General features: G+C 37.2%; 4 protein-coding genes and 3 long non-coding RNA genes across 9 annotated transcripts in view; 3 read left to right on the top strand and 4 right to left on the bottom strand.

Moving 5' to 3' along the window:
- The window catches only part of ano9b (anoctamin 9b), a 19,827-nt gene extending 168 nt beyond the window's left edge, over window positions 1–19,659 (top strand). The window contains exons 1-25 of the mRNA XM_046840802.1: window positions 1–108; window positions 2,099–2,170; window positions 2,297–2,365; window positions 2,658–2,792; window positions 2,878–3,017; window positions 3,150–3,199; window positions 3,614–3,672; window positions 3,741–3,826; window positions 3,943–4,077; window positions 6,430–6,523; window positions 6,617–6,677; window positions 6,761–6,843; window positions 7,289–7,393; window positions 8,059–8,223; window positions 10,238–10,274; window positions 12,595–12,706; window positions 12,865–12,922; window positions 13,840–13,937; window positions 14,017–14,213; window positions 14,906–15,058; window positions 15,179–15,326; window positions 16,581–16,703; window positions 17,418–17,511; window positions 17,798–17,910; window positions 17,991–19,659. The exon at window positions 1–108 is cut by the window's left edge and continues 168 nt beyond it. Coding sequence (XP_046696758.1) covers window positions 88–108; window positions 2,099–2,170; window positions 2,297–2,365; window positions 2,658–2,792; window positions 2,878–3,017; window positions 3,150–3,199; window positions 3,614–3,672; window positions 3,741–3,826; window positions 3,943–4,077; window positions 6,430–6,523; window positions 6,617–6,677; window positions 6,761–6,843; window positions 7,289–7,393; window positions 8,059–8,223; window positions 10,238–10,274; window positions 12,595–12,706; window positions 12,865–12,922; window positions 13,840–13,937; window positions 14,017–14,213; window positions 14,906–15,058; window positions 15,179–15,326; window positions 16,581–16,703; window positions 17,418–17,511; window positions 17,798–17,910; window positions 17,991–18,033 — 2,451 coding nt within the window. The 5' untranslated portion in view covers window positions 1–87 and the 3' untranslated portion in view covers window positions 18,034–19,659. The remainder of the gene's footprint in view (window positions 109–2,098; window positions 2,171–2,296; window positions 2,366–2,657; window positions 2,793–2,877; window positions 3,018–3,149; window positions 3,200–3,613; window positions 3,673–3,740; window positions 3,827–3,942; window positions 4,078–6,429; window positions 6,524–6,616; window positions 6,678–6,760; window positions 6,844–7,288; window positions 7,394–8,058; window positions 8,224–10,237; window positions 10,275–12,594; window positions 12,707–12,864; window positions 12,923–13,839; window positions 13,938–14,016; window positions 14,214–14,905; window positions 15,059–15,178; window positions 15,327–16,580; window positions 16,704–17,417; window positions 17,512–17,797; window positions 17,911–17,990) is intronic.
- Window positions 19,660–22,821: 3,162 nt separating this feature from the next.
- pkp3b (plakophilin 3b) lies at window positions 22,822–48,146 on the bottom strand. Its single transcript, XM_046840540.1, has 13 exons — window positions 47,755–48,146; window positions 39,863–39,939; window positions 37,625–38,250; window positions 37,229–37,352; window positions 35,453–35,657; window positions 33,258–33,432; window positions 32,485–32,602; window positions 32,159–32,323; window positions 31,828–32,010; window positions 30,374–30,527; window positions 29,173–29,368; window positions 27,661–27,748; window positions 22,822–24,643 (listed from the first exon to the last, which is right to left on the bottom strand). Exons 1-13 carry the CDS (start codon window positions 47,915–47,917, stop codon window positions 24,605–24,607), a joined length of 2,313 nt encoding a protein of 770 aa, XP_046696496.1. The 5' UTR covers window positions 47,918–48,146; the 3' UTR covers window positions 22,822–24,604.
- A 1,622-nt stretch (window positions 48,147–49,768) lies between these two features.
- LOC124380126 lies at window positions 49,769–54,889 on the bottom strand. The gene is made up of 3 exons (XR_006924613.1): window positions 54,759–54,889; window positions 53,812–53,893; window positions 49,769–49,875 (listed from the first exon to the last, which is right to left on the bottom strand). It is a non-coding gene; the product is annotated as an uncharacterized LOC124380126 (long non-coding RNA).
- A 197-nt stretch (window positions 54,890–55,086) lies between these two features.
- On the bottom strand, window positions 55,087–55,942 carry LOC124380124. The gene is made up of 3 exons (XR_006924612.1): window positions 55,886–55,942; window positions 55,621–55,732; window positions 55,087–55,227 (listed from the first exon to the last, which is right to left on the bottom strand). It is a non-coding gene; the product is annotated as an uncharacterized LOC124380124 (long non-coding RNA).
- Window positions 55,943–58,749: 2,807 nt separating this feature from the next.
- cd81a (CD81 molecule a) lies at window positions 58,750–88,108 on the bottom strand. Its single transcript, XM_046840221.1, has 8 exons — window positions 86,774–88,108; window positions 79,830–79,944; window positions 65,574–65,671; window positions 63,955–64,029; window positions 63,655–63,768; window positions 63,057–63,149; window positions 62,886–62,969; window positions 58,750–60,739 (listed from the first exon to the last, which is right to left on the bottom strand). The coding sequence occupies exons 1-8, from the start codon at window positions 86,837–86,839 to the stop codon at window positions 60,677–60,679; spliced, it is 708 nt and encodes a 235-aa protein (XP_046696177.1). The 5' UTR covers window positions 86,840–88,108; the 3' UTR covers window positions 58,750–60,676.
- LOC124379711 lies at window positions 76,186–86,672 on the top strand. The gene is made up of 3 exons (XR_006924485.1): window positions 76,186–76,283; window positions 83,402–83,527; window positions 83,669–86,672. It is a non-coding gene; the product is annotated as an uncharacterized LOC124379711 (long non-coding RNA).
- An 11,831-nt stretch (window positions 88,109–99,939) lies between the features above and the next one.
- Window positions 99,940–136,336, top strand: kcnc1a (potassium voltage-gated channel, Shaw-related subfamily, member 1a). Of its 3 annotated transcripts, none has more exons than XM_046840738.1 (4): window positions 99,940–101,377; window positions 122,665–123,598; window positions 129,612–129,797; window positions 135,751–136,336. In XM_046840738.1, the coding sequence occupies exons 1-4, from the start codon at window positions 100,808–100,810 to the stop codon at window positions 135,858–135,860; spliced, it is 1,800 nt and encodes a 599-aa protein (XP_046696694.1). In that variant the 5' UTR covers window positions 99,940–100,807; the 3' UTR covers window positions 135,861–136,336. The 3 variants fall into 3 exon arrangements, with proteins under 3 accessions (XP_046696694.1, XP_046696695.1, XP_046696693.1); XM_046840739.1 differs by lacking the exon at window positions 135,751–136,336 and adding an exon at window positions 133,957–135,273 and having other exon boundaries at window positions 99,942–101,377; XM_046840737.1 differs by lacking the exon at window positions 135,751–136,336 and adding an exon at window positions 130,697–135,273 and having other exon boundaries at window positions 99,943–101,377.
- Window positions 136,337–144,179: the final 7,843 nt, after the last annotated feature.

Below are 144,179 nucleotides of genomic sequence, written 5' to 3'. Positions count from 1 at the left end.
TGGACGGGTGGAGATACTGGCGGCCAGGGGCGCACATATGAGTTCATGGTCGTTGTACCTTAAATCCGTGTAAATATCAACTTCATCATGAAGTACGGAGCAGTTGAGGTAAGACAGGGCGTAAAAACCGGTTTGTTTGATTCATTGGGGGTTTAATAACACTGTCTATCATCTGAGGATGACATGGCACTGTATTTGTGTGGGGTACTTTCAAGGCTTACATTGTAATAGATCCAAAAATGTTTTTTTCTGAAGCTGAATAAAGTTGTCTTCCACACACATATTTATATAATAATCTTATTTAAATCATTCTAACATATAAAATGTATTCCTCGGTCTTTAATGAATCTATGGCAACCATAGGTACACTTATTTTAGTGTAAGTGTGTGTTTCTTACATGCATTTTTTTTTTGTTTTGACATTAAAACTGTTAAATCTGTGAAACACAGTTCACTTCCAAGGGAATGCTCTATCTCAATGTTTATAGTTCATGTTTCATGCACACAACTGAAACTGGTGAACTGATTTTGAGATCTCCAGTGAAGATGTTGTCCTACACTCAAAGAAGAAAATTCACATCCGTTTGATGCATTTGATGTGTGTTTTTTATATGTGACTAATATGTTTTAGGAAATAAAAGATAAAAAAAGTGATTTTATGTATTATGCTGCATCATGTGAAGATATATTTGTTGCATAAAAAAACATTAAAAATGGGCAAAACCTAAAGCATAATGTGGAAAAATAAAAAGGTGAAAAGTCCACATGGGTAGATGTGAATTGTTATCTTTAAATATAATGTGTGCACAAATGTTGTGTATTTGTTACCATTCACCTCCTGTGAAATATGTTATTAAAGAAGGGTATTTTTTGTTGAGATTCCTGGCTAGTGACCAGATGGCATTTAGGATCAGGTTACTAGTCATGCTGTCATGTTTTTACTGAAAACAGAACTGAAAGCAGGCATGTGCTGTCATTTTCAACTGGAACGTTGCTGAACTGCTTTGCACCTTATATTGTGATATTTAGAAGAGCCGGGCAGTTTTTACCTTATATGTTGTCTGGACAATTTATCCTTTACCATAGGTGGTAAATAGATTAAACTAACAGTCATCTGAGGTCCTGGGGTGTAACGAAAGAAGACCGCATGAATAGTATGTCAGTGCTTGTTATACTGGCTTTCTTTGCTTTGTTGCAGTATTTCTCTGTTTTGTTCTCAATCACACACATGCACATGCCTCAGAGTCATGTCTGGACGTAATTAAACATGTAGGAGTAGAGATTATGGTGTTGTTATGTATCTTTGCTGCTGTTACCGATCAAGCAAAAAAGCATCATCTTTTAGACAGACTTGTCTGAATCAATTGATTGGTCTTACATTTACTTTGGCCATTAACTTTAAAGGACTCTCTAAGAGCTGCACCTATTTATAAAACCCACAACACAACTAGTATCAGAATGCGATTAATATTAATGCTATTTAGGTAATTAGGCTTTATTCAGTATTTTTGTTCTTAGTCTTCTATTTTAATTAATCTATGAATATTTTGAGTGATGCCATGATTTTACAATTTGTTCAATATTTAGTATAATGATTTTAACACTTAGCATTCAGCCCTAGACAGCTTTACAATTATCTAGACATTAATTTAGACAACACAATGAATAAAATTTGAATACAATATAACTAGAAAGGGAACACATTCTCTTCTTGGTTCCATTGGATAACGGCATTTTAAAACATTACAGTGTAAAGTTATAGAATGTTAAACTGGACTTGTGTAATAAAGGTTGCAATGTGTGTAACATGTTAGAGCTGAAGGTAGAGTCAAATTACTGTTGCTTTGCAACATATCAGAAGGAAGTTAATCATTTGCATTACATTTATATATGGCATTATATCATAAAGTAGGCTTCAGAGTTAATGTAGGATACAGTGGTAAACATAATATAATTTATTGAGAATGAGTATGTATACAAATAGTGAAACTAGAAGCAGAAACTTGGCACACATTGCTGTTTCATTAAACCTTGTGTAGGAATTATATCTCATGATCTTCAGCAGTCAATATGTACTTTTTGTTTTGTTATTCTGTAGGATGACATGGAGCTGGATATGTTGACTTGTAGGGGAAATGATGAAAATGGCACAGAGACCTTAATACCAAATGTAAATGAAATTTAAACTACTCTGCATGTATATTTAATTGCATTATTTGCTAAATAATTGAACTCTATCAAATAGTTAGATCTTTGCTTTAAGCAGTCGTTACATATTCGTTGTGCTATGCTGTAGGACAAAATACAGCTCGAGATGAGAAGTATGGGAAACAGTGAAAATAACAGAGAGTCCCTAATACCAATGGTAAGACAAAACTCAATATGTCTACTCTTTATGTGCATGAAATTGCATTCTCATTGTGTACAAATTTTAACAATTGAATCATTGGATTCTCAAGACTCACGGATAGTCAATGCATCATGCAGTCATACAGAATGCATTACACATTCTAAACTTCCTCTCTAAAGTGAAATAAACACAAATAAGCCATACAGAAAATGATTGTCGGTAAACATTGAATGTCAATTAGTCAGGCGAATGAGCTTTTTTCTCGTCTGCATTGTTTTCTATGTCGATGTTGGGTTTTTCTTTTCAGCTAAACCTCTCTGATACGGCTGTACGATTTGACTGCATACTTGTAGCACATGAAGTTGAAGATCGCAGTGATCATAAATTCAAGAAACAGGAGGCCTATATCCGTGAGCTCATTGCAAAAAATCTGAACGTGACCGTGAGTTCTCAGTCACAGCCTCATAGAGTTCACAGTAATGTTTTGAGCACAACTTTATGCAATTGTTCTTACTTTGCATTAATAGAAAATCCCCCATGATAATAAGATATTCTACGGCATTCGTGCCCCTGAGGAAATATTCAACAAGTATAAGTACCTGCTGAAGGTGTCTGATGCCTGTAACTGGAGTGCTGAATATGGAGGTTATGTCCAAAACACCACAAGGTGAGTAAGAATCCTCATCTATGTCATTTGTTGTGTTCCAGTAGTTTACTTTCAAAAAGAAATTTTAAAATGCACAAAATATAAAAATTCTATATACTCGAACTTATGCTGCCTACTGATCTCACTGTCTAGGATCAGGATTGTCCATTTCATCCTGCACCATACATATATTTCAACCGGAGGTAAGTAAAGTGTCCAATTAAAAAGAAAATGTCTGGTTTAGATGCACAAATTATTATATGTTTCCAGGTTTATTTTTTATCTTTCAATCATTAAACAAGGGGATTTTATTGTTTTCAGAAATATTTTAGCACTTTTTTTAGAAATATTACTTACGCCATTAGAGGCCTGTTTCAAACCTACTGGGTGCCTTTCACTTTAATTGTTTAGCCACACTTACAGCATCTAACTTATGGCATAAAAATAAAGAAATAAATTACTAAGAACTTTACTACAAATCTAACTTCATATAGTCTAACACTACATACTGATGCTGCAGTTCATATTTGCTGTATATGCAAAACACAAAGAACTGATACCTTTTGAAGGCCTAGATGGTAATCAGTTATATTCTAATCCTTTCTGAACACACCCAGAGACCCTGAGGGATCTTACACGGCAAAATGTATTGGAGTCCTTGTTCTGCCTCCATGAGGTAAGACCTTATTTGTTTGCTTTTTGGTTTTGTGGTAGTTATTTGGTCTAACTTATTTGCATTTGTAGAGCACACAGCAGGAGTACCTCAAAAAGGAGTGGGCCAACTGGGGGGCCTTAAAACACCTAGTCAATCAACCTATTGATGATATCAGGTAAGGTGTACTCTTTTCCTGTCAGGGACCCATTTCTACCTCTGCTGTATTTTTTGTGACTTTACTAGTGCTTATTTCTCTGAGATTTAATACGGCCTTACATTGTGTTCTTGCAGGGAATACTTCGGTGAGAAGGTAGCATTGTATTTTCTATGGCTTGGCTGGTACACACGCATGTTGATCCCCGCTGCCATCATTGGAGTGGTTGTGTTCCTTTATGGCATAGCTTTCTTTGACTCAAACCCCCTCATGTGAGTCAAAATGTTTTTATAATGTGTGTTGTATGTTTGAGTGTGTTTGTGTATATGTAAAAGTGATTGGCTGTCAGGGCCAGCAAAGCGTTCTCTGCTAGCCTAAACACTATCAGAAACACTGACCTACATTTACAACCTAAATTCTAATATTTGTTCCATGTAATTTTATTATTCATTCCCAACAGTTTATTATTTTCATTTCGTAGCTTTTCTCTTGGCTGCACTGCTTACAATACGTGTATGTGGATGTTAGATTTTTTTTGTCCAATCAGATTTCAGCCTCTATGTGCTGCCATTTCAATCTGATCTGCCCAGAGCCTATAAAGTCTGTACTGCTGGCTTGTTTTTATATATATATATATATATATATATATATATATATATATATATATATATATATATATATATATATATATATATATATATATATATATATATATATATATATATGTATGTATATATATATATATATATATATATATATATATATATATATATATATATATATACACAGTGAGGAAAATAAGTATTTGAACACCCTGCTATTTTGCAAGTTCTCCCACTTAAAAATCATGGAGGGGTCTGAAATTGTCATCGTAGGTGCATGTCAGATCAAATCAAATCAAATAAAATTTTATTTGTCACATACACATGTCCACTGTGAGAGACATAATCTAAAAAAAAAAAATCCAGAAATCACAATGTATGATTTTTTTAACTATTTATTTGTATGATACAGCTGCAAATAAGTATTTGAACACCTGAGAAAGTCAATGTTAATATTTGGTACAGCAGCCTTTGTGTGCAATTACAGAGGTCAAACGTTTCCTGTAGTTATTCACCAGGTTTGCACACACTGCAGGAGGGATTTTGGCCCACTCCTCCACACAGATCTTCTCTAGATCAGTCAGGTTTCTGGCCTGTCGTTGAGAAACACGGAGTTTGAGCTCCCTCTAAAGATTCTCTATTGGGTTTAGGTCTGGAGACTGGCTAGGCCACGCCAGAACCTTGATATGCTTCTTACAGAGCCACTCCTTGGTTATCCTAGCTATGTGCTTCGGGTCATTGTCATGTTGGAAGACAGAGCCTCAACCCATCTTCAAAACTCTAACTGAGGGAAGGAGGTTGTTCCCCAAAATCTCGCAATACATGGCTCCGGTCATCCTCTCCTTAATACAGTGCAGTCGCTCTGTCCCATGTGCAGAAAAAGATCCCCAAAGCATGATGCTACCACCCCCATACTTCACAGTAGGGATGGTGTTCTTGAGATGGTACTCATCATTCTTCTTCCTCCAAACACGTTTAGTGGAATTATGACCCAAAAGTTCTATTTTGGTCACATCTGACCACATGACTTTCTCCCATGACTCCTCTGGATCATCCAAATAGCAGGGAACCTTCCCTGCTATGCATGATTTCAAACCATGACGTCTTAATGTATTACCAACAGTAACCTTGGAAACGGTGGTCCCAGCTCTTTTCAGGTCATTGACCAGCTCCTCACGTGTAGTTCTGGGCTGATTTCTCACCTTCCTTATGATCATTGAGACCCCACGAGGTGAGAGCTTGCATGGAGCCCCAGTCCGAGGGAGATTGACAGTCATGTTAAGCTTCTTCCATTTTCTAATGATTGCTCCAACAGTGGACCTTTTTTCACCAAGCTGCTTGGCAATTTCCCCATAGCCCTTTCCAGCCTTGTGGAGGTGTACAATTTTGTCTCTAGTGTCTTTGGACAGCTCTTTGGTCTTGGCCATGTTAGTAGTTGGATTCTTACTGATTGTATGGGGTGGACAGGTGTCTTTATGCAGCTAATGACCTCAAACAGGTGCATCTAATTTAGGATTATAAATGTAGTGGAGGTGGACATTTTAAAGGCAGACTAACAGGTCTTTGAGGGTCAGAATTCTAGCTAATAGACAGGTGTTCAAATACTTATTTGCAGCTGTATCATACAAATAAATAGTTTAAAAATCATATATTGTGATTTCTGGATTTTTTTTTTTAGATTATGTCTCTCACAGTGGACATGCACCTACGATGACAATTTCAGACCCCTCCATGATTTCTAAGTGGGAGAACTTGCAAAATAGCAGGGAGTTCAAATACTTATTTTCCTTACTGTGTATGTGTATATATATATATATATATATATATATATATATATATATATATATATATATATATATATATATATATATATATAAAATTATACTGAGCATGCACAATGTCAAGGTGGATGAACAACAATATGGTCTAGAATGAGTTATGTTTTTTTGTTGCTTATTGTGTGTCTGATTTGGTCAATGTTTTGGAATGATTTGTTTCTGTGGGTCCATGTGTGTGTTCTAGAGACGAGGTCTGTGAGTCAAATGTTACGATGTGCCCAATATGTGATAATAGGTGTAATGCGTGGAATCTGTCAGACACCTGTGTTTATGCTAAGGTAATAAAACATGAACTTAAAACATTTTCCTTGATTAATGTGTTAAAAACAATGTAACTAAAGGTCAGAATGTCATCTATTCAAAATTTTTAGTTGAGCCATCTGTTTGACAATGAAGGAACTGTGGCCTTTGCAATGTTTATGGCTCTTTGGGGTATGTATTATTCTACTGCTGTCTTTAAAACAAAACTCCAGACAATATATGCTTGATGATTTATTGTTATATGGTTGAATTAGCCACTCTGTTTCTGGAGTTGTGGAAAAGGCATCGATCTCTACATGTCTCCAAGTGGAAGGTCTTTGATTGGTGTGAAGATGAGGTGAAGAATTATTTAATATAATAATTAATATTTACCAGGCACCTGTCTACTTTTAAAAATGTATTTTTTATTTGGATATTCCCTGTAGAAGAATGTATTAGCATTACAGGTGCATCTCATATATTATATAATTATAATTATTATATATACTGTTACATTGGGAAGGACTAAGTTGCTTACAGTATTTGCCTAAAATCTGTGTATAAAATTACCAACATTCAAGAATGATCTCTTTTCTCACATGGTCTTCCCACTGTAATTCATATGGCCCCCTGATCTGTCTTGGTCTATCTATTTTAATTGGCTGATTTTTTAATAAGATCGATTATCTCACTCACGGATGAAAATAGTCATTTGGTTCTTAAGTTATTGAGATGCATCTGTATACCACAGTTAATTGATTTGTCAAAAAGCTGTTCTCCTGAATTTAATTTTGGGTCCACAGGAGGAACTGATCCTGGATATAATAAATGACCCACATTGTAAAGTCAAGGTGTATAAACACTCATACATACAGAGCATTCTCATTCTTCTGCTGTTTACAGCTGTGGTAAGACATACAATTTAGTCTCTTTGTAAATTTTGTTTCATGAGAGTAAATGGATGTGTGTCACTCATTAACAAGCCCCACCAATCAATGTTGCCCTAAACCCTGTAGTTGTTTTATCTTGGTATGCATTTAAAATATGAACCAATGGTGCAATAGTTTTTGACCCCTAGAGGTGCATGGGAGAAATAAAATATCATTTGTATTACAGCACCATTGCAAATTTGATATATTACAACCCAAATACAATGTGATTAAGGGTAAAGACATTTTTCATTCAAAGTTTAATAATCCTCAATGCAATTTTTGCAGTTTAATTGCAGTGACAGAAATCTTGCAATGATCATACCAATGAAATATTTGTTTTGAGTTGGAATTACAATGTTAAAAATTAAAGCAACTTGTATGTTCTCTTCTTTCAAAAATATTTGGGCACTGAATAGTCCAAGCTTATCACAAGACCTTTTAAAATTGCACTATTGTTGAGTTGCCAAACTAAATAATATTGTTGAGTGTATTTACTTTATAACTTATTGTTATTAAGTAAATAAAAACTTTTAGATATAAATATATAAGTAGACCAAGACTTTAAAGTGTGTCCTGGGATGTGGAGAAGGATAGTAACTGATTATCCAGCTTATGTATTGTCTTTTTCTCATTGTGTGTAGCTGGTGGTGATTATAGGCCTAACCCATGCTTTGGTGATATGCCGCGTGGTGACTGCGATGTTTTTATCTGAGACCAGTTTGAAGTTTCTGAACGATAAGGCCACTATGATTGCTGTGACTCTGGGAGCAGTACTGCACTACATCACTATACAGATTATGACCCGGGTAAGAATCGCCATGTGACACCACATTTACAAGTTTTAGAGGAAAGATTCGGATTAGAGCTGGTATTAACTTTGAAAGTGTTATGTTCAGGTGTGAATGCAATCAAATACATGGAGAGGGATATTTACACATAGTGAAACTATGCCATCCAAATAACTAATTGGAAGGCATCCAAGTGGTTCAGGTGTAAATGCAATTAAATACATGGAGAGGGATATTTACACATAGTGAAACTATGCCATCCTAATAACTAATTGGAAGGCATTCAAGTGGCATGCCACTAGAAACATTTATCAATTTAGCAGTTTAGCAATTTAATACGTATTTTGGTATTTTGGAAAAAGTAGGAAACACAGATAGCAAAAGCTCAAATTCAAATCAAATTCAAACCAAGAACTGTGTAGTTGTAATGCAGGCATAATCATTTTACATAATAAAATTTTTGTCAGGATCATAAGTCTTTGTCATTTACAGAAAAAATGCAAACCTAGCTGAAAGAAAAAAACTGAATCTATGAAAAAGTAGAATTAAAACTGTGTCTGTAATCGAAAAAATATATATAGGAAAATAAAAAATATAGTATGCTACTACTTGCATGTACCAGCAACACCGAAGTTGATCAATATTTTTTAAATCTGCTCAGGTGTTCATAGGACATGCATCGAAGGCATTGTCTGGTGTAAAGGACACTGTTTCCTGTGATCTACTAATCAGATCTCAATGCCCAATCTGAAAAGCATTTAAGAAATGGCAGATTTAAAATCAACTAGGTCCTAGATTAATTGGTGTTGCTGGTTTATAAACCTGCTTATAAATAATAAGATGGATAATAAAGACAGGAAACAGTAAGCTCATTATGGTGCAGTCTACCAGAGTAGTTTCACAACAGTTAATCAGTAGTGGACAAAAACCCTGTACTTGAGTTTAACTAGAAATACACTAGGTTACTTTAGTCAAAGTGCTCCCTTTAAACTTTCACTAGAGTAAAAGTACAAAAGTATTTGTCTTCAAATGTACTTAAGCATCCAAAGCACTATAATTTATTATGGCTATAATGTCTTATGATCATTTTTGTCACACGACTCTTTGCTTAATCAACTCAGTTTATGTGAAAAGACTGTCACTCTTCTATTAATCAATCTATTAATAGAATGATATTAATGAGTCAAACACTGATATTTATTAAAATTATCATGAACCAAAAACAACTACTTAAAAAGTAGTTAGGCCACAGGTGTGGCAAGTTTGATTCAGGAGTTTCTTCCATCATTTATTACTTTCAACATGTTATGCTTGCTGTTGAATTGACGCTGAACTGTATGTTTGTGCTCAAGTAGATACCATCAAGCGGTAATTAAAACAGGGCGTGTGCACTACCCTGATTGGTTGCTTGCTTTGTGCTTGACCAGTTAGGTTTTTATTTACTCATAAATAAAAAGGAACGCCCGATTTCGCAAAATATACTCGAGTAAAAGGTAAGATAATTTACCTAAATCTAGTGAAGTTAAAGTAAAAGTGGCCCCAATTAGAAATACTTCAGTAAAGTACAGAATAAGCTACTTAAGTACAGTTTTTTACATGTAATTTGCTTCTGTTCACCACTGCAGTTGTATGTGGACAGTAGTGACTGTCATTTGACTTATTAGTTTTACTAGTTTGAATCAGACAGAAAATAAAATGAGTTTTTAGTAAAATGTGAAATCCTACAGTACAATTGAGAAAGAAACAAGTTTTTATTTTCTCTCTAAATATCTAAATCATGCCATATGTTTGAACTCTAGAGACACTTACATTTAAAATATTTTGTTCTATGATCCTTAAATATTGTAAATCTGCTTTGAGACAAAGTACATTGTGAAAAGGACTATAGAAATAAAGTTGAAACTTGAATACTGCTATCACCTGTTGTTCCAGTTCATAGATTTTCTTATTAAATGCAGTTTTCGCATATTTTTTAAAACTATAACGAACGATTCACTGTATGGTGTTGCAACTTTTGTTTCTTTTGTTTCAGGTGAACAGATTTGTGTCATTTAAACTATGTGAACTAGGTAGGTATAAACAAAAAAAAGTAATTTCTAATAATTTGAATCTTCCACCAGTGTTCAGTAGTGCACTGATATAAATAGAGCCAAATGACTCACAGCCGGTGAGCAGGTTTCCTCAGTTAATTCTACATATAAACAATGCGCATTGTAGAGCATTTCTTTCCCTATCCTCTCTTTATGACCATATTGTCCACAGAATATGTTTTCTTTCTAGTATAGTTATTTCCTACAAATAATAATAATAATAATTTAATTATATATATACAGTTGTGGAGGCACTCTTCTGTGTTATCTCCCGGGAAGAGATCTTGACTGATCATGGCACCACCTTCACGTCACAAACACTTTACGGATTACTGGGGATTAAATCTATTATTACTAGCTCTAATTGAGCGATTTAATGAAACAATCAAAATACGGAATTTTTGAAAGAATTTTCACCTGGAGATAAAGTCCTCGTTTTACTTCCCATGTCGAGCTCTAAACCACTCGCGAAGACCCTTTAAGGTTACACTGCGAGTTGGACCGGAGACAAGGTCAAAATTTACCTCGGTCCCCTGTGGAGACCCCCTCTCGCCGTCGCAGAGAGCAAAGGCGGGAAGGTTGCAAAAATAATTTGCGGATGTGTTTTCCCCACTACCAGAACCCACTACACTCGCTCACCCCTGGCACATTATATATACAGGTACATCTCAATAAATTAGAATGTCGTAAAAGCTCATTTATTTCTGTAATTCAACTCAAATTGTGCACACAGGCTGAAGTAGTTTAAGTATTTGGTTCTTTTAATTGTAAAGATTGTGGCTCACATTTACGAAAAACCCACCAATTCTCAACAAATTAAAAAACTTCATAAGACCAATAAAATTTTTTTGTGAATTGTTGGCCTTCTGGAAAGTATGGCCATTTACTGTATATGTACTCAATACTTGGTAGGGGCTCTTTTTGCTTTAATTACTGCCTCAATTGGTGGTGATCAGTCTGTGGCACTGCTGAGGTGGTATGGTGGTATCTTTGACAGTGGTCTTCAGCTCATCAGCTCATGGTATCTTGTTTCTCATTTTCCTCTTGACAATATATTATAGATTCTCTATGGGGTTCAGGTCTGGTGAGTTTGCTGGCCATTCAAGCACACCAACACCATGGTCATTTAACCAATTTTTGGTACTTTTGGCAGTGTGGGCAGGTGCCAAATCTTGCTGGAAAATAAAAGTTGGTCAGTTGGTCAGCAGAAGAAAGCATGAAGTGCTCTAAAATTTCTTGGTAAATAAGTGCCGTGACTTTGGATTTCAAAAAACACAGTGGACCAACACCAGCATTGCACCCCAAATCATCAAAGACTGTGGAAACTTAACACTGGACTTCAAGCAACTTGGGCTATGAGCTTCTTCACCCTTCCCCAAGACTCTAGTCCAGTTCTTCTCTTTAGCCCAGGTAAGACGTATTTCAGAAGTGGCTTAACAAGAGGAATACGACAACTGTAGCCAAATACCTTGACACTTCTGTGTGTGGTGGCTTTCGATGCCTTGACCCAGCCTCCACAATTCCTTGTGAAGTTCACACAAATTCTTTAATCAAATTTACTTGACAAGCCTCTCAAGGCTGTGGTTCTCTTGGTTGGTTGTGCATCTTTTTCTTCCACACTTTTTCTTTCTACTCAACTCTCTGTTAACACTCTTGGATACAGCACTGTGAACAGCCAGCTTTTTTAATTAATGTTTGTGGCCTACTCTTTTGTGAAGGGTGTCAATGATTGTCTTGTGGACAAATGTCAGATAAGCAGTCTTCCCCATGATTGTGTAGCCTAGTGAACCAAACTTAAAGACCATTTTAAAGGCTTAAGAAACCATTGCAGGTGTTTTGAGTTGATAAGCTGATTGGCATGTCACCAAAATTTGAGTTGAATTACTAAAATGAATGAACTTTTCCATGACATGGATATATATGCTGTTATACATTGGGAAGGACTAAGTTGCTTGCAGTATTTGCCTAAAATCTGTGTATAAAAATACCAACATTCAAGAATGATCTCTTTTGAGCACATGGTCTTCCCACTGTAATTCATATGGCCCCCTGATCTCTCTTGGTCTTTGTATTTTAATTGCCTGATTTTTTTTAAATAAGATCAATTATCTCATTAATGGACGTAAATAGTCATTTGGTTCTTAAGGTTTGCTCCCCAAAATGTCTTTGTGCTAATTTATAGTTTGTTAGTTGCTATGTGGCTAAAAGTAATAATAAAGTTCCTTGACAATACAATAATAAAGGGTGCCAATAATTGTATTAAATAATATGAATTACTAATCCATCTGTTTGTTTGCAGAAAAGACTCGCTCATTTGCAGCCACAGAGAGGAGTTTTACTGTGAAAATGTTCACCCTCCAGTTCTTTACTCTCTTCTCCTCGCTAATATATGTGGCCTTTTTTCTGGGCAGGTAATGACAATCGGTGCAGGTTTGTCTCATGTCTGAATTTCATAATGATAACAGAACCTTTGCACTTATACAAAAATAGTCAGCCTGCAAAGTAAAGCCAGAACTGTTTTCTGTTAGCAGTATGTGTAGTACTAAATGGTCACTTGTACTTTGCACAGGATAAATGGCTATCCAGGCAACTATGTCCGAATAGCAGGAAAATGGAGACTGGAGGAGGTAAGGTTTATGCAGATTAACAGATTTCAGAATTTGACTTCAAAACATACCATTTAAGTTTGCCCAAACAGACATACCACCCAACTCCAAAAAAGTTGGGACAATGTGCAAAATGTAGATACAAAACAGAATGCATTGATTTGCAAATCTCATTAATCCATACTCTATGCACAATGAGAATATATAATTTTATTTTAAAAAATAGTCATTTTGAATTTGATGGCTGAAACAGGTTTAAAAATAGTTGGGACAGGGCCCTGTTTACCACTGTGTAGCATCACATCTTCTGTCTGTATACATTTGGAAACTGAGGAAACTGGTTGCTGAAATTTTTCCAGAAGAGGAATCTTGTCCCATATGTGTTTGATACATGATTCTAGCTTCTCAACAGTTTTGAGTGTCCTTTGTTGTATTTTTGCCAAATGTTTTCAAAGGTGAAAGGTCTAAAGTACATGCAGGCCAGGTCAGCAACAAGACTCTTTTACAATTAATTTTTATTTTAATAGATGCAGTGTTCAGTTAGAATTGTCTTGCTCAAATATGCAAGGCCTTCCCTGAAAAAGAAATTTTTTTGTATTTGTTGCACTGAAACCTCTACATACCATTCAGCATTGATGTACTGTAAACAATGAGATATTTAACTGTTTTGCAATTTGCCCAAAATTGACTCTGACTCTATATTTATACCCAATAATCTCACTGACCGTGTTACAGCCATCAATATGACCTTATTTTCTTACATAAATTGGTACCTTTCCTCAACATTTGATGTTTTCTATGTTCTATTGTAAATCAAAATTATTTTTTTTTATTTACATTTTACACAGTGTCCCAACTTTTTGAAATTGGGGTTGTACATGATTACGGTAGTTTGAATAGCTTTGTGCAGCTAATGACCTGCATCCTTTGTGTTTTAGTGCCACCCTAGCGGTTGTCTTACTGACCTCTTCATTCAAATGGCCATTATTCTTATCCTCAAACAAACCATCAGCAACATATTTGAGTTTACTGGGCCGTAAGTGTTTTTAAATGATTTACCAACTGCCTTACATTCATGAACCTGATTGTCTTAATAATTCTGTGTTTCCCTCTAGGTGGCTTAAGCTGTTGTTTAAAAAGCCAAAGATTATGAATGACATGGAGAAATGTGGTAAATGTGTAACATCATCATGTAAAGAAGATGGTCCTGGTATAGAGCTCTGTGACATCTGCCATCTAAAAAATTGGCTGAAGAACTACCATCTGAATACTGTCCATGCCTTCAGTTTGTTTAATGAGTTCTTAGAAATGGGTAGGTGTGTTTGAGGAGAAAACCCAGAAAAGCACTCATGATGGCATATGCACTAAATTGCCAGCTTTACAGGAGAGCTAGTCTGAGGGTGGGCACATACTAAAGCTAATTTTGGTAGTAGATGGAGCAAAGTTTCATGTGTCAATTCTGATGCACAAGTCAAAGGTAAAAGTTGGCCCTAGTGACCTTTGGCCATGCTATATATGAGAAGTGGGGAAATAAAGGTGGAAAATGCCATTGACGCATATCTTAATTTTTAAGAAAATACATTTTGAAATCATTAATAGTATCTAGCTTTGTAAGCAGACATTCAGTCTAATGAATGTTAAGTGTAAACTGAAAAGCAAACTAACTGACTTCAAACTCTCTCTATCTATCTATCTATCTATCTATCTATCTATCTATCTATCTATCTATCTATCTATCTATCTATCTATCTAACTAACTAACTAACTAACTAACTAACTAACTATCTAACTAATTAATAGGGAACCATTTAACTTGAATATAATACAGTTTGACATAATGCAACATTTTGGCCTAAAAGTTTTTTGGCTCTTTATAGGAAAAAGTTTGGGCACCTTTGGTCTATTATATCCTCTTTTATTTCCTTAGGTCTAATAGTGTCTGTTAGGTGTTTTATGTGCTATTTCAGTTTAGCACTGATTTTTTAAATTATTTTGTCTCTGTAGTTATCCAGTTCAGTTTCACAACAATCTTTGTAGCAGCATTTCCCTTGGCTCCACTTCTTGCCCTCATTAACAACATATTCGAGATCAGACTGGATGCAATTAAAATGTTGCTGATGGAACGTCGCCTTGTGCCAAAGAAAACAAATGATATTGGTGAGAAGTACTTATTGTGCATCTGTGCATGTAATCATTCTGAAATAATATTCAGAATATCAGCAAGGTGTACTAATTTTTACCCAACTTGGATCTTTCCTGTTTTCTGTGCACACACAGGTGTGTGGATTAATATTTTAGAGGTAATTGGGGTGGCAGCAGTCATTGCAAATGGACTGGTAATTGGAATATCATCTGAATTTGTTCCACGTCTGGTGTATCGATATCGTTTCGGACCATGTGCCAATGGGACAGCCACAGACTTGCAGTAAGTATAAGAAACCCGATGATTATTTGAGGATATGGTGCATCCCAAAAGTATTCAGTGCTTACATTTTTTCACATTTTGTTATGTTATAGCCTTGTTCTAAAATGGATTAAATTCATTATTTTCCTCAAAATTCTACAAACAATACCCCATAATGACAACGTGAAAGATGTTTGTTTGGAATCTGTGCTAATTGACTAAAAATAAAAAACTAAACAAAAATCACATGTACATAAATATTCATAGCCTTTGCTCAATACTTTTTTGAAGCTACTTTGGCACCATGTCTTTTTGAGATGGATGCTACAAGCTTGGTACACCTATTTTTGGGCAGTTTCTCCCATTGCAGAACCTCTCAAGCTCCACCAGGTTGGATGGTGAGTGTTGGTGTACAGCCATTTTCAGTTCTTTCCAGAGATGTTCAATCGGGTTCAAGTCTGGGCTCTGGCTGGGCCACTCAAGGACATTCACAGAGTTGTCCCATAGCCGCTGTGTGCTTAGGCTTGTTGTCCTGTTGGAAGATGAACCCCTTCACCCCAGATTGCGCAGTTTGGCCAGGTAGCCCGCTCTAGGAAGAGTCCTGGTAGTTCCAAACTTCTTCTATTTATAGATGATGAAGGCCATTGTGCTCATTGGGTTCTTCAATGCTGTAGAAATGTTTCTGTACCCTTTCCCAGATCTGTGCCTCAATACAATTCTGTCTCTGAGTTCTACAGACAATTCCTTGAACTTCATGGCTTGGTTTGTGCTTTGAAATTCACTGTTACTGTGCGACCTTATAAAGACCTTTCTTTGTGTGTGCCTTTCCAAATCATGTTCAATCAACTGAATTTGCCACAAATGGACTCCAATCAAGTTGTAGAAACATCTCAAGAATGATCAGTGAAAATAGGATGCACCTGAGCTCAATTTTGAGTGTCATGGCAAAGGCTGTGAATACTTAAGTACATTTTTATTATAAATTTGCAAAGTTTTCAAACAAACTTCTTTAACGTTGTCATTATGGGGTATTGTTTGTAGAATTGTGAGGAAAATAATGAATTTATTCATTTTGGAAGAAGGCTATAAATCAAAATGTGGTAAATGTGAAGTGCTGTGAATACATGCTGGATGCACTGTATGTGCAAAGCTTTACTACATTTGCAGCCTTAATGTGTAAAATTATATAATAATATACACTAAGATTATAAGCTTGATCGTTATAAGTGCCTGTAAACGTTGCCAAGCAGTAAGTAAATCATGTGTGTTTATCAGGTGTATGGCAGGCTACACTGACTACACACTCAGCACTGCATACATGTCTGATGCAAATGTACGTGAAGACTTTAGCCTTAAACAGATGATGCTGTCAACTGGGGAAAATATCACTGAGTGCAGGTAAGGTTCTGCAAGACATTTTCTTTATTTAGCACAGATTAGAACTTTCCAGAACCTAGCCAATGGCTGCATATACAGGTAAATGTAAAGCAGAAATAAGGCCCTCTAGTGGCTGGCTGCAATACAAATTTTAACCTCATTCTCTCACGTTATCAATATGCCGCACCTTAAAGTTGTGGTAGTTGTATGAACATTTACCTTTTCATAGTGTATATTTTCATCTAACTAAAAGAAATAAACGACAATTTCAGACCCCTATAAGAATATGCAGGGGACAGAACATGAATGGACATGCTGTTATAGCATACGAACCAATACTGGGGTTCCACCTCATGGTTGCATGGTTATTTTCTATAAAAATATGCTCTCATTTGATGTTTATTAATCAACATTAAAGAACATCAAACTTTTTCTCATATTTTTAATAGTGCTTGTAAATAAGTTTAGAAATAGTAATCATTATACAGTTGTGTTTTTGAACAGTTAGCACTATTAAGTTGCTTGACAAATTAGATTCACCAACAATGTGATTATTTATTATTTTCTTACGTACACTTAATGAGAAAATACAAAATTAATTCCTATAAATAAATATGTCAGGATTCAGTGATAATTGCCATGTATCTAATGGAATCAGCAATACATGAGGTGTATTGAGAAAAAGATTTATGTACTAAGAAAAGCTTTTAATAACAAGTATTTGTCATTCTCCAGCTACAAAGCCTACCGCAATGAAAATGACCAGAGTTTCACATCACACTACTGGCTCATACTAGCAGCCCGCTTTGCTTTTGTGATCTTGTTTGAGGTATGTTTTATTTTTTTATTTTTTTTTATTTTAAGAATTAAAGAAATATATTCAAACATTGAACATTAAAATGATTCGAGATCATGCTAACTGAGATGGACTAAGGAAGTGAAGCGAGATTTAAAATAGATCTTCTCTTAAATGTTATAATTAACTAGGGCTTGATTTGTTCTCATATTTAGAGAAACATATTACATACATCTACATCAGACTTTGTGCTCAAGCAAAGGAACACTTTTTTCCTGTTGTAATAGTTCACTATTATCTTCCTCTTCTTTCTGAACAGCATGTATTGGTGGTTTGTAAGTTCATCATTGCCTGGTTTGTGCCTGATAACCCAATAAAGGTGAAGAACAACAGGCTACAAGATAAACTGTGCCGGCTGAAACAGGAATTAAAGTGAGTAATGCAGACAGGCCTTTGGAATATTCTTTCTTGTTTTTCATTTTGTCACAGCTTTGCTCCTTTATTGTTTTTAGGGAATTTAGTGCACAATATGACAACAGGACCACTGATGTTTAATAAGCAAAGGTCTTTTAGCCGATGACTCTCTTGAAAAAGTTTCTACAAGGACTGTGTGTGCACAGAGAAAGCAAATATGTAGAAGCTGCCTGGGCTGTTAATAATGGAGAGAGGTGGAAGAAACGGATTTCAGCCACGATTTGTGATGTGACTGAAGGTTAAAACCATGTTAATGTTGTATATGAATTGCATCTCCATTTTATTTTGCTAGACTCACACATTTCACAGCACTATTAGACACAAAAAGGACTTTTTTTTTAAATATTTTTTATAAGAACATTTTAAGCATATTTTTTTTAGTAATAGATAAGTGCAGAATGGAAGTTTTGGCACACTTAAAACACTACTTTCTGGATTTGTGGATTTTTAAAAAGATTTAAGGTGCATTCACTACCTTGGAAAATAAATAAATAATGTATGTGTATAGCCCATAGCTTGTACAGTGATTGTATGCAGTTATGTTGTGAATGATAATTCTCATTACTTTTGTTATTGCTGTTGTATTGTTAATCATCTGACAGGAGCTAAAATGAATTGACTTAAAAACTGCACTAAAATACTCTTGTCTTTGTCAGTTATTACGGAATGTATGTGTATGTGCATATTCTCCCCACTTGATGGCAGTAGCGGCAAAGTTGACCTGAAGGCAACATGCATATTTTAAATACTATTAGTAAACACATTTACTTTGACTTTTTTTTTTTATACGTACAGTAAGCTACTACTGTGCCTTAATGGGTCTTCAAACATTTTACAGTTGTGTGTTGTTAATGTGTTTTTTTTTAACTACGTTCTGGTGTTATTATTTTGTACATGCAGTATGAAGAAATTTTGGATTATTTGAGTAAAACTAAATTGTGCTTATGTAATTGTAAGTTTAACCTGTGTTGCGAGGACAGTGAATGTATGAAGCCCCCACCCGATTCCGGCCATATGGAATTACATTCGGGTCTGAAATGTTTTAGACCTCAATGTACTATGAGGATACTAAATGTTTAAAGTTTTCCTTTATATGTTTTATACATGTGTAAGAATCAAGTGTACTTGTTTTGTGTAACATTTTTAGTTATGGGTAAAGATGGTAAATGATGTGGCAGTAAGCTGTTAAAAAGATTTTTCTATTTTTCATTTTACGTGAAACGGGGTGCAAAAAAATCTATTTTTTACATAGTAATATCAGTAGTCTTTAGGCTTTTACATCTTTGCAAGCTTCATAGTGGTTAAAGCTCAATGATCTTCTGCTGAATTTACACCCTTTGACCTAAGAAAGAAAGGGACAACATGTCATTGATTTAAATGGGCAAGCCAACAATCTTGCACATTTCCTTGTTTCATGTTTAAGCAGTTGTACTTTGTTTAAGTTGAGAAATATTCATTGACCCATGTACTCAGGTTAATTATGTAATAATGGGTCTGATTTGTCTGGTACTTTGCACAGTTTGACCACAAACCCATAATTCAATGACCATTTTTAGTTGTTTGTTTTTACCAACACCAACCTCTAAGATGTTTGTATTATAACATAAAAACACAAATAATCAAGTCTGAAAATGTATTCAAGAAGTGTTTTCTTTGCTATTACACATACATGCAGATGCAATAAAATATATCCATATTAAAACCTCATTTTTATCAGTGTGCCTTCATAATGTATAATAAATTTACCTGTCCTTTCATTCTACATTGTCCATTACCCATAGTGCATTTCATTCAAAAAAACATTAAGGTGTTGTGTTTGTCTTCCAATTTTTATAGTAACTACTGCATAAGTAGATTAGATCTAATCAATTAATTTATTTATGTGACATAAGATTTATCTTCTCACATTTATCCATAATGCATAGAATAATAATGTCTTCACCATTATGACTTACCAGAAGTGAACACAGATACTTGAAGTTATTTTAAATAGCCACTAATTTTTATAAGTTACTTTAAACCCTCCTTTACCTATATATACAGTTGTGTTCAAAATAATAGCAGTGTTTAAAATAAAAAAGTGAGTAAAGATCAAAATCCTTATTATAACTTTTATTTTAATACACGCAAATGCATTGGGAACACGACGCGTTCAATTCTAAATCAAAACATGAAGAAAAATGTATCAATTTTGTTATTAATTTAAAGAAAGGTAAGAGAAAAGAATATTAGGCTGTTCAAAAAAATAGCAGTTTCTGCATGTTTCTTTACAAAGTCAAACATTTACTGTAAAAACTAAAAAATGCTTAAAGATTTAGCTTTCTTGTGAATCACTAAACTAATATTTAGTTGTATAACCACGGTTTTTGAGAACTGCTTCACATCTGTGTTGCATGGAGTCGACCAACCTTTGGCACCTGTGAACAGGTATTCCAGGCCCCTCCATAACGCTATTCTTGTTGGTCTGGAATCAAGGTGCTTCTCGCTTACTGGTGTGTTGGGGGTCGTTGTCTTGATGAAACACCCATTTTATGGGCATTTCCTTCTCGGTATAAGGCAACATGACCTTTTTAAGTATTTCAATGTCCTAAAACTGATCCACGGTTCCTGAAATGCGATAACTAGGCCCAACACTGTAGTTTGAGAAGCATCATCATATCATATATATGTTGGATTTTAGTCATGTGAAAATAAAAGTTCTGCCGCTTTGAATTCTATGGTTTTACCTATCAGGACAATAATCTTGGTAAATGTGGTCAAATGAACACATGATATATTACACAGTCATTGTTTGCCAACATGGTAAAGCAGTATGTTAAAGTGGCTAAGTAGCAACCAGGTGCAGAAAAAGCCTGAACAAATATGGTGTGTTTGGAAGTGTTGTTTCCAAGGGTTCTCTTCTGTGTGCATATATATATATCAGTGGTCGGCCGTGTATTTGGTACCTGAGCCTCCAGTGGGGACTTACCCGATTTAATCCACCTCTTAATACCTCTATTATCATGTCGCAATTATAGAAACCATCAATACAATACAAAAACTCAATATAACAACGCATGCATTACAGAGCGAGAGGCATTTCACATATGGAAGGTAAATACCATTTTACTAAAGCAAGCTCCAAACCTCTACACTACAACCACAACTGTGTCACCTACATCATCTGGAGCAGTTCAGAATCAATAACATGACAAAAACATTTAAAATGTACACAAAAAACAACCTACTCACCAGAGATGCATACTCATAATTTGCACAACTCTAACTCTGATGTATTAATGTGTGCAGAGCTACACACGTGTTTTGCTAGTTGAAATTGTTTGTAACAGTTTCCCTCTAATTAACCAATCAGAGAATGGAAAAATGCTGACGCTATTCTGGGCCAGCTAGCTGGCTCTGTGAGGCGAATTTGAAATTTGATTGCTAATGTAGTCTAAGGTACAACGGCCAGCACAACTGATTCTGAAGGTCCCGGGCAGATTTGATTGACATGGCAGCACATAGAGGCTAAAATCTGATTGGAAAAAAATTCAACATGAACTGTTGGGAATAAATTAATAAAATTTCATGGAACAAATATTAAAATTTAGGTTGTAAATGTAGGTCAGTGCTTCTGATAGTGTCAAGGCCATTATATAATATATTTAATATTAGTGCATAAACCTTTTGCCACAATTAAAGAAGTAGATGCCAAACTCGCAAACATCCTGAACCATCTAGAGACGTACCAGTGCCAATTGGATCCCACTACATGTGTGGAGTTTGACATTGGACCTCCTAGGGTGTTTAAAGGCTCTGGCATGGAGAAGCTGATGCTGGATCTGTGATGATCACAAATTTTGAGCTCAGTAGCTCCTAGTTTTATACTAAAGACTGTAGAAAGAACATTACTTATAATCTTATACTCCAGTACTCATGTTAGTTCTTACTCTTCAGTGTTCTGTATTGTTGAAAGATTTATGATCAAACTCTTGATGTCACCCAAATGAGGATGGGTTCCCCTTTTGAGTCTGGTTCCTCTCAAGGTTTCTTCCTCATAACATCTAAGGGAGTTTTTCCTTGCCACAGTCGCCATGGCTTGCTCATCAGGGATAAATACACACCATTCAGCTTGACTGTTGATTTCTGTAAAGCTGCTTTGAGACAATGTCTGTTGTGAAAAGCGCTTTAAAAATAAACTTGACTTGACTTGACTTGAATTAAAACTATTTCTGCTGTGGTCTGAAAGAAAAAAATTATTATGCTTTTTAAGCTAATTTATAGCTGCTACAGGAAATGAAAAGAAGGACATAAATGGATGGCCCACTAATATCAAACTGGTCAAGAGCATGGCTTTTATGAGAACACTTAATAATTATTATTATTTTCAGTTTTTAAACAGTAAGAAAAACCAGTTTATTTTACCTTTACTTCCATAATTATTATTGGTATCTCTGTTCCTTTGCCCAGCATTAGGAATGCATCCCATTCCATTTAGCACAGCATGTTCCCATGATAAGTGCTGGAGTTGGACTTTTATCTTTTTTTTTCATAAACTGTTCCATGATCAGATATAATCCAGTTTCACTTGCGTATTTTACCACAAAGTTTTCTTAAATAGTGCAAATGGAAACAAACAAATTGTATGCATGTGCATGCTTTAAATTGAATAACTCTGTCTATAATCAATGGTGACCCATTGCATGAGGACCTCTAAGTGCTGATGTATCTTAATAACTGAATGTGCAAGTCTGAAACTGTTATTAAAGCACAGGGCAGCTATATTAAGGAACCCAAGACTCAGAGAGTTTTGTTAAACCCTGCTTTTTTCTTTTCTTTTTGGTATCTTTGCAGTTAACCCTTGAAAAACAAGCAGAACATAGTCAGGTCTAAAAAAGAATTAGTGTGTTTATTGAAATCAAGATTCATCATATTGCGCTCTCTGACACTCATTTATCTCAGTATTTTACACAATGTAACTCCCTTTTCTTTTTCTCTTTCCACCCTCACTGTTCCTCATTCCCTCTCAATGGCCTGCACAGTGAGAAGATAATAATAAGCATTTGAGATAAGGTCAAGCCAAACCCCAAGGTCAGCATTTCTGGCTGAAGACCATCAGCTTCCTGACATCTGTTTTTGATCTGTTCCTTTTACGTGTCTCAGTCTTCTGTTATTTCCCAAGTATTTTTCCAAAACACCCCTTTCATACAGTTATTACCATTTGCACCCGTACAACAGACAGACTGTGTAGAGGGCAATCTGTCTGGGCACTGCTTAGTGGGAGAAATGTGTATCCTGTCAACCTTTCAATCCACCCACGTGTTTGGGAAAAGAGAGAGAGAGAGAGAGAGAGAGAGAGAGAGAGAGAGAGAGAGAGAGAATAAGTTAAAATAAGAAAACAGTAAACATACAAACAGTTTTAGTAATCACTAGCAAAGGAAGACTGAACTGAACAAGTGAGTCTTCACTACATGTTTACTATCTTTATATGAGATGATCATAATGTTAGTTATAGACGTCTCAAAACAACAGATGAGTAACATTTAATTGGCGATGTGACGCCAACTTTTTGCTTGATGTGTAAAACATATTGTTGAGGTACCATAACAGTCTCTCACATAATACTTTCATTTAGGTATTTAAGTCAGTCTGCTACAAAAGCAATTTTAACAGTAATTTGTTAGTGAAATCTGAAATCCTTCTATGTCAAAAACAAACGAACAAACAAATCACTTAGATTAATAAAAATCAACCAGCAGATCTTTAAGAATGATACAGAGAAAGCGTCAAAAAATCAAACATTAGAAAATAATTATTATGATTTAAAAAGCCCTATGTTTTGTTTCAAATCTAAATTCAGATCTTTTTATGTGTATGACTGTACTAGGTACCACAACCTTTTTAAACTGTATATACAGCACTGTTTATGCATCAATGCTTGGATGTTGTGACTTTGTGGATGGCCAAAAGTACACCACTACATAATAGAGAGCTACAGTGCAAGTATAACATGTAATCCCAGCCTAAATTAGAAACAGACTCTTAATCTCAAGGGTAGCACTGAGATTCAGTCCCAGTTCAAAATGCTAAAATAATTCGATTATTAATTTGAGTGTCCAAGAAACCAATATGAATTTACAGTGTTTTTACTTATAAAACAACCCTAAATATTCTGAAATAATGTGGCAACCAAAACAAATAAAAAAATGTAATGATGCATATTTTTAACACTGTGAGTCATGTCTAATTCTACATACTGATAGATAAATGCATTAGTGTATACAGTACAAACACACGCACACGCACACACACGCAAACTCAACAGCACTAAGAGTTATTAGACATTGCATGACAATATTTTTTCCTGGTCAGTTTCAAGGTGAGCATACACTCATGGTGCGGAACTGAGTCAGAAAAACAGTCCACAATGTTCTTTATTCCTCAAATTAAATGAATGTTCCAACATATCCATCCAGTTTCATTCAACTCCACTGAAAAAAAAATGTCCTCCCAGAAATGCACAGCAATCAAATTGAAGAAAAAAGAAAAAAAAAAAGCCAAAGATTACAGGCATGTTCTCAGAAAGCCTCCCCTCATGTTGAGCTTGATAGATGATTGGGTTATTCCTGTTAATTTTAAGCTTCACACAGATCCATTTCTAAGTATGACTAAATCAGACCGTTTCAGTGAAGTCCCTCCTCGTGAACCCCTTCTGCAAAATGGAAAAAAAAACCCAGTAAAACATTGCTCAAAGACTACTACTGGAAAGACTACTTTAAATATTTAGTTGTACATATTAGACAATCTGCATGAGTGTACAAGTTTGCATATTTTTGCATTAAATATATAGAAAATCATTCAACATTTCCCTTCATTGTCATGAAAAATATTTATACTGATCATATAGCTATTATAATGAGATAGATATTGTGTGTGTGTGTGTGTGTGTGTGTGTGTGTGTGTGTGTGTGTGTGTGTGTGTGTGTGTAAGCATGGAGATTCTTTTTTTTAACCAAATTTCAGTTACTTTTGCTTTTTCTGATATTGTTTATTAGTCAAGTCAAGTCAATTATTATTATTATTATTATGTATTAAATTAACGTTTTTTGCCCTAAACACTCTAAAACCTCACATAATAAGAAAGTCCAGTATTAGACACTGTGGGTCCATGTTATAGCTGTTTGTGTGACCCCATTTGACACGATTGTGTGACCCTGCTGACATGTTTGACAACAACTGGTAACTGTTTTGTTTGAAGATTTCGTGGCTTAAATATGACCTGACACAGTCAATGTGCTGACATTTAGTTGCTTTAATAAGGCACATATAAATAAATAAATCGAAACGTCACGAGGTATGCAAACTCAACTTTATATTCTGGTGAATTTCAGCAGTATCCAATGTCAACTCTAATAAAAAGAAAAAACTTCAACGAATAAAGAAAATTCTTCAATCAGGAATAAAACGTAGAGGAGAAACAGGAGCAAGCTTATTTGTCCACACCCAATGAAGCCCCTATAGCACTGAAGGCAGATATTACACAATCCTGCACTGAAAGGTGTTGGCTATTGTTGAACCATGAAGATTACAACTGCCTTGGCACTAATAGATACTGTAGGCTGCAGAAACTGGGTGGAACAATACTTTGTGCATTCCTCTGTCACATTCCACACACTGCACTTATCTGACCAAAGCCATTATGAGTCAGAGTGCATCATGTGGGAGATGTGCTTAGCGTAGTGTTGACCTAAAACAGTGCCATTACAAACTGCAGAAATTTCTTATTTAAGCACAAATTTGTTTTTTTTAATGCTGTTTGAACACAGTTCATTTCATTCAGTATTCCCTACTCAAAACATTTAAAATAAAACACCTGGGATGTGCTGTTATAATCCATGTAATGCAATGTAAAGCAGTGTTATGATTTCTACCCCATAAATGTTATATTTTTCTATAACAAAACATTCCAGCATGTTTTATTTCATTTCTTTTTTTCTTTTTTTTTTATTAATAACGAATAACTTTTTTTTAGTTTAAAGATAATTTTCTAACTGTGGAACTTAAGGCTGTAGCTATGGATTATTTTAGTAATCGAGTAATCTGGCGATTATTTTTCTTTATCTAAGAGCAATACTAAACATACAGGAGAAAATAAGAGAGGTCTTTCAAAATGAACAAGTAATTAGTTTCCTTTTTAGAAAATCTTAAATTTTATTGCTGAAATTTGCCTACAAGAATATCTGTGAAAACTAAAATGATTTAGTGTATTTAACTGACATATTACATGAAAATGCATATACAAATATATAAAGAAAAATCGTAAATAAAAATATAAAAATAAATTATTTGTGTTTTAGTGTAGAATTTCTGCCAAAATATGGAGAAAATTAATTAAATGAAAAAACAATGCTACAATCAATAGAATCACATGGTATCAAACTAAGCCGCTGATACCAGGAGAGAACTTTTTCTAACACTAGCATGTGGAAAAGACAACATGGTTTCTGGTGGATGCACCAGAAATGTTGGCTTTTTACGAGAAATAAAGTCAGAATTGTAAGGAATTAAGTCGAAATTATGCAAACCTTTTTTTTTTTTTTATGTGGGAGAAACTGGCATGCATAGAATTCGGGCCAAAGAAAAGGATTGGCAAAAGTCGGAATTGAGAAAGAAAAAACCTCGAATACAACTCAAAATTGCAATAAATAAAGTCGCAATTGCGAAAAAAATAAAAACTCATAATTGCAAGAATAAAAAAGTTGAAATTAGGCAAACTTTTTTTTTATATGGTGAAAACAGGCTTCCCAATAAATCTTCTCCTCGCCCACAATGTTTTATATCCATTCCTCCATTTTTCAATCTGCAGCGTCTTTTGGGTTACCTGACCAGAACACTCCAGAGTTTAGCAGGTAGTGCATCAGAAATAATGGTCCATGGGGAAACATAGGGCTCCGTGTGTAATTAAATGGATTAAACGAAGCATCAAGGCAAATAATTAGCATCAATGATTTTTTTTTGTATTCGAATTTCTTGAGGAATCGTTTCAGCTCTAGTGGAATTATTACAAAACAAATCAGTCTGTCGTCATTAAATAAAATGATTAACGGTTTTCTCGCTCACAAAACCTCTCTTTTTCCCTTTAGAAAAAAGTAATATTTCAGAGAACTGCAAAAGTACAAAATCAGCACCTGGCACACAAATCTCTGTGTTGCTAAAGTTTCTACCATAGAAATTACAACAGAATTAACTTATTACTGTAACCCTGTGATTTCCCTCAAAACCAAGCTACTACCAGTATATTAATCTACTGATGAATCTGGAACAAGAACTTAACAAGGCAGAAGTATGATATGCATTCAATCATGTAAGGAAACAAAATTTGCCTTAGTAAAGTCAAATAAAAATGAACCAGTGAGTTGAATATAATTAAATATACAGTAATAAACTAATCTGAAACAATTGAATGTGCCAAGATTCATAAACGTATGTCTATAAAACTGCCTCTTATAGTTTGTTTTGTATGTTTTTAGAAAACATTATAAAACATTAATCATTAACAGGTTTCTAGTAAATTTATTTGGTTTATATAGCTATACAATGTCTAAATTAATATCTCTTAATGCACTTTCTGTTCCATGGTTTTGCAGTTTTCACTGACCTGCTGCATTTCTTTGTCTGAAGAAATTGTTTTTTTATATTCAGACACATAGACCTGTAATATCAATCTCACCTGCTTGAAATCTTTATGGAGCTTGCTGTATACAAACATGTTACACAGCACTGTGGAGGCGGCCTTAGCTGCCTTCACCTTTCCTGGACTGAGACACAGAAGGAAAGCAGAAACATGAGAACCAGCAACATGACAGTACACAGGACAATTTAGCTAAATAATGAATAAGTCATATAACATGATAGTGCAGGAGAAGGAGTGGGGGAAAAAGGCACAAACAGAGAGAAGCTGGAGAGTAAAGTGTACCGCAGTTCTAGAGAAACTAAAATTGTTGCATAGCAGTTGAGTGTTTTTATGTCCTGTTCATATTTTTGGGTCCTGAATTCATTTTCTTTATGGCTGATTGCACTGAAGTTTTATTGGACAAACCCATTTTCAAATTGAAATTTCGCAACCATGTCACACTCGGATGCAGTGCTGGAGTTGGTGTCTCTAAAGTCATAAGTGCTTCTTCATTAAAATAAATAAATGATCTTGACCAATGTTGTCTACCTGGTTTCATTGAAAGCCTCTCATTATAGTACTTAGAAAAAGAGACTCAAATTATAACAGGAGAGCAGATTGATATACATGCCATCATTAAATAAAAAAAAGAGCAGAAATGATTATGTTCACCCTCTGAAAATAAAATGTCTGAATCTGAATGACAATTCTACAGTCCAAATTTATTTTTAAAGCTTGTTTTGCTGCTTTCCTGCTTGTAACCAGTACACATTATGCTGGTCATGTTGACCAGCTATGCTATTTTAAGCATTTTTTTCCTGTTGTTTTCCTCGTCAGGTTTAGTAAGCACTATGTTTACATCTATGCGTTTTGTTAAATGCTATTTAAACCAAAAAGTAACCTTTCAGTATATATCATTGTATTTTAAAGTAGGGTTACTTCTATAGAAAAAGCAACAGTACTTTAGCATCATTTAGCTTAATACTTATTATGTCCAATACCAAAAGAAGCACACAAGTAAACCCGAAAGGCAAATATTTGAATTTTACATTTTAGCAAATGTATGAACTTAGCAATGAAATAGGTATTCATTATTAATGTTACATTTAAAACACCATGTATGTTGATTTGTGTCCCATTTTTAATCCTAAATAAGATAAACAGTTTCAATGTTTGATACAATCTGTTGTTGTGCTGGGTATAATCTATAACTTGTTTTTAACTGTTATGTTGTTTTGCCGATAAACAGGAAACTGACAAAACCTTGGCTCATTAGCTGGATCAGACAAACCGTTGAACACTTTGAACCGATGCATCTTTTTCCCTTTTTGTACTTCTGTATTTTACCTCTATCATTTTTTTAGATAAGCCACGTCATACCAGCTAAAGCCTACATCCTTAAATTTGGCCCAGCTGAGTTCCACTTCAAGCTACAAATAACTAGCAAATTGATTCCTGGAAATCTGTACATAAGTAAATATAAACCCATGCCCACAAGATAATATTTAATCTTAACCTTATTTGAACAGGAATATGCTCTGTAAGACGGATTAGTTTGCCTTCATCTACCTGTTGTCATGAGACATCTTGATTCCAACCAATTTGGGCAATCCATCAAAGTAAGTCACATCTCTTGCAGCCAGTGAACTCCCCATGACCAGATTGTTGAGAATGCCACAGATGTTGACCACCACTTCACTGGATGGCTCTTTCTGATGCCCATCACTTGGCAGTTTGGGCACCAGGATATTCACCACTTTCGTAGCTAAAGTAAGAGAAAAATAAATATAATGTTACGGCAGAGTTTGTAACAGATGAGGAAAGATTTTCAGTGCTAAACTAGATATTTATAACAGAATAAATGGAGAAACAATAACAGGGACAGCGCATGTAGGACGTTTTGCAGACAAAGTGAAGGAGGCGAGATTGAGATGGTTTGACATGTGCAGAGGAGGGACATGGGGTATATCGGTAGGCGAATGCTGATGATGTAGCCACAAGAAAGAAGGAAAAGAGGAAGGCCTTGGAGGAAGTTTATGGATGTGGTGAGGGAAGACATGCAGGTAGTTGGGTTGAAAGAGGCAGATGTAGAGGACAGGGGGGTATGGAGCCGGATGATACGCCTAATGGGAGAAGCCGAAAGAAGAAGCAGAAGAAGAAGAAGAAAAGAAAAACAATAAAATGGCAGCCAGTCAGAAAGTAGGGGACACTTGGTAAGAATGATCCAAGTGGGTTAAGACAGAGCATGCCATGGAATGGTGTTAAAGATGGAGTTCTATAGATTTACATTTTAAAAAGTACAGAATTTAACATTCCTAAATGGCTTTATCTGATGCAGTGGTTCTATGTTTGTGCAATTCAAACTTTCCAGCATATGGTTTTGAGTAAAAAGAAAAAGGAAAAAAACAAGAAAATGAAACAAAAAGAAAAAAAAGCCAGTTTGGCTGTTTAAAGCACAGGGTTGTGTAATAAGGAAATTACAGAGCTCTGAGTTAACACCCCCCACCCCAAAAAAAAAAAAAAACAGTAAATGAAAGTGTGAGATAATAGAGAAAGTGCAAGAACATTAACAAAATGAGACTGGTCTCTTTGTAATGATATGTAGTGTTGTACAACAAATGGATACAAAACAAGGAACTATATTTACAACGACAGACTTTATGATATTTTCTATTATCACTCTTTGTTGTAAGCAAGCAAAACTAAACCAACGAAAATCTAAGATAATCATCTGAGGAATCTAGCACGTCCACTGGTGCCTGGCACTAACCCATATCTGCCTTGTCCTTGCAGTGCCGGGACAGATTTCTCAACAGGCCGGTGAGAGAACGCAGCTCAGCATCGGTTGGAGTTCTTAACTGATCCATAATCACAGGCAGCATCCTCTCCTGCTCCAGGGCTACACGACTCAACACCGACGCCCACTGAGACACAAAGACAAAGAGTGACAATATCAGAAAAAGAGAAAACTTACGGTTATTAGGGTAATGTTCTCAGAAGGAAGAAGAAAAACGGATAATAGATAAATAACATAAAAGAAAATAAAAACTGAGATAAGGCATTAAAAAATGGAAGTAAATTCCAAGGAACAAGGAATGCCAAAAATGTGTTCTGGGGTGGTGGTGGGGGTGGGGCAGGTAATACTCACATTTTGTCCACTTTCCTGACATAGTTTACCTTGCAAAAAGCATGTCCTCAAGACATCGTTGAACATTCACAGAATGCTTCAAGAACGAATTTGTGCTACTGGCCACAGGAAAACATACATCCTATTTTGTACCTAATCAAATGCCTCTTGTTAGCAGAATACATGGTGCCCTGGAAACCACTCAGAGATTAAATTCTGTAATGCACAATGTAATTAACCTTTAATCTAAAGTGTACTCACAAATCTTCCACTAAATAAGTATACTAAACTAACTATTCCGGGACAACTAAAAACAACAGTGTACATTAAATGCTGCAAAAAACATCCAGTGAGTAGTAGATCTACTTTGATGAAACAGATCAGAGACAGTTTGAGCAGGAAGACAATAAGACATAAGATAAGATATCTCATATAACCACTTTTTTACAACTGTGGTAAGCAAAAAACCTCACAAGGGTTTTATTTTTATCATGCCCATCAGCAATGCTAGTGTGACAGAGAGTAGCATAGTAGGACTGGTGTTAAATACAAGAATCTCAAACCTTAGAGGAGCTAAAGGTCAGTTTTTGATGTTAGTGCTTAAAAAAAGAAGTTGTTTTATTTCTCACTCACTACTATCAAGTAAAACACAAAGACAACACAAAGAGCAAATGTTGGAATTAGAAATACCAAAACACAGGCTGCCTATACACAAGGCAGAATCTTGGCTTGGATTGTTATCAATCTACAAGATAGCAAGCCTGAGAGGAGTTTTAGAATGAAATTTGAAGCTTCGGAAGCTGATCTGTTTAAGCAGTGGGTAGACCAGGAGTTGAAATAGCTGAACAAACTAAAGGATTAAAGTGCTGCCGCAACACTCTCTTGTGCAAACAAGAGCTAATTCCCCTTGTACTAATATCAACAGGTATTTGTGCTTCAACTATGTGTGCAATGTAGAAAACAAACAAAACAAACAAAAAAAACTAACAAAAAAGTCAACTCAGGTGTTAAGCAGTAACAGGGAAGTGCAGAAGAGAATTCTTAGCACTCAAGAGATATTTTAGAGATTGTAGGGAAGCAGAGGAGTGATGTCTGACCCGGCCTTCTCCTGCTGTGATGTTCTGTAAGGCTCCAGCTGCAGCTTCGCGGGTAGCACTGCTGATCTCGTAGTTTTGCAGCACTTGATTATATAACCCGACTATCTGAGGATGCCAAAGCCACTCAGCTCCCTTTGGTACTCGAGCTACTTCAGACAATGTAGCCAACTCGTGGTTCCTCTTCTGCAAGACAAAAAACAACCATGAATTGTAAAAATCTGAGTTAAAGCATATAAGTACAAATAAATAAATGTATCAAATATTGAGTTAGATTCTGCAACATTAGTATTTTTCATTTGTTTTTTTTTTTATTCACACAGCTGTCACGCACATCCTTTGTCTTCTTGCTCTGTGGATTGAAGCAGCCGATGGTGTCTCTTCTATGTGTATCATGAGCTCTTGATGGACCCTCTAAACGCTGCAGTACTGATGTGGGGATCTCACAATACAGCTGGTAGGACAGGTTTCTCAGGACACACACACAGTTCTCTACACCCTGCATTATGTGAGAAACACAGAAATAGTATGTGAAATGGGTGGACTATTTTTGCAACTTTATTTTTTTTTGCATAGAATTATTTTTTTCTTTTCTCCTTTTTAATTATTTTTTTTCTTAAAATTAGGACACTAAGTCATACACTGACTCTCAGACCGAACCTTGTTCTCAACCTTGCCCTCCTGTAGAGAGTTCTGTATGTATCCTACAAGACATTCCACAAGGCCTCGAGTGTCTCTCATCTGCTGCCTGGTCCTCCCATTCACTGAGCTCAGGTTTCTACCAAGGGAATGGAAGAAGTCAGGATACGTAATATGGTTTGCATACATTAACTGTTTTGACTATGCAAAGTAAAGAGGTGGTTGTGGTTTACAGTGCAATGCAGATAACTGTCTATGTACTGAAATCATCAGCATGGTTTACTATTTATACACACATACACAGATTTTAATGGATCTTTTTAATATTGCTTAAATATACACATGTACAAACACACATACCAGAGCTTTATCAAAGTGCATTGAGACCTTTTGTTTGAGGTGTGGATGTCCTGTTTTTATGGAAACTTTGTGCAAAACACCTAAAATTATCACACAGCAGTTACTTTGTTGATTCCTCTTCAAATTTACACACAATGAAGCCTCAAAAGGCCAATTATTTTCCATTTTAACATTCTCTGCCTTAAAATCTCTTTTAAAAATCTGTTTTAAATGTTTCAAAACAATGCTTCCTTAAATTATCACAGATTTTGAGTGTGGTCTCAGACTTTTGAATATAATTATAATGTAAAATAATTGAATTAATTCCTGAGTCCTAATATCATATTATGCATTTTATGCCTTATATAATTAATCTTTGAATTGTAACATAGAGCTATACCATATACAGGGAGTTCAAATCTTTGCACTTCACAGTAGATTGTTTGTTGGTGTACCTAAGACAGCCTGTAGTGTTGTAGAATATATCCATTTCTGACTGGCTCTGCTGGATAACTGCAGAGTCTCCACTGCCAGACAGAGGAATAAGCACTCGTTCGGTCAACTCGGCTAGACTTTCCCTTGCCAGCTTCTCCTTCAGACTGTCCTTAGACGACAAATTCCACAAAATACCTATAGCAAAAAAAACAAAAAAAAACAAACAAACAAAAAAAACTATATTAAAAATGACATCAGCATTTTTCATTTCTGCAAAACAACATTAATGTACTCTACATATTCTGTATTCTTGCATTATCTATTTGACTCATGGTAACCTTTCTGGCAGTACATACATTTTTACATATAATAGATAACAGACCGGGCCATAAACATTGCTATATCACTTAGCAACCGAGAAAAGAATGGCAAAGAATTTCAAGTCCTATTTACTGGGTGAGGGGTTGGAAAAAGGGGGGGTCCCACAGACACAAAGGAGAACTATGGAAGGAAAATGGCCACAAAACCTTAAACGACTTACGAGCTGGAACGAGTCCAGAGAACACACCAACCATTTTCAATCTCTTCCATTCTTTCTCACTGGGTTTCTCTTACCTCTACCTTTCTCAGGATACACTCAGTGCTCACATTACAGCAAGTTCACCTGTGGTTACTGCCAAAACTAAAAAAACTAACAAAAAAAAACAACAACTCTACTCTACCTAGCTGTGTTTACCTTTTCAGAACACCATTTAAGTATTCCAGTTCATTCTAAATTTGAGAATCTTTAGACAAGCTACATAAGTACATATAGAATATATATATATATATATATATATATATATATATATATATATATATATATATATATATATATACATGCAATTAATATTAAGTATATTTCATCTTCATATTCTATGTTGATTATGGTTTCACTAATAATAAACATACATTTGCATAAAACATCCATAGTTGCCCATGCCCATGTTGATGAGAGTATGAAAAACTTAAAGTTTTATTAAACTCGTATTAATTTAAGGTACATTTAGCACAGATAATTGTGTAATTAAAATGCAATTAATCACAAGTTAACTCATGACAGTCATGTGATTATAACCAGCTGACAGCCCTAACACCGCTAGTGTTTTACGGTTAGCTTTAAGAATTTCTCTTAAAAAGAGAAAATCCTGACAATTCCGCATATCGAGGGAGTAAATAAATAACAGATGGAAGGAATGAAGACATTTGTTGTAGTATGCTGAAATAAGTTAAGTAGATCATATCTTTAGAAAATAAAATATTTAAATGTAAAACACACACACACACACACACACACACAGACACACAGACACACTTACATACACATCTGTATTACCAAAATGGGGTCAAACAAATGTAAACAATTTAATACAAAAAATTTCAATGTATTTAATATTATTTTAGCAATTTAATTTGTGCGAATTTAATTGATTACTAAATGAATCAATGTAATAAAAAATGTATTGCATTAATTTGATTCTATTTTTATAAAATAATATAAAAACCATAAATTTTGTGTATATATATATATATATATATATATATATATATATATATATATATATATATATATATATATATATATATATATACAGTAATCTGCCGCTTTACCGTGGGTCGAATCTGGCGCCCCGGTTTATCGAGGAATTGCATTTCCCATATAACTAATTTGTTTAGCTGATTTTCCCGGTCTCTTGCATGATAGAGCAAAAAACTTATAGGGAATTAGTTTTATAGAGTTTTATGTTAAAATAATAAAAATTTATAATAAAAATAGAATTATTAATTATAAAATAAAGTCAAATGTTAATACAGAACAGTACTGTATACATAAAATAGCATTTTTGGGTTGGCGTCCGTTTATCAACGTTTTGGAACGTAACACCTCGATAAATGGGGGATTACTGTATATATATATATATATATATATATATATATATATATATATATATATATATATATATATATATATATATATTTATATTTATATATTTATATTTTATTTATATATTTCAATCCCAAGCCCGGATAAATTGGGGAGGGTTGCGTTAGGAAGGGCATCCAGCGTAAAAACGTGCCAAATCAAACGTGCGGAGGATCCGCTGTGGCGACCCCTAACGGGAGAAGCCGAAAGAAAGTTTTTATATTTCAATCTATAATGTACGACACATTATACCTGTAACATTCTTGCAAAGCTCATCATCTGGCTCTTTTAATGCAGAAACCAATTTGCTGATACCCCCAGCCTCAATTAGAGCCGTCTTGTTTTCCATGCTCTCATAGATGAGATTGCGCGTGGCTCCTGTAGCATACCGCTGCACTTCCTGGTTCTCACTGCTGTATAGCTGCACCAGTGCTGGGATCCCCTTCAGGTTTCGTACCTTTGCATGTGCACAAGTGTAAAGAGGTGCTTTAAATTGAAACATAAAATCTTAAGCAAAAGCATGTTTTTTCTGCCAAACTACTGCACTAAAAGCTTCAAAATGGTGACTATGCTGGACACATGCAATGAAGCACATCTGAACATGGCAACCCTAGTGCCAAACATCTGCAAATTAAAAAAGATAAAAGGAAAAGTTTTGGCCTGTTTTTGATATCATGTGCTCTGACGCAGAATGTTTTCCACCCTTAGGGCTTCTGGATTACGATTATGGACACATGGAAAGCATTCCTTGAATTTGATTTCAGTCTGAAGCTAAAAACAAACCATGTTAAAATACTTTTTTTTTAAAGCATTGAAAATAATTACAAAGTTTTAATTTATGCCTCATTAAATTTTACATTAAATTTTACATTAAATTTTACATTAAAAGTCTATTTATAATAATTTTACATTAAAAGTGATAAATAGACATTAAATAAATTACTTATTATTAAAAAATAAATAGGATTTTTGCTATTAAGAGGTGTAGTTGTTAGTATATAAAAATTTTTAGTGGTACAAATAAGGTGGAAAATTATGTAAACAATATGATAAACAAAAAAGTGTAAGCCATCTCAGAACAAGTGCAATAGGTAGCTGAAATAAAAAAGTTTGGAAATCTGCCTTTTTGGAAAATATCTGAAATGTTTGTTTGTATTTGGATCTTGTCAGTCATTTTAAAACATGCCCCCCAACAGCTACTTCACACCCTCATAAACCATTAAACTAGTAGAGGTTGTATGTTTATAGAGTTGTAACTTAGCTTTAAAGCAGTTGGATGTAAAATCCACTAGAAAGTGGTGTCATAACAGCCTTTGCTAATAAAACTTTATGACAGAATGCTGACTCTATTTGAACCTCTGAGTTTGAGGGCAGAGATTTCTGAAACCGTACCGTGTACGTGGTTGTGCACCAAATAAAAAATGGTATATTATCCCACTCATTTAATTATTAGAGTTCTATTTATCACAAATCTTACAAAATGTTATCCTTACAGTATTGCTGCTTTTTGATTTGTTTTGAGAGAGTTGCAGTTGTAGCCAATTCAAACATTGATAACAGGCCAACAATGAGCACCAGTTTGTCTGTTATAGATCACTTTCTTTTACACAACTGGAGAAAGAGGTCATTTGTTTGGATGCCTGGTGCTTTCTGTACAGGTTTCTTAGTGATGTCTATCACTAAGAATCACTTTAACATACACTTTTGATAGAAAATACTGATGTAACTAACACTGTGTTCAAAATGTGGTAAATATTTCCAACTGTTTGAGTATTTATTGTGTTGTCTATTTTATATAACAGTTTATGCATGTTCTAATGAAAAGTGCCATTCAGTGTATCCCATTAACAATTGTAAAATATGGGTGGGTATTTAACAGTGTATGTATGTATGATATTTAATGCATTAATTCAATAGTTGTTATAGAGCTCTAAAAAAGGTGTCCGTATGGATAATGTATATAATGGAAAAAGTATCTATAGATTATAACTGAATGTTGTAATTTGTTAAAATTACAGATTTGTTTACCAGGTCCTTGGCATCATTGCTATGGTAACACTGATGCTGAATGTAGGCGGCTCCGAGTGTTTGCATAGCAATATCTGTTGAGTTGAGATAACTGATTGCAGTCGTCATGTCCAGGCTATGGATCCTGACAATGGGGCAAACACAGGAAAAACAGGAAATTTATTGTTGGAAAGGTCATATAGATCAGACAGTTTTTTCCATTATTTTAACATTCAAAGCCCAAATAAGTAGGCAGTTATTTACAAGATGACAAAAACAAGCAATATGGCCATTACATAAACAATTAACCAATTACATTTGCACAATGGTAATTAGAATGCTGAATCCAAGTTAAGCATATACAGTAATGATTATGAATAAGGATTTTTTACTATACAAGGAACCGTAGGGTCTTACCCTCCAGAAATGTCCCTGCCATCAGCCACGGTATCACTCACATCCACCCCTCGGCCCACACTCTTCAGACTGTGTACTGATCCTGCACGTCTTATCGTATTCGGAAATTGCCCTCCGGCCATTATGGTGCTGCCCCCACCTGATGCCTGCTGCCATTGAATAGTGCTGTTGCCCATCCTCTGGTGCTGCATCTGCCGGTTATTCATGCGCATCAGGGTCCGATGGGCTGGTCCTTTGGAGGAATACTGATGAGCAAGTTCTGCCTCCTTCCATCCTCTGCCAATACTGTCATGCTCTAGTGTACCACTGAGGCTGCGTCTCATAGGAGATACAGCGGGCAACGGACTATGGCCGTAGTAGGATTGATGCTCAGAGGAGCTCATACCCTCAGGAGTTACCCAGTTACCCCTGGGAAAAGGCTGCCCTTGAAACTGCAAACCTGCTTCTTGCTCCTCTCGATTGACCTGGCCAATACTATGCCCTCCATTGTAGGAGACATCACAATATCGGTACGGGTTGCCCACAACAGCTGGTACAGGGGTGCCAATGCTGATCCTGCGATGCGTGCCCATTTCCACAGCAGAGCGTGAGCTGAAATCTCCAGTAACCTTATGCAAACGTGGGGTCTAAAATGAGAGCAAGACCATTATAATGATAATACAGTACATTGAATAGTTAAAAACATTCCTAATATTTTTAAACAGATTTATAGTAATATCTGTAGCGCATTTGTAATTAACCCATAGAAAAGGTTCAATAAGCCAATGTAATTTCAAACGACCAAACTACATGCTTATTTCGACCATTTTAAAATTACTTATACTTTCGCTATAGAGTTTGTAAGTAACCCATTAAAAAAAGTTTTGTTGAAAATGTATACATTTGTGGTACATTAAAATTAATTTATTAAGATCTAAATACACAGGATTGGGTAAATTTTTCTGAAGGAAAAATTTGTGGTCAGATTTCAACATTCCAAGGGTGGACACAAGAAAATGTTTTTTTTTTAAATATATTTATCCATTGTTGGATAAAAACACATTAGGTCAGTTTTGGCTCTGATGTTTAGTTTAAACTAAGACCCTTACTGTTAAAATGTGACAGCTATAGTTGTGAATTCACATTAAATAGTGGTGACTTTAAGAAATTATAGACCTGACTTTTCTCAGTACTGGTAAAAAATAAACATAAACATTGTTGTCATAGTAATCAATGGATATTAGGTAAAAATCATTAAATATTCCAACTTAAATGCAAACAAAGCAATACAGTTTTAAAACAATGCAATTTTTCTAAAGCCATACCCATGTACAAGATGACATATCTTACTGTACATATTAATACCTTGTACCTATGCCCAAATGCACCGGTAAGTATGCTTGTTGACTCAATTGCTTTAGATTACCAGGAATAAAACTCATGGGAGGTAAAAACATTTGTAGTCATAGTTTTCTGTTTAATTTATCTCGCAATAGCACACACTTGGCACCTTTACCTGATGTTTGGCAATCATTGCTTTTCTTGGCCCTTCAATTGATGAGATCATAATTTGGGAATGCTCCACATGCTCCCTGAGTTAAACATGTGAAGGAGCTTTACTTCACCTTCTAAACATGGATTTGGCAGAAGAACGTCAAATATTACACCAGCATGGGGAAGAGGTGTAGCCACAAAGTATGGCAATGTGGAGATTGTCATGAGGTTAACAAATGCCTATTTGTAAATTGAACTTTTACACTATGGCATGAGTTCGATTAGGTGCTGATTTTCAAACAGTTGTTGCCTTTTTCTTTAAATGAAATTAACATGAAATGGAGATTCTCTGTCCTTATTCCTTAACTGTAAATCTTTGAAAAGGTCAATAGTGACACATGACCTCAATTTGCCCTCTACTTCCTTGACATTTTTTGCATTAAGGGTGCTGCCTCTTCACAAACCTTTTTAGCTTTGAACAAAAACAAAGAGAAACCAAAACCAAAAAGAACCAAAATCCCCAAAAATGAACATAAATAAATACTACATACATTAATTTTAAATTATTGTCTATTGACAATAAAGTTCAAACCATTATGACTGTTTTGCCATAAACTAAATGACCTGAATGTACAGTAGGTAGAAATGCTCATTCATAAAAACATTCAAACATGCATATTATGGAAAATACACTGAAGTGTAAAGATTGAAAGTGTAAGTTAAAAAGTAAGGCAGCACATATTACTGATGTTATGCAGCACTTACTGTTAGTCTGCTGCCTGTCTTATAGTTGATTCCAGCTCCTTGACTGTTGTACCTCTTCATGGATATGCTGCTATATTCTACAACATGGAAAGAAAACAAAAACAATAATGGAAGACTTACTTTTCTATTCCGACAAGATTTTTTTTTTTGCCAAAGGAACCACACTGACCCTGAATAAATATTGACCCAATGAGACACTGAGTATGCCTTCATTAAGTTACTTCAGTCATTCAAACAGATCAGGTTTTCAATTTGACCAAAGTATCTCTACATCCCACTCTGCTGTGAGAAGTTAATATGATGTCCACATTCGTTAACTATGCATGACATCAGAGGTAAGCACCCCCCAGCAAGCGAATGGAATTTTTAGCGAAGTGATGGAGAACGGGTCTGCTTACATCTCAAAAACAGCATAACAAAACAACCCTTATTCCTTAACAGGAGAATTCTAGGATATATCTTGGGTTACTTCAGTTTACATGTGCACACACATCTGCACGCCAGTACACCTACACCCGCAAGCCAACACTTTCTTTCTTACTCCTAAATCAACCAAAAAAAAACATTTCAGGGGTTGACTGGGTTTTAGAAACGATGAACTCAACTGTAAAGAAATCAAAGCTAGAATGTGTTGATAGTGAAAACTGTTGAGAGTGTGGGAGGAGGACCACTTACCAGACTTGTTTGCTTCGGAAGCTATAGCAACAATCCAAATTTACCACCGAAATCTACAATAGCAAAATGTTTTTTTCTTCACTCAGATCTAAATAACGGCCCAAAAACGTTTTAAAGATTGGAAATGGAAAAATATTTCGAATACCACAGATCTTGTGTAAGACTTTAGGAAATTATCATTGTATGCAAACAAAGAAAGACAGATTGCATATGAAAGTATTGCAAATTAAAAGCATACAAATTGGAATTTTTCAGTCAAAAAAAGGAAAATGCTGTGCTGATCTACAATGCACAATTGTCTATAGTCAGCGGAGTTGGCATGTCCAAAAGGTTTGAACAAAAAATCAAAGAAAAAAATATTTTTTGGCTGACAGGAACAAAATGTTTTCCTGCTATTATATCCCCATCTTCCTCAAGGTTAGGTGTGTTCTGAGACGATTCTGAGATGATTCTCTGCTCACTATAGTGGTTATTTGAGTTACTGTGGTCATCTTGTCAGATCAAAACTGTCTATGCATTCTTGTCTGATCTCTCTTATCACCAGTTTCTATTACAGTGGTTGGTGAGTATATATGAACCTCACTGGTAGATGACAAATAGAACATTTTTAATTTGAAAGAAAAGTGTTGATAAATATAAGAACATATATATATTTAATGTCTGTATATATTTAAATATTAATAATATTAATAATCTTTTATTATTTGTAATTGTTAAATGTTTGGACAAAGTTAGCACATAATAACAGGGTTAAAAAAACAACAACTGTGAGTTCTTTTTTCAACCTACACAGCAATGAAGAATAAATTACTTGTGCCCATCTAGACTAAAGGAAACAGCTCAATATTAATCCAACAACGTAGATCATTCGACACTGGTGATCTTTGCTGAGAGTTCATGAAGTTTGCCAAGAGTGTGAAGCCGAAACACTAAATTTAAAAACTATCGCTGAAAAATATTAACAAAACTGTTTTCAATACTTTTTAAAGAAAACATTGTTATGCATTTTTCCCTTTTTTCTTCCCCCAAAACAAAATGAGTCAACCAAAAAATCCCCACAGCTCCAAATATTGTTTGAGGCGACTGCACAATGACAGATACATTTGTTTTGTTCATTTTTGTCGATACGTTGTTGTTCCAAAAAGTTTATAGTAAGTTGTTTACATTTTTATCCTGGAGCTTACCTTGACACAAATAAAATAAAGGGGTTGCTGAGAGAGCTCAATTTTCTTTATGAAACAATAAAGCCTTGGGGCAAGGAGCTAAGCTTGTTGTGAATCTAGTCAGAGTTAGCTTTCTCCTGAAATTGGAACATCTGGTCTTCTTCAAAATGCCTTGGCGTGACCAGGGCACAAAGATCTGAAGCTTACAAGCTGCTTGTCTTCTCTGGTTCTCAATCCTTTCAATAAACCTTTTAGTCAAGATCTACAAGCAGTATGTAAGAATGTGTTAGTCACTCCCATTCTCAGACAGATCTGGAATATTTCAGATTCAATGCATCCGCTTTAACGCATAGTGATTATGCAACACCGTTATTAATGGTTAATGGCCCTATATTCACTCAGTAACATCACATTCATAGTTCTTTTGTTCATGGACCGGAAATTCCTTACTGGATTTTCAAAAGAGGCAAACAAAACGAGCCCAGTTCTTCTCATGAAAAGCGCAATAAGGGAGGCTATTGTCTGACAGCTGGACTGCTAAAGCTGGAAATGTAATAATAAATCTACCGAAGTAAATAATGAAGCGGATGCAATTTTTTCCAGCATCGTCATGGCAAACTAACAGTAGCCTGATAAATGTGAAGGAGTATTACACCAAGCCCTGCTATATCTGTCAGCTATATCACACAGTGCTGAATCAGAGAGTTGAAGAAGTTCAACACTGCACAGCTTCCCACTTAACCAACAGTCTAAAAACAGGAGCATGTTACTGATATCACGACCTGGATAATGATTCAGGAATGTCTCTAACACAGGAGTCATTGATTCAAGAGGAGTGACCACTGAACAGGTCATTCTGGGGCTGTCTGAGAAAATAAAAAGTGCTACGTACAAAAGAATACACCAGCATTTTCAACATAATGTCCATCTTCACTGTCTGTAGTGCAATTATCTCGAACTTAGAAATCACTGTGCTTAGAAAAAAAAAAAAAAAAAAAAAAACTATTCACTCAAAAATAAATTTGACTCTAAGCATTTGAATTTACCCTGAGCCACACTGGTAAGACCTAACCGCAAATATTTTAAATAAAAAAAGTAAAAATTCATAGTTCTTCATCCTTTGTTCACGATTGTTCACGATTTAGGTAACTGTCATGGTTTCTATCTTTTGGATTGCTGTTCCCATGAAAGCACACACTTTTAGTATATGCTCATGTTTTGTTTTGAGGTCTAGTCCTGTCTGCACCCAATCATATATTTACTTTTGCTATCTAATTGTATTAACCTGTTCTGTGTTTCTCCTTGCTTTTTACCATGCATTACTGTACATTACTGTTTCATCCGCTGTAAATCAAAATCAAATTTTTGGAATAAAAATTTCCGTTTTGATCCTAGTTCTCTTTTCCATTTTCTAGTTCCTTAATTTTCAGATTTTCTGGTTTTGAGCCTAGTTTCCATTCTACATTTCTTATTTTAGATTATCCCTGGCTTACTTGGCCTGTCTTGCCTCACTATGGCCTCTGTTTATGTTTGTGCATTTGCCTACAACAAAGCTCATATCAAGTTTACACACTTGCATCCTGCCGCACTGCTTATAACAGGTCTCTGCTATTCACTGCTGTTCTCTTTCCTGTTCTTCTCATGCCAAAGTGTTGAGGAAATGTATTCAAGACCCTAAGTATAGTTCTCTAGTCCTTTGTTTCATGGTACTTTGTTGTTGTTAAATATGCACAATAAAAGGAATGTGTGTTGGTGTACAACTTGGAGGACGATAATCCGTAGGTTTTTACAAATTACTATTCTCAAGTCTGTTGACTCCTTCCTTAGCAGACAGAGTAACTTTATAATTGTATAATTTCAGAACATTTTGTAAACCGTCAGCCTCTTATATTACAAGGAAGGATAGAAAGCTGTGTTTTCTGGGGCTGTATAAGGTACACTGGTTAGTGCCCATACTGACTAACATCAACAAAAGGCCTTAACTGTAGCATGCTACCAGTAGAGATATAACTACTGCTGACTATTCATTATTCTTACTTTGAAGCTGTGTGGCCACAGCGGGAGGGATAGAAAACACAGACACAGCTGCGTAGCCCTTTATGCATAAATAAGCTTAGTCACCTAGTCTCCAGAACCAGCAAAATGCCATGACAACATTGGCTAGTAGATGATGTGGTTACAGACATAAGCCAAAAGCGGAGGAGTTTCTGATCAGTGAAAGCCACAGTAACCAAATGGGATAAAAATACAGAAAGTCCTTGATGGTGCTTTGTAGCTTTTCTATTAACGCCATAGTGAGAAAGATCAACAAAGATCGACATAAAACACAATGATTTACCCATAGGATTTGTAATAATCACAGCTTATGACTGGAAGTCCGGTATTAGCCATAACACTGTGACTCCACGACTCATAACTATGATGAAAACCCAATAATTATCTTTCAAGCTTTTCTTTCCATTCTGAGCTGCTGATGTTTAGGAGCCCGTTTTGAAGATAAGCCCTTTGAAATGCTTTCAGGGTTTTGGAAAAAGATACCTGCTTATAGTTTAATAAAAGTAAAAAAATATAGTTTTAAACTAATAACAGCAATATGTAAAAACGGTCAATGGTACAACCATATTTCTTTTTCTTCTTTTTAAATGAAAGCATAACTACAACCACCAACACTTTCCATCATTTTAACCTACATTAGAGTATCACCCAGAACCTAAATGAACCTGGACTAAATCTTCTTATTAACCAGTTTGCTTGGGGAAAACCTTCTTTCATCTCTGACCATTGTATTTTAATCAAACAGGACTTCCACGTGTCAGTGCATCCCCCAAACCTCCTCCAGAGCGTATAACCAGGACAACTAGCTGTTTCCTCAGGACTGAATTCAACCATAAAAACAATATACTTTGCCTAATGACCCTGATGCTTGCAGTAAAAATCTATTTAACACATTTACTATTTGTTACAGCATACAGTTATAGAAGGTCAATGACTCATAATTACCCTATCCGGTGTCACCCAGAAAAGGGTGGGATCCCTTTTTGAGTCTTGTTCCTCTCAAGGTTCCTCTCTTCCTCTTGTTTTTAAAGCAAGTTTAAATATATATCCATATGTCTGTTAAGCTACTTTGTGACAATGGCCATTGTTAAGAGCCCTATATAAATTATATTAATTGACAACATTTCGAAAAATTCATATTTTGGTCCTATTAAACATAATGTGTTTACTAAATTTTTAATCCCAACAAAAGTAAGAGCACACTGAAGCACAGTATTTTGTGATACAAAACAAGCTAGGAACAATGCTTTATGACCAGTGAGACCTAGGCCTCACTGGTCATACAGGCTGAAGAATAAATGAAGGACGTAAATCCACATGGCATGCAGCCGAATTCAAAAGAGCTGCCATCCTGGTTAAGAAAGTATACAATACTATGTGGGTTTTATTTCTAACATGGGGCTCAGTTGCTCCTGGTGGTTGAAATAATCTCCACAAATGCAGCCCTGATGTTTACGAAAATCCTACAGGCAGTACTCCCAGCAACAGGAGACATCGCAGTGGAGTGTGGTAGCTGAATAGGTCTGTGAATACAGATGAAAAGTTAAGTTGCCTGCTATTGCCTGAGTGTGGCAAGAGAAAAACCCTACAAATCAACTGCTGCCAGTACTGGATTTGGATAGGTCTTTAAACAAAATAATGACCTCCTCCTGCAGTCTAAAACATCAATCAGAAATACTGAGGCCACCTTTTAGGCATCCTCATCTACATTTTCTAGATTTAATAGTGATCAAGTCATTCGAATTCGAATCAAGTCATTCGAATCCATTGAGGTAAATGAAGTCTTAAGCTCAAAACTACTATTTTATATACACAAAAAAATAAAAAAAATTGAGAAATCTCCAAATTCGAATCATCAGACTCATCATTTGTAATTAAGATATGCTATCAATAGCATTATTCTGACAAAATTGGATTTTACACAACATAGCAGCAGGATAAACTGTCCTGCAACTGACATAGAATCCCCATAGTTTTTGCCAGACCATGGCTTGATCATTTTTTTTCATAGCAAAAGTCGTAAGGCATCTCCACATCATATCGAAAATGATTAGTCACCAAACACAGAAAAGTTCTTCTTATTTCCTAAGTCTGTTTGGAGTCAGGAATTTCTATCTGGCTGTGATCATAGGCCTGAAAGCTGTTATTGGTACTTAACTAGCAAAGAAACAAGTACACAGGAAAGACAACACCCCGGAAAGGAATACAGCCTTATGTTCTTTCATTTTCTCACATAAGCACAGATACTCAAGTAACCTCTAAAAGGATTACAGATTTAGAGCTAGTCCAACTTCCCAAAGACAATAATTTTAAGGGAATTTCCAGTCAGCAGTTTTCTGTTCCTTCCTCTAGACAGGAAAATGAGTCAAAGTTCTTGACTAGGGGAATTATACATTTACTGGTAATGAGTTAGGTAGAGGTAAGTTTAAAAGAAGAATAAAAAATGTTTTCGGGGCTCTACTAAACTGCACACCGTCTAAAAATTTCTAATGTACTGATGGCAGATATATCTGTTTAAATAAATGTAAATTGTTATGTAAAACACTTATCAGGTTTTGTCTTTCGATGTAGTGTGTGTGAGTGCGTAAACATGATAATGTTAACTCTCAAGCTTCATTAAATGACACATGACCCAATTTCCATAGCGAGCTTGAGCCAAGAGGTAAGTGATACCTGCACACGTGCGTGCACACACGCACACACACAAAACTATGTGGCGAATACTACCAAAACACAATAGTCTGGTGTGACCCATTTTACACATTTGTATTTGTAAAGCAACATGATCATATCAGCCTCCTTCCCCAATAATCCATCATGACTTCTTGTGTCTTTTTTTAGTTTATAATACTGTAGATAATAGGGATCAGTCCACTGAAACTGCCTACTTTTAAGACCTGCACTCTTCTTTTAAACACACAGAATTGAATGGATTGTGAACAAAAGCAATAAAATACAGTACATCCCCGCACTACTTCATATACAGGGATCCTGAAGCGCATAGAAAATACAGAAAGTTCGCCTTGATAGCACTTTTCCACTTTTCTATAACGCCGTAGTGAGATATACAAAGATCGACATGAAACACGATGATTTTCCAAACGGCCTGTCGACTGGAACTCTGGTATTAGCCATAACACATAACTATGATGAAAACCCAATCTTTCAAGCTTTTCACCATGACTATCAGCAGTGCCATTCTGAGCTCCTGATCTTTAGGAGCCCATTTTGAAGATAAGACCTGTTAAAAGGATTTTGGAAAAAAGATACCTAGCTGTAGTGTAACAGCAACATGTAAAAACTGTAATTTCTGTAAGTCAGTATAACTCATTCAAATAGCTGGACAGACAAATGTAGTCAAACTACCTGGGAAGATGGACAGCAGATTTCTAACATTCTCTTTTGTGTTTGTACACTTTTGCCAAATATTTGAACAGCACATCATGCAACCAATGATAGTAGAGACAGAGTGAAGGCACACTGTGCATATTTACAGAGACACTGCTTGTGTTTTAATAACTGTTTCCCACAGACAGGTTACTTAACATACAATAAAGTTGTGGAGTTATTATTGTTACTGTTTGTTCCGTAACACAAAACAAACTGTAGTTTTGTATTTATTAATAGAATGTTATGAGAACGAGCAGTGAACTGATGAAGGGAGGAAAAACTTCCTAATGCAACAGCACCACTTTTCCTGCTTGACTGATTGGAATTTAGCTGAACACTTTGCACACATAATCATTGGTGTGGTCACATGGAATTCTAATGGGATAATCACACTGTGACATTGAAATGTGTGTTTTTTTCAGCCTTTTTCTAGAAGTTTCACGTGTTTCTTTTTTCATTTGCACATGCATTCTTATCTTTCCATCACTGCTGTTATGATTATTTTATTACAAAGTTATTACTATTGTTATCATTATAATTACAATTATTTATTTAATGCAGGTTTTTTTTTTACACCTTTAGGAAAAAAGGTGTCTCGTGCAGGTTCACCTGGTGACGCTTTTTCCGCGAGCCGCTGTTGGACCTGCTGCTGCACGCGCTTCTCCTTCGCCTGCCGGTCCACGGTGAGCTCGCGGTCAGTAGGTACCGCGTAGGTGCTCACGGCTGTGTGCGGCTGCAAAGCCGAGAAAAACAACCCCTCAGTGGTGCTCATCTCGAAATGAACTTACTGTCTAATCCGAACAATGACCGGAAAAAATGACCGGAAAAAAAAGGATATTTAGCTACCAAAAAAAAAACTTCCCAAGAAAATCGTATCCGTGCAAGAAAAAAAGTGTTTTAAAGTTAAATAGACAACTTAAATAAGGTCTGATTGATCCTGGGCTTCATGGAGACTCAGACTGTCCACTTCACTTGTGTGTCGCCTTTCTACAATGTAGTGTCCGTTTTCTCCTCTTTGGGTTGCCAGATTGACACATTTAACACCATTGGTCAGGAGAGATTCCCCATCCTTTTGCACACCACTGAACAAAGGTTGATTTTATATATATATATATATATATATATATATATATATATATATATATATATATATATATATATATATATTTAATCAACATTTGTTCAGTGGTGTGCAAAAGGATGGGGAATCTCTCCTGACCAAAGGTGTTAAATGTGTCAATATATATATACATATACGATATGATACGATATAATATATATGTTTGTATGTATATGTATGTATACACACACACACACACACACACACACACACATACACGCACACACACACAGTTTATATACATGGCTACTTTGAAGAAAAAACACTGAAGAATAATGTGCTTCAAACCTTGCACTTTATACAGTATATTATCAGTAGCTGTCTCTCCGTTATCACTAGCGTTTGGTCTTATTCTCCTGAATGTTTGTTCATTACTTGTGTAAATATTGAGCCAAACCTGTTGTGTGTGGAAATTATGTTTTCTTAAATGCATGCAAATTTTTTAGTGGTTATTTGGAAGGGCAAAACATACAATAAATTATACAATGTCAGATCTATAGACTCTTCTTTCACAACCTGGTACTGACTCGTGACAAGGGGGTTGAGGACCTCTACAGCACACACCCTAAGTTACGTCTGACAGCCTCATACAGGAACAATCTGTTTTATATGAAATAAATATTACAGCAATACAGCTACATTTAGCTTTGATGACAGCTTGGCAACTCATTACATTCTCTCATCAGATTAACAAGGTAGTTACCTGGAATTTTGTATTCCCAGGTGTGCTCTGTCAGGAGTTCATTAGAGACATTTCTTGCCTTCTTAAAGTGTTTTAGACCATCAGTTGTCTTGTGCATAGTGGGTACAGAGTCAATATCCCTATTAGTGCTACTACAACTTACTGTATGTACAAATCCATATTATGGCAAGAAATACTAATGTAAGTAAAGAGAAAAGACAGTCCATCATTACTTTAAGAAATAAAGGTTAATCAATACGAACAATCTCAAGAACCTTAAATGTATCTCCAAGTGCTGTCTCCAAAACCATTAAACGCTATGATAAAACAAAGTCTCATGAGGACCGTCCCAGGAAAGGAAGACCAAGAGATACCTGTGTTCCAGTGATTTTTTTAGGTTGACTTGGTGAGATCATCATTTCTTTTTCAACAGGACAATGACCCCAAACACCCCTTTAGGTTATGTAAGAACTAGAAGAAGGAAAGTCCAAGAAGGAAAGCGATGGAGTGCTGCATCAGATGACCTGGCCTCCATAATCACCTGATCTAAATCCAGTTTAGATTGTTTGGAATGAGAGTGAAAAAAAAAGAAAAACTGCCAAAAAGCACTCAACACTTTTAACAAAGTAAAACAGATGACAATCTCTTGAGACTGACTAAAAAAATACCAAAAGTGTGCTAAGCTGTCAACAAAGCAAAATGTAGCTACTTTGATGAATTGATAATATAAAACATATTCTGTTCTATTTATCATGTTTTTTGGTTTGCTACATAATTCCCAGAGTTGAAGATGCTGAGATTTTCTTTAGGAGTGATGAGGGTGGTTGAGATGAAAGGGCCATGGGGTAGAATGCTGAGGATGGAGCCGCCAGGAAGGAGGAAAAAAGGAAGGCCAAGGAGGAGGTTTTTGAATGTGATGTGGCGACACCTAACGGTAGCAGCCGAAAGAAGAAAAAGAAGAAAAATAAGCAGAAGAAGCAGAAGAAAAAGAAGAGTTTACTACATAATTTCACACTTGCTCTTGTTTTTAAATATGAAACTTATCAAACACGAGTTTAATACCAAGCACAATTGTACCAAACTTTCAAACTGAATTGTACCAGAATCTGGCAACCCTGTCCTATGTGAGTCCACTTGCAGTCCATCGGGACATAGAACTATGTAGGCGTTCAATGGACTGATGATTAAGGGACAGAAGAGATAAATTTGATGATTTCAGTGCAAATTTTCCACCGCCGTCTTAATTCACCCTCACAGCTATGATTAGCAATGGGAGACAAGGCATCCGAATAACAGGTAAATACCATTTTCATTTGGAATATAAAGGTTATTATTTTAATTTTTTTACACTTTAACCTTAAACGCGCGTGGAAAACATTTTGCCTTTTAAATATGTTTCACAATACAATTCATTCAGTAACAAAAAACCCCCAAACTATCTATTAGCTTATTAAACCCCCACACACACACACACACACACACACACACAAAATTTATCAAGAGTTTACTTCCCTCTTTATTCTTCTGAACATTTTCATTGGAGATACCTAAATAAATAAATAAACAAACATTAAAAAAAAAAACAGAAGTTAGAGGAAATGTGACTAAATAATACTGGTTAAAAAAAAGAGGTTCTTAAATAGATAACAGATAGTTAAAGGTTCTATATAGAACTTTACAGAAGACAGCATACAAAAGAAGTTTCCACATAGAACTCTTTCAGTATACTAAGAACCCTAAACTATCCATCAGACTATGAAAGAGCTATTTCATTCTCAGTTCTTTGGTTCTTTCTTCTCAAATTTCTCTGTTTGGTTTCTCTTTTCTTTGTTTCTAAGGTGGATCCCTTATCACTGGGATGAAAACTCAACTATACCCACTAAAAATCTGATTACATCCTCACTCCCTTCTCCTCATTATAAATCTAAGAAAAACGATGGGTGTGTGGGAGAGCATTTATTCTGCAGAAAGAGGAATGAAAACAATATGAAGTTGAGAAAACCACACAGTAAATTTGCCAGAGTAAAATATACAAATAACTTTGACTTTACTCTGCAACAATTTTCTTCCCCTCCAGAGTTGTTACACCATTCATGTTTACCCATTAAAAGGACCTAAATGAAAAACCTGCTTTTCGGTCTTAAAAGAAAAACGAATAAACTATATACTCATGTCTCACAAATTGTATTTTTCAAGCTTATTTTGAAAAAATAAAAATAATAAAAACATAATGATTCTGATATGACAAACAGGACGAATTACATGTAACTATATGGTACAATAAACAAATCAGAATCACAACCATAAGACATCAGAATGTCAAACAGTTTGTGGTGCAAGATATCCTTAACATCCAAAACACAAGGTGCTTCTATGGTATGTGCAACTTTGTAAGCATGAATATGTTCAGCTAAACAAACAGTTTTCAGTGCAGTTGTTATTAAAAGGACATGTTCATCTTTGACAACAATATTCTGGATTACATGAAATACAGGCATGTCATTTTGAACCTGAACACAAACTGCTAACCCTGACCGATATATATTTCCACAGTATGAACTTGAAATGTGAACTTGAAAATGTGAACTTGACCCATTTCACATTTAGGACCTTAGTCCACATGGGCACAATAAGTTTCTCAGCCATCTTAGTGCCAACCTCCATTTTATTCAAGGGGACAATTTTCCCAGGACCTTATTTCAAGTCATTTGAATCATATGTTTGCCAAATATAAGCCAGTTGGCACTGGTGTTTCTTTGCTAATGTTTTCGTTATGTTTTTAAAGCCTTTCAGCTGCTTTTTAAAAACGTTATGCTTTGCTTCGTAACGCATGCACCAACAATGTAGCAGTGGTCCAATTTTCTGTATACAAATAGGGAAATGCACCATAAAATGATGCTTTGGCAATTTCTTATCAGGGAACAAATGCTTAAACAAACTGTGGTGCTCTGCAATCAGGTGCTTCAAATAAATGGAATTACCAGGGGATATAACTGAAGAAAACACTATACTGACTATCTGAAGCAATAAAATGAACAAATACCAGTGCTGATCATTAGGACACACAATATCTCCAAAAATAATGGGCAGATAACGCAGTAAACTACAAGCTCTGAGTGACATTTAAGCCCAAATCATTGGAACCCTCTCTTAATTCTACACCAGGAGTTTTGTTGTTTTGTTCCATAAAGCCATAGTTAAAACTCTGAATTCTTCTGTGCACTTCTGCTGATGTGGTGTATTTGCCAATCAGATGCTGAATGAGTAATTTCATCTCATATTGTGCAACGCCCTGTAATATATCATGCATAATATCAACTGAAAAATTTGCAGTGGTGTGAAAATATTGCAAAGAATTTAAAAGGCAAAACTTTTTTACTCCCATTACATAAGGAAGACTGGGATTGCTCTGCATTCTCTGGCAGTGTTCTGCATTAAGTTCTTTAGCTCGCATTGGCATCCTTGGACTATCTTCACTGAACACTATTTCTCTAGTAGGCAAAAGCGGCAACAGTACCTAGCACTAAACGATTCCACAAAACCAAATAGGGAATGGACATCAAGGTTGTCACCAGTAACTTGGACAATGGTTCCATAAACTGTATGATCAAATAAAGAAATCTGAATTCCATTGGTTTCCAGTGTTGAGATATCATGGACAAGCCGCTCTAGTATTTTATCAAACCCGTATATTTTGATATCTTGTGCATGAAATAAAGCAACTAAATGGATATTTAGTAAACTGGAGTTGTATTTAGGAGAAATATTTCTAAGGGTAAAATAGATACTTACTTAGATTACTTATGTATTCCTCATTTTGATCCAAGGGGGTTTACACATTCAAATTCATAAAAAAAAGTTGGATCTGAACTGCTTGCCTTTGTTTTGAGAAGAGTTCATGCGAGTGTCTCGCCATCATATCTTTGATTTTAGTGTGCTTATAAATAGACTGTAATGTCTCTAGAATTGGTATATATACACATTTATCCTTAACAATGGTTTGGGCAAAGGTTCCAGTTGTTCTGTTATACCTTGTAGCAAATCTTGTTCCGAGTACAAATTCAACAGGATTATAATGCATTCTCTTGCTCTCAGTGTTCATTGCCACAAAAGGATTTAGCATTTTATCAAAACACTGGTCAATTTGTGACTCAACAATACTTTTTATGGGCTCCGCTAAAGATAAGCTGTTTTTCACAGATTCTCGAGTTTGACTATGAATGTCTCCAATCACTTCTTCTAAAGCACTGACAACATAGTTAATAGTTGTCTCTACGACACCAGCAACTTTAAGTTCAGTTACCACTGTTGCACAACTGTCTACTATATTTGTTTTTAGAGGTACAGACTCACAGTTTGAATTTGTGTTTGGTAAATCACCGACATTCCCTAATAAAATGGAGTTGGCAGTGGATGAGCTTTCACCAAAATTCGAGGCATGAACTGTCAATTGCACAACATTTGCTGAGATGCTTGCGTAATCCAGAAAAACTATGGTACACATGTGAACAACCTCTTTGAGCACATTTTAACTTAAGTCTTTTCCCTGGCCATGGACTAACTTATAGTGCCTTATAAGGGAATTGGCATCGGCATGCCCCCTTTTACAAATAAAACAAATCATCTGGTTACTGGAGCATTCTAGCTCTCAACTCAGCCACTCTGGGATTCACCTTGGTGACTTCAACATCTAGATCATAAACAGTGGTTTGCAGAAAGCTATACACATTGGTCAGTTGCTGACAGTATGAGGTGCCAAAGACAAAGTGAGCTTTGAAAAGCTCATCAACACAGGCCAGTGAATTAAAGGCCTTGCATGGTAGAGCATGTTGGTCAATTACAATAAACCAACTCTGGATCCTACTTTTCTTTGGTCCGACAGCAAGTAGATACGGCTGGAGACTTTCTCCAATTCCATCCAGGTGCCCTTGGATACTGGCACAAGTCTGTGAAAGAATGAAAACATATTAGAGCCATCGTGGCCTAACTGTTAATGTCAATATGCAGCATGAATCATTGATGTCTTCCACTAAAGTTTCTGTAAATACTTCCAAGAGATTACAATAGATTGTTACTAAGTTTGTGTGAAGTAGAAAAGAATAAAAGAATTTGGAGGACAGATGATCTTCAAGTACCTGTCTGAGAAATAAGCAAGTTCTAGGTCACACAGTAAAAGAACAGCGTAAAAAGTGTCAATTGATCTGCTCTATCCACCTTGATGAATTTCACAAGACTATCACATGCTTTTATAGCTGAGATTTTTCCCGGTCCCAAAAGGTGAACCAGAATCAGAATTGACGACATGTCGCTGTCCCAACCTGGAGACATGGAAAACAAAGTGATTTCTTTTAAAGGCCTGTAATTTTGGTTTTTAGCTAGAAGGTGTTGAACATACCATCCTACTCAGTTTCACTTGACTTAACACTACTTGGAAGATGAGCCTGTATAAATACATTAACTAGTATTACAGTATTGACTAATTATGAACAGTCTTGACAACAGGTGCACGATGTCATACAGTATGCTGACAGTATGCCAGTAAGACATAAACCATGCTTTTGTTATTCAGAGCTCCAAATTAAAACAATTTCAGATTGTAAATCTGCAACTCCTGTATGTGGCCCTTGTGCATAAAATAGTAGATCAGGGTAGAAATGTTAGAGCAACAAGTGACTTTCATACAATTTACCCATTACAAGTTAGTATGAAACATGCATGTCTAATGGGTAAAGTTGTGACCAAATCTGAAACTTTTGCCATGAATGCTTAATCACATCTTAGTTAACTTAAGCTATAGCACAATATAGTTACCTTCTTCAACTTCATTGGCTTCAGCATTTTGGATGAGGTCTTGGAGCTCACAAGTCTGTGTGAGGCCACGGCTCTGGGCAATAACCTTTGGTTTTAAGCTGGTGCACCACTTCTCCAACAACTTTGCAGAGGTTGCATCACCAAATAGAACTCTAAAATCTTGATCAATCTACCAAAGATAATAAAAGTCAGTACCACAGTAGGAACTAAGTTTGTTTAACGAACAAGTCTGTTAGGGCAAAACAATAGAAATTGATTCTCACATACCAAGCCTGGAATGATAAAATATCAGTTGACTCTTTAGGGTCGTGAAGCAGCTTCTGGTGAAAGGCCAGCGTTAACCTCATCTTTTCCTTTACCACTGCCTCGTCAGCTGTATGCTTCATCAGGGCAATTGCTTCCTGACACTGAAGTTCATCGTTTAACAAACTATCTCCTTTGCAGGGATACCGTTCAGCAGTTGGCCCTCCTGAAATTGTTTAAGACAATATGAAAACCACATTTGTAATTCTTTTTATTTTTAGAGCACAACACGTTAACAAACAAGAAGATAAATGACAGAAAATAACATGGAAAACATTAATATATATCCCAGAATGACATTTAAATTTGCCAACCTTTAGAGATTATGAAAAACATGTTCACATTCAAAAAGAAAAGCAATTATATTTTGTAGAGATACTATAACATGTGACCTCATTCTCACTATAGAACAAAAGAATACTTCAAATAAAAGACACAAATGTTAAGATGAGTAAAATAATCCAATAATGCAAATGTTGCATATTCATTTAAAAAATAAATAAATAAAATGTTAGTCAAGCCTTGCAGCCAAGCACTGATTAAACATCAAACCTTTCACCTGTTTGTGGTTGCCATTGGCGTTTCTTCCGACCCTCCGATGCTTCTTTTTGCAGAGTTTAAATTCTCCATGCCAAAAATCCACTTCCATCTTCTGTATTGTAATAATGCTCCTATGACCATAACAAACAGACCTAAAGGTTATACATTACTAGACTAAGAAAATAAATAGCACTTCAATTATACTGTAAATAATATTTATTTTGCAAGATGCAGTAAATCCTCCTTCTGTAAATCAAATAGATTGAAAGGCAACAGCTACTAACATAGCCAAGTTTGCTCCTGGGGTCAGCCAAATTTGGGAAGAGAGAGATGATTCCCTTTGCATATTGTTCCTTCAAGTTTTGCGAAGGCCTTGTTCTACACACAAACATAAACCAATTACAACCCATAACATCAGAAACATTAATTTACAAGGTACTGTGTAAACAACCTACCCATGTTCATTTGTCAAATGTGCTACCAAGATTTTCACCATGTCACGTCATGTCACGTCGGCTATCTGACAGACTTTTAGTGCGAGCGTATTCACTTGCTATCTTTTCACCTCCAAGGCTGGTCTTTAGGATATCTTCGATCATCTGAAAGAGGGGATGATATTGATATTGATAATATTGAGCAAAGATGAGAAAATAACAACTGGCAACTGTATATAGTTCCAAATATCATTAATTTTTAAGTAGTTTCATATAGATGTAATTCAGAGACAAGATTGGTGATCCTTACTTGAGCAAGATGTTCTTCTGCTTGATTTTTTTCAGGAGGACTTCTAATCAAAATTGCTGTGTCGTCAGACTCTAAAGTGCCTTCGGTATCTCCTACTTGCCTGGGATCAAAATTTCTAGGACACCAAGGTCTGGTCGTGTCAGCAGGTATTCAAATGCTTTCTCATCAACCTCTGTCTTCGAGTCATCAAAGACTTTCACATCCATTGTAGGAAGATCAAATTTTTCGCCAACTGAAGGATGACAAACCATTGCCAAATTAACAAAAACCAGCAATGCCAAAGGAGGTTAGAGTTATTTTTATACCCCATAAGATACAACCATAAACTTAGTTTAAAAGGAAACGTATTAATGATATTAACAATGTTAAAGTTTCTCCTCTTACCACATTCCATAAACGTTTGAAACGTAAAAGGTTTTGAAGAAAAAATATATTTTTTACTATCTTTGAACTTCACTCTAACAACGTTGTTGGTTTGCATCCTGAAGGAAACAAAAAGATGAACACAAGGCAATATTACTCACTGTCAGATGAAGATGACATTCAGCATGAATTATTTTTTCTTTACTGGTGTGTTTTTAATTTGTAATAACTGTTTAACAGTTTATGCATGGTGCTAGCATGCATGCTAGCCGTATTCAGACCATTTTTCTCATGGATGTTTGAAAATATAATCCTAATGGCACCTCAGTGATAAAACTCATGCACAACAAAATGGCCTCCAGCAATCCAGTTAAGGCTCCAGTTTAACTCTTTACCGAGTCAAGTACGTGTGGTGCACAACTCGATCCTCGGCACAATAATTTAGCTTTCAAACATTTAATAAACAGTTGGCAATTTCAGTCAAAGAATATTAATAAATTACTCTGCCATTTTTCCTGTGCAGGGGGTCAGGGGTGGACATTGCTAAAATCAAGAATGTTTTTAAAAGGTGGCTTCTTCTTTTTTAAACAGTGTGAGGCCGGTGACTTAATGGTGAGCTTTTTCTTCTATATGCATTTGTGTACTTCTTTTAAAATTATTTCTTTGAATCCTTTTCTCTTGCAATTCTCTCTGTTTAAAAGGAGAACTAAGAAGCCTTTGTTTCTTAAATGAAAAGGTCTATATTTCACTACTCAATCAGAAAAGCCTAAACCATAAATGTGACAAGTCACCATGTTAGGAATTTGGTAGCTAAGTGATTAAGATGTCAGACTTGTGATTGGAGGTTCAAATAAAAGGTCCAAGACTGCCACTGCTGGGCACTTCATCAAGGCCCTTAACCTTGAATGTTCAGTTGTATAAATGAGATCATTGTAAGTTGTTTTGGATAAGGGTGTCTGCCAAATTCTGTAAATGTTTGTCAGTGTTCACTGTTCCTTACAAAAGCCTCACTTTTATTCACAGTCCTGAGAATCTTTTTAAAGTGGTTCTTCCTCTACTGAATTCACTTTAGCTTCAGATAAACCTTCACGATGCTGCATCTTTAAAAATAAAAAATTTCTTCTTGAATTTTAGGACAAGTAAGAGTACAAACTAAATACATGAAACAAGTTGCCACCAACTTGCTCATCAGGAACAAACTTACACATATAAAGAACATCTTAAAAGTGCTATACAAATAAAAATGAATTAAAACCAAGAAATATCTTGATTCATTCAGATAGAACGTTTGAATATGTTTTAAAGGTTCCTTTTAACCTCATCTATTCCATTCCATATATGTCCTTACCTCAGTTCATTTTTATTTCCTTACATTGACAAAAGAACAAAAAAGTGTTGGAGCAATTGTTGAGTGTACATCTGCCCATAGACTCCTATTATAGTATCAAGTTAACATGATGAAATATTTTATTTCTTGTGTACCTTTCCCTTACTTTTCTGAATAGATACATAAATTAAGCTCCGTTAAACATAAAGCAACTGTTTAGGCCTCGGATTTATAATATTGTATTATTCTTTAGGAAATCTATTATATCCTGATTTATTTCCCTTTATTTACCTAATTTATGTATCTTATATCTGATCCTGTTAAATTCAGTATATTTTATTCACTTTTTGTGGCCAAAAGTATGTGGAAAACCTGGCCATTGCAGACATATTTGGGTTGCATAAGTGTTGCTGCAAAGTTATAAGCACACTAATTGCAGGGTTTCTGTGTATTCTGTAGAGTTAATATTTTACTTCGCTTAAACTTTGGGGCTCACTGAACACCTCTGAGACTCGCTGAACTGGATGTGTGCCAGCATTCCTTACCAATAATCCTAAATCTAGTGGAAAGCATTCCCAAAAGTACGGACGTGTTCTTGTTTTGGAATAATACGTTCAAGTAAACAAAGATGCTATGGCGAATTGTCTACACATACTTGATTATATATTGTATATGTAGTGGTTTGCCTTTGAAATAAATAACATGTGACAGACATTTTATTTGTAAAATACATTTAATCCCTAAGTATTTGGGCAACAAAAAAGAACAAAAAAACTATATGATTTAGGTGAACCAGGACAGAGATTGGAGTGATAGCTGCCAGTGGATCCCACTTTACGGAAAATCCATCCAACATAAGCTCACAATTACTGTATGCATTCCTTCGCTTCTTTTTTGTATAATTCCTAACCTTCCTAGTATCTACATCTGTTGCCCTGCAAGGATCCCAAAGGCCTGGCTGGCTTTCACAGTAATTTCTGTCCTTTATTTGACAAAGTACCAGAAAAAAAGATATCACAATGCCTTTACATAGTCATTAGTACAATAATATATAGCTGTACATATTACAAGACAATTGATCAGCATAGGCATTAAGTGACAATTACAACTTGTATGTAGGAAACGATGTAAATGGTGTGTGTGTGCATGTATGTAAGTGTTAGGGTAGAAGGGTTCATAGATGACTGAAGTGCATTACATTTATGTAGTGAATATGATGTAGATGGATTTCCTCAATGGTTTAAAGAACGAATTACCCAAAGATAACAGAACGTTGACGTGTTTGTGCGCTCAATAAAATGAATGCTGTTTGAGCGACACCTTGTGACGAGAAGAGGTACAGTACTAGCAGCGGCAGTGAGGTTTTAACTCCTAAATACTAGATTTTTCCAACAGGCTTTACTATCAACACACCAAAAACACACTCGCACACCAGAGCCTTACGGTACACTCAGAAGACTGATTATGGGATGCTATGACATTGTTAAGTAATCCCCAGCATATTTGGCAAAAAGGAGTTACTATGATGTAAATCAAAACAATTTTTTTTTTTTTTAAGCACAGCATTCCATCAAATGGATAGAGAATATAGAGAACAATATATGTGTAACTTCCACTAGGAATCAACAGGACATACTAGATAATGTAGTCTTCATTTTTTTTTTTTTTTTTTTAAGTATAGGACATTCTGTCAATAAGATTGGTAGGTGCATATAAGAGCTTTGGCTTGGGTTAGTTAGAGCGTGAGGGTGGCCTAGGGTCAGAGGTCAAACAAAATACAGCAGTCGATGCAAAGTTATACAAACGATCCAGCTGGTTTGCAACTTCCCCCAGCAGACAACATGCGGGCAAACATTAGTCAGAGCATTAGCAATAGAGGAAATTTTAGTTCATTTCTAAAGACTCTAAAGGATGTCAGAGCATAGACATGCTTGCAACAACTATTATTTTGGCAGTTTGTTGGCCCACAATGTATGGCAACAAAGGAAGCCAAGGCAACACGTTTATATATATTTAGGCTACACCGAGGTACAGGAATCTTTAATATTTACGTTTTAAGGTTTGACCTCCTTTCTTTTCACTAATACTGTTTCTTAGTGGTTGATTTTTCGAGAAAACGTATAAGCACATTCAGAAAAGAAGGTCTATAGGGCTGTTTAATTACAATATCCATGCTGGAAGGCCAAATGGCTGCAAATATATACAATTTTTTTTTTTACATACATAAGAAATTAATAACATCTTACGTACATAATTGAAAAATAAAAGAAACCAATAAAAATAGCCATTGTCCTCACTACTACAGAAAACAGAATGTTAAAGGCCATTGTGTTGTACGTTTGTTTGTTTTTTTTGTTTTTTTTTATTGTGTGTGTGTAAGCATCTAATAATTCTATCCTAGCCTGCCATTGTCTACAAGAATGCGCATGCAGCATACACAACTGCAGACAGTGACAGAGCATCACATTAGAATAAAAGTAACACACCATAGAATAAATCATTTGTTCCATAAGACAAACTGACTATATTAGGAAATTAGGGTAGATACAAAAATTAATCAGAAGAATATGTTTTCCTTCAGTTTTATTGGCTGGTATCTCCAGATGCCCCACACCTACAGCCTGATTCATCCAATCGTCTTTCAGTACACAGGGCTGTTTCGGATTCCACAGCAGAGCACCATGCTGAAGATCATCTCAAAGATCTTTAAAAAAGAAAAAAAGAAAAAATTCTCAATTTAGAGGCTCACAAATGTTAGGATAGACAATTAGATAATATTTAAAATGGTGAAACTTTTCTCATGGGTAACTTAATATTTCAAACAAGATCTATTAGGGGTGTAACGGTACACGTATTCGTACTGAAAATTTACTGTACAGGGCTTTCGGTTCGGTACACACGTGTACGAATGCCTTTTTACCTGTGGAACATAGTCAAAATCTGCTTTCCCTCAGGAGCGTATTAAGTGGTGGACTACAAGTTTTTTTAGTCCCTGCCTCACAGATTGAGTGGATTAAAAAAAAATATATATTACTATTAAGCTTAAAAACACACACAATGCCAAAGGTATAAAAAAAACTGTGTCACTGTGGTGGCATTGTTGTGTGTGTTTTGAAGCTGGACATAAAACAGTACAGAATCCATAGCGCTAGCGTTAGCCGCTAGCCACTTCCTGGTTAGCGGCTAACGCTAGCGCTATGGATTCTCTAGCGTTTTATGTCCAGCTTCAAGAATTTTTCTTAAAAGGAGAAAATCCTGACAATTCAACATAATAGGAGTTCAACATATTAAATTAAGAGTTAAACATATTAAATTTTAATATTTAAAATTAAATATTAAATGTAAAATGCACACAGACCCACGATATGCATATACAGTACATATATTACCCAAATAGGTCTAAGAAATTAAAACTATTTTAGGCTGTAATGATTCGATTACAAAAATTCATCAGGCAAATTATTTTGCCTTGATGTTTTGTTTGGTCCATTTAACTACACACGGAGCAATGCGTTTCCCACGGACAACCAGCTCTGGGAGAAACGGACAGATGAAGCACACAAGACCTTGTTCATACACCAACAGCATCAAACTTCAGGCTGACATGTTTTACCGGTGGATGCACCAAAAATGTCGGATGTTTACGAGAAAAAAAATTCAGAATTGCGAGGAATGAAGTGTGAATTGCAAAAAAACCCAACAAAAAACGTCGGAATTAGTCAATCTTTTTTTAATGAGCCAGAAATGGGTTTCCATAGGATTCAGGCCAACGGAGGAGACAGAAAGTTTCCAAAGTTTGGGATCATATCAAATTCTAACAAAGAAAACACAGTGCGTTTACTTTTTTTTTAATTTATTTTTTATTTTTTTGTATTTACATTTTGATGTATTATGGCAAATAAATGCACTAACCGGGTTTAGTTTTCACAGATATTCTTGTATGCAATTTCAGCAATTAAAAATTTTATAAAAAAGAAAAATTACTTTTTAATTTTAAGAGACCTGTATTATTTTCTCTTGTATATTTACTATTGCTCTAATAATAAAGAAAAAGTCATTCTTATCCGATTACTCGATTTAATCAATGGAATAATTGTTAGAATACTCGATTAATATAATAATCAATAGCAACAGCCCTAAAATATTTAATTAAATATTTCCATTTATTTAATCAATTTAATTTGCCAATTTATTTGATTGCTCAATTTAATCAATATTAAAAGTGTATTGCATTAATTAAATTTATTCTATTTTATTTTTTATAAAATATTATAATTGTACATAATTGTTTAAAAAAATGTGTACTGTTCAAATGTTGATCAAAAATGTTAATAATAATAAACTGCATTAAGTAAAAAACGACAAACAATTTTATGTTTTGCGTTTCTTACCCCTAACCATACTGAAATTGAACTGAACTGCGACTTAAAATCCTAAGATTACCCATATTAAACAACAGATAGTTTTTTACTAATCATACAAAGGTCTTTTAAGAGTCTTTTACTTGTCACTATCTATAAGACTACACTAAAATCTTATCTGGATTATAAAACCTAGTGTTTGATATGTCCTCCGTGTCATATTAATCAGTGAAAATCTTGTTTATAACTTAAAAATGTTTATATTTATAAACTCTATAAGAGTTATAAATAAAATTACTATGTTCATCAATTTATTTTATCAGATTATTAATGCACATGATCTGGGTCACATACACAGAAACATTCTTCAGGTGAGCATGAAGAATCTTTTATAATTTATAAGAATTTTTTTTAAATTTCAAAGGCTGCCTGATCTCACTACTAACAGATTCTTTATGAGGTTTGAAAGTCAAGCAGGAAATCACTCACCATGATGATAGCAACGACCAAGGCAGCAATGCCAATCAGGTAGATCTTGTCAGTAAAAAGCTCTTTGATTTTCGAGTGACAGTTCTGAGAAAGAATCAAATTACTTGGTCAGAAACATCTCAGTGTATATGGTAAAAAAATACCAAATTTGGTCTGGATGTGTATTTATACCTGATTCATCTCAAAAGCTCCTTTAGTAGGGCATAGATCAGTCGTCCAGCCAGTCAAAAGTGAGGTTGCAGTACCCTTGCCACAGCATTGCAGCTGAAAAATTAAGAGATAGCACATTTTATATAAAATAAGGTCAGTGTATAACACTTGAGTGGAGTTAAAAAAAACAAAACAAAAAAAAGGTAATGACTGAACATAAAAAGTGCAAAAATGTGTGTTATATAATGTCTTATATAATAAGACTGTATATAATATATCCACAGTTACTAAATAATAACTCTCTTCTGCATAATTACTGACTAAGCGAATTTGATGTAAAAGCATTACAATTTAAATTTCGGATTTTTTTTCTCCTATGTAATGTTAAACACTTAAAAACCTTTAAAAAAAATCTTTATTTTATTTGTACTTTTTTCTTACACAAACATTTAAGTAAAAGTAAAGATAATACTATTGCCGATATATCATGCTAATTGTCACGTATTCCAGAATGTCTTTGAAAAAGACATTAATAATTATATTACTATTAAATTCATCAACCCCTAAATTACCCCTTATGCAACACATATTAAATATGGGCCAGAGTAGGTGAACTCACAGTCTCGTGGAAGACCTTCAGTACAGCAGCAGCAGCTTCTTTCTTCTCAGCGACAGTCGACTGTATTCCTCGATCATACACGGTGTCATAGAAGCCGATTACGTCTTTAGAAATCTAAAGAACAGTATAATCATGGTAACTCACTGCAAGCTGTTATCTATGTTTGTAATGAAAATGTGATGTGCATACACATTATAGTGTTTAAATTCTTGTACGTATATACACACACACACACACACACACACACACACACACACACACACACACACACACACACACACAATATATATTTCCCCTCACCTGGTCTTTGTTGATAAATCCCCAGATACCGGCAGCAACCTCACAGGCAAACAGAATGACCAGGCAGGTAAAGAACTAGGAAGAAAAGAAATGCAGAGTGATTATGTATTTCTTTTTTCTTTCTTCAATCTACCTGAAATTAAACTCTCACATTGAGGGTGTTGGTAATTATAATTAAATTACAGTGCAATAGCTTTTATACTATTGAGATTATTTTAAACATACATTTTAACTCTTCCATCACAAGTGTAATGTTTGAATTCCTCTCTATGTAGTCACCCCTTCAAAAAAAAGCTACATTATTAGCATTATTTTACTCACGAAAATATAATTAGCTTATATTTCACTCAGTAGATGTAATTATTCTGATATTTTACAGTACAGTCTTTGCACCCGGCATTCACTTGTAAATTTGGCACAGGTTTATTTGATGCTGATTTACTGGAGGGTAAAGTAATACAGAGTAGTTTGTATGTGAAGATAGTATCAAATCAAATTGGAAAAATTATTGTGGATTTCAGGGTATGATTAAAACTGTTGCAGGATATTGTCCCAAAGCAGCTTTACAAAGATAAAGAGGTTATAAGGCCATAATGTATACGTTTAGTGCCTATTGGTTTATCCCTAACAGGTTTATCCCTAATGAGAGAGCCAGTGGTGACTGATGTACGGAAAGACTCCCTAAGATGGTAAGAAACCTTAAGAGGAACCAGACTCAAAAGGGGACCATCCTCATCTGGGTGGCACAGAATGTCTATTCATTCTAGTTTTATCATTCTTTAGGAATGCTGTTTAGTGATGGGTGCTTTAAATTGCATTTTTAAATGCTACTGTTTATTGCACACAGCAATCCTAAGCCATTTTAGCAGGCTGTTTATATTAATTAGTCAAAATTTAAATATAGAAAGCTCTGACCAGTCATACTCCAGAAATTAAACTGTTTTTTATTGCATGTTGTCTATAATGTGCTATACTAATCGATTTAATTTTGTGCACTATGAGTGCTATTTCTGGCACAGGTTTTTGGTGCTGGCATATTTGGCCATCAATGGAATGGCATTTAAGAAATAAAATTAAGTTAAATGTAATTACATTTTTAGATGTACTACTTAGTGGCGATGTCTTTACGATATCAACTTTTTTTTTCTCAAAAATTGAGAATTTTTTTAATTAGCATTCAGGTCAAGTGGATTATCTGCAGCATAAAAATAAAGCCAGGTGGCATGATGGTGCAGTGGGTCTTATTGCTACCTCACAGCTTAACGGCCTCTGGTTAATGTTATTCTTATGTTCACATGGGTTCAATCTGGGTTCATTGTTATTGGTCAAAAACGAGAGAGTAGGTGGATTGGCTAAATTCTAAATAAATGTGAATTTGCCCGTCTTGTGCCCAGTGTTATCATGACCCAGACCTGAGATATATTGTTAACTAGTGATAAATAAATGACCAGAATAAAGCTTTGCACCCATATGAAGTACATTAAAATATAGGCAATATTAATTTCTGTGTTTGAATATGTGAGAAAACTGAGCACTAAATCGTGAAAGTGGTTTGGTGTTTCTGAGGAAGATGACTGAGGGAAATGACTAATGTTCTGAATGGATAATGAGTGACTCACAGTTCCCAGGAGGCACTGAGACTCCTGGATGGCACCATAGCAACCGAGGAATCCAACAAACATCATCACAGCGCCAACAGCAATCAGAATGTAGACACCTAGAGGAGGGAGAAAAGTCAAGTCAATACTAGGCATCAACATTTCAACAGTTCGACTAATTGTCAGAGAAAATGGGAAAGTATTGAATTTTTGAGTGGAGGCTTTTCCATTTCCCTGCATATTCTCAAAGTTGTGCTCTAGCATTCTGGTCTGAGACTCGGAAATTATCATTTATTATCTGTCAGGTCTCTGTAGAATGTAAGTTCTTGTTCCGTTAAATGTCACTGTTAACCGAATTATAACTTTGAAATTCAGATTATATTTTCCAGCGGTATTCAAGTTTCATCTCTAGTGACCGAACGGCAATTAAATAAAAACGTATTAAACAAAGTGACAAAACAAAATATACATAGACCATCAAGTAAATAAAAAAATTACTTTTATTGAATTATATATCATTCAAATATGCCTGTCCATAATTACTTACTGTTTCTTTCACAAGCACTTGAGCTCAATGTGACAGTATATTAGTGTTAACCTTGTTATACTTCAATATGACCACCAGGTGTCAGTGTGAGCAATTTAATTTACACACCAACACTGACTAAGACTTTTTGCATTAGGAGTAACACTTCCTTACTTCACTTTTCTTTTCATTGCAACAACCAAAAGAAAAAAACACTATGATAAAAACAAACATTAGTTTCATTTAGTTGATATACAATTTTTATGTTGCATATTCAGAAAAGAAATTAAAGTGAGAGAGGGGGATGAAAAAATAGAAACTAAACCGCAGTCTGTTTACAGAGATAAGGAGCTCAAACTAGTGCTGTAACCATGGCAATCCTGACCAGACAGAGAAAAACAGAGGCTGTGAAAGACTAAAAATACCGTTACTGCGTAACACGGCAAATCATCTGGCCTAGTAAATGAAAGCACACACATGAAAAAACATGATTCGACATTCTACATGTGCTTCTAGTGATTCATTTAAAAAGCACAAAGGTTAGCATCACCAACATCCTTCTTCTTTTACTCGGTTTCTTCAACACATCAAAGTTCAAACTGCGTCAAACAAATGTGAATTTTCTTTATAAGATAAAGGTCCCTGTAATGGAAATAACAGCATTACGCTTCCTCTGCTCTTTTCAAATCCACACCCTAAATGCATCAAATTGCATTAGTGTAAAAAAAAAAATAAAAATCACCCAAATATGTTTAGATAAGTGACTGTCACTGAGCATTAAACAGTTTCCCTTGCATTAGAGCACTTTGTGGCCTTGCTTTTGCTCTCTTTTTCATTCCATCTGTTATATCATCCATTACTATCCACCAACCCCAATTTTTACAGGACCAATATATAATTACAAGAATAAGGTACGGTAGCGTAAGTCAGATTAATGTTTTTATACTACCTTCACATTTCAGTCGTCTCCAGGGGATAATATGATTTTGGATCCCTAGTTTTAAAAATTATCTTGGATCCGTAGGTCTGTGATACGTCTCGATGGTTGGTGCATAGAGCCATTTACAGTAATTGATAGAGGAACGGAGAGTGGGAGCTTAATTGTGTTGAGTATCTGGCATACAGCACAGACTGCTATCAGCCCACAGCTCGCTGAAACACGCTCAGGGCGAGCGCTGCGTGACCGGCATGCTGATCAGCTGGACAATGCAGACCAATCTTTCTTGCTCTTTCTCTCACTGCAGCCACCCTGAGTTGCTTAGCATGTTTTCCCCCTGAACTTTCTCTCTTTTTCTCACATTAATGAGACACAATGTTCCGTTTATATCGGCATCGAGCTGCTCGCAAGGGAAAAAAGCTCACCATTAAATTTCCTACTTGCATTTGCACAGTTAGCGATCAACAAGTCTCTGCAGTGTTTCAGTTAATCAAAAATCAATGCAACAGCTTAAATACTTTCAGATGGAAGTGCATGATAATGCGAATCGCCGATGTGCTTCTCAGAAGACTTCTTTATCATGTTAATATAAAATATCCAAAATTATATTTATAAACTAAGCGCCTTTTTAAATGAAATGGCAGGTGATTCCACACAAATATTCATTGCGATTACAGGTTTACAAAAGCATTAGTTAATCTCTGTTGAGCTTTGGTTAAAACTATTAGGGGTCTAACGGTACAAGAATTTTTTGGGTACATTGATTTCGGTTCGCAAATGTATACGTGTGGAACATAGTTCAAATCCGAGTTCCCTCAGGAACGTATTAAGTGGCGAACTGCAAGTTTGATCAGTCTCCGCCTCTGACTTTGAGCGCATTTTTAAAATTATTATTATTATTAAACATAAACAACAATGGCAGGGGTATAAAAAATAAACTAGAGTTATCCCAGTGTCACTGTGGCCACTCACTTCATACCGGAGATAAAATTTGTTTTGGGCATGCATGAAAACGGTAAAGATTCTTTAACGCTTAATATCCAGCCTCAAGAATTTCTCTTAAAAAGAGAAAATCCTGACAATTCTGCATATCGAGGGTTTGAATGAATAAAAGACGGAACAAATGAAGACATTTGTTAAAGTATACTGAAATAAGTCATACAGTTCAGTAGATCATATCTTTAGAAAATTAAATATTAAATGTAAACACAGACACACTTGCATACACATCTGTATTACCCAAATAACAAATGTAAACTATTTAATTACATTTTTCTACATTTAATTTTATTTAATCAATTTAACTGATTACTCAATTTAATCAATATAATAAATAAGTTTATTGCATTAATGAAAAATATTGTTTTATATATTATTTAACCAAGCAGGCATTGTATTTTTAATTGTTTTATGAATGTAAACTGTTCAAATTTTGTTGATCATAAACGTTAATAACAATAAACTGCGTTAACAAAAATCAACGAGCAATTTTATGTTTTGCATTTCTTCCACCAAACCGAAATTGAACAGAACCATGACAGTGAATTTTGTGTACCGTTACATCTATCATCAAACTAATCATAGAGTTATATCTGGGCTTCTACCATGGAACAGCTTCTTGATAAAGAAACAAACAAACAAGTGGTTGTATTTATGAACGTAATATGCACACTTAAATAAAAATGATTCATTTTAGTTAGTCATCTGGTATGTTCGCTCTAAACAGCATAACAAAAGAAAACAGTTTTACCCAAGGGCAAAAACGTTTGATTATGAAGTAACATTAAAAAGGTTGCTAACACTGCCAAACAAGTTTTGAGAATGACATTTCTACATACACGGATCAGAAGAATCTTATCCAGTCGTGTGTGGCCGAGTAAAATGATCAATCTGACTGTCTGATAAATCAGCTTGATAAATCATCATTTTGTCAAAAAGTAGATATTTTATTATATTTTTCATATTGATCATTATATTTTCATGTATATTAAGCAGGCGATTACTTTTTAATATATTTATTACTTACATCTGCAGAATATCGACAAAATCAACAAGTTTTCATAAATTTTACAAAAAAATAAATTAATACTGATCCCAATACTGACCTTGTTTTGGCCATGAAATGTCTGTCTATGTGAGTGGGCATATTTAAGTCTTTTCCAAAACCAAATGAACACATAACGAAACATAAGAAATTGCAGATTGTTAAGGCATTTGTCTTAAACTCAAAGATTGGTAATAACCAAAATAGTAAAACCAAGTTATCTGTATGGAGTCGAGAAGGCATATATGCAGAATTTCTTTATAAAAAAAAAAAAAAAAAAAAAAAACCAACAAAGGAAGAGAAGTAATTTGTTCTGCAAAATGCAGCTGCTATTCACATTTAATTCTTAAAGCAGATGCTTTGCCCCTGCCCCAGAAAAAGAGAACGGAAAAAAAAAAAAAAAAAAGATGGAATCTCTTACAAATTCAAAAGTCATACATGACGACAATGGTCAAGCAGCTGGGTAGGGAAAGCAAAACAGTGGCTAAAGAGGGAAACAGAAAGGAGGAGAAAGCAAAAGAAATCTAAAAAAAAAGCAGGGTGTGGCAATGTAGCAGGAATACCCAAGACAAACAAAGTATGGAAAAATGGAGACTAATGAAATAAAATCCCTTGGCACCATTAGCGCTAAAGAATGAGGGTGCTGGAAAAGTGGTGGAAAATGAAGACCAAAGAAAAGGAAGCAAGACAAAGTGCAAAAAGGCCAAAAAAGTGACACAAGGTTCTTAAAAAGGAAAAGAAGGAGAGCAGACGGCATACAATCTACTGACTTTAAACACAAACAGATGGGTGTAGTGCAACCTCAGTGGAAAGGGATGATGTGAAGCAGTGAGAGAGAGAGAGAGAGAGAGAGAGAGAGAGAGAGAGAGAGAGAGAGAGAGAGAGAGCAAGAGCTTGCACGTTTTTTTTTCCAGCCAGAGAACAGGGGCCATTACTGGGGGGGTTTGAAGGAATTTTTCCTCTTGCCTTTTTTTAACACTAGACCTTGAGTTTATGGGTTTTATGTTTTCTTCTGTGATGCGAAAAACAATATTGTGCCTTTACTACAACCACAGAAAAAATACACAATATTATTCATTATTAATTCCTCCTGATTGGCCAAAAGGTGTTAATCTTCTTGAAAAGCAGCTGTGCTGGCTGTGATTAAAATAAAAATATGAAGGTTTCTATTAATGTGCCTGTTATAGTACATTCACATCCACATTGTTTTAAGGAGTGGAAGGAGTGTTCGGTGTCAGTGCTTTGTAATGGTCAGTCAGTTTTCCATTTATTACTTGAAAAAAAAAAAAAGAAAAAGAAAAAAGGCTGACGCATTGCTGTGTCCTAAAGAAAGAAAGCACTTTGGGAGGTTCTGTTTTTAGAAAGCGTCAGGGTGGGCATCATTTAAGACTATGGAGACGATTGCTTTAGAAATACTGTTTTTTTTTTTTCTTTTTTAAAGGGTTAGTCAGCCTGTATCCTCTCTCTCATGAGTTCAGCCCTACAGACCTTGGCCTTGTTGGGTATAATTTAGACATAATGACATATTTCCCCTTCCTGTTTGCATTTTTTCCCCTGTCCTCTTTAGGCAGAATAGTCCACAGCTTCCACTGATTATAGTCGCCATGCTGGTCATGTAATATATCAAAACATTTAGGTGTTCCCTTCTAGTTTGCGTCAAAATCCAAATATAAAGGAGCTTAACAAAAAGCTTTACGTTTTGGTCACATTTATATAACAGTGCTTTATCTATGTCTGGATAAGCCCAAGTGCCACAAAGATCCTTGAGGACAGTATTGTAATGCTTAGACTTACATGTATACACACACTTCCCTTGGTTCAACTGCTTATAGAGTTTGTGTATAAATTTAGAGACGCTAGGCTTCCTTTAAAAAGAATTTAGGGAGGATGTGCGTGCTTGCGTCCATACCCTACCGCTAGAGAAAAGCTGTCCTGACCCTTGACTCAGAGGTGAACTTGCATCCAGATGCTAATAACCTGACAGTCCCGCTACATTATCAAAAACAGCGTCACATGCTCATTATACTGAGCAAGCATTACAGCAGATAACCTTGGAGAAAAGCACTTCCTTTGTACTAGGAGATCCTGGTGGGAATAGAAATGCAGGTTTGGTGTTTTGAGTTTATATTCAACATGTATACAGCTACAAAGGTGAATAAGTCAAAATAAATCAAATTAATAGAACATGCTATAGACAGACACTTATTAAGAAGATTGATTTTTTTGGAAGTTTTCAAACAGTTGTGGTCTTTTTGCTTGCTTGGCAGGCAGCCACAAACACACTTTTCCTTTCACCACCTTTAAAAGCTTTTAAAAGTGGACCCTTACAAGAACATTCAAGATTCATTTAAAGTAATATAATGATGATGTCCTGCTTGGCTTGCAAAGATGCACTTTTAAAATGCTCAGGACTAAAACATGTTACACAAGATGACATTCTGTAGGAGAGGGTTTTCCCGTTCAAACAGACTTTCAAAACCCTGACATCAGCTTATGTGAAGTGCACGGAACACAATTTGATTAGCTGAGACCACAAACTTTAGCGTTTTAAAAGAGCTCACTATAAACCTTTCACTTTGCTATCTTTAGTTTTACTGGGCAAATTTTCTTTCACGCTAAAATCTTTATGAATTTTAGCTTGAAAGAACGCAGGTTTTTACATTGAACATATCTCAGTTTGTTTTGCGGATTTTTTCGCTGAATCGCGGGATTTTGCGGTATGTAGGTAGTATTGTTAAAGAGTTATTTTAATTACTTTTTGGGGGAAAATAAGCATTTTCTAGCCTAAAAAAGATTAAGCTTTCAGAAGAGCTGTAATGCCCTTCTTGGGTATGCAGTACATTCATTTCAACAATATCACCTTCATCATCATTAGTACTGCACTCTTATTTCATAATCATCTTCATCATCAAGTTTATCTTCATTGGTGAGTACCCATATATAATTTTTTATGTTAGAATTACGAAGGTGTAAGAATATTGAAAGTGTGAAAGAACGGAGGAAAGGTTTATAAGAGTGTCAGGACGTTTTTTTTAAGCCTTAAGATATACAGGTATTCTGTTTACTGTACTGTATACATATAAGGTTGCCAATTTGCGGAGTTTCGCCTATAGCTGGGGTGTGTGTGGGGGTAGTCTGGAACGTTTATTAGGTAGTCTGGTTTACTATAAATCAGCATCAGCCTTTTTTATATAGAAATTTTATTTATATCTGTTAACTGCTGCTGTGATGATGTCCTCACCCCAGAAACTCTACCCACGTCATCCTTTATATGAAGAAAAGGTTTTTGGGGTTTTTATTTTGGGTAACCGCTTTTACAATTGACTGTCATGGGGGTTCCAGGATTGTCAACGAGACCCTCCCCCTCAACATTTTTTCCTGCACTTGTTTTGCCTAACATTGTTTTATCTATCATGTGAGATCTTGGAGAAGTTCTTGGAATTAGCACAACCAGGTACAGGCTTGGGTTTAAGAACGACTTGTTGAAGCTTCACAGAGGTTTCACACCAGCATTCTTCAACACTGCAGCAACTCATATCTTGATGTGAGCTCTGAGGCCCCTTATCTGGCATCGTAGAGATGAAAACAACTTATAAGGACCCCCCAGACCCTCCCCGTAACTGTAGTCATGGTAACCTAGTATGGTCATGGACATACAGCGAACTTTCGAACTTTGAAAGGTTTTTGTACATTTCGAAGAGTTGGAAGTCACCAACACCAGGAAGCTCAAATACTACAGATACATGAACACACATATAGACAATGAGAGGAAAAGTGGCACAAGAAGTGACGTTAAAGTGACAACTTTTTTTTTTAAAGGAAGGAAGAGCAGAATTCACACATTTTTTTGTGGTGCTGGTCATTTCCTGTGACACGGTATAAGTTACAATATTAGTTATATATAAATGTTCCTGGTGTAACACACCCACACACACGTGCAAACACACACACATATACATTATATTTATGTGTGTGTGTGTGTGTGTGTGTGTGTGTGTGTGTAAAAAAAAGTATTTAATTGTTGGATTATTCTATTATTTGTTTCAATCAATATTAAATTCTGTCCTATTGAAAACTGATGGCATTAATTCACAAAACTTACATAAACAACATAAAAAAGGCGATCATGATATGCTCCTACATGCTGATAAGAATTCTTGAATCAATTCTTGAGAATGAATACATTTAACTGGTAAAACACATTTATTTTATTTTGTCATTATTAGGAAAATTGCAGCTGCTGCTACTAAGAACCAAAGCAGGTCCACACCCCTGTTTTGAAACCATCATTGTGGGTTCTACTAGCACTTTTTAAGATTTAAGTTAAAGCTCTTTCCTAATCCAGTTCAATCGGAATGCTGTTATTAAAGGATCTCTTTTGGAATTGGCTTTGTGACTGTAATTAATAAGTATTTACAGCAGTTAGAAGTAGTTAACTTGAATCTACAAGATTTCATCACTTTTTTGAAACTGTAAATGAGTTACTCTCAATCTACAGTTATGTAGACTCTTCTCAGTCCTTGGTCTGCCTCGTTTCTTTGACTATAGCAAAGCTATTACAGACAACGCCTTTTGTAAAAAGAGCAAATTAATAGAGTTTAGGTTGTGACTTGAAAGCAATATTTTACATAGATTTATGAATGGACACGAGGTGCGGGAAAATTCACGCCTAGTGCTTAAGAAGCCCATTAGCCTGATGCATGAATTCTGCCTCCAAACGACTCTCGTCCTCCATGCTGGACTGAGGCATTAACAAAGCACTCAAGTAATTTGGTTTCTATGGATATATCACTCTCCTTCCATTAAGGATAATTGAGTCACCCCAACCAGGCTTGGCTTCTCTCGCACTCTGTTTTGTGCATTCTCCATGCAAGGCTAACCGCACACACTCATCAGCTGATATGTTTTTTTTTCTCCACAAAATCATTGTTTTAGTAATTATAGTGGGGAAAAAAGACCATGTCAAAGAAATCATAGCCATAAATATGGTCATCTGACACCTACTTTGAAATGTTTGCATTCCCTTATTTATAATACAGTAACTACTATGACTTATTCAGTAGAAACACTTAATACCAAAGAATGCAAAGACTATAGAAAATTGTGTGTTTTCATGATGGTCAGGTGTCCACAAACTTTCAGCAACACAATACTGTATACGTAGTTATTAGAGTGAGGATTATGAGCTTGGATCAATCAATAACTCCAGTACTCCATTTTATTGGGTTAAACTCACTCCTCTCAGTCTACAGCTAATAATATCTATCTGCTTTTTCTTATCTCAGATTATGACTGTGTGGATTAGTGCTAACACAGGGGTCAGCCATGCCAGGCAGCCATAAACATGGAAAGCCATATTGCCCAACATACCTATAAACCTAACATGTTCCATTCTACTACAAAGCCCACCCACGTTTTTTCTTTAGGAAATATTTCAATTAACTAATTCTTCCAAAAAGCCTAATGTAATGGTGGAACAGGTAAAAGTACAAATAACTAACTGAAGTAACTGAGGTTTTACTTAACCAACCAGTAGATATTTCTACATAAATTGGTCAACACATAAACTCATGCTTTAGGCATGCTCTAGAGACTAAACGTTATTCGAAGATCTTTCTTCAAAAGACAATTTATTACCCAATCTGGCATATATCTACACAGCAGTGATGGTAACACTGGAGAAATGAATTCAGGCCTTATTTATATTCTTGGATATTTATGCATACAAATACTCACATCATGGTTGCATCCTACAAGCTTCATGGCTTCTCTGTGCTAGTTATTGATGTTAATGTTATTTGCCTGTGTAATAGGTTTATATGTTGAAATGGTTTTCTGCATACAAATGACTTCAGACAGACTATCAGGTCTGGCTTTGCTTACTCAAATGCAAACACAGGCTTGGCTTCTGCCCTGGAGTCAGCGCAATGCTCTTGAATTGGCTTTGCACAGAGATTACACTTACGTTATAGACAGTAATGAACAAAGATTGGTGAGTTCACTTGTTAGTCCATTTGTGTACATGACAGTGACCATCGCAATGTCTACAGTAAGATCTACAACCTCACTGAAGCATTGTTGTCAAATAATGCATCTGGAAACCTGTAATCTTAAATGCATTCTGTCTTCTTTATTTTTTAAACACGTGTAGCATTAAAATGTATGTATTGTGGTAAACTAAGAATGATAATAGTCTGGTTTTCACCTAAATTGGGTTTTTGCCTAATAACATATTTTGATAAATCTATCAAAATGAAATGGCAGCTTTTTTTAATTATTTCGACTATTTTTTTTATTGTTATCCTTAATGTCCCATTATCACATTGGCTAAATTTCAATCTTACTAGTCAGTCTATCTGAATATAGACTTTTGGCCTAAATAGTCTTAAATCCTGCTAGCTAAATATACTTTTTACACACAGTGAAATGTGAGGCTTTGATCATGGACCACAAGATGCTATAATGAAATTACGTAAGTCTAATCAATTCAACTTGCAATCCAACACTGACCCTCAAAATGTCTGATGAGCTCATGTGGCATCACATCATTGAAAAGCCCTAGCACCCTCTTCTCACTCTCAGCAGAGAGCAAAGTGACACGCTTGTCACTATTTGATATTTATAACACTGGCTTCACGATTCAATTCTCAAAATATTGAGAACAATTTTGTTATTAAGGAAATTTATGCATAAAGTATGCATGAACAAAAAACCTTATAAATTCAATCAAAAATAGATACAAACAGGTTTAATATTGTAGACAAAATGTACAAAAAAGTTATAGCTTAAACATAAATAAATCCATTTTATAAATTATCTTAAATTTGATTTAATAATTAAGATGAGACGTGAACCAGAATGAGCTCTGTAGTAACACCATAATCTTAACTGGAAAATGGTCTCCAAAGTCAGCTAAAACACTGAAAGCTATTGAAAGCTCTTTCGAACTGTTATAACATTGTTGCGTAACCATAAAATAGATAATGCGTGCTGGTCATTTTGACCTGGGGCTATGTGTAATCTGGCTGTTGGTCAAGCACAGATGATTCCCAGCAATGATGAATGCTCACCACAAAAAAACAGCATCACATGACCAGCATGTTTTCTATAAATTTGATCTCTATGGGATACACTGATTGGTTCAAGAAAAATGCTGATATGATTAAACAAATTCTGCATGCAATTTCTACCTCAGGTATTGAGACCGATTCTGATCCGGATGATGTAAGTGATCAAAGTTCAAAACCTATTAAAAAAAAATATTTTTTAAATCAGGCAGTAACTCTGGCTTTCTTATAGTTTATGCTATAAAAGTAGAGGTAGCATGTTTTAGTGGAAAATGAAAGAAACCTATATATGCAATTTTCTTTTCACTTCTGGAGGTAACCAGAATGTAAAATGCTAGAACGTTAGATGTGGTTGGTATATGGGCAAAAGTGAAACATAGTTTAGTTTAGGAAACCTTGTAATTTTCAGAACGTCGAAAAGGGTTATCCTAGGCCGGCAATTATATTTAGTTGAACTACAATTAGCAATGCATTCCCACCCATTCCTCTAGTGTGTGACTTGCAGCTGTTTCCAGACATCAGATAGTCACCTGCAGAGTTCCACACTAGCCGCCATGTCTCTATGAGCACACTGGAGTCTAAAGGTTAAAATGCCAAGGCCTAGTTTGCCAATCACAGCTGATCCACTGTTAGAAGTGGAAACTAACTTTTCAAAGCGTATGAACCACACCCATGACTTTGCAAGTCACATCCCGCAGTGGTGAAATGACTCCCTCTTTAATTTTCTCAAACCCTTGCGCAGGATTGAGTAATGAGAACACACTGCGAGTCACATTTTTGAATAGGGCTTAAATGTTCGGGAAATACCTTGAGTGACTCACTGGGGAATTTAACATTTTCCAAAAAGTCAAACAAGTCCCTCTTTCTCAGCTCTTTGCCCATTCAGCAAACAGAGCTCTCCTAAATGTGTACAATAGAGATAATTCAGGACGCTGAAAATAGAAGGGTTCAGTTTTCAAACGCTCCTCTTTATTCCCCAGAAAGAGAAGAAGCTAAAAAGGGGAAGAAAAAAAACCCACAGATCCTCTTTGCTTAAAGCTAGTGGTCAGTTTCCCCCCCCCCTTGTTACCACTAGCAGCATACTCCTTTAGCTACAAAGCTAAAACTAACAAGACTAAGGTTTGCTTTTGGATTTGTGTGACGAATGGAGCTTTCCATAAGGCAGGAAATGTAATCATGCTGGAAAATTTTGGAAGCTCTGCCAGGATTCCTACAAAACACTGCAATGAAAGAAAAGATTCGGATGGCGGTTAGGAGAAAAGACGTGAATGAAAGTGACAAAAGTGGAAGTGAAAGAGTTATTTTGAGGTGTGGTGTATAAAAAGCTGCTAGTTTTGTAAATATTTCATCAGTCCAGAAAAGAACAGTCATGGCAGAGGGTAAATGATTTTATTAAGCAGTTTTTTAACATTTTTTTTTTAAATTAAATAAATAAATTTAATTTGTGATGTGATCATAACTTATTTTATGTACTTTTCAACCTCTGAGACAGTGTGGTCACAAACTAGACACAGCACTCCACAATAGTATTCCGATAAACTGCCCAAAACAAGGCTATCATATCTATCATATCTATCATATCTATATCTATATCTATATCTATATCTATATATATATATATATATATATATATATATATATATATATATGGAACCAGAAAAACAGATGCAGCAAGAGCAAAAAAAATAATAAAATGAAGACGATATTGCAATTATGCAATGCAATGATGCAACAGATGCCAACACTCTTATCTAAACCCACCAAATGTTCACATGTACTTTTAAAACAGAACTAAAAGGTTAGAGGATATCCTGATAGAGGAAACGCATCAGCAACAACTTACTTTTTTTTTGCTAAATTGAAAAGCCTTTGAAACTGAAAGCAGGCACTGTTAGACATACCCTTATCAGATTATTGCAATAAACTCTTTTCCTAAACATAAAGCAAAAAAAAAAAGTAGAACCAGTAAAGAACAATGCACCAAAGTAGGTACATTTCTTTTTAAAGTGTGTAACTATTTTTGCGTGTAACAGTGCTATGGTTGTGTTACTATTCATTATCACTAATTATGAATCATTATTTTTAGAATCGATTAGTAGGTGGGTTGAGACTACTAGTCAATTCCAAAGTCCCTCTTTGTCCTGCATAAACAAACTGGACTAAGCACAGCTGTCCTCTTGACCACCACACAAATTAGTTTTATTTTCCATTTAAAGTAAAAAATTGTGTCGTATTTTTCCCCCCAGAAATACTCACTCTAACAGGCCTTAACTTTTTCTTATGCTTTTTTTTATCCTCTCACTGCACTATACAAGGTCATTTTGCTTGTCACCTGCATATGACTCTCTTTATCATTCTAAATTAAAAACGTATGTCAGCCACACAAGCTGATTAGCAACTGAACAACCGTCTACTTGATAAGACATCATTCCAAACCATCACTGATCATATAATATTATGTAACTAATGATATGGAGAGCTCAACACAGCAACACATTTTTTGTGATGCAGCCAGGACACAGCTGTTTTACTGACACGATATTTTAAACCATGCTAAGCAGGTTTATTTCCTCATCAGGAATGGTATGGTTACCTCGCTGACCTGCTGTTTCACTCATTTGTTACTCCCTGCTGTTAGGCAGATGTAGGGTGCTCCTGAATAAACAAATATTTTCCCACAGAGAATGGAATGAAGTGTGGTGGGATAGTCCACCTGTGGACCAAATGCATACTGAAACTACCTCTGATGTCTACTTAGCCAAAAATACTAACAATAAACCTGTACAAAATAAAATAAAGCAGTTACATTGGGACAAAGAAATGTGCAATGATTAAGATTATTCATGTATGTGCAAATTCGAGGTATAATTTATTCTTTGTAAACTAGAAAAGCAGTCTGCTTCCAGGCAACGTGTCATTAAAATAAATAAATAAGGCACATTCGTCAAGCAATAACTTGACAAGTAACATGAATTGGCTGGAAGTTTATGATGTGAATACTGTATGAATTGTATAGCACAATGACGATCCTTAATGTCACTGCCAGATGAACCTCTGTACTGTGCCTGGACAAGTTCACTCTTGGCAACAAGTCAAAAGGTGTGTGTGTGGTTTCCAATAACGTTCACAGAAACTTTGTTAAAATAAAATCTCTCAGTAGTAAAAGCAGAAGTATGTACTTTTACTTTTCACTGCGACATAACATTACATTTATAGGATTATTAGGTATTTTTCTACAGGGAACTCATATATTATATAATCATCCATTCAGCAATCACTAGAAAAAACTACAATTCTGGAATTCAGATTTTTCTGCAGTTTACACTCAATGGTATGAATGAATGAATGAATGAATGAATGAATGAATGAATGAACGAGCAGGTTCAGTCACAGGTGTTCCACTGAAAGTGTATGTACTGTATCTTTAAAAATAATTTAAGGTTTATTTTCCACAGAAAATTGAAGGACGTCATAGGTTTAAAATAAGCAGCAAAAATTGCTGGGAGAGATCTTGGTTGCTTAGAGTTCTTGGAAAAATTGTGGGACCCTTAAACTACAAAATGTTGATGTTATGCTCATCTCCAGGACCAGTAACTACAACAAATCTATTCAGTGGAAAATCATAGGAGAGAAGAAAGGGTCAAGAGTGTTAAGACTTTTAATTAAGATGGTCGTGACACAGTGAAAATGTGAGATCGCTTACTGATGTAGAAGGTGTTAGGTGCCTCTGTATCTTCAAATTTGAGCACCAACAGGCTGCTTGTTTTTTCGTCATGACGGAGCCACAGAGAGACGCCCAGGATTACACATCCAGCCAGCTAAAGAGGGGGAGAGAGAGAGAGAGAGAGAGAGAGAGAGAGTGAGAGAGAGTGAGTGAGTGAGTTAGAAAGAGAAATTAAGAGTCTCCCTGCCATTCTCTGTCAAAATGATCCTGTGGCAGAGGGTCAATGTTCGAATTTCCGCTTGCCTACAAGTATGAAACCAGCAATGCTGACGATTTCTAAACATGAACTTTAGCAGAACTTTCCCAGATTTCTTTCTTTAGAAAAAAAAACTGCTATGTTGGTATCCTTCTATCAGCAGGTTTAAATGACCCAATGATCCCGCTGTTCTGTTATCTCCCTGTTATTTTTCTTTCTTTTCGATAGTCTTGCAGAACTTTGTATAAATAAGGAACACACACATTAAGCCCTCTGTGTTTCTCTTTCGGTTTAAGATCTCTGCATTTTTAAGAGCAAAATGGAAAATTCTGCCCAGAGCCAAAGAAACACAAAATGGGCAATTCTGAAGGTGGGACGCCCTTATTTATATCTGGAAAAAAAGAACGAAAGGTCAGACACTCCATTAGACAGTTTTAAAGTTTCACTACAACGAGTGGTATTGTGTGAGTGGGGGCTATTAGAAGTGGGAGAGGGGCCTCTGTTTCTAAATAAATCACTGTCACATCAAGTCAGGATTGTGCACTGCTGGGGCAGCTGGACCTCGTCATGAGCATACAGACACTGTAGAGGAATGTAGGACACAAATAAAGGAGATCAGAGACAGTCCAGACCCCAGTGGGTGTTCACTACATGAGTGAGTGAGGGGAGATGCAAGCACACCAGTCTCAGCAGAGAACTGGGAATGGCAGGCTGTTTTCAACAGGAATTCCACGCAAGTTTGAGCTCTTAGCAAACAATACAGTAAACAAAGAGCTGTCAACTTAGTCTCATTACATTCTCTTGCATTATCTTCACTACATTATAGGACCCAGTCAAGCCTTCCGATCATCATCTGTGAACAGCTGCATAATGAGTTATCCAACCACAGGTCATATCCAATGGGATTTCCAGCTCTTATATGACATATAAACTGAGAAACATGCTGGGAAGTCAAGATTTTTTCCCTCCCAGGGTATTAGCGATAATCCCAGTATTAGCATGTTGTTACACTGTTTAAACACAACCAAAAACATTAAGAATTTACATGTTTTCACAGTTCTTTTTCCCCATGTTTACAACATGCTCTGAACTACCAGTACAGGCAAGGCTAAGTTTTAGAACTGAGAATTGCTAAAATGCAGGGAATGCTAAAACTTTCAAAAGTGTTTCTCTGTAAAACAACAAAAAATAATTTGAGCAAAAAAAAAAAAAAAAAGGGATTCATTCTTGTAATCTGAACTGTTGCAATGCCAGATTGCTGTCCGCAGAGAGGGATAAAGTTCAACTACTTCTTTGAGAGTTTGAAGCCGCCCGAGTAAGTGTCTGTGGGACTGATATAGAGACTTTCTTAGCCTGCACCTCCCCCCCCTTGCTTGCTCTCCATTTTGGGCCATTCCAGAGCTCAGGCAACCCGTTGCTCAGTGACCGAATAAACACAAGGTCTACCGAGAACTACACTCATCTTCAACAACAAAATCATTAAAACCATGTTTAATCATGTCCTGATTATACAGTGATACCCAAACTGGGGTGGGGGCTTTCCTGTGCCTGCTTCACTGTTAGTCACAACAAAAATCAATTCTCGAAATCTAGTCAACAAACATGCAATTATGATTACAGGAAACTGGAAATAAAATAAGAAGCACAGGGAAAAACTTTCTACATCAGGAATAAATGACTACACTTCTGGAATTTTCTATTATTACACCCTAGCTAGCTTTTTGTGTGGCTCTTATACGCTCTAAATTTTCCAATGTATGCTTTACATTATGGCTTCCCATAACTCACACATGCACACTCCACTCACACACTCACACTTACCACTTAATAGCTGCATGCTGCCCAACTGTAACTTTAGCCCTAGGCGTAGCGTAATTGTACATATCCAGGAAGCCTTAATAACGACTGGGGTAGAAACGGCAAATTTCCGAGTTATCCTTTTACAGTGACCAAGTCATGTAACAAAGCCTAAACCTTTAGTTTCAATCGCCATCCTTTTTGTCATCCATTTTCTAACTCTGATTACCATTTTCAAAATATTTCCACTGTGTCTTTCTGATCTCTCTCAAGAATTTGTGTATAGATCCTGTTGAATGTTTTGAATGTTTTGAAAATGGACAAGTGAAATTCTGTTTAAACGAATTCAACGGTGAAATGTTTGAAGTATTTAAATGTAAAATGTTTCCTTACGTACATCCTATAACTTCCCAAGTTTACATTCAATATTACTCAAGTGAAGTATTCAAGCGAATACTACATCTACACTAATCGAGATAATCCAGCATTTCGTTTAAAAACCCTTCCCCGTCCACACTCGTTTTTAATCGTTTTCCAAAGGTTGCTCTTCCACACTAAACGCCTGAAAATGCTTACATCCCTAAAAAACCCTTATATGACACGCTTCGACCTGCATCATTTTTGGCCGGCGTTTATTTACTTTACAGCTCTTTGCAACTTTGTGTCAATGTCGAGGAAAAGCACCATGGCATGACAAAAAATTCTTCATTGTTTTCGAAAGCTTCCGTTTTCACAGCCCACACTGCAACGCAAAAATGTGTTTTCAAATCTTTCCACTTTGGAGAGCGTTTTTAAAAACAGCTATGTTTTTGTTGACTAATAACGCTGCCTCAACAAAAAAAAAATTGCGTTTCCACACGAAAACGTATTAGTGTGGAAACACACTCATTCACACATCATGTGGGATAAATAGGCTAGCTATATAACTCATTAATTATTCATGTTGCTAACAATGGAAAAGTGTTTGGACTGAAAGTGAAACATGTTTCCCTTATCACTGTGCTGAGATGAGATAAGATGAGATGAGATGAGATGAGATAACATTCTACATCCAGAGAAGCAATGAATGGATGTGTGGTTTTTCTTTCAACATCTTTGTCAATACAAATGGGTTATTAATGGTAAATAGTGAGATGATGACTTTACTTATGCATTATTTATTCTATTTATTGGTCTACTGAGATTAAAACCTTTTCTAAATGGTGAGAGCTGGATGAATGATGGATGTAAAATATGAGATGATACAAGGTATTAGATGATTGACCTCTAAGTGGATAAAACAAAATGGACAGACACCGGTTTTTCCAGTGAAGTATAGCACTTTGAACTGTCTTTTACCGAGTGAAGGAGAAAGCTGTAAGTGTATACATTGATCAAAATTTTCTGAACATGCTGGAGGAAAGCTCCCAGCTGCCGTACAACTTAAAATATCATCCAGGCAATAATATTCCCCTCCCATTTTGTTTTGGCTCATAGTTAGATTTAAACCTGAGAGTATCCTTTTCTTAACCACTATATAATAAGCCAGTAATTACATCCCATTACCGCACACTTGCAGAAACACCCAGGTGATGGAAAGTGGTCAGAAGTCATTCATTTAAAATGCGAGGCGATCTACGGCAGCAGGACGAGGAGTAATCACCGGGGCGAAAAGTAGGTGGGAGAGTGAAGCTTGAAATGAGAGGTAATCAATGATGGAGACTACCATAGCAGAAAGAAATGGTGCTATGTCCCTTCTTTCATCTATTGTAAAACTTCTTATTCGTTTCTAGTCAAAATATTTCCAAGCTGTAACATGATTATCTGTGTTTTTTGTCTCATGAAGGTATATTTTAGCAGGAATGCAGTTGATCTGTAGTCAAAAATGGGCAGAACATCTCATTTTTAGCAGAAAGCCATCTAATTTGTGGTCACATGGGTGGTCTGAAACCAGCTCTGTCATTTGGGTGACCATACTACGCCATCAGGAACTTAAAAACGACAACACCCACATAGGTAACTGTCCAGAAGTACTTGGGCAATGGAAATCCTGAATGTAATACAGATGAATTGTACTACAGTGAAGCTGAGCTAAAACCAATGATGCAGTAAAAGTTAGTCAGAGCTGTGTCATACTTTGTAGCCTCCTACATCCTATCTTTAACAATATTATTAATTTAAAATCTTCTTGTGTTCGAAAAGGCAATCAGTGCTGCATTTACATTTACAGAATCTGGCAAATGCCCATCTCCAGAGCAACACTAATCTCATTTGCACAGCTGAACAGTTGAAGGTTACCCGGCCTTGATCAAAAGGCCAACAGTGCCAGCATTATGGGGCTGGGATTCGAACTCAGAACCTTCCAATTAGAAGTGCAACAGCTTAAACACAGAGCTATGACTATACCACTTTCAGTCTTGAGTCTATACTTCTTCTTGGTTTATTAGCATATTACATAATAGCTCTTAATTTTAAATAGAGGATGCAGCCATTTTGGTCAAAGGTATTAGATTAAACAAAAGATATATATACAGAAATTGTATGCTACAATTACAGCAATGTTTCACTCACTTGCATTTGAACGTAATCTTTAGTCTAATTTTACAGACAGTGTGCTATTGTGGTAAGCCAGCGTAAACACGGTTTCCTGCTATTGTACAATTTAAATAAGGAAGTAACTGAACAACTGTTATTCAATACATAGTGCGGACCATACCGGTGTTCGCTTAAAGCAAAGCTACTGGACCTCAATGTTTTTTGACCACTTAACCACCCCAGGTTTAAAAAGAAAAGTTGAACTGTAAGAACCCACAGGTGTTCATCAGCTTAAGTCCTTTAGAATAATTTTCTTTCTTAATACATGGTGGGAAGCATAATATCCTATTTCTGCTGAAAGATGAGTACATCGCCATTAGGCAATCCTGTGATTGTTGAGTCAGTTTGTGTAAAATGGAGATTCCTGTTTCTCATCTCCATTTTACACAAACTGACTCAACAAAACCTAAGAGACTAGATAATCACTATTCCCTGTTACGCCCAAGCCAAATTGTTCTTTTTCCAAAATTGAAGGTCATAGCAATCACCAAGATGAATGTGCATGTCTGCAGTAAAATAAATATTTTTAAAACAGCCTTGAGCTGGCATGCACCATTTTCATAAAATATAGGGTGGGCTAAAAGTCCTACGCATAAAGTGCAGGACTTCCTGAAGCAATGCATTTTTGGATACCCTCTCAATTCTGGGAAGTGCCATCTATAACGAGTTTGATGGGATATTAGACACTCCCCTTCTGGAGTCTTCCTATTCCCTACCAGAGTCACAGTGAAAGCTATTTCTACCCTGTGACTCACTGATAGGGGTTTGTAAAATGTCTGGCATGCCAAAGCTTAAGCTCAAAGCAATACGACCACAATTCCAATCTGACCACACCTCAAAATCTTTCATTTTCTATCTTGAGAACCCGACCATGATTTTTATTTTTTAACACAATAGGTTTTGAATTTATACATTTTCTTTTTTTTTTTATTGCTTAAAGAGATCGAAGACATTTCTTTTAAACTTTAATCTATAAAATTAATTATTTATGCACTGTACATATCCATTAGAAAATCGTATCCACCTGTTGGGAGATAAGATCATACAAATCTTCTTAGCCACAATTAGTCTCAAGCTTTCCTCAGGGAAAAAGTGCAGACAAAAGATAAATGAATGAACTCCATCAGTGGTTTAGACTGATGGGTGCAATTGTATTCTGTAATGCACTGTAGCAATCACTGAATGTATGATCAGAGAGCGTTGCCACAAGGCTTCTTGTCTCTTCCTGTCTCTTGTCCAACTGTGAACATGTTAACCCCTTTCCACTGTCTAGGAAGATTCCATATATTTTTTCCAGGAAATGTAAGCGATTGTGCCAAAAAGTTTAAAAAAAAAAAATCACAAAAACAGTGGCATTCAGCTTTACGCACAAATCAGAGATAGCTTTTTGTGGGAAAACTGTCTCACACTCTGAGGTCTTTTTCATGTTTGGTAATTTTCCACAGTCCGACTGATGACTCATAAGTCTTCAGACAGAACATCTGGTCACAATCAGTCATTTTAGTAGGAATTGCCGATACTGGTTAATGGCTAGTTCATTATTTTGACCTGTTCAAGTCACAAAAAAACACATGTGGGTGGTGGAGTATGTATTTACAGGACTGTAGTGAAAAAAGGGTCTACCAATCCTTTTCACACGTGCACATTTTAAAAGAAGTGGTGGTAGGGGGAAAAACAATACTTCAGTCTCAAAAGTGAAGTGAAAATGAAATACAACCCAACCATTCGGGAATTTCTGATGCAGCTGCATGATGCCCAACCCGAGTTATGTCTATGGGGGTTCATAACCTCAATATCACACCTACACTACATGTATTACTGTAACATGTACAACACAACACCCACATTAGGTTTTACAGATAAAACTCTTGCTGTTTTCTCCTTTGGCAAGGATGAAAACTGGGTGCGTTTCTTGATGAATCAACAGCTGCAGGAATGTAATTGAATAAATGTTCGACAAATGACAGAGAGCAGGCTCTCTATAATGTTACCCCCAGCTATATATAGTGCTTCTAAACCGGTTATTTTCATTTCGGTTTTGTTTTTGGAGAATGAAAGCCCAGGACACGACGTCGCCCATGAACAAGATAGTTATTACAGTCTCGCAGCCTGGCTGTAGTATGAGCTGGAATCTGACCGCAATGTGTACATTACACAGACCAGTCCATCACGGGGCGCGCACATATACCCGCTATAAGAGCTCAAATACAATATAGCCTATATTTTCAGTTGACTTACGAGGACACTGTTGCTCACGTAACAAATAATATATTATATATATATATATATATATATATATATATATATATATATATATATATATATATATATATAATTAAAAAAAACATGCACTTACCCAGAAAATAAAGTTGAAGAAAAACAGCATGTATTTGATGCATTTGGTGCAGCCTTCCACTCCCATGGTTGCGGGTTTTTGTTTTGTGTATCGGTTTCCTTTAAACGACCAAAAAACTGTTAAATCTACACCGATGAGCACAAGACAAAACTCGGATTAGTAGCCTGTCTGATAGCTGTGCGTGTGATAGAGTGTTTGTATGTGTGCTCCTCCGGAGAAAAGAGAAGGCAACACCCAGCTCCCCCCCCTCCCAGGGAAAGTGGGACAGTCCAAAAATCATGGCGTCTGCATACACAGTCCCTCCATTGCCCCCAATTAGAAAATATAGCTTCAGCTCTTCTCTTTTCTCAACCTATTTTGACAAAATCAAAGGAATTATTAACAGTTTTGGTATAACTGGGTCCCATACATCCAATGAAACAATGTTTACAGACTTTTGGGAAGCCTTTGTCTTTGTCTACATTTCTAAATAAGGTTTTAGATGTTTTAATTCGAATTGGATCATTTTGGGAATGGTTCAACAAAGAGCCCTGAAAGTAAAAGTCCACCCTGAAAAAACATTGCATATGTTTATTTTAATACGTCCTCTATTACCCTCAATTAGAAAGTATGGCTTCTGCCCTTTTCTCAGACAAAAACTGTTGAAAAATCTGACCAATATGTCTGGGTCCCATATATTCACCATTTATCAGACTTTTGGGGAGCTGTTCTCCTTTGTTTAAAACTACAATTAGGGTTTCACATGTTTTAAACCAAATTGTCCCATTTTGGGGAACAGTAAAACAACGAGCCCTGAAAGTAAAGTCCTTTTAAAAAAATTTTTAATCTTTGTTTATTTTGGAAAAATAAATGTCATGTGCTTATTCCCATGAGAAATTACAGATTGTATCCCGTGCTGACGTTACATAGGGTAATATTCCTAGTGCAGTTAAAAATAGGGATCGCAAATTATTTTATATAATGCAGGTTTTTCCAACAATTACATTCATTTCTTGTTCTCAGGTCACACACACGTGCATACACACTGTCACTATTCAAAAAGACAGAGAAAATCAAAAAGCATAACTCATATATCTTCCATAAATATTAAATAAACAAAAATCATCAGTTTTAAGAGTTATTTTGTTGAACATATATCACCAACTGTTCATTAATAGTCTCACATTATATGGAGCATCTGTCCCTCTGTTACAAAAGAAACAATAATGGATTAGAATATCTGAATTAATATTAACCTGAGATCTCAAAACTCTGGGCTTCTAGTAGTTCCTAGAATAGCAAAGTACACTAAAGGTGGTGGAGCTTTCTTACATTTAGCTCCTAAACTTTGGAATAGTCTCCCTGACAGTGTTCGGGGCTCGGATACACTCTTCCAGTTTAAGTGCAGATTAAAAACGTATCTTTTTAGCAAAGCCTACACATAACATACGTCACATATCATAAACTTGTGCTCCAGTACATCTGATCAAATGCACATTATCAACTTGTGCTGTTAATATCATGAACAGCAGCTCCACTAATTTCTCTCCACTGCTTCTCTTTCTCTCCCCATCACGAGGCATCCTGAGGTTTGGCCAGCTCCAGTCACGTCCCATCTCATGAAGATTATGGACCTTTGAAGAAATAGATGCGGAACTCGCAAACTTCACATACCACCCAAAGATGTACTAGTGCCAGCTGGACCCCACTTCATGTGTGGAGTTTGACATTTGACCTCCTGGAGTGTTTAAAGGCTCTGGCATGGAGAAGCTGGTGTTGGATCTGTGATGATCAAAAATGTTGAGCTATTTTATGAGTTGCTCAGTAGCTCCTTGTTTTATAACCACAATGACTGTAAAAGGCTGTAGAAAGAACATTATTTATAATCTTATACTCCAGTACTCATGTTAGTTCTCACTCTCCAGTGTTCTGTATTGTTTAAAGATTAATAATCACACTCTTGGTGTTACCCAAATGAGGATGGGTTCCCCTTTTGAGTCTGGTTCCTCTCAAGGTTTCTTCCTCATAACATCTAAGGGAGTTTTTCCTTGCCACAGACGCCACAGCTGCTCATCGGGGATAAATGAACACCATTTACATTGACTGTTGATTTCTGTAAAGCTGCTTTAAAACAATGTCTGTTGTGAAAAGCTCTATAGAAATAAACTTGACTTGACTTGACTTGATTCATGTTACAACAGATCGACCTGTGCTTATACAAAAATAATTAGCTAATAATTAACCAATCAGATTCAAGCATTAAAACACTGCAGTATAGCAAGAAGTCAAATATAGTGATAGTTTAAAGAACAACCAAAGAGAACATCTAAATACTTTCATATTTTAATTGATCTATCAACAGCAGCAGAATACACAAGCATATGTTTTTATTGTAATCGTGTTGCTTTAAAGTGTAGAATGAATTAATATTTTAAGACACTGAGGCTTATGTAAGTGAAGTAGGTTTTTAGGGTAATTCCAACCAAGGCAAATCTTTTGATTCATAACAATTCCATGGCTCCCCCTGGTGGCGCGTAGCTATAAGACTTTTAAAGGAAAGTGTCCAAAAGAAAAGAAAAGAAAAGAAAAGAAAAGAAAAGAAAAGAAAATAAAAGAAAATGAAATAAAATGAAATAAAATAAAATCACTTAAGTAATCTTAATAATGGGGGTTATGCAATGTGTCCTGGGCCTCAAATGTAGTAGCAAGCATGAATGCTTGCAGCTTTAGAAATAAATTGATCTGCAAACACTATAAATATAAAATGTATACAACTTTATCATTTAAAATAATACACATCAAAGTAAAGTGGTTTATATTATCAGTTAGTATCTGGGGTGTTGAATGGTGAAGTGGTTTATACTTATATATATATATATATATATATATGGTGTTGTGTCATTCACCAAAGTGTATTATTTAAAAATGTACCACAGCTTGCTAACATCTTTTTGTTGATGCCTTATTACTAGCCTTGAAATGATCAATAAGCCACTGGCTGGATACAAATCTGAATACAAAGCTGGAAATTATTCAGTAACAGTGTTTTTTTTAGCAATTATTTCTGAAATCTTTATTAACTCTTACAATTATTATCCATCTGGAGCCTATTGTGGGAACACTGGATATTGGGAATGCTCCCTGAATGGGTTGTAAGTCCCAGGGTAGCATGTACCGTCTCTAGGTTACAACCGTAACCCTAGTTCCCCGAGGGAACGAGACGCTGCGTCGAAACGCTATGGGAACGCCCCTGCGTGACCGCGCTCTGAACCACGTGTGTAATCTGACCAATAGGCGTTTGGAACGTGACGTCATCAGCGGGCGACGTCGCGTAAACAGGAATCTACAAATGGCTGCGAGATGGACCAGACGCTAGCTCCTGCGAGAGAAGGTAAGCGCCGCAGGGATGCAGGAAGTGTGGCACGGAGACGCAGCGTCTCGTTCCTCGGGAACTAGGGTTACGGTCGTAACCTGGGGCGTTCCCCTTCAGGAACTCGAGCTGCGTCGAAACGCTATGGGAACGCCCCTGCGTGACCGCGCTCTGAACCACGTGTGTAATCTGACCAATAGGCGTTTGGAACGTGACGTCATCAGCGGGCGACGTCGCGTAAACAGGAATCTACAAATGGCTGCGAGATGGACCAGACGCTAGCTCCTGCGAGAAGGTAAGCGCCGCGGGGATGCAGGAAGTGTGGCACGGAGACGCAGCGTCTCGTTCCTCGGGAACTAGGGTTACGGTCGTAACCTAGAGACGTTCCCCTTCAGGAACTCGAGCTGCGTCGAAACGCTATGGGAACGAGTGTCCAATCACGCCACACTGACCAGACCCTGCCTAGAGAGTGAGGGCCTCGGCACCAGCACGCAAAACAGAGGAGCCCGGGGTGGCTCTGAGGTCAAGGTCGTAGAACCTGACGAAGGTCAGCGGGGTGGACCAACCCGCCACACACAGATGTCCTGGAGTGGGACTCCAGCGGACCAGGCCGTAGAGGCCGCCACACTCCGGGTGGAGTGAGCTTGAACCCCAAGCGGTGCGGGGAGGCCAGAGGACTCGTGAGCCGACACAATCGCATCCACAACCCATCTGCTCAATGTCTGCTTATTGGCCGGAAAACCTTTCCTATTAGGGCCATAGCAGACAAGCAGCTGCTCCGACTTCCTCCAAGGACTCGTCCTGCGGAGGTAAGTATCCAGTGCTCGCACCGGACACAGTCGGTGCTGTCGCCCTGGTCGGGGCAGTAAACGGAGGAGGGCAGAATGCCTGCAACACGACAGGGCGTGAGGGAGCCGAGGCACCTTAGGCACGTACCCAGGTTTCGGGTAGAGAAACACCTTGGCCATGCCAGGGGCAAACTCCAGGCGAGACGGGGCCATGGACAGAGCCTGCAGATCCCCAATCCTCTTCAGGGAGGAAATTGCCAACAGAAAGGTGGTCTTAACCGACAGAAACCTAAGGGCCACATCGGCTAACGGCTCGAAGGGGGGCTCAGAAAGAGCCGCCAGCACAACAGCCAGATCCCAGACAGGCACTCTGGGTCACGCCCCGGCCGCAGCCTCCGGGTGCCACGAAGGAAACGTGTTACCAGTGGGTGTCTACCAGTGACTGCCCGCAGGCGGGAGCCATATGCCGCGATGGCCGACACGTAAACCTTCAGGGTCGAGGGGGTTAACCCTGCTGAAAACTGTTCCTGTAGGAACCCCAGAACGGACCCAACCGGGCAGTTAACAGGATCCAGGCCACGGTGCTCGCACCAAGACGTGAACAGTCACCAGCGTGTGGCGTACGACCTCCTCGTGGAGGGAGCTCTGGAGTGGAGAAGGGTCTCTACCACCTCGGTGGAGAGACCGGCTGCCACAAACCGTGCCCCCTCAGGGGCCACAGCCACAGCCTCCACAACTCTGGGCGGGGGTGAACCAGGGTCCCGCCCGCCTAAGAGAGAAGATCCCTCCTGGGTGGAATCTCCCACGGAGGGCCCTCGAGTAGGGGCACCAGATCCGCAAACCACGGCTTGCCCGGCTATCGAGGCGCCACCAGGAGGAGACGGACTCCCTCCTGGCGAACCCTTTCCAGAACTCCAGGAGCAGAGCGATCGGGAAGGCGACAGACGTAGCCTCGGCCACGACTGCACCATGGCATCCAGCCCTAACGGGCTGGGTGAGAGAGAGAACCAGAGGGACAGTGCGAGGTCTCCTGGGTCGCAAAAGATCCACTTGGGCTCTGTAGAACCTCCGCCATACCAGCTCCACCACCTCGGGTGGAGACGCCATTCCCAGGCCTCGGCCCCTGCCTCGACAGGCGTCTGCTCTGACATTCAACCGACCCGGGATGTAAATGGCTCTCAGGGACAGGAACCTGTCCTGAGACCACAAGAGGACCGCCCGTGCTAGCTTGTACAAGGCGAGATCGGAGACCCCTGGTGGTTGATGTAGGAGACTACCGCTGTATTGTCCGTACGGACCAACACATGGCGATCTCTCAGGTCCGGGAGAAAGTGTTTTAACCCCAAAAACACCGCCATCATCTCCAGGCAATTTATGTGCCACGAGGCGTGGGCGCTCCACAAACCCTGGGTGGAGTGGCTACTCATGACCGCTCCCCACCCTGTGAGGTAGGCGTCCGTCGTAAGCGTCACGCGACGACACGGAACCCCCCACACCGGGCCACGGGACAGGAATGTCCGGTCTTTCCAGACATCCAAGGCTCAAAGGGCACGCCGCGAGACCTTGATAGTGCGATGCGGGTTTCCCCTGAGGGAGAACCCCCTGCCCCGGAGCCACCACTGGAGGGGCCTCATGTGCAGGAGCCCGAGCGGAACTATGCTGGATGCTGCCGCCATGAGCCCTAGCAGCCTCTGGAACTGCCGTACAGTGAGTGGCTGGCCTTCCCGCACCCTCCTGACGGCCGTTAGGATGACTTCGACCCGAGCAGGCGACAACTGTGCCTGCATCCTGGCCGCGTCCCATACCACGCCCAAAAAGGTGGTTCTCTGTGCAGGAGAAAGCACGCTCTTTCTGGCATTAAGCCGAAACCCAAGCACCTTCATGCAGGAGAGGACGACATCTCGATGCCGAATCGCCTGGTGCTCCGAGGGACCCATGATCAACCAATCGTCGATGTAATTCACAACGCGGATGCCCTGAAGCCGCAGCGGGGCCAGTGCAGCATCGACGCACAACGTGAAGGTGCGGGGTGAGAGTGCCAGACCGAACGGGAGGACCCGATATTGGTATGCTATGCCCCCGAAAGCAAACCTCAGGAACCTCCTGTGTGCAGGAAGGATGGAGATGTGAAAGTATGCGTCCTTCAGATCTATAGTGACGAACCAGTCCCCGGACCTGATATGCGTCCACGACCCCTTGAGGTGAGCATCCTGAACCTGAGTCTCCTGAGAGAGCGGTTCAAGGAGCGAAGATCCAGAATGGGACGCAACCCCCCATCCTTCTTCGGAACAACGAAGTACGGGCTGTAGAAGCCTGACTCTCGAACCGAGGGGGGAACCACCTCGATGGCCCCTTTCCCCAGGAGCGTGCGTACTTCCTGTTCCAGGACCAGAGCCTGCTCATGACCCACCAGGGTGGGACACACCCCGTTGAAACGGGGAGGAGAGGACGCGAACTGCAGTGCGTAACCCCCTTCTATGATCCGCAGGACCCACCGGGAGACTCCTGGCAGCACCTCCCAAGCTGCCAGAAAGTTCCTCAGGGGAACCAGCCCCTCGGGACTGGCCTCTGACCCACTCAGAGCAGCTGGGGCGGGGCCCTGCAGCTGAAGACACCTCGAAAGAGGCGGCGGGGCTCCCCCATCCGTACCGAGACTTTGGGCAGAAGTGGAGGAAGACACCCGCTGGAGGGTGGCCGCGCTCTGAAGCACATCCTGTGGCAGAGTCCACGGCCCGGCCTCCTGGTGGTGCGGGGGAGGGACGTGGCACCGTAGCGTGAGGCGAACTCCGCCCCCTCGACCGAAAATCGTCAGGATTTCCGCACCACGGCCCGTTTGCTGGAGCCGAGGGTGACCCTCAGTTCAGCCCGCTCCTTCTTGGGACCCACCCGCGGAGACCGGGTGGCGACGCTCTGTTTCTGTGCTTCGTGGTGCCCGGAAGGACCAGGCTGGGGCTGCCGCCGACCAGCCCCACGTGACCGGCGAGGGAGGTACTGCTGAAACGCCGCCGACTGCTTCTTAGACTTTGAAACCTGTTCACGACCGCCGTCACGGCGTCACCGAACAGACCAGGAGGAGCCATCGGTGCGTTCAAGAGCACAGCTCGATCCTTGTCCGGGAGGTCGGACAGGGTGAGCCACAGATGCCGCTCTGTGGCTACCAGGGCCACCATGGACCGACCAACGGCCCGCGCCGTGTGTTTCGTGGCCCGAAGGGTTAGGTCGGCAGCGCGACGTAACTCCTTAATGTCGGTGGCCCGGGCTAAGTCCTCATCAAGTCACGCAGCAGGTCAGCCTGGTATGCCTGCAACACACCCATGGTGTGGAGACATCCCGCAGCCTGACCTGCTGCCGCGTAAGCCTTCCCCACTAAAGCCGATGTAGCACGTAGCGGTTTAGTAGGGAACACCGGAGCCTTTAGCGACGATGCTACGCTAGGAGAGAGGTAGCTAGCTAGCGTCTCTTCGACACGCGGCATCGCCCCATAGCCGCACGCCTTAGCCCCAACCACATTCGCGTAAATCGAGGAGTGGTGCGACGAAGCACGCGCTGAGTATGGGGTTTCCCAAGAACTGGACACCTCGGCGTGCAGATCAGGAAAACGGCAGGCCCGGCGCTGAGGAAGCGACACAGGACGCAGAAAACGCTCATCCAGCTTACTGGGTGCGCGCTGTCTCTGCTGCTCCACCGGCCAAGCTAGATCCAGCTTAGCAACGGCTCGTGTCATGACCTCGAGGAGCTCCTCGTACAGCACAGGCTGAGAGGGCTCCACGGGCTCGCTAGCATCCATCAGCTCACCCTCCTCAGAGAGAGACATGTAATGCCGCTGCTCGTGCCGGGAGAAGAAGCAGCCATCGGGCCTGCTTCCCCAATAGAGCCGGCTCAATTCAGCCGACGAAGCTGAAGCGGACTCATCCGACTCCAACCCAGCCGCTAAATCGGCCTGCGAGCCCCACGAGCGCCGGCGCCGCTCGCCTCGGCGAGGCGGGACCGAGCCGCGAGGAGAGCTCCTCTCAAAGAGCGCTCTCCGGGAGCGAAGCGGCGACAGCCATGCGGCTACAATGAGAGCAATCGACTCCCTCGAGAGCCGATTGTGCATGCTCCACTCCCAGGCAAACAACGCACCGATCATGCAAATCCTTACCGGTAATAAAACGCGGACACGGATGCACGCACTAACAGAAACCCTGTCTGCCAGCCATCACTCGACCAGAAAAACACAGCGAAACAGCGCTTACCTGAACGAGCAGAAAGCTAGCGTCTGGTCCATCTCGCAGCCATTTGTAGCTTCCTGTTTACGCGACGTCGCCCGCTGATGACGTCACGTTCCAAACGCCTATTGGTCAGATTACACACGTGGTTCAGAGCGCGGTCACGCAGGGGCGTTCCCATAGCGTTTCGACGCAGCTCGAGTTCCTGAAGGGGAAACACATTTACACACTTATTCATATAAAAAACATTTATACCTTCTTCTTATTCCTCTTCTTCCTACTCTTCTTCTCCTTCTCCTTCTCCTTTTCCTTCTTCTTCTTCTTTCGGCTTCTCCTATTAGGGGTCGCCACAGTGGATCATCCATCTCCATACCATTCAAACCAACTACCTGCATGTCTTCCCTCACCACATCCATCAACCTCCTTCTTGGCCTTTAGATTTTTATCTTTCCTGGCGGCTCCATCCTCAGCATTCTCCTACAGATATACCCCATGTCCCTCCTCTGCACATTTACAAACCATCTCAATCTAGACTTCTTCACCTTGTCTCCAAAACGTCCTACATGTGCTGTCCCTCTAATAAACTCGTTTCTAATCCTGTCCATCCTCGTCACTCCCAATAAAAATCTCAACATCTTCAGCTCTGCTACCTCCAGTTTCACCTCCTGTCTTTTATTCAGTGCCACTGTCTCTAATCCATACAACATCGCAGGTCTCACCACAGTCCTATAAACTTTCCCTTTCACTCTCACAGATACTCTTCTATCACAAATCACTCCTGTCACTCTTCTCCACCCACTCCACCCTGCCTGCACTCTTTTCTTCACTTCTCTAACATACTCTCCATTACTTTGTACTGTTGATGCCAGGTATCTAAACTCCTCCACCTTCTTCACATCTTCTGCCTGCAACCGAACCACTCCACTGCCCTCTCTCTCATTTGTACTCTGTACTCTGTCTTACTCCTACTGACTTTCATTCCCCTTCTCTCCAGCGCATACCTCCACCTCTCCAGGCTCTTCTCAACCTGCTCATTACTCTCACCACAAATCACAATATCATCCACAAACATCATAGTCTATGGAGACTCCTGTCTGACCTCGTCCATCACCCTGTCCATCACCACTGCAAACTGGAAAAGGCTCAGAGCCAATCCTTGATCCTCTCCCACCTCCACCTTGAACCAGTCTGTCATTCCTACTGCACACTTCCACTACTTTTTCCTATAATTAATGGTGTGACTGATCAACTTTATTCCCCTGTAGTTACTGCAGGTCTGCACATCTCCCTTATTCTTAACAATCGGTACCAGAAAACTCCTTCTCCATTCTTCATGCATCCTCTCACCTTCCAAAATCTTTTTAAACAATCTGGTTAAAAAACTCCCTGCCATCTCTAATAAACATTTCCATTCTACTACTGGTATGTCATCTGGTCCTACAACTTTCCACTCTTCATCCTCTTAATCTGTGCTTTCACTTCCTCCTTACTAATCCTATCCACTTCCTGCTTCACCATCTCTACACCATCCAACCTGCTCTCTTATTTTCCTCATTCATTAGCTGCTCAATATACTCTCTCCACCTTTTAAACACACTCTCCTCACTAGTCAACACATTTCCATCTTTATCCTTTATTGCTCTAAGTTGCACCACATCCTTCCCAGCTCGATCCCTCTGCCTGGCCAATCGGTACACATCCTTTTCTCCTTCCTTAGTGTCCAACGTCTCATACAGCTCCTTATATGCCTTTTCCTTAGCTTTTGCCACATCCCTCTTCACTTGCTGCCGCATCTCTTTGTACTTCTGCCTACTTTTCTCATCTCTCTGCTGATCCCAATCCTGTTTTGCCAGCCTTTTTCTCCCTATGCTTTTCTGCACTTCCTCATTTCACCACCATGTCTCTTTGTGTTCCTTTCTATTTCCAGATGTTGCACCAAGTACCTTTCTAGCTGTCGCCCTTATCACTTCTGCAGTAGTTGCCCAATCATCCAGCACCTCTTCAACACCACCGAGCTCCTGTCTGACCTCTTCCCTGAACCCCACACTACAGTCTTCCTCATCCAAATTCCAGCATCTTATTCATCCTTCAGTCCTCACTCTCCTTCTCTTCTTCTTCACCTCTAAAGGCATCCTACAGACTGTCCATCCTACACACTGTCCTCTGCCAACACCTTACAGTCTCCAATCTCCTTCAGGTTGCATCTCCTACATAGAATATACTGTAGTCCACCTGTTTGCACCTTCCTCCGCTCTTATATGTCACCCAATGATCATCCTTCTTCTTAAAATAAGTATTTCCCACTGCCATTTCCATCCTTTTAGCAAAATCTACCACCATCTGCCCTATCACATTCCTCTTTTTAAAGCCATCACCTCCTCGTCACCTGTTCCCTTCACTTACATGCCCATTGGAATCTGCCTCAATCACCAATCTTTCATTCCTAGGTACCCCTTTTACCACTTCATCCAACTTACTCCAGAACTTTTTCTTCTCCTCAATCTCACAACCCACTTGTGGAGCATAATCACTTATAGGCACATTTATCATCACCCCTTCAACTTCCAGCTTCACATTCATTACTCTATCAGAAACTATTTTCACCTCCACTACACTCTTACTGTACTCTTCCTTCAGGATCACCCCTACACCATTTCTCTTTCCATCCACACCATGATAAAACAGTTTAAAGCCACCTCCAATGTTCCTGGCCTTACTCTCTTTCCACTTGGTCTCCTGACACACAACATATCTACCTTTCTCCTCTCCATCATATCAGCTTCCTCTCTACCTTTACCTGTCATAGTACCAACATTTAAAGTGCCCACCCCAACCTCCACCCTCCTACACTAATGGTACCTGTAGCGATCGTTGGTAACCCAGGCCTCGACCCATCCAGTATGAAATTCTGGTTTGTGATCTGCATGTTTGATTTGGCATCATGTTTTATGCTGGATGCACTGGATTGTGCAACCCTAATGGCTGGGTTATCAAAAACAATTATACCTAAATGGCATATTTGAAATAGGTAAGAGGACGCCAGACAAACTCAGAGCACAAATTCATAATTTTACTTACATTTAAAAATATCAAACACATTTTTATAGTAGATATTTTTAATTTAAGTAAAATGAAGCTCATAAGAAAAAATACAATGATGTGTGGTTGCGTGTATACTCAATATAGTACAGTATCTATACTGCTGCACAGACAAACGTTCCAAAAAATTGGCATGCAATGGATGTTTGTGCTCTGTAGTGCCATCTAGTGGAAATGACTATTAATCATCATATTCTGATCCCGCATGAGTCATCACTCATTCATTAATTTACCGCCTCAAATCTAATCTGTTCTAGCATTTATCAGGATACCGAAGTAGATTAAAAGTTTGTCCGGTTCACCACTAGATGGCGTACAATGTGTTAGAAATGGTTATGCGGAAATCAGAAATGAATGTTAATTTTGCCATCAATAGCAGTCTTACCTTACATGATTAGCATACATTTGCATATATGTTTATATCAGGTAGTGTATATCAGATAAGCAAACAATATAGAAGTAATAATTATTCATATTATCAACAAATCTTACTAATTTATTTTAAATTACATAAAAAATGAAAAAAAAACCCAACGTTTTTTTGTTTCGGGTTTTCTCGATGCAGATCTTCTTAGACCAGCAGATGTCGCTAAATTGCAGTTTCAATACTGAAACACAGATTTTTGTGATTTTTCCCCTATTGTTGTTTACCGAAACGATAAATGTGTTTAAAATCTCTCATATCACTTTAGAATACCTTAAGAATCCAGGTTTATTTCACTTGTTCGTAAGACTAGTATCTATAGACCTCAATCTGAAGGGATACCTGTACTGTATCACAATATTGTACATTTATCTCAGCTTTGGGTAAAACTGCAATTTTCTTTTAATACAAACATCTGCTTGTTTTCCTGGCTGTAGTTTCAGAAATGCTCTCCAGGATACACAAGCATATTGTCCCCATGTTTGTGTGTCTTGAAAATATTAAAATGTCGGTCAAGGATTTTAAACTGTAACTTCCTAATGAAAGGTGATTAGTTCTTGTTCCCCGAGAGTAAAAACTTGAGAGTAAAAACTGAGTAAGAAAACACATAAAATACACTCAGGAACTCAGTGGTGCACAAACCTTACAGAGCACCCTAGCCACTTTACTTTCTCACCAGGCAGAATGATTAAGCAACCATGCTCATTTTTATGTTTTATTCAATGAGTTACATTGATCAGCTATAAATTCCTTAATATTGTGTAGGATCCCCTTGTGCCACCAGTTCAGGTCTGACCCTGATAGCAGCAGATCCTTTAAGACCTGTAAGATGCAGGGTGGGGCCTCGATGAATTGGTGCACACACCCCAGCAATCCATATGAATAAAAAAAATGCAATTTATCAGACCAAGCCACTTTCTTCTGTTTCTTTTGTTGTTTCACTGTCCATTAGCACGTTTGGCAGTGGACACAGTGGAAGCTGTGACCCATTTGTATAGCCAGCTAAATTTGGCTATTGGAGTAAATCAGATCCTTATGCTTACCTATTTCCCCTGCTTTTTTATTTGCTTCTTAAAATATATCTCACCACTTGATTAGTGCCACTGTAACAATATATACTTATTTCAATTGTCATTGGTTTTAATGCTATAGCTGATCAATGTATGTAAATATACATGTACATGTATACATACATATTTTGCACACACATACACACGCACACGCACACGCACACACACACACACACACACGCGCGCGCAGTGTTCATATAGTGTCTGTCTCACGCCATTAACAATTGGCATTTCCCGTGTTCTGAAATTAACAGATTTTCTCGTCGTTGAACAATTGCGCATGCGTATTGGCTAACCGAATGACTGATGCTGCTGTCAGTAATTTTTTTCTTTGAGGCGTGCACTGCAGTGACACATAGACGAGGGGTTGGTAATAGAATGAAGGATTCTGATGCATTTCCGTTTCCAATTTTATTAAAAGATAGCTGTTGAAGATATCAGCTCGGGTGGCATTACAGAGGAACGCGCAGAACCGACAGATTTGATCCGCACGGATTTGTCCTGATTACAAAAGCTATAGACATCTCACCAAGCCTGAAGAGGAAACCTGTCTTCATACTCGTCTAACAGAGGAGAGGAGAGGAGAGGAGAGGAGAGGAGAGGAGAGGAGAGGAGAGGCGAGGAGAGGAGAGCAGAGGAGAGGAGTGGAAAGGAGAGACCATCACAGACTGTACACAGGATGTGAGGAGAAGAGGACGAGAGCGCTTTATCAGACCATCCATAAATGCCTTCAGTGCCACTATTCCGTGGTTCCAGATCTCTGTAGGATCTTTCAGAGAAGAGCATTATGATGCTGAAGTGCATGCAATTTGAAGACTCGGTTCACGTTTCCTTGGGAGCGTCTTCACTGGCACCGTTTTCCTCCTAATCGCATCATTTCTCGACAAACCGATTTACGTAAACTATGCGTAATTGGAGGAACCTTTTAGGGTTGCACGAACGCCACTGATCGCGTGCGTAATCTTGGTTTAGTGCAGCCTCTCATTAAGCGGTTGAGCCATTGCGCGCATGTTTCCCCCGGGTCGGTGCGCGTTGCCTCGCCCGAGCTTTAGGATGTAACACCCGTCCCTCGCTCGCGACATGCTCGAGCGACGCGATGGTCCAAGGCGACGAGAAAGACCGAGTTGTGATTAACGTCGGGGGGATCCGGCACCAGACCTACCGCAGCACCCTGCGCACTCTGCCGGGGACGCGCTTGGCCTGGCTCGCCGAGCCCGACGCCCACAGTCACTTCGACTACGACGCTCATGGCGACGAGTTTTTCTTCGACCGTCACCCGGGTGTCTTCTCGCACATCCTGAACTACTACCGCACAGGGAAACTGCACTGCCCAGCGGACGTGTGCGGTCCGCTCTATGAGGAGGAGCTCGCCTTCTGGGGCATCGACGAGACGGACGTGGAGCCGTGCTGCTGGATGACCTACCGACAACACCGCGAAGCCGAGGAAGCCCTAGACAGTTTCGGCGGCGGGCCCGCCGACATGGGCATCGACGAGGTGGACGGAGACGGTTTGGGCGAACCAGGGGACGGCGACGATGAGTTGGAAATGACCAAGAGGCTCGCGCTCGGAGACACGACCGACGCCAAAACGGCCGGACTGTGGCAACGATGGCAACGTCACGTTTGGGCGCTCTTCGAGGACCCTTACTCTTCTAAATATGCAAGGGTAAGTGGTGTGAAATCTCCCAACATGAGTAAAAAACCCCAAAACAAAATAATAATAATAATAATAATAATAAAAAACATTGCAGCTGCAATAGCCTTATGGTTTTTGTTCCCCCGTAAAACTGTATCAGTGGTGCACAGCAATAGTTAGAGCTGGTTTACGTGATTTAACTTTGAAAAAACCTTAATGACCAGTGTCAGTACAGGGGGTCACACTAGTGGGAAATTTCTGTGCATGCATTTCTGTCAACAGTTTGTACAACTGGAAAATGTACATTATTAGAGTGTATGACTGCAATTTAAGTGTGCATATGAAAGTATACAAAGATCTACTCGTTATTTCTTTATAAACACCAGAATCACATCATATATCATTTTACAAAGTTACCTGTTGTTTTTTTTATTTGCAATATTGTTCATGTATATTTGGCTATTAGTAGTATTTGGTGAACTGGAAGCAAAGTGCTTGCTTTATGGAGCAAAAATAATTCATAGGATTAGGATGGATCACTGATTCATTTAAAGAAATGAGGAATGTTGTTTTTATTGGTCTGGTTCCAGAAAAAAAAAATTGTCCTAAAAGTGGACAGTAAGCAACCGTGACTCATTTGAAATGTTGAAAGAGAAATAAAGAAAATAAAAAAGGCTTTTTTCCCTGTGTAATAGATCATAATTTTGTAAGAATATGACAATTATCCAAAGAAAATGGAAATGTTTATTGTAGAGGATTTACAAATTCATAGGGTTTTGTTCTAACCAAATTGCACACATAGCTAATTCTACAAACTCAATCATTGTTGTCAGTGCAGAGTTCCTAGATCTGGAATCAGCTCTGTTATTGCTTGTGAACCAAATGTCTGCACCCAATGATTCATTTTATTACAGTACAATTAGCTTTCAAGAGGTGGCTAAATCTTGTGGAATTAAGCAAGATTGCCAATGTTGCTTGCAAAAGCAAGGGCTTATGGACTTGAGGACACTAATTATGCTTATTATAAAGAAGGATGAGGATGAGCAGGGAAATCAGCAAACTGTGCTGTCCTTGATGTAGAGAATATCTCTGTGCTGCAATGGGATATGAAACAGCTCTTAATTTACTGATTGTAATATGTAGTGAAACCCACAGTTCATGCTCAACCGGTTGTTTTCTGTAGAGTTTTATCAGATTATAACGTGTAACCTATACATCAGCAGTGTAACGATTACAGGCATTCAGCAAGGGGAAAATGAGCAGTCTGCCTGGGCGTCATGTTGCATTGATCGACAGCTTCCCTCGCTTACAATAATACTGCTGTGCGACGTGCCGTGAGCCCGCTCTCTGACAAATAAATCTCTATGGGAGTTAGATTAAAGGGAATGCATCACAAGCCAGAGGGTTTCCGATATTCATGTTCCCATGCTGCTTTGAGCTGCAAATCAAGGGGAGCTGATGCATCATTAACGCCACAAACATGCCTCTTATATTGGACTCAGGGCTGCTGTTGAGATTTTTTGTTAATACCTGTTTATAAGGCAGAAATGGCAATATGCAGGCAGCGTTGGTTCATTTGGTTTCTCAGTAATGGAAGCAGAACAACAGAGTTAGGCAATACTTTACCAGTAGCACAGTAAACAATAAATAGCAACATTCTTTTACAGAGAGAAAGAACAGAGGCAAAATTTGATATTTGCACTTGAAATATAACCTCATTTTATAGGAAATTTGCACAAATTCAAATGAAAAAGTTTGAAAGAGGCAGACGTGGTTGGATGATGGATGTGATTCAATATGAGAGACAATCATGAAAATACAGATTTGCAATTGTGGAAGATTGTTCATCATTTGTTATTAAACGATTTTATGAAACATTTACAGAAAAAAAAGCACATTTCTTATCGTTGTAAAACCCAACAATTCAGAGCTTCCCATGCAGGGTATTTAAAAAAAAAAATTAAGTTGAGATATTGTATGTTATACAGTAAACATTGTTGAGCAATGATTAATGAATTGAATAACCTATGAATATGACAAGAAATCATGAATAAATGTTTTAAAATATAGATAAAAAACCCTGTTGAATGTCTTAATTAAAACCTTTGGAAAAAGCTTCAATACAGACATGCAAAAAAAAAAAAAAAAAAAAAAACCTTGGAGAACCTTTTCAATATTGTAAAGCATTTTATTCAAACCACGCAATGAAAACATATTTTGTATGAGAAAAGGTGCTGTTTGGGATGTTTGTTGGGTGTAGGACTGAAACATGAATATTTAATCTCAAACCTCTCTAAAAATCGGGCCAATACATTACAATGAAAGCAGAATACTGTACCATTAGTATTTTTAGCTGACAACGGTCTAGCAAAAGCCACAGAATGTTCCTGTAGACAGCTAATGGGGGATTGCAATGCTTATCAGAAATTATGAAATAAGAGGTCGGATATGCATGGTGTTAATAGATGATAATGGCATGCTGGCTGATGAATTAGTGCTAGACAGCATGTTGAGGGATAATGTGGTGCAGAAAACAAGCCTAAATTTAATAAATGTGATCAATAAAACTGCATAAAACCCACAGTTTAATTGTTTTTATACGGCCAGAGTTAAACTGTTACTAAGAATTTGCCTGGTAAACCACATCAATAATACATACCTATACTGGGAAAAAATCCTTTATTGCTTATTTTTAAAACATTGAAGTTTCATTTTTCTTTGAGAGATCATATTGTCTAAATATGGAAACTGCATACTCACTGATTTTTTTCTTTTCTGAGCCATTGTGAGCATGATTTAGAGCCAGGCCCCTTGTTAGACACATGAGGCAAAAACAGCCTACAGAAGGCAAAAATAGACTACTGTGATTAAAATATAGTTATGACACACTTGTGGTGTGTTTTGCACGATCAGCATGTCGCTTTTAAATCAAATCTGCCCAAATGAGATTTAGAGTCCTCATTATCAGTAAATTAGACATGAGACCAAAGGCTGGTGTTTTGCTCCATGCATCTGAGATAATCAAAATGTGAGTCATATGACTGAAGGAATTATTATCTGGTTATTATCCTCCTATATATAGAAACCATGTCTACAGTATTCCATGTGCAGGGAAAAAACCTAGAGCGATGCCATAAAGTGCTCATCTAGCAGCTGTTTGTATTGCTGTCCCACAGGCACCTGATATATTCATGTCCTTGGCAGATGAGATGCTGCTTTTTCCCCCATGTAAGTCTTGGGAATATGTTGCCATGGCAACAGGTTCAGCGCTCAAATGAAACTGATTAATGCTGCTCTTTCTCACGAGGTGCCAGAGAACGTGACAAACTTCACCGAAGCTTTCTGTGTCATGTGACGATGTGTTCGCTGCCAGTGAGTCATTTTTTACTTCCACTGCATCTCACATCTCACTGAAAGCTGACAATTAGTCAGAAATCCAATCATCATGCTGAAATGCCATCCAGTTGTCATTAAAACCTTTGTTGTTAATGGTCTATCTGCAAGTGAATGCATATTAATTATGCCTTTTAGAACTTAGTGGCCTAAATGGGATAAATCTATTGATAAGTTGTTAGTGTATAATGTACAAACAGTACATGCAGTGGCAAGCTTCGATTCTAGCTTTTCATAGATTCAGCAAAACAGCTCTGTTCTGAATTCGACCAGTTGTTATGCACATTGTGTTAATCTGTTTCTAATAGAAAATCATATTTGAGGTGTCAATCACCTGAGAATTAAAATTAGTCATCATTGATGCTTCAGTATTAAGGTTTCTGTACTGATTTTAACTTTGGGGTAAACGCTGTGCCTGATTTATATAATTATGTACCATTTTAACTAAACAATCTTCTATCCAGCTTAACAATTCAATAGATCTTTCTATTGATTTAGTAATTTCATTTGTGCACACCACTAAATCAGTGAAAAAAACACTACCTATACCTTCCCTCATTAATATTCCATCAATGCTATAGCTGTTTCTGTCTGATCCGATTTTCACACATTGTCCTCTGATCCCATATTGGTCTTTGAACTATTAGACACACCAGTTAGCTTTTCATTTGGCCCGAATTGTAAAACCTTTTGTTATTCATGTGCTGGTCGATACGCAACAGCACCTGCCTACTTGTCCATGCGTGAGTAAATTGGCCTGTTTCCAAGACTCAGCATCTCCCATCTCCCGTAAGTCTCTCCAATTGCTTTGGGCTTTTCTTGACTGAGAAGATACACAAAAGTGACATACACATGGGTGCTTTTCAAAACTTTTGTTTTGTTTTGTTATGTTCTGATGCAACCTCCTTACGAAATGCAGTAAGTCTGTTAGAATGGCAGCAAAGACTCTTGTCGAAGACTTTCCTTTTACACTTCCTCCAAAAAGTGACTATTAATTTCATTTATATTTTAGTAACATGTATGGAACAGCCATCCTAATTGCATATGTTGTACAGAAAGGTAGCTGGCATAGCTATATACTTCTCATCCAGGATGACTCTACTTCATTCCTTGTATGTTTTAATATTGTTGAAATTATTTAACAAATGCCCTTTGGCCTTCATTGTCACCAGGTATCAACATAACTGAACATCTAGGGGAGATTGTGGACAGACAGTGTTTTCTATCTCCATTGTCAAAACAGCAGTTGAGGAAAATATTTGAAGAAATGGTCCTATCCCTTCAATAGAAATCCCTAAACTTAAAGTCAGTGCCAAAAAATCTCAGGACTAATATCCTAAAAACCGTAATACAAAAATAAGACACGTAAAAGAAGGTTTAAGAGACATCAGGAATGACATCCAACCATGGATGTTGATACAGTATAAATGTAAATGTAGTGTTTGAGTAAATAAAAAAATACGACGTAATCTTTCATTGTTACCAGTGTTTTTTTTTTTTACATTTATGTTGCTGTAGAGAGAAATGGTCTCTGTTTTTGGGCCCTGTTTTTGTACCAGTGGAGAGTGAGAGTTCACACATTATCACCTATGTTCTCAGTGGATCTTCACTTTCCTGAGCTCTGACCATTGTACTCGCTGTTTCCCTGTGGGGATTAGAGATTGTGCACTCAATCACTCACTGAACAGCAGTCGCTATTAAAACAACCACTGAGCACATTTAGTAAACAGTCCAATTACCAAGTAATACTCTTCTAATAAAATATTGAATCATTGGTCAAAATGTACAATACATTAACAATGTCTCCAACATAAGTCACATACACAGCACAATAGAAAACTCCCATTCAGTGTAACTTCACGTCATGTAGTTTAGATCTTATCTGTTCGAAGATGTGATAAAAAATACAGATTTGGAGAGTGGCTATAAGTAAGTATAAAAACATAAGGATGGGCATATGATGATAGAAAGAGCGTAAACTTAAACCAAAAGCTCAATGAATGCACTTTTCACGCAGAAAGAGAAAGATAAGATATTGAACTAAAACGTGAATGGCAGCCAAAACTGAAGGATGCTCGTGTGGCCCAGGCTCATCAGATTGCTCTTTGTTGCCATAGCGACTACGGTGGAGGTTGAAAAGCTCTGGAAAGGAGTAGACCCATCACTGCAGAAATCACAAATATACCGTAATGCGCAAAGTGCTGAGCATAAATACATGTACTAGTAGGAAAAAAATATGAGCTTGCATTATTAACAACTATGTCTGTTCCAGGATATGGTAGCGATAGAAATATCTAGGACCACAAATGTGTAGAAGATATAGACCCCTTAAAACTCCTTTTGCTCTATATTATTAGATTCATTGCAGTAAATGAACAAGTCAGAGTAGTAAATAATAAGCTGTTCTTATAATAAATAACTAAGGATAAACCTCAAGTCATTGGCTTCAGTAAGAATTCCAAAACTTCATATTTTATGTTGCTTTATAAAGTAGGAAATAAAATACAATGCTGAAAAAATATAAGCATTTTTGCCATTACTTTATCTAGCATTTTTTTCCATACGTTTGTCTTGCGAACATCTGCTTGGTTTCCTCGTTTCCATTTTCTTACCATTCTCTTTCTTGCATTCGTTCTTTGTTTCTTCAATGACTGCTTCACTCTGTACATGATTATTACGCTGTCTGCAGTGCCTGGCTTTCTGCAGCTAGCAGGCTCAATTTAGTTCAGTGTGAGCGATCACATGTAGACAGTGTTTGTGACTGATAAAGACGATGCAGCTAGAAAGAATTGACGGCTACAGTTCATTATTTGTACTTAATGCTTTGTGACTAAACTAATCATGTTCAGTAGTTAATGAGATGTATGTGGCTGCATAAAATGTGGTTTGCATAGAATATCACGGACTTTTTTCATTCCATGAATACTGAACAGAGATCCTCCCTGGAGGGAGCTTGGAGTGATTAGCATTAATTAGAGTGCAGCAGCAGAGTGAAGCCCAGGCCCTGTTAATTACTGGTGGAAGATAGGGAGGAGTTGCATTATTCCAGCATTTGACTAACATTAACTTGCTTTCAAGATGTATACATAAGGTTTAGCAGAATTTTTGGTCTATGATACATACATATATATATATATATATATATATATATATATATATATATATATATATATATATATATATATATATATATAATTATTATTTATTTTTTTTATTTATGGAAAACAAAGACCTGCTATGTTCTACAGCCCACTCATCAACTGCATTATGCATCCTGCATGCCTACATAAGCCTACACACCATATTTCACTACTTTTTGCCCTTTGCTCAAAGCATAGTTAATAAAATGCAAAACTGTGCAGACAGACTCCCATCCACTATCCAGAGTGACCTAGGTTTCTCCCTAATCATGTCACCTCGCTCCCTCGTCTTCCCCAGTCCTGTCTCAGAGCAGTAAGTAGAGCAGGACATCCCTTTAAAAAGCACCAGGGCAGTGCCTCCAGAGAAAAAAGCAGCTGTTAATAGCCTTAGCAAAATTCAACTAAGAGCCATGATGTCAGACGCCCAAACTAGGGCACCCATAGGGGCTAGGATTTTCTAATTCCTGGCTTTGTTTAAAGGTTATCACCTAGGGAAAAGCTTGGCTGACTTTAGAGGGATAGAAGTCTCGATGGACCAGTGAGTTGAGAAAGTTTAGGCTGCTTTGTAGTGTTATTTTAGTTTAATATGCAAAGCATTAGAACATACCATCACATACCTGTAAAACTGTAATATTTACTGGTTTCTTTTCTAGGAAGGGTTTCCAGAATGAATAGTACAGATGGTTATTAAGACTAACTATTTTTAAATGCTAGAAGCAAGCAGAATGTAATAGAAAAGGCTGTGTAAGCAAATTCATTATTATCAACAATCATCTTTCCTTTAACACAAGAACAGAAAACTGGATTTATTTCTCAGAGAAATGTTAGTCTAAGTAGATGAGTTAGATGAGAATGCAGCATGGGCTATTTTGATACTTGCCTCAATTTGTTGCTGTGTGTGCATAACCATGGTAACTCGTTTCTGGTCTTCTGGCCAGGTGAAAACAAATGTGGTAACGTGATGTCAGAGTCAAACATTCACACAGGTATTAGTAAGTCATTAAATTCAAATATGAATATGTCATTAACAAATATTTGTCTTGACCAAATAAATAAAGCAAAACTAATTAAAGATGGATCATTGCAGCATAATATATGGATAATATTTGGATTAAATGAATAATCTAGCAGATTAAAATTTATTTTCCTATTATGTTTTAATGTCACTCATATTGTAGGTGTGAAAATACTGGGTTTGAATATATTATTGGTACTGTGTACATTATAAATAAACAAATAGGAAAGATAAGTGAGTCTATAAAAAAGCAGTAAGCACTACTGGCATTGGTTCGATTATGAGCGGTAAAGAAACTTTATTTAAAGAATCTTTAAGGATATTTCAAAATGGCATCTAGCACTTTTTATGTGAAACATGGAAGACAGTAATAATATGTTTTCCATCCATGGCTGTAACTAGCTATGAGGACACTGAGCACTGACTTCTGAAAGTTCATTTTTTTACTCCTACATAGCATCTGCAGTTGTCACATCCAATAGAAACAGTGCAGTGTCCAATTAAGTGGTGACAAAATGTAGTCTACAATGTGGAAAAATGTGTGTTCCAAGACTACCCAATTAGCAGTGCTGATTCTAAACCGATTGCAGAGCAGCTGAAGGGGACAGTTTTATTTAAAGGCTTAATCTCCCATTATATTTGGCTTTTATGGAATGCTAGACTACCAGATTTTACTTTCTTAGCGAGAGGTACAGTATGTAAGGCACATGTTATGCATTAACATCTGACATTAGTATATTTTCTGAGATCAAAGTGAGCATCTCATTTTTTTTGTATATTTCTTTTTTGTATATTTCTGGGCAAATCAGTTTGCTAATGACTGCAATGTTAACTAAATTGGGTTAGGTTACAAGCTCTAGAAAAGACAGAAAATACACTTTGACAAATGTAGATTACAGCAAAGCATAATTATTTCTTGGCATATTCCAAGCTCATAAGCAAGTTGGGGTCAGACATGATATAGCAACCCTGGAGCAGAGAGGGATAAATGCTTTGCTCAAGGGCCAAACAGTGGCAGCTTGGCGGTGGTGGGGCTTGAACCTCTGACCTTATGATCAGTAACTAAACACCTTAACTTCAGAACTTCCCCAAATGATCAGATTTAATATTAGTTCTGTTTGTATTGTGTAATGGTATGGATTACTTATTAACAAAACAATATGTGCATGAAAAAGTTGCCTTAGTATGATAATTCAAAATTAACCAGAAATTAACATTGATTATGATATGCTTCTGCATCCTCGCATTTTTTTATCCTGGTTATGGCTCTTCTATCCAAATCAAGCCAATAAAGCTGTTTTGTAAAAAAAAAAACAAGCTCACAAGATTGCTGAATATGTGTCTTAATTACTTTGGGTGATGTAAGAAAAGCATCTCCTGTGGTGTTACCATTCGAGACAGATGTATTCCCTAGCATCCTCTTCTCATGCACATTCTGATTTAACATGTGGCTAATTGGTTCGTGAGGGACCAATATGGTTGTGAACCATATAGGGAAACATTAATCTAAGAACCGTGTGTGATATTTGTGTAAAATTTATAAAATGAATTGGAATTAAGGGTTAGGTTTGGGATTAAGCGAAGACCTAGAAGTATTTAACACCCAAATTTAGTAAAAGAACACTGAAGATGACGCAGATGCCACAGTATCAGTGTGGGTTGGGAGCTGAGGGTGGCAGAAAACGTTCCTGCTGGTCCACAGCGGGTGTGGAGATGTTGCACATGGACAAAGCAACTGGTCAATGCAGGTCTATGCCAGACCTCTGGGGCTTTGGGCATTGAAGCCAAGGCCATGTGATTGTGGTATCCCACATTGCATTGGGCGTGCCACAGGTCTAATTTAAGAGCATTATAGAAGTGCCTTTTATTCTGATCAAATATTACTATTATGTAAAATATACAATTATTAATTACATATATAAACACCAGTATTAGTCATATCAGTCATTTTGATATGATATGTAATTGATAAAACTATAGATGTATATTTCACTGTTTTTGTTACTTGTGATTTGTATCAATGATTTACTGTACATGCAAATTTCCTTTAATAATCTTTATAACCTCAACTGACTACATATACATGTTTGTATATTTTGAATTTTTCTTCTCAATATTACATTTTTCCAATATACAGAGCAAAGGAAATTCTTTATAATATGCAGTCAATAAATTATTAAAATTTTCATTTATATACCAGATTATATTATATTTCAGACACATTTATCAAAATGGTGCTTAATGTTGCATTTACATTCAACTTCATGCTAAAAATGGCATTAAATAATGTTTTATACTTGTTCAAACCAATAAAAAAAGAAAGTTTGCCTGCCAAGAGCGTATTTACAGTTTAATAAACATTTTAAAACCTTTAAAAGTCTGTTTTTCTTAATTTGGTAGGAAATCTGTGCATATCTTTGAGGTTTTGTTGACCATCACATCTTCTCATCTGTGTGAATTTGAGTTGTCTAGTATTGTAGGTGTGATAATATTGGATTTGTGTAAGTGCTGTGTACATTCCCAATACACAAGAAGAATAATTAACCCCATAGGTACAGTACACAGTATGAAGACGTGAGAAAGACCTTGAACACTTAGGTTCACTCAGACAGCACTACTGTTTACTTTAAATGTCAGGCAGATATTAATGAGGTCACAATCTTTCACCCATCAAACATTGACAGCTACAGTATGTTTAGAGAAAAACAATGACTCAGCGGAGAGGAGGCGTATTCAAGAGATTTTTTTATTTTATTTGGACTGTCAAAAGTAGTGACTGTGCAATGCACTGCCTATTTTCTTCCTGAAAGCTATGGTTATTTCAACTCGATTGTTTCTGTTGCGTTTATGTTAATGTTAGTAAATGATGTTGATAATAAGGGTAATAAGGTACGGTAAAGTTAACTTAAGAAGTTATGGTCTAATATAAGAGGTAACATTATGTATGGTGGCACAGTGGGTAATACTGCCGCCTTACAATTTTGATCCTGAGTTTCTATCTGTATGCTTTGCCTTTTCCGCCTGTCTGCAATTGTTTCTGCTAGGATCTCTGGGTTTAATTCACATGTCTCAGGAACATGATAGTGTGAATATTTGTATGTGTGATGCCCTGTAATTGACTGGCATCCCACGAAGTGGAAATATATTCCCAACTCACAGGCAGTATTCTTGTGCTTGAGATTGGCTCTGGATCCAATATGACCCTATGAGACAACAGTAATCGCTAAGAATAAATGATTGAATGAATTATCTGTGTCATTATCTAGTGTTCCTTTATTTAAACTCTATGAAAATATCTCCCCAAGGTTTTTTTTTAAATGGTTAATTGTTCTAGGTATTCTTAAGTGGTTTTATTTTCCAGAATACATTTCACATTTTTTTTACATTCATTTAATTTGCCAAGACTTCCCAGATCACTCAAAACCGTGTTTTCAAGAGCAGTGTTCAAGCAACAAGCTTGGAAATGTCCAGCACTTAATCAATTCATGAATAACTACTAATTCAGAGATAACTGAACGGTGGAAAAATCACAGTGTTGAGCTTGTACATGGGTAGTGTGGACAAATAATTCTGTGAATAGAACCACATGGTTTTTACATCTCCCACATCGGTAGGCATAAAGATCATTCATGGATGGCAGAATGCCCTGTTTGTTGACAAGTATATTTTATTTTACATGTAGTACTGTCCTGCTTTATTAGTGCAGTGTATGAAGAAGTGGCATGGAGAGAGGAGACGTGTGAAGAATGCTGGACCGCATGTCATAAAGCGTATGACAGTACCAGACTGAGAAGAAATATTGCATGTTTTCCTAAGCAAAGTCAAAGTAATCAAAGCAACACACTGTGTCTAAATGTAATGTGTATATGGGGTGCATTTAGACTGGCTGTGGTAACATGTTCAAACCACAGTAACCACAGTTATTGACACTGCACTACACTGTTTTCCCCCTGACCCTTTCTGTATGAACAACAATTATCTTTGCTACAGTTCTGATACACGTTTTGAGGTTGCACTCGACTAAGATCACTCTATCCTGTTCACATTAATTTTGTCTGCAGAAGAGATGTCTACTTGTACAAGCGGGACATACTAATGATGGGTAATGCACAAACGCATAACTCTTTTTAGTGTTCATGACAGGCCAGAGAGAGTAATCCAAGGGTACAGTGGAATACATTTAGGAACTAATAACTAAATAATAGATGTATTTATTCAGAGCAAGTGATTTAAATAATCATCTGTAAAGTGCTATAGGAAGTATCCGGTTGAATAACTGCTTTTTGTGCAGTTTCCTTGTTAAAGCATGTTGAATAATTTAGATGCATGCACACACTTTGAGGATATTGTAAAAAAATATATAGGCCACTGTGGAGAGGCCCTATTTGAGCTTGTCGATGGTTTAAACCTACATAGAATGAGTAATTACTGGCAGATATGTTAGAATATATTGTCTGTTATGATCTTTATAACCTCAACTGACTACATATACATGTTTGTATATTTTGAATTTTTTTTCTCAATATTAGAAAATTGAGAAGTTTGGTCAAAGAGTGCTCTGTATTTCTGGAAAAAAAAGTATAATTGTGCATGTCTTGTTTAGTAAGATATGGTTAATATACAGTGAGGAAAATAAGTATTTGAACACCCTGCTATTTTGCAAGTTCTCCCACTTAGAAATCATGGAGGGGTCTGAAATTGTCATCGTAGGTGCATGTCCACTGTGAGAGACATAATCCAAAAAAAAAAAATCCAGAAATCACAATGTATGATTTTTAAACTATTTATTTGTATGATACAGCTGCAAATAAGTATTTGAACACCTGTCTATCAGCTAGAATTCTGACCCTCAAAGACCTGTTAGTCTGCCTTTAAAATGTCCACCTCCACTACATTTATTATCCTAAATTAGATGCACCTGTTTGAGGTCGTTAGCTGCATAAAGACACCTGTCCACCCCATACAATCAGTAAGAATCCAACTACTACCATGGCCAAGACCAAAGAGCTGTCCAAAGACACTAGAGACAAAATTGTACACCTCCACAAGGCTGAAAAGGGCTACGGGGAAATTGACAAGCAGCTTGGTGAAAAAAGGTCCACTGTTGGAGCAATCATTAGAAAATGGAAGAAGCTAAACATGACTGTCAATCTCCCTCGAACTGGGGCTCCATGCAAGATCTCACCTCGTTGGGTCTCAATGATCCAAAGGAAGGTGAGAAATCAGCCCAGAACTACACGGGAGGAGCTGGTCAATGACCTGAAAAGAGCTGGGACCACCATTTCCAAGGTTACTGTTGGTAATACACTAAGACATCATGGTTTGAAATCATGCATGGCACGGAAGGTTCCCCTGCTTAAACCAGCACATGTCCAGGCGCGTCTTAAGTTTGCCAAAGGCCATTTGGATGATCCAGAGAAGTCATGGGAGAAAGTCATGTGATCAGATGAGACCAAAATAGAACTTTTGGGTCATAATTCCACTAAACGTGTTTGGAGGAAGAAGAATGATGAGTACCATCCCAAGAACACCATCCCTACTGTGAAGCATGGGGGTGGTAGCAACATGGTTTGGGGGTGTTTTCTGCACATGGGACAGGGCGACTGCACTGTATTAAGGGAAGGATGACCAGGGCCATGTATTGCGAGATTTTGGGGAACAGCCTCCTTCCCTCAGTTAGAGCATTGAAGATGGGTCGAAGCTGGGTCTTCCAACATGACAATGACCCGAAGCACACAGCCAGGATAACCAAGGAGTGGCTCTGTAAGAAGCATATCAAGGTTCTGGCGTGGCCTAGCCAGTCTCCAGACCTAAACCCAATAGAGAATCTTTGAAGGGATCTCAAACTTTGTGTTTCTCAGTGACAGGCCAGACCTGACTGATCTAGAGAAGATCTGTGTGGAGGAGTGGGCCAAAATCCCTCCTGCAGTGTGTGCAAACCTGGTGAAAAACTACAGGAAACGTTTGACCTCTGTAATTGCAAACAAAGGCTACTGTACCAAATATTAACATTGACTTTCTCAGGTGTTCAAATACTTATTTGCAGCTGTATCATAAATAGTTAAAAAATCATACATTGTGATTTCTGGATTTTTTTTTTTAGATTATGTCTCTCACAGTGGACATTTCAGACCCCTCCATGATTTCTAAGTGGGAGAACTTGCAAAATAGCAGGGTGTTCAAATACTTATTTTCCTCACTGTACATAGAGAGAATTGTTGCTGATTTATGACATAAAAAAGTGTATGCCAAAATAAACCAAAGATATCAACAGTGGTGTATAATGAAAAAGTACAGTGATTACTATAATGCTTTGGTACATGTGTGAATGGTGAATGGCTCTGCTTAAGAAATAAATCCCCTGAACATTTCTGCAACACACATTGTTTTTGGAGAAACAACACTAAACTATAACTAAATGTTGATGCAAAAATGTCATTAAAATATTTTTTCCTTTACGCAATATGTTAATTTGGTCAATTTCCACCCCTAGCTAGCTCTCCCCATCAACTGATGGATAGCACATGCTACGCTACAAGAAACATGCTGTATTTCTAATGACATAACTATCCAGTCAACTTGTGTCCATTTATGTATATCTACCATTTTCCCCCAAGTAGCTAGATTATTGACTTTGCAGTTTCAACAGATACAAATAGAGTGATAAATCTGCTTTATTCTTTTCATGCTTTTTTTATTTTCAATTTATCAACCATAATTAAATTATACATTTCACAAAATCTCTTCTTGAAAAGTTGTTTTCCAGGAACAGTAACATTTACGTAAGCATGAGTACTGGGCACATTACACAACCATGCAAAAAGAGTGCAATACTGTGAACACATATTATAACAATTCCATTTGAATTTTTTTGTTTTGTGTTATCAAATAGCCAGTAATCTCACAGAGTACACACACACACACACACACACACACACAAACACACACACACACAATGTATCTAGAAAGACACATATATATATATTCTGCAGCATTTAAATGTCATTCAGGAACCAATGACTGCAAACTTAGTACCCCTATCAATCTAACACAACCAACCAATTTTCACTCCTCACCAATGAAAATCATGACCTGTGACATTTATAAAAGGGCATCAGTGGTCTCCAGTGGCTGAATTTCTGACCCCTTAGCCCAGGGACATTAGTGTATGTTTGGTGGATCCCCATTGAGTTAGCTTGATGGAGTACTAACACTGAAGGTCATGCCTAAAGGTCAGGCATCAAATGTCCACCTCGTTTGGGTGTGGTCAGTAGTGTTCACAGTCTTAGTGCTTTGATGCTGTCAGACTCACTCAAAAAACCACAGAAAAGCAGACAGAATCTGAAATGTGGGTGCAAGCAGCACTGGGTTACATAAGAGAACGTGACAGGCTTTTATCTTCAGGAAGCAAGGTAGAACAAGAGAATGAGGTAGAGACAGAGAGAGGTGATGTAAGGGGGAGAGGGAGGCTGCCATGCTATTTTTGAGACACTTGATCAAGGCTCTTCCCTTTCTCTTTCTTTCTACTACCCTCTTTCTTTCTCTCTTTTTCTGCAGTTTTCACAATTTAATAGAGAAGCTTAGGAGCGGAAACCAGTTAACCAGTGACCACTCAGCTATTTTTGCTCTGCTGGGACCATTTTCAAAAGAACCAATTTTCTTATACTGCAAGTTTGCACACTCCCTTCAGTGTTCACTGTGCAATTATAGTTTTATTATCAACACACAGGAAGCTGTTGCTCCGATTACATATATTATAACATTTTAAATGTTGCTGTATTGGTACAGTAAATGTATGCATGTGAGTAACTTTGCTTAAAGTCAAGTTTATTCTTGAATGAAACTGGAATAAAAATGTAATAAATTTATTAACTGTCCGAATTTGGGTGCATGTCCAGAGAATCTACTAATATGTGGAATGAAGTGATATGGTTTTATATAAGTCCTGTATTATAGAATTGATTAGATGTTAAATTGTGGTTGTAAATGTTAACCATAAATGAGAAATTTAAATCCCAGAATAAACCCTATTTCTAATACACCTAAGATAATGTTTGTTTAAAAAAAAGAGTCTACACATATAGTTACATGTATTTTTCTTTAAATACTCCAACAAGGGAGTTGCCACAATGGATCATTCATATGATCTGCATATTTTATATTATAGATACCTTTCCTGACACAACCCTCCCATTTACCTGGATTATAACTACATATATATTTTTCCAGTGCCATTAATGGTGCATTACCATACACCCTACACCTTAGAAATGAATGAATCACTAACCGCTGACTCTCCCGGGTCACTTAAAAGCTATTTGAGAGCTTTTTATATCCATATATAATAATCTCTAGCGTATTGTGAGTATGCTTTTTATTTCCCAACTTTCCATAGTTAGTTCCCAAGTGTCTTAAATGCAGCATTGTTCTGTCAATCATTTGAAGACAATGATTCATAAAATGAATCCAGCCCTGTATTCTGCCTTTTTAAAATAAAAGCAGCAATGTGTAAAATTGTCATAAAAAATAATTAAGAATTAGTAATATCAAGGTAGCGAATTCCTGAGTCACAGTGCAAGGCTAAATTATTAATACAAAGTCATAGATGTTTGGTTAAATTTGGTGGCACTGTGTTGCAGAAAGTTGTTTGCAGTCCTTGTAATAACTTATTTCTACCAGACAGGTCTCAAGAATTACTTACAACTGCTAAAATGTACTTATTTAAATGTAAAGAAATTACAGAAAATAAACATTTTATTTAAATGAGCACCACATACAAAATCTATACACACACACACACACACACACACACACACACACACACACACACACACACACACTCCTCTCTAGCTAAATGTATACAGAATAGCATTCTTAGTAATTATTAATTTTATTAGTTTTTGTCAGAATATGGAAGAAATTTGGGATTATAAGGATAATGTAGTGTATGATGGCCATACCAGGCAATTATAAAAAGGCGTATTGTAGATACTGCAAGTCAGAAACGCATGTGCATCATCTAAATGATCTTGTTTTCCAAGCAAAGACTAAGAAACACAAGAAACCTGAAAACTTGTTTTTCCAAAATCTAAAACATTTCCGATGGTCTAATCTAGTTTGTTGTGATTTTTCGAGATTTTGTTGGGCTGGACATTTTGCTGAGACCTGGCAAAACTTTTTGTGCATAGTGAGAGGAAAAATTAATTGTGGATTAAACTGGACTTGTGCCAATAATAGCAATCTCTCTGAGTTTACTAGATTTGCATGCCAGTTATATGTCAGTAAGGATAATTCATGCTACTATTTTTTCCGCTTGGCTTGTATTTGATCTATAATCATATCTCAAATGTGCTACTGGTACTGTTGGAGCCTGTATGATGGGTGTGATGGGTTATCTGTAGTCTTGCTGCACTGAGATTAGCCTGGGAGGTTGGAGCAGTATGTAGTGGTTTGTCTTGCTGTAAGTTTCCATGCGTGGGACTTAGTGTAGGAGGTTTGCACAAGGCCTGTACTCTTTTCACCTGTAAAGCAAGCAAGCATACACTAAGGAAAAAAGTTAAAGAAAATTTAATGTTGTTTAGGAAATGAAAAAAGAAATGCAGTATGTACCAGTACGATTGTCATCCAGTTTAATGGGCAAGATAACGGTTAAAAAAAATGACCGCATGGACTGATTTAGATGATTATTGTTTTCTATAATTTATGTGTATCTGAGCAAATTGAGGTCTTAGTCTGTCGTCCGACTTTTTAATTCTCTGCAAATCTGTATATCACTGTTACCACATACAATTGATTGAGAGAGTGATAGCTCCATATTTCTAATAATAAAATAAAATAAAAATTGGGGTAGTTTACTTGAATCCTTTTTCATATGTTATAACAGATGCTATATCCTATTCTGACAGATTGTGTCCTGGGTTCTATTGCAGTGTTGTGTTACAATGGCTGGTAATTATCATCATAGCTGTCAGTGTTTAAATTCATGACAGCTTAGATTGTGGGCTAATTTTGAAAGCATTTAAAAAACTAAGGTTAAAGCAGCTTACATAAAACATATGGTGAATAGACTGTGAGCAATTATTATCATAGACGTCAGCAGCATGGCATCAACATTGTGACTGCTATTATGCTAAGTACTGGTAACAGTATCAATAATAATTGTATTAATGGTTGTTAAAAGTCAGAGTGAGGAATTGCAGCATTAGACATCTTCAATGACGCATAATGCATTTGTCAGTCTACTTGCCGTGAAGCAGACTGATTTTTCAAGTTTTCAAGGTAGCAGGCAAACCTTAATCAGAACTCAAAAGCTTTGTCTTATGAGCTACCAGATGCTAAATCACATGCCATGCTGGTCAAACTGGTGGACAATCTTCCTTAATGCTAGACTAAACTGAAAATACCATTCTACTAAAATATACCAGCTGGCAAAATGGTCTACCAGATCAGAAAGACTTGCATTTTAGCAGCTAATCAGACTAAATTGGATTTTTCATCAGCGAATCAATCTGCAGTAGGGTGTAACAAAGAAAAAACCACATTATTAAGAATCTGAGCAAGACATGAAGATAAATGCCTGAAATCATTCCAAATACAATGATGGCACAAGACAGTGTGTCAAGGTCTATTAAAGGGAGCTATGAAATTGCAAACAGGTGAGCAATATTAGTAATTAGCTAATCTTTGTTTAGCTGCTGGAAAATGGAGAGGGAAGGTGTTTGATCCCTCTCCTGACTGAACAATTCACAGTTAACTGAACAGTCCTTCACAATAACACTGGCACAGAGACAAAACACTAGCACCATTTTTAATGAAACAGCACATACAACTATTAACTTAGTTACTAATGTAATACTACAAGGGGAGTGGTAGCTCAGTGGTTAAGATGCTGGGTTACTGATTGCAAGGTTGGGGGTTCCAGCCCTGGTATTGCCAATCTACCACTCTTAGGCCCTTAAGCAGGACCCTTAACCCTCTGTGCTCCAGGGTGCTGTATATAGCTGACAATTTGCTCTGACCCCAGGCTCCAAACAAGCTGGGATATGTGATGAAAATAATTTCACTGTACTGTAAGGTATATGTGACAAATAAAGGCTATTCTTTATAATAACATTAAGAAAGTGCTGAATGTTTAGTTGTATTATGTCATTATCTACTACCATATAATTACATCACAATTGAACTAATTACCCTCGTGCTCTTTTTGCACTGCATTGTGTTTGTTTACATATAATCTCGGTTATAGTCTTTATAGTCCTCTTTGCACAGTACTGTATATTCAGAGTATACAGTAGGTTTACTGGTCGGCGCTATCTTGTGTTATGTGCATTGTCCCACACTGTCTTGTGTTGTCTTGTGTTGCCTGTCTGTCTGTACTGTTTGTCTGTCTGTCTGTACTGTTGTCTCTCTGTACTGTTTTTCGTCTGCACTGTTTGCACTAGGTTGCACTCGATGCACTTTATGTAGCTTTATGTTGTGTGTTGTAGCTCTATGTAGCTCTATGAGTTCTGAAGGAACGTTGTCTCGTTTTTACTGTGTACTGTGTACCACTGTGTATAGTACAAATGACAATAAAAGCCTCTTGACTCTCTTTTAATCTTGTGTACTTTGCATGAGATTTAGAAATGTACTTGCTGTGTTTTAAAAATCTGACCATTTGGGCTATGCAGATAAATGCCTGAAATTATTCAAATACAATGATGGCTTCGATTTGCCAGGTCCATTAAAGGGAGCTGTGAAATTGCAAACAGGTGAGCATTTTTTAGTAATTAGATGCCTTGGAATAGTTCTGGATTGAGGTAATGTGATGAGATAGTGGGTTGAGGATCGTAGGGTTGTAGTGTGAAACTTTGGGAGTTGCAGGATTTTTGACATCCCCAACACAAGATTAAGCTAGGAGAATGGAAACATTTTCTGAATTAAGACTGTAGACAAGTATGGTAATAAAATAACAAAACAAATAGTCTACACAGAAACCTCAAATATATATTAATGGTTTACCAGTTTGACCAGCTCAGCCTGTTTTTTTTTGCCAGGTGGTAAAGTGTCCAGGTTTATCAGACCGAGCTGGATTCAGCAGCAAAGATAATACATTCCATTCTAAGACTAGTTAGTATGTGACAGGCCAATGGACAAAGTGAAATAGTGATGTCTCAAGGATCCAGATTGTGTAAGGCTGCTCCAGATGATATGATTATAGTGCTATTAAATTGCTCTCATCAAAAGCATTCAGCTCTAATCATGTCTGTATACTCCAGTCTCTGGCTCTGGGACTTCTATTTAGAAACATCTATATTTAGAGACAATATCAGATATTATGCTCAAATATTAATGCATGTTGGATATCTGATTGCAAAATTGTATAACTCCATCTAGTATGTCAATTTGAAACCGTTTAATATATTTCATTTTGATTTGTCTTTTGTTTAAGTGATTATGCTAGGATGCATATCCTATCAGATCCTGATGCTATCAAAGAATGGATGTGTTTATTGTTTTACATAAATAAAAACCACTGTTAGAGCAGCAGTAGCAGTGGTTTACTGCTTAATGATGTATTGAGTGTTTCCTTGAGATGTTCAGGAGCTCAGAGAAAGACTTGCAAATAAACAACTAATAACTCCTGATAGTTCCTCTGTACTTACAGCAGCGCTGTAGAGTGTCGTCTTTCTGATGCCATCTAAATATTGGGTGTCTTGTACCTTCTACTTTCTCAAGAAACATTTTGAGCCCTAATCTGGCTAAATGCTTCTGATCAACACTTTTACTGATGACATGCTGGGCAGCGGCTCCTCTCCTTCAGGAAAGGCATTGTTAATATTGTATAGGTTTTAAGTCGAGTTACACAACATCCATTATCCCTTGAGTTCCTGCTGTGAAATTAATGAAGTCTCATTTGATTTGTAGTCATTTTAGTAGTTATTTGATTCCATGATCAAGGTGCTATTTAACTGTTTAGATTTAACTTTATTATTGAATCTCAGAGTATGCATTTAGCATTGCTGCTAATGAATGAACACAGATTTTCAACAATAAGAATGGAAATCAACTTATTAGACAGTTTTAAACAGTACAAACAAATGAATTATGTCATTGATGTAACTGTATTATAATTTTCTCAAGGATTCTGTTGGGCTTCTGTGTGTAGAGTATCGTGAATCTTAGCTTCTTGTAGCTATTGAAGGGCATTTCGATACTTTATAAACTCATATCAGCCCACTAAGCTGTTGCTCACTAAATAATACATTTTAACATATACATTTTATGGCCAAAGGTTTGTGGACACTTAATCATCACACTTAAATGTGGATTTTACACTGTTCACACAAAGATAGAAGCACACAGTTGTATAGGATATATAGCATTACACTTTTTCCTCAATTAAATGACAATGCTCTGTGGACAAGGGGAAACAATAAGGTGTCACATTGTAAGTGTAGAAAAAAATCAAGTGGCCTGTTTAGAGCCTTGACCTCAACTCCACTGAACACCTTTGAATTAATTAATTAATTTTGTTTTGGGGATGTGTTTGTACTTTTTGCCTTAAATCAGTACCTTTCTAATGCATGTGTGAAGACATTTCTACAGTCACGTTTCAAAATCTATATAAATAGCTTTCTCAAATTAGTACAAAACATAATACATATTTTAAAGCTATATATTGTTTTGATAAATGCAAGATTTATAATCATGTTTTATATAATATAATCATTTTTATATAATATAATCATTTCCCTTTGTCACTCTTTTTCTCTTTCCTGTTACTCTAGTGGGTGGCGTTTGCCTCTCTGTTCTTCATCCTGGTATCTATAACCACATTCTGCCTGGAGACACACGAGGCCTTCAACCCCATCATCAATCGCACGGATGTTGACCCGCACGACAATAACATCACACGAATCTACCAGGAGACTGAGACCGAGGTCTATCTTACTTACATCGAGGGCGTGTGCGTGGTATGGTTTACCTTCGAGTTCCTCATGCGCATCACCTTCTGTCCAGACAAAAAAAAGTTCATCAAAAACACCCTCAACATTATTGATTTTGTGGCCATCCTGCCTTTCTACTTAGAGGTGGGTCTAAGCGGCCTGTCCTCCAAAGAGGCTAAAGATGTGCTTGGGTTCCTGCGCGTGGTGCGATTTGTGCGCATTCTCCGAATCTTTAAACTGACACGCCACTTTGTGGGCCTACGTGTGCTTGGGCATACACTCCGCGCCAGCACCAATGAGTTCCTTCTGCTCATCATCTTCCTTGCCCTTGGAGTGCTCATCTTTGCCACTATGATCTACTATGCGGAGCGCATTGGGGCCAAACCTAATGACCCCCGTGCGAGTGAGCATACGCACTTCAAAAACATCCCCATCGGGTTTTGGTGGGCCGTGGTCACTATGACTACTTTGGGTTATGGAGACATGTACCCACAGACATGGTCGGGCATGCTAGTGGGTGCACTGTGTGCCCTGGCTGGTGTGCTTACCATTGCCATGCCTGTCCCAGTCATCGTCAATAACTTTGGGATGTACTACTCGCTGGCTATGGCAAAGCAAAAACTACCAAAGAAAAAGAACAAGCACATCCCACGTGCCCCACAGTTGGGCTCTCCAAATTTCTGTAAGTCAGGCACGAACTCGCCCCATCACAGCACACAGAGTGACACATGCCCGCTGGCTTCCCAGGACGAGGTTTTAGAAATGAACCGAGCAGGTAGGAAACCCTTCAGTGGCATGACCATCTGAATGCACGAAAAGAGACTAAACACTCCTAGCCTGAGAATGAGACTGAACCCTCTGTTTCCTTCCCTTCTGCCCCACTGACTTCTTTACTGTCCTCTCAGCTTGACTCCTGAATGCAACATTTCTTACTTTCCAGACAAGCAAGCAACTTCAGCATATCAACCTCCAGAGGCATTTAAAAGAACCCATTCAGCATTTTTCCCCATTCTGTTTCACACACATACACACAGTGCCATCAAAAGTCTCACTCACCACCACACACTTTTTTTTTTTTTTTACATTGGATGAGTTCCTATTCTAGAACATATCGAGGTGAACTGCATTTTTTAAGGATAAAACCATTATAGCATGCTCCTTCAGTTGTATTATGAACCCCTGTTATATCTTGCTCTTAGGTCTTTAAAATATTTGTATTGCCATAGGGCTATACATATCTATGTAGATCAAATAATCTTTTTAATAAGAACAAAAGTGTTATTTATGTATAGTTTGTAGTTGCACATATCCTGCTGAAAATGTATATGATTTATACTATATAATGTTAGACAGGAAATTCTTAAGGCATATACTTTACACTGGATATAGTAGCATATACTTAATAATTACCACTAAAATGTATTTTTTCTTTGTTTTATTTTAGGAAGAATGCTTTTTCTTAAATCTAATCTCTATGTATTTGCAGTCACCTTCAGCATTTGTAGCATATAATATGGGGGGTTTTGATACATGTCCCTATGCTGAGAAAGAAAGAGCAAACTTGTTTAATTTAAACTATTGCGGCCTACTTTTTCCTCAAGCTATGAATGGAAGGCCAAAGGAAGAAATGTGAAATATTTGAACATCTAATGCAGATTCAAGCCCACATTAGACAGAATATTTTGGATGAGACAGACTTAAATGCAGTGCCATTATTAAAATAAGCAAAATTTGTGCTATGCATAAATGTCTAGACATGTACAGTATTTAAAGTTAATAGAAATGTTTTTTATTTACAGAGAAATGTTGCAACTAACAATTTAGTACACATTTAGTACAAAAACCTGTGGTCTTGCTACCTGTATAGTTCATCGACTGTTAATTCTTCTCCTTTATTTCATAAAGTGTTAATACCAAGCAGTTGCTCTAACACTAGTCTTCACTGAATCCTAGTGAAAAAGATACTAATAAGTATGAACAGTCTGCCCCTTGACACAAGTGAGTAGTTTGAAATGAGAGTAAGAGCAGATAAGTGCTTCCACTGGAAGTACTTAGAGACTGTCCACTCTCAAAAAGAGAGCGAAAGATAGTGAGAAGAGGAAGACAGAATTGTTTCATTGGTGTGTAATGGAGAGTAGCTCTCCTTTTGTGTATGCAAGAAGAGATTATGACTCTTCATATGTACACATATTGTAGATGGATGTACTGCACACACATACTCTATACACACACAATGGAACACCTGTACTCACAGATGCCATATATTATGAATACACAACAACAATCTGCAAATACATACAGCTATATAGAGTACATGGCACAACTATTTTTTCTTGTTGTTTACTGTAGTATATACAGCTACATAATACATGCTCAAGGAACTTGCTTTAAAAATAATATAAGAAAAATGTGAATGAATACAAGTTTTGTAAGAAAATGGTGCAAGATATTGTTTACAAAAATATATGACTTATGACTTCTTCTACTCTGATATTTACACTAAGAATGTAGATCTAAGTGGATGTGCCCATTATAAATATATGTATATTATACTTAGATATACATATGTATTATATCTGTGTTAGAGTTTATATATGATTAGAGTGGAGCATTTTTAAAGAAATCACACAAGTTGCACCACTGATTTATGACTTATTAGTACTATAAATGGTGAAGGTTATTTTTATATTTCCAGTCTCTCCCGCGTAGGTGTATAAAAGTGCAGCTGCAAACATTTTTGAACCACTGCATAGACCTACATTTGTCTGTCAACAGTGAACACCTTTGTAGGTAACTGACTGTCGCTGGTGATTATTTATTTATTTAGTGCATACTATAGATTACAATTTCTGTTAGTAAACATAGCAATTAATTATTTATCTTTAAATTTTAATAGGAGTAATTTGGATTAAGATGGCATGATAAGGCATCCTGGGAGAGTGGATGTACCTGTAGATGTATTGTAGTCTTATAGCCATTAAGAAGGGGACCAGTGACAGGTGCTGTATTCATTGAATAAGTATGCCACTATTAGAAAAAGGTACAGGGACAGCAATGAGTCATAACCGAATATGTGTGTGTGTGTGTGTGTGTGTGTGTGTGTGTGTGTGTGTGTGTGTGTGCGCACTCATTTGTGGATCTGTGTCTGTGAGTAAGAGAGAGAAAGAAAGAGAAAGAGAGAGAGAGTGAGGGAGTCTCACATTACAGCAGCATTAAACAATCTAGAGCTGTTTTCTTTGTGTTTAATTATGACCACTCATTGTGGTCAAGTAGTACAGAATAAATGCTTTGAACTTCAATAATGTTTTTTTTTTGTTCCCCAAAATTAGCATTATTTAAATTATTATAATGACTCAGGTTGCTGACTCAGAAGTAGTATTCAGAAAAGATATACAAATAGTAGTTTTCAGCGTTTTCCTCTCACCCTCCCTTTTTTCATTCAATGTCTTGTTTATTGCCTTCTGCCGCCACTGTTTTATTTTTTTTATATGGTACTGGAGCCTGTTGCCATGGCAACAGTGTCAGAGCAACCACAAAATAGGAATCTGGCTCTGCATCGCGCCGCAGTCATTCAGCTCAACTCGCACAACTCCAGCAGAAAACACTCACTAGCAGAGATGGACACAATCAAAGTAAAAGCATGCAATTTTGAGGAATTTAGGTTTACCCCATTAACACCCTTAAGCTTTATAGTTTTGGATACCAAAACTTATTTTTTCTAAGGTTTCATTGACAATGAACTGTTAACAAAATATTTCTAACATAGTGCCTTGAAGCCTCAGTTGCTCTTACTGTTGCTCTTTGCTTGCTTTGTCTTGCATTGCCTTTGTAATCTGTGTGCAAACGCATAAGGCAGAGATGCCCGGTTAATCAGTTCGAGCCGCTTGACTCTGGGCACAATACCATGAGAAATAGCAAAGATGGACAGATGGCATCTGTCAGGCTGGCACCAAACAGGAAAACACACAGCAGATGCAAAGCCAGCATGGACCCTCATTTCATGCACATACATTCGGGTTTTTTTTCAAGGTTGATATACAAGTAGTTGTCTACACACATGCACAAACAGGCACCCTGCTGGTAAATAGCTCACATCTCTGCTACAAGCTCTCCCATGGAGTGTGTGACACACACACACACACACACACACACACACACACACACACACACACACACACACACACAAACAAAACCAGATCTGAAGGGAGAGAGGCTTTTATTTGTCACATTTCTTTCTATACATATCCCAGCTTGTTAGGAAGCTGGGGTCAGAGTGCAGTGTAAGCCTTATACATTGTCACTGAAGCATATAAGGTTGAGGCACTTGTTTAAGTCCCCAACAGAGGCGGCTTTGGTGTTACTGGGGCTTGACCCTCTAACTTTCCAATCAGTGAACCAGAACCTTAACCATTAATGAGAGAATGATTATGTTAATTTTTTTGCAGCTTGGCAAAGTTAGAACCTGGATAAAAGCTAAAATAAACATGGACTAGCTATAACAAAGGGTCTATGGATGGAAGGATGGAAGTTTCTGTGTCTCTGGTTTGTCTTAGAACCAATCATAGTCTTATTTACAAATATTTTTTTAAATCAGGCAGCAAATAACTATTTAGACTTACACATGTCCCTTTCTTCATGTAAAAACCAATGGTGCATGTGGCACCCACAATTGAAATATTGGATTAATGTCATAAGGGACTAACTGCAAGTAGAACACTCCGAATGGAATTTGTTTGAGTTTGAGTTTTTGTAGCCCAGATGTTAGGGAAGTGAAGACACCACATGCACATAAAAATAGAAATGTGATAGGTGTGTATATCTGTCTAAGCTTTAATTGAGGCTGAGTTAGAGAGTTTGGGCTGTATATGTACTGCTGTGTGCCATCTCAGAGCACAATGCGGAGAAATAGTGAAGGAAAAAGTAGGGCAGTCCCATCAGATCCCCATTACTGCTACTCTCTGCCACAGCTTTGCTTTAGTTACCCTGCTTTTCATGTAAATAACACTGTCTCAGGGTGCAATAGGATTAGAAGCTCTGGATCTTTATATACTTATACATAAGAACCGGTGTTGGCTAATATAAACAGACTAACAGACTTGACACCTTCCATCATTCTTTAATGAAAATATTTTTAACATTCAGATCATCGTATTTGTTACAGATTAAATCGTGTCTGATTTGTGTACATTATATTGATTCCAATGGCATAAACACCCTTTCATGCAAAACATGTAAACATTAAACATAATTAATAAGTAAAGCAGCACTACAAATGATCTTTCAAAGGTAGTGTTTAACTAATGATATGCCAGTAAAACACACACACACACACACACACACACACACACACACACACACACACACACACACACACACACGTATATAAAACATTACATACTCATTTGTGCATGTAATGCCATGCATCTCAGTATTAGCATTTGTAATGTATATTTTTAGATGGAGGAGGGCACAAAGTGCAAATAAGTGACAAAAATAATAAACGAGTCGAAAGGAATGCCGTAATTGTGTGTGTGTGTATGTGTGTGTGTGTGTGTGTGTGTGTATGTGGAGCTATTCTAAAGATGACTCACACCTCATGCCTTCATCCCAGGAGGTTTGCGTCACATCCCAGCACTTGTGTGTGTGTCTGTGTGTGTGTGTGTGTGTGTGTGTGTGTGTGTGTGTGTGTGTGTGTATTTGTGCCCAGCTATTTATGCACATATATGTGTGTGCTATTTGTTCAACAGGAAAGTAACATTGCCAGAGGTTTAAGTTAATTTACTTGACCATAATGAAACAGGACTGCTGTAATATTGCGAAACAGGCTACAAAAATCCCTATTTGTTAACCTTTAAATTGCTGGCTCTAGACTACTAGGTTTTTCAGGTGACCTTAACAAATGTAGGGAGGAACCTTTGCCATAAAAGTTCAATATAAAATTCAGCAAATCCTTTACAACAGCTTTTGGCAGAGCTCTACCTTCTTGCCTTTTTGTGATCGATGAGGCATAAATTTGTCAGAATGCTGAATGCCAAAGAGTGCACAGGTGACCAGGCTGGTTGCCATGAAGCACTTCAATAAATTCTTCTTTAGTTTGAATAAAACAATCATCTGAGTCTCTACTTTTAGCCCTTATCCAACATTGCTTACTGAAAGCTAATGAGACATGTGCATGCAAATGTATACTTTTAAATGTATGTGCTTTATTTTTGTATGGCTTCAATCATTCAATGTGGAGATAAAATTAGTTTCAAATGTAAATCGCTTCGAATAAGGGTGATTATAAATGTAAATGTAAAGAAATCTAAAAAGCAAGATTGCATTTTCCTGATTGGGTCTATGGACATGTTGAAGATTTTTAAAAAAGAAATAAATTCTAAAAACAAACTGTTTTATACAGCATGCAACTGTCCTCTTTCACACTGAGAATAGCTATGCAAGATAAAATCAATACATTTCAACACATACAAAAAAAAAGGCAAATTAAATCAGATCTCTAAAAATTTTAAGCCCTTTGAACATGTGTTTATCAAGCTGAAGACAAGTGGTAATCTATCCACCATCTATCTAGAATGAGTGTGCTATTCCAATGCAGTTCACCAGTTTTTTAAATAAAATAAAAAAACTCTACATAATATGCATGTTATATTCACCTTCTCCTTCAAACTTGTCCCCACTATCCTCCCTTCATTCACTTCTCCTTCTACCTAAACCCTGCTATGAGGCATGCAACCCGTCAATCATAGGCCTGCACCTGTATTCTCTCACATGTGCTTGTGTGTTCGAAGATCCCAAACTGAACGGTGAGGCGGCTAAGGCAGCGCTGGCCCATGAAGACTGTCCACACATAGACCAGGCTATTTCTCCCGAGGACGGACAGATTTTTAGCCCCTGTCAACCACGTGGGGAAACTCCGTGTTTCCTTCTAAACATGACCGGCCGTGCCACACACCCTGGCGCCAGAGTGAGGAAAGGTATGCAACTTTTCACAAACACTCATATTTATACACATATTTATACGCTGTATATGTACTACATACACACAGACCACAGTCCAAGAAATGTCCATTTATACTTCCCAAAATGATACAATGAAGCAGAGCACACTCATAACAGAGAGACAGTGGAAAAGACCTAAGAACGCAATGCGGTGATTAGAAATTCTTTTTTCTTTCTTTCATGTAATATAGCCTTACCTTCACTCAGATGTCATTTATACCTGCTGTTCCAACTACACAAACATTTTAAATATTTTTCAGTTTTTACATTTAATTCCATCAGATACTAACCTTATGTTCACAATAGCAAGAGAACATTCTATATCTAGCAACAATCAATTTTATGTAGTTGCTCAATGGGGCTGCAATTTAAGCAACAGCAGCAATGAACTAACAATATATGAATAGAGATAATCCAATTCCGTTTCTTACGTTCTCCACTTACAACTTTACCAACTACCTACAATTATTTCTCATTAAACATTCGATACATGCTTACAAGAGACAAGTGGTACAAACAATACTGTTGCTTGCTAGTGTGAACATAGGGTATTAGATATGAGATCATGAACCTCCAGAGCTCTAGGGTAACATAACTATATTCCTCTGACTCACTCCACTTTTCAAAACATGCAATAAGTTCTCTTTCTCTCAACACCGTCTTGCATTATGTTCAATTTCACTTTGACTCACATACAGCTGCCTCCTGGGGCCAAACTTAATCTTCCCTTTTTTCTGTTTTTTTCTTTGTCGTTTGTTTGTTTTTTTACTTGTTATCTCTTCCACCTTCCCGTCTGTCTGTCTGTCCGTTTGTGTCGATGTTATTCCTGACATCTATTATCCCCTGCCATTTTTTTTCTCTGTTTGGCTGATAGCTGGAACATTCTCAGGGAGGGCAGGGGGGGAGCCGGCTGGTCCTACACTAGGCTACCCGCTGTTGCAGCTAGGGTGGACACACAGCCAGGAGGATGGCCATGCCAGAGTCACCACCTGACTGCCAGCCCCACTTTAATCACAAATAGCAGAGCGCAGATGCCTTTTAGGACAGCATTAGAAACTAAGACCCCCTCCATCTCCTACAGCTTGAGAGAACCCTGTCATATTTACACAATATTTCAATCAGTGTAGGGAAACACCGCTTGTACAGTACACACTCGCCATCATGCAGCCATTTTAAATACAACCAAGACTGTTTTGATGGAAATTCGTCAGCTTGTTTGCTTTCAACTACAAAGCCAGAAGCAAGTGGTAGGTTAAGGATAAACATTATGAATGAGGAAGATTTCTAGTGGGATCTTTTCAGCCCTTGTAGCCAGACTGGAGATGCCCATAGCTCTATGTATAATACTTTCAAATGAGGCTATGTAAGACAAATAAAAGTTAATCAAGAGTGTCATCACTAGGCAAGCAATAGCATTGTCTCTCTGTGTCTTGTGTCCAGCTCTGTGTGAGCATGCTCTGTTTAATTCCCTGTTTCCACTTTTAGAACCACCATAAGAACAATCAACAGCTACAGACCACACACATTTCTCCTACACACTGTATATTTCTGTCTCAGTTTGCTGTTTCAAATGTGTTGATTGTGCTTGTAAGAGCTTTTGTTAGTGTGAAAGTATTTTTATGTACATATGTAGGCTATGTAAGCAAAAGTGTGTGTGTGTGTGTGTGTGTGTGTGTGTGTGTGTGTGTGTGTGTGTGTGTGTGTGTGTGTTTGAGAGCGAGAGAGAGAGTTAGAGCCTAAGAATGCTTGGTGTATGAGTGGATGTAGGTGTTTTAAAGCAAGTTCTGTATTTTGGTGTGCTGCTGTGTGATGCATGTTTTAGGCCAGTTTATGGGCCTTCCAGCATGCTTTGTCCTGCTGCTAGGGCTGGTATTGGTTGGGAGAAGGTCCTGTAGTGAGTACAAAAACAAAAAAGACATAAAAACGGGTAATAATGGAAAAAAGTGTTAATCTTGATAACAGCCATTAATATCACTTCCTGTAATCTGTCAAGCATTTCTGAAGAAGTTGTAAGATAATTTGAACATCACTTTTACCAAGGGATTTTGGGGCCATATCTACTAATGCTATGCAGCAGATTTATCCGTTATTGCAAACGGGATAAAATGCAAAACTGTTCAAAAAGCCATATGTTCATCAAATGGCAAATTGGACATTTATATGTTTTGGCCATTTTCAATCGTTTTCCAAATGGTTGGAAAAGGCATGCCGGGTGTCTGACATGGGTGTCTAAGCTATGATCTTCATAAAATTTCTATGATTTCCAATGCTCCAGTCACTTGCTGTATGGCAGACCAAGTCAATGAACATTACACTTACTTTCTTGCAGCCACAATATTGTTTGCATACTGTACAAAGCAGCCAAAGAGGAAATTAATGAATTATTTTTCTATAGATATAAAATAGTTTTCTGTGGTAGTGAGACAAATCCATAACAGGGCTTAAAATATAGGCAGACAGGGTTAAAATAAGGATAATCCTAATCTACTGTAAGTAAAACAGGCCAAGATCAAAACCAAGTTGTGCACTGAAAGGCTTGAAATTAAGGTTACAAGCACAATAGGATTTTACAACACTGCTAATGAAACATCAGGGAAAAGATATACAACCTTATCATTAAAAAACACAAAACAGGTGATGACAATCACATAACAAGCCAATCATATGACAGGGATGGAGACAGGACTAGAACAGAAAACTAAATCACATGATAAAAAGGGGGAACTGTGATTGTTGCAAAATAGATAAAACATTTTTTTTTACAAGTGTTAGCGAACCAGTTACCAATGTAGGCCTTAGTATATATGGCCCTTCTCACTTTTGAAGTACAAATGAATTTTTCAAATACCTCAAACATATTTGTAGCATTTATCCTGCACCTTGTTCTCCAGTTATCTTGTTCACTGTCCTACCTGATACCAGCCCAAATATTTCCTCTGTGCATGTGAGCTCTTTTTAACTGCATGAAACCCGATAACTGGTAAAATGACCCGGAGCAGATGACAACTCATCCAGATGTAAATCCATCCAGAAAACTAAAAACAGAGCTCAGTGTCTCTGTATCTGACTGTCATAAACCAAGGTTAGAAAAAAAACCTGGCACATGGACACTATAGTCAACAGAGCTGGCCAAGTAGGTGTTGCTATCCGCTAAGTCCTGTGCTCAGCTTGTTCTTGCACACCCAATGTCCCTTTATCCTGTGTGGAAGGAATGCTGAAGTAAGGAGCAATGTCCTAATCTGTCTGCTAGAACTTCAAAGTCCTTCCTCCTTCCCTTCTTATCCCTTAGCCTCAGCTGTTTTAGTGTGCTCCGTCCTTTCCTGTCCTTGTCCAAACTAAAGCTGTGCTTCTTTTCATGGCTTTCCTCTCTTTTCTTCCTCTGTGTTACTCAGTGGCTTTCTATCAATGCCGTTTGTCTTTAGCTTTCATAGAGCTGTTAGATAGAAAAAAAGCTGTCTAATGTCAAAAGAAGTTTCTCAGGGAAAGTGTAGAAACCAAGCTCCAACAGCATATCCTACATATCTAATTGAATGCATACTTGAGGTTTCATTTAGTCCTCCCTTTTGATTTTGCTTTGCACTACAGCCCTGTTTACTTCACCAGCAGACACATGTATATCAAACCGGAACAATAAATCTTTAAGTCAGTCAGAGGCAAGTTGTAGCTGAAACGAGAGCCCGAGATTTTGAGTGTTTCTATTCTATGTGTGCTGCACCTCTTCTTTTTATCTATTTCTCTTCTGTTTTTTAATCCACAAAAATCTGTTAATCTTTGAGTCCCTGTTCTTTTATTCCACTTGACCTGCAACATAGGTTTCCACCTTTGTCCAGTCTAAAAGCGAAGCCCCCTGCCCTTCCTGCAAAAAAAACAAAATGTTTCCCGCATGCCACAGTCTCTTTCTGCTGTCCTGAGTAGCTTTCTCTCTACTGTTTCCTTCTCTCTATGTGTCTGTCCATCTCTACTCTTTTTTATTTTGGATTGTCCAAGAATCCAATGCTTTTTTTTCCCTCCGTGAGAAGTCTCCTCACCTTATTTTTCCTTCCCAATCGTCCTCATTGTGTGAGTTGAATGGCCGAGGCGCAGTGGCAGGATGACCCTGAGCAACCCCACCCTCCCCTGTATTCTCTACTACAGATTCCTGTAAAGACGAGACTGTCCTAGTTAAGTATATGCAGGCTGAAGCGCTCCGTGTGACCTGACCACTGGACCACAGCGACTCAGAGAGGAGAACTTTCCCTCTCCAACGTTTCTTGGCTCCTCAATGGCTTGAGGTCACTTTGCAAAGGAGAGAGGCATGTAGGGAGAAGGAAAGAGACAAGTCAATAAGATACCGGTTCTACTTTGAATATTAACTTCACATACCCTGATCGAGAAAGCATTTTTTCCCTGATTGATAACCCTCTCATAACAGCAAGAGTTCGGTTTTTTGGACAAGGACCATTTTTTTAAGGCTGAAAGTGTGGACAATGATACATCGACACCGAAGGCATGGTACAATCTGCTGTTGAGTTGACAAAGAGTGGAATAACATTAATAATCAATGGTTCATTATATCCACTAACACTTCTAATGGTATAATCTACAATGTCCTATGTGACAGTTGTAGAAGGCTTACATTTTAGCATGAGTTGCATGGTGGTATGTGAAAAAAAAAGAAAATAAATAAAATTGCTTACTGCTGTTATGAATATCTGTATGAAAAAAAACCCTATATTTTCTTTCTTCACTTTTTTGAAAACGCTTCATGTAGCCATGATTACAAGATGTTCAAAGATGTACATTTTCTTAGCAGTGAATTATTCACTTTTCCATATTTTCATTTGTGCAACCAACCACCTGTAAGCCAGCTCTGGTCATATTGACCTCAGATCCTGAATTGAGAAACAAGACGTTGCTAGGGAAGACAAAATAACTGATTTCAGCAGGCTTTCTGTGTGGTCAATTCAATCTTTAGATCTTGTTTCTGTTTGGCATGCTTGTGCTATAGAATCTTGATAAGAGAAAAAAAATAGTTGATATTTTTCTGTTTTATGCTATAATATTGATGCGTAGATCATGTGGAGAGCTACTGTAAGCAACTGTTTATTTCTCATAATAAGTACAGACTTTTGACAGTGTTATTTTTGAAAAATAAATGAATTAAAAAAAAGAAAAAATGTCATAGTGTCAAAAGACAGGAGTCAAGATGTGTGTCGCGCATCTTTACTCATATCTTTTCCTTTAGGTACAAAAGAAGATGAAAAATGTAAAAAAGACAAATGTATATTTACAACATAAGAGCACTGTATGCAATTTAGAACTGCGGGAAGTGAATCAGATGCATGCACAATGTTATGCAAAACGAACAAACAAACAAACAAACAAACAAAAAAAAAAAACAGAAAAAAAAATTGATAGATAAAAGAGCACATGGTTCCAATTCAGCATGAAATAAATTTTGTATGAAACCTGTTTGCAGAGTTTGGTTTTTCATTGAATGGAATGGAATGCTGTTTTTTTTTTTTTTTTTTAAGTTAATTACTTCTTTCCTGGTATACTCTCTTTGGCCTGGTGATAAAAGGGCAAAAAGAGGTTGTCAAAACTGATTGAAGGGAAGAAAATAAAATACAATGCGTGTCTGGGGGAGACAGCATGTCAAAACTACACTTACAAGCATGAAGACAAATGAAACAAGAGTCACTTTTAGGGAATAGCCCTCAGACGCTGGCAGCATGATCTAAACATTACACTAATATGAAAAAGAACTGTATGTTCAAGCATCTTATACCAGAGCATGGTCCAGATGCATGTAAAACCTGTTTGCTTTACCATTTCGTGCTCCTTTTTAATCTCTTCTCGCCTTCTTTCCATTTCCCTTTGAACATCATCCTCCACTCACCTGTCTGAGTAATAACCGGTGTGTTGTCTCTCTTCTTTCCCTGTGTGTAGCGGCGGAGCAGCCTGGCCGGAGCAGGCAGCCTGCAGACTCTGTGTGTGTCATGAACCGTGGTGTTCCAACCACTCTGTGCATGGCTCACAACACCTCTGATCCCACCTGATTATCTTGTCTATTTGTCGCACATAATCGAGTGGCTAAAACCAGCTTACAAAAGGGAAGAGTCTACTCGTGTACCTCGCTCCCCTTTCTACACTTTTCTAGGAAGAAATGTTCCCACCCTCGTTTTGTTCATTGCACATCTGACTGTCGACTTTTCTATTTGTGGTGTAACTGTGATGTGAGTAAGACTGTGTTTGACTGCATGAGTGTTATCATTCGTGTGACTATCCATGTTCTTAATGGGCTTTTTGTGTCTACTTTGTGGTTTCCATTGATAGTTTCAGAGTGATGTTTTCACTCAGCTTCTTTGTAAGAACTGCTCACTAACTATTTGTATTTGTTATTCGAGTCTGCCATTCATGAAACTGCCTTTCCCAGTAGGTATTTCAGGTGTGCTTCTGTTTTAATGTTACTGCTACACATGAGCTGCCTTTCATTTGCACTTTGCACATGCTAGCCTTTTAATTCCTAATACGAGACCGAAATATATATATATATATATATATATATATATATATATATATATATATATATATATATATATATATATATATATTAGTCTAGTATGAAATATATAATCTGTTCATTTTTTTGTTAAATTAAACACAAACAGAATATTCAGAGACCTTTGGATAAAGAAGTATATAATTATTATATCTTCAATTTCAAAACAGATATCAGAGTCTGGAGATCTAATCAAGGTGGAGCTTAAAGCATAAACAATTTGAATTTTATGTCGAATTTATAGCCACAAAAGATATTAATTAATTCAGGCATATATAAAGAACTTTGTGAGCAAAACATTTTATGTATGTTGCATTTGTACACAAACTGCCATTGAGTACCCCCTTAATGTCTGCCATGTTCAATCAGTTTTTAAACAAGCTTTACCTCAGTCTGATTCAATGCAACTATAACACTGACCTTACTGACTGTACTCAGTCAGTATATACAATATTAAATGACACAAATATGTATTTTAATGAATAAAAGAGCATTACAAAAATGGGAAAGGTTGTAAAAACCTTGCCAAATGTATTATTAATTTTTGAGACTTTTCGCTGACCATTAAAAATAATGTTCATGCCATCTAGAATGTAGAACATGAAAACTGATTGCTTCATTTATTATCGCAAAATGGTGCACTTTATATAATAACCAATAGTAATATATGTGAATTTCTAAAAGATTGCTTAAGGTCACTTCTGAATGAAGTCGTAGGCTACGTAGAGTTTTTTACGAGCATTATGTATGGCATGAGTAATTAGAAAGCACTATAATGTTTTTTTTTTGTTTGGTTTTCACCTATAATAAAGCAATACAATCATAGATATTATACTGCCATACAATATATAAATATTACAAGGCTTGCCTGCTAATTTCTTGAGCATGACCAGGAGCATTCCTTCCAAGATCTTAAGCACACACGCATTCTGTTTAAATGTTTTTTAGGTGCCTATGTGTTGCTGTAATTTTTCCCCTTCTGTCATCTGGACACCAGGGAGAGGACTGAGATAAAAATGATATATTACACTGTAACCAAAACGCAAACAGCATGATTTGCAAATATCAAGCTATATTGCATTCCTCAGTTTTTCTGAAACGTGACCTTGAAGATCTAAATGAGCATGACACATCATTTTCCTTTTGCAGAGACTTGAATTAAGGGAAATCTAAATCCTTTTCTGTAATACTGCTTCAAAATCTCTGGGGTGAAATAGCCAGAACTGGCAGCACTGCAGAGAAGCAGAGGTGAACCTAGGATCTAGAGGTGTAATTGTGCTGTTTCAGCAGTTCCTGATGGAGATTATGAAGAGGATCTTATAAAGCTCATGTGCAAAAGGAAAAAGAAAGAGAAACCTGCACAAGAGATGAGTACATTATAAAGGCTACTTTTCAAACAGGCTGTTTACAGCTGTTTTTTGTGAGGTTTATTTCAATAAAAATACATTATTTAAAAGAATAAAAATACATTTTTATTTACATAGTTTGTGTGTTTATTTGATGTTCCTATTGTTTGCTCTTTACAGCTTGCATTTATTATATAAAAAAAAAAAATTACGCTTTGAAATACATACTGCCCCTGCACCTTGTACGTGAAGTTTACCGTGTTATTTCATATATACTTTTTTCATCTTGGTGTTTGATGTGTGTGTATGTGTGTGTGTGTGTGTGTGTGTGTGTGTGTGTGTGTGTGTGTGTGTGTGTGTGTGTGTGTTCTTTATTCCTTGTTCTCTTGCTGAGCTTTGATCTGTTGACACTATAGCAACCCTGTTACCTAATAGGGTAACCATAGCAACACGAGCGTATGATCTGTTCTCAAGGGCGGTCCGAATTTCCCATGACTCTATGCTGCATGGGTTTAGCATTCTGAATCTTTATGTTTCATTAATAATATATTGATAATTTATAAAAAGAGAAGTGCATTTTCTTGTACTTATTATGTGGGAGGGGGCGGTGGGGCGTTGGCAAACATGAATGGCAACATTTGCCCTAAAGTATATATTTTTTATTCTTTTCTAGAATATAATTGGTAACCACAGTGAAGAGCAAAACCTGGACAGATTGGATCTTATTGCTGTCTGTTATTTTAATACTATGTTTAGTATATATTTTAGATGAATATTTTTTCTTCATGCTTGTGTGTGTATATGTGTGTGTACAGCAGTGGCAGGCTGTGCATTTTACACCTAGGCCAGTGGTGTCATGCCTGAATCAATCAATTTCTTAATACATCATTATAATACCATGGCTATAGAAACCATCAATATAATTCAGAAATGTAGTATAACAGAGAACTGCATCACAGACAGGTATCTTATAAAGTGAGAATGAATGCCCTTACTAAACCAAGAAGCCCAATGAACACAATACAAGAAGTCTCCTTTCCCTGCAGCAACATCTGTTTGCCACCTACATGCATCATCTCTAGCAAAAGCATCAATATTAACCTTATTGATAAATGACCCTGGGTTTTCCTGCATTTTTTCCATGCATTAAAATTTTACTGGGGCAAAAGTTTGTGTTTTCTATGGGAAAGAAAACAAAAGTATGAAAACTATTTTGACTGACCTTGAATTGCAATGTCCACCTTTTCTTAAAAAGTCCATACTATAAACGTTATTGTATGTATATCTGCGACTAAATCAATGTCTTCTCCTCTGTCAGCCATTATGGAATGAAAAAAGCAGCTATTAAATCCACATAAATATATATTTGAGCTTGTGCAATTTGCTACAGATGTGTGCTTGCGAGTTCTGACTTTAAATATCTAATCAAAGTACGTGAAAATACCGACGTTATTGTGATGCTTTTATTGTGCAGAAGCGCTCCTAAGAGAAAATAATAGACTATTTGAAAAAATTATTACATATTGATGGACAAAAATATATTATTATTTAAGCCAGTGATTCTGATAGAATTTAGGCTAGCAGAGAACGCCGAAAGACCTTTCATTGCAGTTTGCACACAGTCGACTGAACTCAGATGACTGAAAACAGAAGCATCGCATTATTGAGTCATGTTCTGCAACATATCATTAACTTCAGATCATGAAGCATCAGATCATGAAGCACCATTTGGACAGATTTAACAATTGACTGAACTTGCAGTTGCAATTGACTTGCTGGTGCATTTAACTTACAGTTGACTTGACTAGTGTTTTGAGCTCTCCAATGTAATTAACACCACTGAAAGCTCCGCCCCCTCACATATTTTACATTTGTATTGTTTTTAGCTGCCACTTTTGCTTTCGCTTTCCTGCTTTTATGGCAGAGTTAATATTTTGAGTTCACTAATGTGAAATAAGTGTATGACTTAACCTGACATAATTTAACAATTTGCAAGGACGTTTATTGATAGTTTCATTTATGACGTTTGACAGATTCCTTAATCAGAGTGACTTACAATTATCTTGGTGGATAAAGAACCTTGCTCCTGAGACTTAAACTCATGAGCTTATGGTCAGAAATCCAAAGTCCACCGACTTAACTTAGCCACCACATCCCCTAGAAATAACCTGAATTTCTCTCTGACTTCCAAACTATAAAGCCACCATTTGAAGAGCAGCACCTCCTGTCCTAGAACTAGCAGCACCTCTGGTTCCAAAAGCAGCATCTTCTGTTCCAAACACATTGCCTGTGGTCTCACGCACAGACAGTCCACCATCCGCCACATATCACTATGAATTACAGGAATGTAATATTCCATTATTTAGAGTGACTTACAATTGTCTTATTTATACAACTGAGCAGATGAGGCTTATGAACCTTGCACAAAACTTTTGAACTCATGACCTTCCCATTAAAAAATAGAAAGTTTATGGTTTTACCCACTGAACCACCGCATTCCCTTGAAATAACTTGAATTTCTCACTTGCTCCAAAGGTTTGACTTTAAAAGCACAGCACCTTTAGGCCTAGCAACACTTCTGGTCCCAAATGTGGCAAATTTTTTTTTTGTTTTTTTTGTTTTAATGTTAAATATAAAGTTATTTTAAAACATAACTAAAACACTACAATTGAGTGTCAATTCCTTAGGAGCAATGTCTTTATTTCATTCATTTGTCATAGTAATTCACATATCATGAAAGACTAGAGACCTTTTTCACTTTGTCTTCTACGGTTATGTAAGCCATGCGGTGCTTTCTGAAATTACCTGATTCATTCTGTTGCTATGGTAACGAAAAAATATCGCCCTCTTTACACACACGTATATACACACACACACACACACACACACACACACACACACACACACACACACACACACCTGAATGATACATTTACAACAAATCTCTTTAGAATGGCTTCATTCGAGAGAAAGAAACAAACACCCACACCCCTTAATCGAAAACTCTGGCTCTCCTTTGCTTTAGTAGTGCAGCACTGCATTTTACATCTGCAGTGCTAACAGCTCCATGGCAACACGTTCTACATGCACACTTCTTCTCCTGTTAACCCTTTACACAGAGAATATTCGCACATGATGCACAGGACAGCAACTTCTTTCTAACATAACTGATAGAATGAGGGGAAGAAAAAGCCGAAGATATAAAGATATGAAGATATAAATATATGACGTTTCTGAATAAAAAAAAGGTAATAAGGAACTCTCCTGGATATAGTGGGCGCAGGAAAGCCCCTGAGCTGTCAACAAGGGAGAGAGAAAAAGAGAGAGAGAGAGAGAGAGAGAGTGTGAGAGAGAGAGAGAGAGAGAGAGAGAGAGAGAGAGAGAGAGAGAGAGAGAGAAAACTATTCTATGGAGTTGAGAACAGGTAAACAGCTACTGCAGTATTTCACAGCTCAGTCACCAGAGCCCTTGAAGCAATCCACATTGCTTGGTAAAGGCTAAAAGCTGGTACTGTCTGGGAAGAGTTTCGAAACATTGAGTTATTTAGGACAGATATTTGTCATCCCAGAGGTTACACATTTGCCACAAATTTCTTGATCTTTGCTCTGATGCATACAACATGGTGAAAGATTCAGCAATATGTTCAAACACATGCCTGGAGTCCAAAATGTACTTATACATGAACCATAACTAAAAACAAATGCAAATACACAATATAGGAAAGACACTACAATTGAATGCATAAGAAGGAAAAACACTTTGTACCCCAAACATGAGGTATGAAAAAACATGTTCCAACTATGTATAATGAGAAACAGATTTTAAACATTAACTTGTCAAATCAAATAGCTGGAATAAGAAAATAGAGACAATGACCAAGGTTAGTGCCTACTTTATTTCACAAAGTTCATGGAAAAATAAGAAACATGGTCACTCAGGCTATTTACAGAACACTATAACCTCTTATTTAAATTATTGATACCAGGTCCAGAAAACAGATATGAAATCAATATTTTTATATTATTTAAAAAATAGGGATAGTCTCCTCTTATCTAACTCTATTTTCACACTAGCAAAAAAGAGGTCACACCCAATTTGCACTTGTTTGGATTCATTGATTTACCATGTTACACCTAATTTGCACAGAATTAAGAAAACCCATTTTTTCAAATGGAACTATTAATGTTAATTAGTTATTTTAATGGTGTCAGTGAAATTATTGCTCTGTGCATATATATATATATATATATATATATATATATATATATATATATATATATATATATATATATATATATATATATACGTACACTGAATATTAATAATTACTTGACACTTTGCCCTGTGTAAACATGGGCAAAAGCTTGCTGTGTTTGGCAGTCACCAATGAGGCAAGAGTCACTAAAGAGGCATCACATCTATTAAGGGCAATTTGGAAAAACTAACAACTAAGCCTAGGAATTAAAATCAGTGGCAACCATGAAATTATATGGTAATACCACATGAAATATCTATTTTACTCCTGCGACTAAATGGCATTACAATGTACTGCAACACATTTTCTGCAATAGCAAGGATTTAAATGTGACATAAGCCAAAGCTACAAAAAAATGGAATTTATGCAGAACACTTTCAGAACTAAATTTGTAAATGGTGACTCACAAATCCATTGAGTGTGTGCACATGCTCAGTGCCTTGTGATTTCCATGCAGTCATTTCATCTTCCCCAGCTGTCATGCCAGCGGCCTAGGATGGAACAGCCAGCCCTGAAATTTTAATGCACAGCAATTAAGCCTTCACAATCGCTTAAGTGGGTTGGCATAGTGGCAATGGAGATGGAGGAGCTCTGGAATGCGAATGCATGAGATGGAGGGATGACACCATCTTGGATGAAACTGGGGAGGCAGTGCACCAAATATGAATAGATCAGGAATTTGGAGGAGGAACTGTTTTTTTTTTTTTTTTTGAACTTATGTCCAATTTTGTCAGCTTGCACATCAGTAATAGTATTTGTTACACATGATTTAAAGTAAGTTTACAATAAAAAAAAAAAAAAAAAATATATATATATATATATATATATATATATATATATATATATATATATATAAAACTTGCCAAATGTATGTGTAAATAAAAACCAGATCAGCAATCACATGCACTAAACAAATGTAAAGTGCAAACTGCTGAGCTTTTGCCATCTGAAATACAGACAATCTTCTAAATAAACACTACTTCTGCTATTGGCTTGTTTCTGGCATCATCCTAGGCAGCTGAATATCTGTAGATTTTGACCTGGATGCATATTTATAGAGTTGAAAAACAAGACTCTTTTGGAGGTTGTTTTCAGTAAAACCACCTGCCAAGTGCCCTTGATGCAAACAGAAGATTTATATAATCCATTTGTCCTGGTCTTTAAGTAAGTAAACATTTCAGGAAAGCAGAGATCAAAAGTACTTAAGCAATTACAAATTATTATTGTCCTTAAAGTAAATACAATTTTATGTGACATAAATTTTAGCTACAAGTGTAATAAAAAATGAATGCTTGTGCATTTACCAAATTACAGATCTATAAAAACATCAATACTCTTTATTTCCTAAGTTTTTATTCAGATTTGCAAGTGCAAATCTCAAGACTGCAGGGTTTTAATTCAAATCTGCTGATTCATGCAGGTTTTTTTCTCCTTTTAACAAGTAATTCCTTTAAACATGTGAATGTAGCCGTATCACATTCGAGAAATGATGAACCACGGAAGGAATTCAACAACCCAGGATCATCCGGCCAAGGGTGCATTCAGTCAATAGTCCACTGACCTATATTAATATATAATGTATGATGAGGAAACTTGAGCACAGAGGCTTTTCAGTACATCTATTACTGACACTCAGAAGAAAATAGGGGTTAGGGGGATGGGCAAAGCTCATTAGGGCAGCAGTGATGGAGCGGTAAATTGAACTGGTTCTCCTGTATGTTCAGATGCCTGACCTGCAGTCTCCCGGGGGTTTTGAAGTGCTCCCACAAATGAGAAAGACAGGACACTTTCAGGAAACTGGTGTGACACACACATGTAGCTCAATGCTGTTGATCTGCGTTGCATCCTGTGGTTGGATACCTACTTGTTCATAGTAGTGTGAAGCAAACATGATCATGCATTCGTATATATTTTCTACATCTAAATACATGGTGCTTGTATAACTGTTTTAAAAGGCAAATCAATCAGACATGCCTGGAATAGGAGGTTGAAAATTGAAAATCACACCAAAGGTCAAATAAATATGTAAAAATGAACAGGAAACGAATCATCCACAAGCCTATCTGGGTTTCTAGTGAGCACGACCTCCAAGTCACATTGATTTTAGCTAGCTTTTTAGTCTGTGGGTTCTCCCCTGGGGCATGTAAGTGCTATCCACTTAACATTAGCCTTATTGAACAGCACTCCCCTTAACTCTTGAGATAATATTAATACC

The sequence above is a fragment of the Silurus meridionalis genome, chromosome 26 (genome assembly GCF_014805685.1).
Source record: "Silurus meridionalis isolate SWU-2019-XX chromosome 26, ASM1480568v1, whole genome shotgun sequence".
NCBI classification, from domain to species: Eukaryota; Metazoa; Chordata; class Actinopteri; order Siluriformes; family Siluridae; genus Silurus; species Silurus meridionalis.
The sequence above is the reverse complement of the archived record's forward strand: the minus strand, read 5'-3'. Positions and strand labels throughout refer to the sequence as shown.

Bases quoted from the DNA above. Each gene is read 5' to 3' on its own strand.
- pkp3b (XM_046840540.1), bottom strand. From the start codon at position 47,917: ATGAGCACCACTGAGGGGTTGTTTTTCTCGGCTTTGCAGCCGCACACA. The intron at 37,353-37,624 runs GTAAGACCCTAC...CCCCATTGTCAG, and splicing joins GGCAGGGACATTTCTGGAGG to GATCCATAGCCTGGACATGA. The intron at 24,644-27,660 runs GTGAGATTGATA...TCCATTTTGCAG, and splicing joins TCCATAAAGATTTCAAGCAG to AAGGGGTTCACGAGGAGGGA.
- cd81a (XM_046840221.1), bottom strand. From the start codon at position 86,839: ATGGGAGTGGAAGGCTGCACCAAATGCATCAAATACATGCTGTTTTTC. The intron at 63,769-63,954 runs GTGAGGGGAAAT...ACTGTTCTTTAG, and splicing joins GATTTATCAACAAAGACCAG to ATTTCTAAAGACGTAATCGG. The intron at 60,740-62,885 runs GTGAGTGATTTC...TCTTTTTTAAAG, and splicing joins TGGTCGTTGCTATCATCATG to ATCTTTGAGATGATCTTCAG.
- kcnc1a (XM_046840737.1), top strand. From the start codon at position 100,808: ATGGTCCAAGGCGACGAGAAAGACCGAGTTGTGATTAACGTCGGGGGG. The intron at 101,378-122,664 runs GTAAGTGGTGTG...CTGTTACTCTAG, and splicing joins ACTCTTCTAAATATGCAAGG to TGGGTGGCGTTTGCCTCTCT. The intron at 123,599-129,611 runs GTAGGAAACCCT...GTGTGTTCGAAG, and splicing joins TTTAGAAATGAACCGAGCAG to ATCCCAAACTGAACGGTGAG.